General features: G+C 44.2%; 3 protein-coding genes and 3 non-coding genes across 14 annotated transcripts; 3 read left to right on the top strand and 3 right to left on the bottom strand.

The window, feature by feature from the left end:
* Window positions 1-7,624: 7,624 nt before the first annotated feature.
* LOC111834387 (heat shock 70 kDa protein 1) lies at window positions 7,625-21,092 on the bottom strand. 2 transcript variants are annotated; one of them, XM_023793628.2, is made up of 6 exons: window positions 21,067-21,092; window positions 19,720-19,990; window positions 18,403-18,501; window positions 16,083-16,216; window positions 7,842-7,959; window positions 7,625-7,749 (listed from the first exon to the last, which is right to left on the bottom strand). In XM_023793628.2, exons 2-6 carry the CDS (start codon window positions 19,951-19,953, stop codon window positions 7,681-7,683), a joined length of 654 nt encoding a protein of 217 aa, XP_023649396.2. In that variant the 5' UTR covers window positions 19,954-19,990; window positions 21,067-21,092; the 3' UTR covers window positions 7,625-7,680. The 2 variants fall into 2 exon arrangements, with proteins under 2 accessions (XP_023649396.2, XP_072569410.1); XM_072713309.1 differs by lacking the exons at window positions 7,625-7,749; window positions 7,842-7,959 and adding an exon at window positions 9,961-10,846.
* Window positions 21,093-44,521: 23,429 nt separating this feature from the next.
* Window positions 44,522-66,186, bottom strand: camk1gb (calcium/calmodulin-dependent protein kinase IGb). 6 transcript variants are annotated; one of them, XM_023793456.2, is made up of 13 exons: window positions 66,055-66,186; window positions 63,686-63,797; window positions 57,027-57,152; window positions 54,742-54,816; window positions 49,761-49,899; window positions 49,241-49,364; window positions 48,807-48,882; window positions 47,954-48,066; window positions 47,292-47,370; window positions 46,951-47,038; window positions 46,395-46,735; window positions 46,152-46,254; window positions 44,522-45,560 (listed from the first exon to the last, which is right to left on the bottom strand). In XM_023793456.2, exons 2-12 carry the CDS (start codon window positions 63,769-63,771, stop codon window positions 46,182-46,184), a joined length of 1,320 nt encoding a protein of 439 aa, XP_023649224.1. In that variant the 5' UTR covers window positions 63,772-63,797; window positions 66,055-66,186; the 3' UTR covers window positions 44,522-45,560; window positions 46,152-46,181. The 6 variants fall into 6 exon arrangements, with proteins under 6 accessions (XP_023649224.1, XP_023649223.1, XP_023649222.1 ...); XM_023793455.2 differs by lacking the exon at window positions 66,055-66,186 and adding an exon at window positions 65,945-66,035; XM_023793454.2 differs by lacking the exon at window positions 66,055-66,186 and adding an exon at window positions 65,496-65,634.
* Window positions 66,187-75,271: 9,085 nt separating this feature from the next.
* Window positions 75,272-75,354, top strand: trnal-uag (transfer RNA leucine (anticodon UAG)). The gene has a single exon. It is a non-coding gene; the product is annotated as a tRNA-Leu (tRNA).
* A 110-nt stretch (window positions 75,355-75,464) lies between these two features.
* On the top strand, window positions 75,465-75,546 carry trnas-aga (transfer RNA serine (anticodon AGA)). The gene has a single exon. It is a non-coding gene; the product is annotated as a tRNA-Ser (tRNA).
* A 367-nt stretch (window positions 75,547-75,913) lies between these two features.
* On the top strand, window positions 75,914-75,996 carry trnal-cag (transfer RNA leucine (anticodon CAG)). Its single transcript has one exon. It is a non-coding gene; the product is annotated as a tRNA-Leu (tRNA).
* A 446-nt stretch (window positions 75,997-76,442) lies between these two features.
* On the bottom strand, window positions 76,443-102,298 carry mical1 (microtubule associated monooxygenase, calponin and LIM domain containing 1). 3 transcript variants are annotated; one of them, XM_023793562.2, is made up of 25 exons: window positions 101,850-102,298; window positions 97,884-97,958; window positions 97,402-97,692; window positions 96,544-96,751; window positions 94,281-94,403; window positions 93,591-93,686; window positions 93,155-93,310; window positions 92,629-92,729; window positions 89,992-90,249; window positions 89,791-89,906; window positions 89,222-89,348; window positions 88,967-89,042; window positions 88,111-88,258; window positions 86,229-86,422; window positions 84,781-84,887; window positions 84,085-84,147; window positions 82,464-82,644; window positions 81,449-81,540; window positions 80,323-81,286; window positions 79,561-79,706; window positions 79,119-79,229; window positions 78,863-78,956; window positions 78,499-78,583; window positions 78,271-78,344; window positions 76,443-78,176 (listed from the first exon to the last, which is right to left on the bottom strand). In XM_023793562.2, the coding sequence occupies exons 3-25, from the start codon at window positions 97,657-97,659 to the stop codon at window positions 77,977-77,979; spliced, it is 3,978 nt and encodes a 1,325-aa protein (XP_023649330.2). In that variant the 5' UTR covers window positions 97,660-97,692; window positions 97,884-97,958; window positions 101,850-102,298; the 3' UTR covers window positions 76,443-77,976. The 3 variants fall into 3 exon arrangements, with proteins under 3 accessions (XP_023649330.2, XP_072569409.1, XP_072569408.1); XM_072713308.1 differs by having other exon boundaries at window positions 82,464-82,641; XM_072713307.1 differs by lacking the exon at window positions 97,884-97,958.
* Window positions 102,299-112,622: the final 10,324 nt, after the last annotated feature.

The following is a 112,622-nucleotide window of genomic DNA, read 5'->3' as shown; positions in this document are numbered from 1 at the left end:
ATAATTAGAAATGTTTTAAATAGCAAATATGTCCTGAATGTTTATATAATTTTTTTATTACAGCATTAAGGTAATATGCATCCAATTGAATCAGCTTCACGGATCATGTTGCCAGCATTACCCGGTCAGATTCATCCTTTAAAACATTGGGATCAGCAGATTCTGTAGCCATATTTAACAATTGGCTAAAAGCACACCTGACCCATTAACACAGATCTCTATTTCTTTTTCAATCCTTTTTTCTATTCTATAAAACACTTAGATTTGTTTAGGCTAAATGAAACCAGTTTTATTGCACTTACGTATTGTTGACCTATTGTTTGAATACTGTTTACCTCATTTGTAATTCACATTGGATAAAAGTGTGTGCAAAATGTAAACCCTTTTGGTACAGGCTAATTATCCATATTAATAAGGCTGAATTAGATTAGATTTGATTCTACTTTATTGTCATTACACATGTAAAAGTAACAAAATGCAGTTTGGTCTTACCAGAAGTGCAACCGCAGCAAGTGCAGGATATACAGTGGTTGCATAATTAGTGTTATGGAAGTAATTTACAGATGGGTTTGTGCTGTGAACATAATATACAGAATTACTATAAACAGAAATGTACAGATGGATTTATACAATGATAAGTTATGATTAAGTGAGCAGTAGTGCAATGGATATAGAATAGTGCAAATAAATTCTAGACAGGTGTCCAAGTAACAGTGCAATGGCAAGATACGGCAATATTTAGTTCCAGAGTGCAAAAATGCATTGTAAACAGTTTGTACTGTAATGAACGCCATGCAAATGAACAGTCTGGTAGTGCAAGTGTGCATGTAGACAGTCCAGTAGAGCACTGAAGCAATCAATGGTGCAAAAACACAAAGGTATAGCCAGGTATAGTGTATAGTAAAGGCAATGCGATCAGAGAGGGGCAGACTTCAATAAAGAGACAGCTCTGGAAAAAAATTTGCTGGTAGTGATCTAAAAGCACCTGAAAGGCTTTCCGGAGGGTAAGACAGAAAACAGTTTTGGGCAGGATGAGTGGAGTCCTGGATATGAACTCGTGGTGCAAGCTTGTTTCATATGTGTTACATTCAGGCTGTATGTGGCATATTTGAGGATTACCCTGCCCTGTGTTTAATTTTAGTTAGGATTCATAATTTGTCTCTATTTTTCAAGCATAGTGAGAAAAACAGGAAACGGTGATGCAGACTCCAGGTCAGACTGAAATTCAAGCCATTGTGGAATAGCACATGGAACACGCTGTGTCATTTGGGTGCTCTGTATTTTGAAGTGCAGGCCCTTCACATACTTTGTTTTAGGATTATCTCATTATTTGTAAAATGCAAGACTGATGCATTGTTTTTCTGGGGGTCGCACAAGCAATAGCACAGTCTGTCTTCACAGTCTTCAGACATGATTTTTTTTCACACACACATTAACACTTTGCCTTATATTTGGCTAAATAATGTCATAAAATGTTGATGAAATTGTGATTAAGTGATTCAGTTCACAGGGCTGTGGTGCTACACATAAACATACAATAGGGGGAAAAAATTATATCTTTATATTATTCATTTTTAATTTTTTTTATTATGCTGCAATTCAAGTGACAGTTTTGTAAAAGCTAATGCTTTAACTTCGTTTGAATAATATGGCCAATATCAGTAGCTCAATCTGTGGCCTGCGTTCAGGCGGGAGTTCTGGACCTTTAAATTTGAATTTTGCCGGTTTGAAAAAAGCGAAGAGGCGCACTTATGCTCGGTGAGCGGACTGATGGTTTTGGCGGAAAGCTGTGCAAAGGTAAGCTTCTGAAAAACTTGTATGTCTGCCTAAATAATATTATTATTGTTATTCAGCTTAGTGCAGCTAGTATGCACATTAGTTTATGTTGTTTGAGGAGAACTATTTAACAGTTCAGCAGCAAAGCTCTAGCAGGTAAAAATGTTTAAGTAAAATGTTTTTGCTAATAGTTTACCCGAATGGAGCTTGCTAGCTATATGCCACTTGGTAACTATCCGTAACACTAACTTTTGATATACAGTACCTGCTGCTGACATACGTTCATATTACCTCGCCCTCGAGGTGGTACAGTACGTTACTAACGTTAGCTGCTGGCACAACCGTTAATGGGGCTGTGAAAAACGTTCGCAGTCACTCTCGAAGACGGCAAACAGTGCTTTATTTGTATTAAGGAGTTAGATGACAAACGGTTAAATGTCTGTTAACAAAGACATAGTGATAATAATAATGATAAACTTCTGGCCAGAATTACATAGAGAGATGGTAGGCTATGCTTGTATTAAGTACAACCTCAGCTTTTCTAATAAGAGAAATTCCGGTTAAAAATACACTCAGTGCTTCCCAATCTGAAATAGACGAACTGCCACAGCTCGTTTATCTTTTTACCTTTCACCGTTTCATGTTTTAATGTGTACCATTTCATAATTCCACCAGAATATTATTATTACATACTATGGTTTAAAACAATACTCTAACAGCTGCATATCGTATTATTTACTATTAAGAAAAAAGAAGTATACTTAAGTAAAGGTCAAGTAATTGTAAAAGTAAACTTTTTTTTAATAAGTATACTAGTATCAATTAATGTACTAGTAGTGTACTTATTGTTTTACTAATTGCGTTTGGGACTAAACTGGCCCACTTTCTAATTTAGGCCACTTAAAATTAATAAATTGTTTTACATGGCCGCCCGCCTCGCATTTTTGGTGCCGCCTCGATTTTTTTTATATTTTATATTTTTCAAAAAATCCGTTTTTTTCACCTCAAAAACTGACAGAGATCGTCAGTGTGCCAAATCCTGATATCCTGTGCACTGTGAGCAAGTAGTCTCTTAAGGGTGGTCCAATAATAGTGACCCTCATTGAGGTCAAACAACAGCACTTGTATTGTTTGAAACAATGGAAGTGCTGTTGTTTTGCTAATATTGTCAGGAGGACGCTTTTATTGGGCCATTCTGTGGCAAGACCATTAAACACTTAGACTAGGCATTTGTTTTGAAGATTTCTCTTTTCTTGTAATTGTTTGAACTGTTGAGAGTTTAAAATGTTGAGATACTGACAAATTAAAGTTTAATTTTCTAGTTTTAGTATATATCTCTGTTGCCGTTCGTCTTTTCGCTAAAAATATAAAATATAAAATCCCCTACTCACCAATATTTTAGAAGTTTGAGTCATGTAAAACAATTTATTAATTTTAAGTGGCCTTAGCTACTGCTAACCAAACATCACAAAGAGAAACCTGCACAGAAACACATTTTCAACTGTTTACCACCATGGTATGTTTGCAGCATGAGATTAGATAAGCATAAGAGTGTGTAGTTCTGCATGAAATTCCTTTTATTTCCGAGGGCGCTATTCTTTACTTTATACCACAGCAGAAAATGCTCATTTATAACCTAAACATAACTTGCAAAAGTCATTTTTACACCCTAAAATGACCTTGCAGAGAAAGAGGATCTTGAGAGTCCAGTAGATTCAAACACATGTTTGCTGCTCAGCAGTGGCTTTTCTGCCGCTGACATTACAATATAATTAATTTTTAGAAAATTAGAAACTTTCCTTAACAAGTCTTTTTCTGACCAAGACCTTCTGTGATGTTTTATTGCTAAGTCTTGTGTGTTTTAGTGCTTAGTCTGAAATAGATTCATGGATGTTATTTATCTAAACATAGACAGTGGATATTAACTAATTCATATCATTCCCCTTTGATAACTTAGAATGAGATATTTCAATATCTGTACTTGTAAATACAATACAGAGCCAAAACAAGTATGGGACAAGGGTATGTAAACATTTGAATACTTGTTGGTTTGATATATTTTGTTATTTTGTTTGTAAATCGTATCAATTCATTTAGTAATGCCCTTCAGAAGCTACTGAAGATATTTACATGCTTAGCAAAAGGCAAGGCATTCTCTGTTAACCTTATAGGCCTGGATGGAATCAGAAAGGATAGTTGAAGTATGATGTTCCAAGCAAGTGTCAAACTTGCATCTCCGTCCACTTCCAGAATGTCTTTAAAGTTTTACCATGCAAATCATGTTCAGAAAACAAGAACATTTTGCACTTGATTCTTGGGTCACCAGATTGTTCATATTTTTATGGACTGTGAGAAACAACAGACTTACAGCAACAGCAACTGATCAAGAGGTTGAGTGCTACATAAAACGATGGCTTCACCTTGCAAGTGACTGAGATGGAGGGAGAAGAGAAAGAGAGGAGCGAAGACAGACTCTCCAGAAAAACTGTAAGTCAGTTGCAATGTCTGTTTTATAACATTTCTAGAAGCAAAGCACACAACTCAAAACAAAATGTAGAAAATAATATTAGTTAAATAAATTAGTCAGATCTTGCAAAAACAAGAGAACATGCATGTTTTATTGACTCAACATTTTATTTTTAAATTATTTAAAGGTCTACAAGATCACAATGACACTGCTGGGCCCTGTCAAGAAGAACACTAAAAATGTTTACATAGTGTTTATTGCCACGTTTTACACTCTGAATAGTTAAAGAGTTATCTTATAAAAACGTATTGTTCTGTGTTATTGTGTATAGTGTTTCTAATTAAGCTATTTTGTGACTGTATATTTTTTTTGTTTTGTTATTGAATATTTAGCAAAAATGTAAACAGATCATTTATAATAATACTAAATGATGCAATAATTTCAGGAATGGTTTTCTGTTGGATTCACTTTTTTTCACATTTTTTCTACAGTGTTTTTTTGTAAAGCTCTTGTGTTCATGATTTAATTATTTCAGGAATGTTTTCTTCCTACCTTTAAACATAAGAAGGCTATTTTTCATTTCTCTTTACTGAATGTTTAAACATTGTTGATAAATGATTTATTTTTTCATAAAGTCTTTCTTGCAAAGCTATTTTGTGTTTGTTTTAATTAGTTATTGTTATTTTGTTAATACATGATTTACTTGCCATTGTCATTGAGTAAAATATAGTATGTGGCCTATTTAGGGTAAAGTTATAGTTTTTTATATTAAATCTTATCTGACCTGTGGCCTGCTTGTGAACCACATCTAGCAAATACAGTACACTGCCATAATGTCACAATTTCATTCAGCAAGTGGGCCGTATAAACAATATGGATGTGAGAAAGTCCAGGGTAAGAATAACAATCAACAGTGGTGCAAATTAGGGTAATTTCTGTTATATCTGTAATTTCATGGTTATCATTCCATGTGGTATGTGGGCTGGATGTAAGTGTCAGGTTTGGCCGAATCTGGGCCAGAATAGAAGCAAATTGTGGCCCTGGAAAGTGTAAGTTTTGGTTCATTTGGTAGAATTCTGGCTGATATGTGGTATTGCTTTGGCTTATTTGTGGCCCAGATCTGGCAAATGGGTGCACCGCCCAAGAGCCATCATTCCATGCGGTATGTGGGCCGGATGTAAGCATCTGGTGTGGGCCAGAATAAAAGCAAACTGTGGCCCAGAATAGGGTCAGTTCTGGTTCATTTGGTTGAATTCTGGCTGATATGTGGTATTGCTATGGCTTTTATGTGGCTCAGATCTGGCAAACAGGAGTGGACCGCCCAAGTGCCATCATTCCATGCGGTATGTGGGCCAGATGTAAGCATCTGGTGTGGGCCAGATCTGGGCCAGAATAAAAGCAAACTGTGGCCCAGAATAGGGTCAGTTCTGGTTCATTTGGTTGAATTCTGGCTGATATGTGGTATTGCTATGGCTTTTATGTGGCTCAGATCTGGCAAACAGGAGTGGACCGCCCAAGTGCCATCATTCCATGCGGTATGTGGGCCAGATGTAAGTGTCTGGTGTGGGCCAGATCTGGGCCAGAATAAAAGCAAACTGTGGCCCAGAATAGGGTCAGTTCTGGTTAATTTGGTTGAATTCTGGCTGATATGTGGTATTGCTATGGCTTTTATGTGGCTCAGATCTGGCAAACAGGAGTGGACCGCCCAAGTGCCATCATTCCATGCGGTATGTGGGCCGGATGTAAGCGTCTGGTGTGGGCCAGATCTGGGCCAGAATAAAAGCAAACTGTGGCCCAGAATAGGGTCAGTTCTGGTTCATTTGGTTGAATTCTGGCTGATATGTGGTATTGCTATGGCTTTTATGTGGCTCAGATCTGGCAAACAGGAGTGGACCGCCCAAGTGCCATCATTCCATGCGGTATGTGGGCCGGATGTAAGCGTCTGGTGTGGGCCGGATATGGGTCGCATGAATTTTGCTATCTGGGTCACCTTCTCTATATAATATATTTGTTGTTTGAAATGAAATCATTACTATTATAGGCCTAACTTACGATGTTTTTATTAAATTTGTTATCACGTAATACAGCTCCCTTCGTATTAAAACCATTTCATGACGTGAAACTCATTATCTGGTTCTTGCCTAAAAAGACGGGTATATAATGAGCGTTGTTAACAGATTACACAAACAGTTTGGTCAACCTCTGCCTATGGAGAGAGAAAAAAGTTTTCAAAATAGAAGCAAATATAGTGGGAGACTACACATATAATATACATTTATATAATTAATATTATATATAATTATAATATTATATAATTATATAATTATTATTATAATTCATTTTGTATGTAACTTTTTTTTATTTATTTGGAGTGTTACTTTTTCTTTCAGTTTGAAAGCATGTCTTTAATTTACCACAATATTTATTAATATATTCATATTTATTTCATATAGCACATTTTCATGATTCAGTACTGTTTTTTTGTTTGGTTTTTATAATAAAGTTTAGTACTATTTTACATGTAGTGTTGTGTTTTAATTTAGTTTTTTTTTTTAAATCCAGTATCCATTTTAAAAACTATCGGTTAATTAATCGGTTATCGGCAAGTACGGACCAACCTAGCTATCGGTATCGGTAAAATTCAATATCGGTCGACCTCTAATTCAAACCCCATTCAGAATTATCGGGGTCATGCATCTTGCCCAAAATTAACCTTTTGACCCTTCCTGTGTTTTTTTATACACAGGAATATGATTTGTTGTTTGAAGGAGCAAACGATGTACCAGTGGCCTGAGAGGCTAAATACACAAATATTTCTGGTTAAACTCTATGCTTCCTTGTATTTGTTGGGGAAGAAAGAAACCACCAGAGCACTTGATGTATAAAAAAACAGTTGGGAGTTTCCTGTTTGTATAGGACATTCTGTAAAATAGCCATTGTAGCAGAAGGCAGCGGTATCAAATTCAGGGCTCTGTAATCTTTAGTTGGTCTGGAGCAGGGGTGGCAAATCTTATCTGCAAAGGGCTGGCGTGTGTGGCGGGTTTTCACTGCAGCTCCCTAATTATATTACTAACTGGAGGACTGATTGGCTGAAGAGTCCTCACACCTGGGTTTGAACAGCTGACCTACAAGTTACCCCTAAAACCTGCACACACACCGGCCCTTTGCGGGTAAGATTGGCCACCGCTGGTCTGGAGTATAGTTTTGTTTTCACTTCACAGCATTAGATGGAAGGGCTTAAACTTGATATGGTGAACTTTTGATATAGCTAATTTATGTGCATTTACAGTACCTTTCATTATATCACTTCCCAAAGAGATCTGTACGTTTTGCAACACATTGTAGAAAAACATTTCAAATGTGTAAAAATGGATCTACAGAAACAGGTGAAAAAACATTTATTAGCTGTGATGCTTCTTTTAGCTTCAGGAGTAGATTTAGGAGTAATAGAGGTGTAGATATGCCACCCGGTTCCTTTGCTTTCGGAATTCCTTGTCACTAATGAGCTAAAATGACAAATTTGAAATCTGAATTAATGCATTTTATGTTGTACCTGTGGTCTTAAAAAGTCACTGAATCCTGAGGTCAGTGTGCGCACCTCTGTCCTCAGGCTCCGCCTCTTCAGCATGGGCACCTGAGTCCAGTCGGGGGGGCCGAACCTCATTGGCCACGATACTTTCCTAGTGTGGGGAGCATCATGAGCATACAAGCCTGGGCTGTGGAAAGAACTGGCAGTTAGTGGGGGATTGTGATCAATCTTTCAGTGACACTGAACTTATGCAAGCATCTGAATGACAGCTCCTCCTTTGGCAATCGACTCATCGGAAATTATGGGTGGGTTTCAGTACTTTATCCTTGTGACCAAGTCCAATAGTATTACTGCATGCTGCCAGTTTGTGGCATTACAGTAGTACCATAACATTAATTCGAAACATAAATCACCCTGCAACCTTGACCAAGATAAGTGGCTACAAAATGGGTGGATGGATAACAAATTCACAAGTGTTTCATATTCTACAGTGATTTTCATTGCATGACATACATTTATTTATTTCGGAGATGCTTTTATCCAAAGCACTTGCGCTTATGAAAGCAGAGTCAACCGGTCCCTGGAGCAACTGGACCTTGCTCAAGCACCCAATGCCAAAATCACCACTTTCCAAACCAGGTGTGGCACATACGGGTAACAAACAAACCCACAGCCTTGGCATTATTAGCATCACACGCTGAGCAAACCGCTGATGACATATAATATATTTTAATGCAAAGTGAATAAGGTGCAAAGCTTTGGCACAAAAGGAAAAAAATCCCACTTGTTTCAACAGAACAGAGACAAAGCAGTATTAAGATTCTGTGACTTACGGTTCTGCCTGGTGTATTATTACCTACCGCCACATAAATATCAATACAGAAAAGGTCACTATTGAACATTTTTGCTAATACTGTCCCTAAAACTGTGACCATCTATTCAAAACAAAAGACCACGTTTTACAAAAAACCAAAAAGTTCTGACAATATTCAGCATAAGAATGGCTATTTAATGCTTACTGTGCTTTGACACAGTCAACAGTCCATTGACAAACTCATAAAGTTGAACATTTTCAAAATAACTTTTGGCACATTTGGTCAAACATGAACATTTCTGTAAGTCAGGTGAGCATCAGGCATCTACTTTTAACCCACTTCTTCAATCAAAGTTACTCAGAGCTCGATTTTGCTTGGGTTCCACAGCCCCCAGCTGGTGTCCCTCCCTGGTACAGCTTGGTGACAATGGGGCTGCACACTTTCTCCAGCTCCTTCAGCTGATGTTCATATTCCTCCTTCTCAGCCAGCAGATTGGTCTCCAGCCAAGTGATGGCCTCCCTGCACATGTCAATGACCTTTTTCCTGTCATCATCATCCATGTTCTCAACCTCCACACTGCTCTTCATGTAGATGGCGTATGATTCCAGAGAGTTCTTGGTAGCCATTTTCTCTCTCTGAAGGTCGTCCTCAGCTTTGTACCTCTCTGCCTCTTGCACCATCCGCTCTATATCCTCCTTGCTCAGACGACCCTTGTCATTGGTGATGGTGATCTTGTTCTCCTTTCCAGTGCTCTTGTCAACTGCTGACACATTCAGTATGCCATTGGCATCAATGTCAAAGGTCACCTCGATCTGGGGGACCCCCCGTGGGGCCGGAGGGATGTCAGTGAGATCAAACTTCCCCAGCAGGTTGTTGACTTTAATTATGGCTCGTTCACCCTCATACACCTGGATCAAGACCCCTGGCTGGTTATCAGCATAGGTGGTGAAAGTCTGCGTCTGTTTGCTGGGAATGGTAGTGTTACGTTTGATAAGAGCAGTCATGACTCCTCCTGCTGTCTCGATGCCCAGAGACAATGGAGCCACATCCAGCAGAAGTAAGTCTTGAACATTCTCAGAGGTATCACCCATTAGGATGGCTGCCTGAACAGCTGCACCGTAGGTCACTGCCTCGTCTGGATTGATGCTCTTATTCAGCTCTCTGCCGTTGAAGAAATCTTGCAGCAGTTTCTGGATCTTGGGAATTCGAGTGGAGCCTCCCACCAGCACTATGTCATGGATCTGCGACTTGTCCAGTTTGGCATCTCTCAGGGCTTTTTCCACAGGTTCCAATGTTCCTCTGAGGAGGTCAGAATTCATTTCTTCAAAGTGTGCCCTGGTGATTCTCTGTTTGAAGGCATTGGCTTCTACACATCAATCAATCTTAATACTGCCCTGGGAGCTGAAGGTCAAGTTTTTCTTGGCCCTCTCACATGCTGTGCGCAGCCTCCTCAGTGCCCTTTTGTTCTGACTGATATCCTTCTTGTATCTCCTCTTGAACTCCTCCACAAAGTGATTGACCATGCGATTGTCAAAGTCCTCACCACCCAGATGGGTGTCTCCCGCTGTGGCCTTCACCTCAAAGATGCCATCCTCGATGGTCAGGATGGACACGTCAAAGGTGCCCCCACCCAGGTCAAAGATCAGGACATTGTGCTCCCCCTTCTTGCCTTTATCTAGGCCGTAGGCGATGGCAGCCGCTGTGGGCTCGTTGATGATCCTCAACACGTTCAGCCCAGCAATCACTCCTGCATCCTTGGTGGCTTGGCGCTGGGAGTCATTGAAGTAGGCGGGGACAGTGATGACAGCATTTGACACTTTCTGCCCCAGGTAAGCTTCTGCAATCTCCTTCATTTTCACCAGGACCATGGAGGAGATTTCTTCTGGGTAGAATCCCTTGGTCTCTCCTTTGTACTCAACCTCAACTTTGGGTTTTCCTCCATCGCTGATCACTTTGAAGGGCCATTGCTTCATGTCGGACTGCACTACAGGATCGTCAAACCTTCTGCCGATCAGCCGCTTGGCATCAAAGATGGTATTATTGGGGTTCTTGGCCACCTGGTTCCTGGCAGTGTCTCCGATGAACCGTTCGGTGTCTGTGAAGGCCACATAGCTGGGAGTGGTTCTGTTTCCATGGTCGTTGGCAATGATTTCCACTTTTCCATGCTGAAACACTCCCACGCAGGAGTAGGTGGTGCCCAGGTCGATGCCGATTGATAATCCTTTGGCTGAAGACATCTTAACTACTGGCAAAGTTATCCTACAAAAGCAAAAACAATTTTGTACTACTAAAATTGACATTTATAACAATTTTAAAAGGTAATATATTTGCCTTTATTTTCTGTGATATATCAGACATCAGAAATAGTCTAACATCCAGTACCTACTTTCCCTACAATTGTGTTATATTCCTAAACAATGTATAAATTAATTCCATGAGGAGATATGACACGGAACGCATTACTGATGTACAGTATAGATCAGGGGTGGCCAATCTTATCCGCAAAGGGCCAGTGTGTATGCGGGTTTTCGCTGCAACTCCCAATCATATTACTAATTAGAGGACTGATTGGCTGAAGAGTCCTCACACCTGGGTTTGAACAGCTGACCTACAGGTTGTTCTGTCGATATATGCTGCCTTGTCAAAAAATGCTACCGTAGTGCTAATAGATAGCCCTAACCCTAACTCTTACCCTAACCCCCCAAAACCCCTAAAACCCATACCTTAACCCTAACCCCTAAAACCCATACCTTAACCCTAACCCCTAAAACCTAACCCTAATCCCAAAACGGTGGAACTGCACATGCGCAGAAAGGCTCGATAGCACGTATCGATAGGTAGTATTTTTCGACAGAACACAGGTTATCCCAAAAACCTGCACACACACCGGCCCTTTGCGGATAAGATTAGCCACCCCTGGTATAGATGCTGTCTGCGTGGTTTCCAACGACGCAGGCAGATTTATTTCAGCGCTTGAACGCCGCCATGTTTTTTATCGTTGTTTTACGTTTATACCTCAAATCTGAATCTTTGTCGTTTTACTTTAAACAAAATTCCCATGGCTTTAATACTGATCTCGACAGTAAGTGAGATACATTTTGTGCATAACACATAAAATATAACTATAAAAAAACAATAAGGTTCCATAGCACTACGTGCTTTGAACCCTTAATTAATAGCCCTCAGTTCATACAAGTTGCTAACTTACAGCAGGGTTGGGGCCATTCCGGAATGCATCGATCAATTCCAGTCCAAATCAGGAAATGGAACTGGATCTGGGATTGGGAAAAAAAAAACTACAGGGAACAGCATTGGAGTTGAATTTAAATTTCAGGGATATTTAAGTTCCAACTCCAGTTCCATTTCCTGATTTGGACTGGAATCGATCGACGCATTCCGGAATGGCCCCAACCCTGCTGCAGTCTCCGTTTAATCCCCGTCAATCTCCTGAGCGACGCCGGTTATTTCCAGCGTCCTAAATTATCCACTTATATATTAAACGTAAACTTTCTAGAATTCTCTTTAGTGCGTGGTTTCCATCACATACAGCAAGTGTTCCCGTCTTTTCCCCAAGAGCATCCGGCTACAGACCTTCACCAGGAGGAACTCCACTAGAGGGCCGGAAACACCGTGATCTCCACAAGCGAGTCCGGACATGACGCTATGCAAACTTACAGCATGGAGGCGGTACCAGATAATCACATGATCTCTACACACAGCCCGGGCTTGTCAGTGGGAGAGGGTTTAGGCTTAGCTATGTCGAAAGAAAAAAGTGAGTAGAACAAGCAATAACGGTAGCACTGTAGCCGCTGCAGTTTTAGAAAGTTTCGACCGGTGTGTTTTTTTTTCTTCCAAATTAAGCTTTAAATTGGTTACTTAAGCTTAAACTGTGTCCGCAAACTCCCGTTTGAGAGTTCGTAGTTTCTAATTAATGCCATACAGATTTTGCTACTGAAAAAGAAAAAAAATGTTATAAATATTTATTTAGTTCCAAATCTGTTTAGCTTTAGTGAATTAGGCAGCTCTGTTACAAATGTTACATGTGCTGTGAAATGAAGTAGGCCTAATTATTACTGTACATGACAATGATTTTTATTAATTATATTTTAGATGCACATATCTATATGGGATGCTAATTCACAGCCGGTTCTGGACGAATGCAACACCTGGGCTGCCATAAAGCTCTAAACAAACTAAAACAGAATGATGATCTGGATGACCTAGCTCGATCCCTTTCTTTTTGTGTTTCAGTACAAAGAAGATATGGAACACTCTCTTTAAAACTGTGTTGATTATCAGCACCTCTGGGTCAACGCTTTTTTGCCTTAGGGATGAGCCGCAGTGCCCATCACTAGTCTTTATTTAAGGTTAATTTTTAATAACTTTGTTTTAATAATCATATAATTTTAATAAAAATAGTTCAAAGTAGACTGAGTCAGTTTTGTTTGTTAATTGGTTTCCTAAGTTTATTATGTGGTTGCGATAAGCGACAATCACATATTGTTATTCCTTTTATTCTGTTGTAAGAGGTTTATTTCAGCACGCCGTACTACGTTTGCTAGACCTGGCATTAGGGTACAATAAGACACGACAGCCTTACAATTAATATTACTGGAAGGAGTAAATACAACGCTGCCGCACACTACGTACTTTGACATTAAGGCTGAGGTATATACAGTCCGTGTGAATGGTCGCGACAGATCGAGGTGAATTAAGCGCCATGAACAATACTTTTTTCTGTCAGTAGTAAAACAGGTACAATAAATAGGTGTCAGTAATGACAAAAAATGTTGAATGGGGAACTCGGTCAGGCGAACAAATCAACAAACCGAGTAAAGTGGCAATCATATAGTATATGTCTTGACGCAACCGAACCAAACATCAGTGTCGACAATATTAAAGATGCACAAAATATAGGCCTAGCCTGCGTGCAATAATTTTGGACCAAGTTAAATAAGTTATGTAGTGCTTTTTCGTCATTGCTGTCAGCAGAAACAGGGGTACGTATATTTTGTAATATTGATATTCACTCACCTAAAGGATTATTAGGAACACCATACTAATACGGTGTTTGACCCCCTTTCGCCTTCAGAACTGCCTTCATTCTACGTGGCATTGATTCAACAAGGTGCTGAAAGCATTCTTTAGAAATGTTGGCCCATATTGATAGGATAGCATCTTGCAGTTGATGGAGATTTGTGGGATGCACATCCAGGGCACGAAGCTCCCGTTCCACCACATCCCAAAGATGCTCTATTGAGTTGAGATCTGGTGACTGTGGGGGCCATTGTAGTACAGTGAACTCATTGTTATGTTCAAGAAACCAATTTGAATTGATTCGAGCTTTGTGACATGGTGCATTATCCTGCTGGAAGTAGCCATCAGAGGATGGGTACATGGTGGTCATAAAGGGATGGACATGGTCAGAAACAATGCTCAGGTAGGCCGTGGCATTTAAACGATGCCCAATTGGCACTAAGGGGCCTAAAGTGTGCCAAGAAAACATCCCCCACACCATTACACCACCACCACCAGCCTGCACAGTGGTAACAAGGCATGATGGATACATGTTCTCATTCTGTTTACACCAAATTCTGACTCTACCATTTGAATGTCTCAACAGAAATCGAGACTCATCAGACCAGGCAACATTTTTCCAGTCTTCAACTGTCCAATTTTGGTGAGCTCGTGCAAATTGTAGCCTCTTTTTCCTATTTGTAGTGGAGATGAGTGGTACCCGGTGGGGTCTTCTGCTGTTGTAGCCCATCCGCCTCAAGGTTGTGCGTGTTGTGGCTTTACAAATGCTTTGCTGCATACCTCGGTTGTAACGAGTGGTTATTTCAGTCAAAGTTGCTCTTCTATCAGCTTGAATCAGTCGGCCCATTCTCCTCTGACCTCTAGCATCAACAAGGCATTTTCGCCCACAGGACTGCCGCATACTGGATGTTTTTCCCTTTGCACACCATTCTTTGTAAACCCTAGAAATGGTTGTGCGTGAAAATCCCAGTAACTGAGCAGATTGTGAAATACTCAGACCGGCCCGTCTGGCACCAACAACCATGCCACGCTCAAAATTGCTTAAATCACCTTTTTTTCCCATTCTGACATTCAGTTTGGAGTTCAGGAGATTGTCTTGACCAGGACCACACCCCTAAATGCATTGAAGCAACTGCCATGTGATTGGTTGATTAGATAATTGCATTAATGAGAAATTGAACAGGTGTTCCTAATAATCCTTTAGGTGAGTGTATGTTTCTTTGCAGTTTGTAGATCATGGGGTTTTGTACAAAGCAGTGTTGATATATGGCATAACAGAATAGCCTTCGGTGTGGTGCACTAAATGTTGAATACAGTGAGATGCTGGAAGTATATAAAAATATATGTGCAGTAGTATATTTAGGGGACTTGTAGTGCATTCATGCATTTAAAGCTTTTGAAACTTTAGTGTAAAATTATTTATTATGATTTGTTTGTGCATTCTTATTTGAAGAGCAACTTTCCAAAACTCACTCCACAGGATACATTTCTGAGAAATTTTCTGAGGACTTAATGAGTTTTGGAAATTCACCCAAAGATCTTCATTGTATTACATGAGAGTTGAGTGAGTCTTGGGTCCCCATCCTATAATGTATGAATCGGATGTAGTTTAATCTCAAAAACAACAAAAAAAAGATTACGTTTTGGAAATTTGCAATGGTTAAACAATTCAAATTCATCTTCAGATTTAGGGCAACAGTAGAAAGTGTATATATTTAGAAACACAGAGAAAACATCCCTTCATTTGCCAAGGGAGGTGGCCGCTGGACCCACATTCCACTACATTCAACTTTGGTAGCTTGGAAAGAGCAGAGTGATTCGTTCATGAAATTCAGACTTATTTTGCATACAATAAGTCCGAAACTTATATGCAACAAATTAATTTACTGAAAAAGCATCTATTAAACGCTAGTGCTTTAGCTGTGTATGCAAACCCTAACCCATCCACCCATCTTCCCAGTTTATCCAGTACAATGTCATGGGGGATCTGGAGCCTCCATCAGGCAGCACCAGACAGGGTCACATCCTGGGCGCGATGCTAATACGTCACAGGGAATTCAGAGGCAGCACCAGACAGGGTCACATCCTGGGCGCGATGCTAATACGTCACAGGGAATTCAGAGGCAGCACCAGACAGGGTCACATCCTGGGCGCGATGCTAATACGTCACAGGGAATTCAGAGGCAGCACCAGACAGGGTCACATCCTGGGCGCGATGCTAATACGTCATGGGGAATTCAGAGGCAGCACCAGACAGGGTCACATCCTGGGCATGATGCTAATACGTCACAGGGAATTCAGAGGCAGCATTTCGTAGGAATAAATGTCTTTGGCCTGTAGGAGGAACCTGGAATATCCTGAGGAAATGTACGTCCCACAGGGAGAGCATCATGCTGCAGACACACTGAGCAGAGGTGGGGTTCGAAGCCTAAAAACAGGCAGGATGATTGTTACTCACCCTGGGTTAGAGTCCAGTGTTACCCGCTGGGTCATGAACCTCTGTGTAGATGAGGAAAATGGGGGCTTGCAGGGTGGGAGGAGCTTAAGACAGGACCAATCGTTCTGATACTTCTGGGGGGAGGGAGTGTTGGTCTAGCAAAAACATGGGCACATCATGTAGAAATAACTATAGCACCTTTATATGTCACCAAATATACATGCACAAAATACACTTATAAACCGCAGATAGATTTTTATTGCTGTGAACCTGTATTTCCAGTATTTCAATTTACAGGAAAAATGTGTGGTCAGAGTATATCTGATGTGCTGCTGAAGAAAACATGAGATGTTATCGGATCATGTGGTTTTACTTCTTTTTACACCTTGCAAAGTACACATTATGCTACAGTTTCATATATACAGTTATAAGTATTTACACGATATGGACAAAAGTACTGCGACACCCATAGTAATTACAGGAGTTGCCGACATAAATTGATTGATTGATTGATCGATTGATTGATGAAACCCTTTATTGCTGTTGCAATACACCATGTCACTAGTCACAAGTACCAGTGAAAAAACTGGCCATCAACCTGACCATACATATACAAACATTGCATACACAAATAGGGGGTAGACAGGTCAGGAAGACAGGGGACTATAGGAAAACTCAGAGAAACAAGATTACGTGAGGAGAGTGGAGGTGAATAAAAAAAAACAGCCCCCAGACTGTACTCCAGTAGGGAGTACAATATAGGAACAGAAAAAACACCTCAGCAATAAGCACATAGTCACCACATCTCACAACACTAAATTCGAGACTTGCAACAGGGGAAGGGAAAGGGGGAGGTGGAGGTAGTCCAGCATAGACAAACAGCCGTCCGTTCCTGCAGCCAAACGGCGCTGTACAAGGACCCGTTCGTTCACGCTGGGGGTATGAAGCGGCGAAGGCGTGGGATGGGGGTAGGGTGTCCTTGTGGTTGGGGGAGAGGAATGCAAGAGAGTCTCACTGCCTTGTTCTTCAGGGGGAGATGTTGAGCTCAGCAGCGGCCTTGGCCAAGGCCCGTGCTGATTAGGGGGGAGCCAAAAGCAGATAGAATGGTGTTGTTTGGGTTTTCAGGTGAGAAACTGTAATTTCGCAGCTCCTCTAATGTCCATGCTGGTCTCCGCCATCAAAAATTCTTTGCAGAGCCGTGAGCCTCTCCGTGATGTTATCAAATCTGCGGTCCATAGTCACGGTGATGTTATTAAATCTGCGGTCGTTAGACACAGTGATGTTATCCAGTTTGCGATCTATAGCCATAGTCTGGGCGCCAACAGCTCTGCCAAGTCCGTCAATCATCCCGGCCAGCCTAGTTGGGCTTTGAGCGGCTGTCACCATTTTCTTCAATTTCCGATAAGTCAGGGCAATGCCTAATCCAATCAGCATCAGACCTGTAATCATGGTTCCGAATAGGTAAATGTCTTCGATGTCCTCCACGGAAAGAGCTGCCAGACACATGACCCTCCACTTCTCCCATCCGTCCATCATGTAGCCAGCTGCGTATGTTCCTGCAGGACAGTCAGGTTCCCCTGAACCTGGGCTTCTCGTCGAGAAGATGGTGTCAATTGCGTTGAGAGACCAGTTGATCAAATCCATAATTTCCTTAGTTTTGAAGAGCAGGGCTGAGAGAGTCTCTCAAGTATAGACAGTAAGACAGTAGACTAGACGAGACGAGAGGAGCAAAGCAGGGAAGATAAGGGGAGGGAGAGGGAGAGAAGTGCGTCCGCCTCCGGTGAGAGCAAAGTTATAAATCCACACCCACTGCTGACATACAGGTGTGTAACTAAGCACTCAGCCATGCAACCTGCTGTGTCAAACAATGGCAGCAGAATTGGTGGGGGGGGGTGTCATACAGAAGAGGTTAGTCAGCCCAGCACCGTCATTGGACACCATTGGACATCATTCCGACAAGTCAGGTCTCTAGATTTCTGCCCTGCTAGAGCCATCCTGGTCAAACGCAAGTGAAGTGACTGTGAAGTGGAAACGAGTTCAGCTGCAAAGTGGTAGGTCATGCAAGCTCCCAGAAAGGGACCTGATCAGCCAGTGTCAATACCCAACCTGAATGGCAGCAAATCCCACCAGCAATGTTCCTGTGTCTAATGGAAAGCCTTCCCAGAAGAGCACAGGATACTATAGCAACTAAGGCTTAGTCTTAATACCCTTTAATTCAGAGTGAGATGTTGAACAGGCTAGAGTACCAATACTTTTGTCCATATAGTGCATATAAGACGTTTAAAAGTTATGACCCTAATGAAAGGCAGGGCTTTGGTTTCTGAGTGTTCTCCTGGAGTACCTGGGCTGGGGGCAGGAAGCGGGCTGCGGTTCTTGCTGCCAAGATGTAGCCTTTCTTGCTCAATGGCCTCTTCTCCAGCTCATAGACAATAGTGCCCACCTAACAAAACGAAGAGAAAAAACCAGCACATGCCAGGTTCTAATCCCAACTTTGTATGCCAACCATAGTTTGATAATATAGGAATTGCACCAAAACCTTAAAGGGATAAACAGGGGTTTCTACTAGAAGAGCTGCTATGGTAGAGTCAAATCTGGACGAGAAACAAGCACCATTCCAGAAGACAGGGCCCCCTCAAAAGATGCCTCCCTAGGCAGCCGCCTATATCACTTATATTACTGACCCGAGAGAATAGAGGACTTGTAGAAGGAAGACGCACCCATATAATGTATTAGGAAATAACAAAAGTGAATGCAATGCAACTGTGGCATGGATGTAACCTACAGCTACAAAAAACTGAGACCACAGCAACATTTTTAGTTTCACTTATTTCTCAGCTTACGGGAAATGCGTCTGTCTAAAACTGCAGCCTGGCTCTTCCCTGCTTCTCATCATGAAGAGCGTCTTCCTTATGGGTCTTCGATTGCTTCTAGGAGTCCTAACTACCGTAGCAGTGTCCTTCATGCCACATTAATTCTTTTTGAAGGTCACTTGAGGTCATCCTGCAAAAACGTGCCTTTTTATTTGCCATATGCACAAGTGCAGGTAGCTTGGGATGCTTTTCTTTCGCAGCCCCATCTTGCTCTCCATAGCTTGGGGGGTGACAGCAGAGTCAGATAACATGCAGAACCCCTGGAGCTGGGGATTCATGGCCTCAAGGACCCACAGACATGTGACTGTTCTGTCAAGCGTGGGGCTTGACCTAGCGGTCTTCTAATCACAGGCGCCAAGACTTAAGCCCACAGAGCCACCCCCCACCCCGGTTCGCATGGCTGGATAAGTTGCACCTGGCATTAGAGCATTAGAAAGCTGCTTCTGCCCACATCCTGGCTGGTTTCTGGTCGTTCCCAGTGTCTCCTGCTTCACTTAATTCTTGTGTACTGCTGTCTTAGAGATTTTGAGCCTGGAAGCTGCCTGCCTCGCAGTGTAGCCTCTGCCAGCAGAACCAGGATTAAACACAGATTTAAAATGCAGATTTTAAAAAAATATAGAGTGGTCTCTTGATTTTTCCAGAGCTGTATTTTCCCTGTCTTTTCATTATGTTTTGTGTTAGTGATCAGAAGCAGCATGTTAGTGATTAAAGCAGGTGAGGAGACCACTGTGGTCAACAAGACTCCAATGACAGTGTTTATAATAGCAAAAGCCCTGCAGTCAACTCACAGTGTGGTTGTCATAGCAGCCGGGACCCCGGTGTGGACATCCTTTCAGTGATAGCTCGTTTTCCATCCGATCCGGAGCCCAGTGGTATGGAAACAGTGTTCGCTCTTGGCAGCTACCAAAAACCACATTCTGTGGTCCTTTAAGAAAAACTGTAGAATGAGGTGCACTGCATGAATTTATAACTACACAAAATACATCTACCAGGAAGAAAACTGAATATTCACAAAAGACCATTCCAAAATCCAGAGCGGTGTGTTTCCAAAACAAAAATCTGGAAAGAAATGGGAAATAATGATGACGGGAGTGAGTTAGAGCTGTTCACTAGTGAGAGGCCACTGAACACGTCTGTATTGGATAATTCCGGGTTTCCAGGGCTACTGACATTTTCCCGCATGTTCTTTTATACAACAGTCTGGGAGGAACAATGGCCGTCACCTTCAGTGTAATACCGTTGAGGTTCTATGCTGTTCCAATCAGCAGAGGCTGCCGCCTGTGTACTGTCCCACGCGAGCAACGGACGCAAGGTAGGGAATAACCCAGGACGGGGCACCAACCAGAACCCGTCATTATGACTTATGATAGGAAACCCTTTCACCTCTGCGGGATATCAGTATAATGGTATATTTGTCCTGCATAATACTCAGTTAAAATGTACTTTTTAAAATGTACTTATATATATATAAACTCCTGTCGGCATTTATTTTTTAATACTTATTGCCTAGCAACACAGAATATCCAGAAGTACTACAGTGATCACACAATGCCAGGCTACAAAACCTGATCTAAATACACTTCTAACAATCAATTGTGGTGGCTTCATGCTCCTTCTCTTTAGAGTACTCTTATCTACTCTTATACAAGCTGTTAATTATCTTTACACCAGCAGTCCATCCACCCATGGATGTTACTTTACAACCATCACCATTAAACTGATGATGTATCACTTGTTTGACATGGAAACGTTGCGGACGTGTAGCTAAGGGTAAAAGGTCTGATCAATTGATATAGGCTATTTAAATTAATGTGTCTGGACCAAATCACGCCAGACTAGTGGTTGAAAGCTAAACGAGTAAACAATGTGGTTAAATCAGCAGCGATTATTTGAGTGCTTTTTGTATTAGTGGAATGCAAATATCCATAAAATAGCCTACTGAACACATCGAGCCTAACGTTACTGATCAGTCATGTTTAGAGTCAGTGCTGTACAAAATTGGGGCTTCCGCCTGCAATGCATGAAGACTATTTACGTGCATTTATTAACATATAACATTTCGCTAGGGTTTGACCATCATTAACTGCCTATATAAACTGTGGCAAAGTAAATGAAGACGGCCAGCAGTCACTGACCTGCGTACCGTACCGCCATGCCAGTTCCCCCGTTTACATTAATTTTTTTAACGTCGCAACTTGTTGCCATGGAAACAAAATGTTTGCCCATGGATTGGCGCAGTGTGGGGGCAGTCATTTGCTTGCAGATTACAACAAATTATGATCAATTAAATCACACTAGAGAATGTTAACAGTATACATTCTGAGTGCGGTTCTACGATCTGTCCATCAATTTTGTTTATTATGTCAACTAGTATGACTAAAGTTTACGGCTGGAATGTTTCTATATTTACCGTCGAAACAAAAGACGCATAATGATATTAGTTGATTTATTTAAAAATGTGTTTTCTGATGTGAAAATTTTCAACTTAATAATGGCCAGACGCTACAGATTTCGAACAAAGTCATCTTTCCGATTTGGGGTTGTATTGCAATTCGCGCCACTAGGGGTCAGACTTTACCCGACATACAGCAGCAGCCAGAGTTAATTAGTCTAAGCTTCTGCGTATACTGTAGGTCAGACTATCTTTCTCTTTTTAGCTGCATAGTAATAGTTCTGAAGGCCTACATTTTCAGTGAAAGGGTCACTTTTGACTTATTTAATGCTAAAAGATGTTTATTGGTCATTTTAATAAAGGCCAGCTCCTTCAAGATGGACACTCTGACTTTACTGACAGCCAGAGGTGGACAGCTCAACCGGTTGGTTGAAACAAAATCCTGGTTTGGATTTTTTCCTTCTGGACCTGAAATGCCCACCTCTGCCTGCACCACCTCCTGGGATGGTCTAGCCATCGTGCAAACTGCCTGCACCACCTCCTCCGATGGTCTAGCCATCGTGCTTTCACAGAAACGTTGCATTAGATGGGTTGGTTGTACATCAGAAGGCTCTAGAACAGTTGGGGGCACAGTGGTTGCTTTTGCTATTCCACTGCCATGTCTGTCAGCTCAGCTTGTGGCCATCTTCTTCCTTGAGCGTTGCTGTGTCTACATAGAGGTGTTGCCAGTTGGGACAGCACACTGAGGCTGATGATTCAGGGGTCACTTCTTGCTCTTTGGTCTGCCCCACTAGCCTGATGCTGAGCCACGTCTCCCCCCTCATAAGCGTGCGCACACCGATGATGGACATGAGGCAGATCTCAGGCTAGCCTGATGCTGAGCCACGTCTCCCCCCTCATAAGCGTGCGCACACCGATGATGGACATGAGGCAGATCTCAGGCTAGCCTGATGCTGAGCCACGTCTCCCCCCTCATAGGCGTGCGCACACCGATGATGGACATGAGGCAGATCTCAGGCTAGCCTGATGCTGAGCCACGTCTCCCCCTCATAGGCGTGCGCACACCGATGATGGACATGAGGCAGATCTCGGTGGCCTCCCACCCTGGAGGGGCCAGCTGGTCAGTGACTGGGAGGAGGTTCAGGCAGATGAGGGTGATGGTTCAGCCCATGTCCTCAGCAATATGTGCCCTCCGCTATACAGTCCACATGCAGACCATGTTCAGGGCCCAGCCAGCCCACTTAACTAAACAGGGATGAAGGTCCCATACCGGGTGATGCGGACGAAGACTCTGTCAGTGACAGGTTCACCGTCACACCTGGGGGCACAGTATGGCTAGTGGTTGGCATGGTGTTGATGGTGTAGACAGGATTGCTTTCACGTAGCTGGGACTCGTAACTGGATGTGACAGTGACATGTAACAGTGTCTTAACAAAGGCATGATGCGGCAGCTCATCCTGCATGGCACTGGAGTAACATGGGGAGCTCCACTGGGTAGCCAGTTCCCCCCTCATGATCTCTTCTGATGCTGCCAGCTGAAACGTAGCTTCATCACTGTGACCAGGGTAGCGTAATCTCACTACTCCTTTGGGGACGGGCTAGGGAGGACCTGAAATACCTCCCCTGCAGGACAAGCATGAAGTGGACTGCTATCTCCATAGTACCCTAGCTGTTGTGTCATGCTGGGAGGTGCACCTGGATGAAGTAGGGCTCCATGAAGGACTCCTTCGCACCAAAGCAAAAGACACAATGCACACCTCCCGGGGCTTCCCTCTGCTTCTCCAGCACAATGCACACCTCCCGGGGCTTCCCTCTGCTCCTCCAGCACAACGCACACCTCCCGGGGCTTCCCTCTGCTCCTCCAGCACAACACACACCCCCCAGGGCTTCCCTCTGCTCCTCCAGCACAACGCACACCTCCCGGGGCTTCCCTCTGCTCCTCCACCGCTCCTCCAGCACAACGCACACCTCCCAGGACTTCCCTCTGCTCCTCCAGCGCAACGCATACCTCCCGGGGCTTCCCTCTGCTCCTCCAGCACAACGCACACCTCCCGGGGCTTCCCTCTGCTCCTCCACCGCTCCTCCAGCACAACGCACACCTCCCAGGGCTTCCCTCTGCTCCTCCAGCACAACACACACCTCCCAGGGCTTCCCTCTGCTCCTCCAGCACAATGCACACCTCCCAGGACTTCCCTCTGCTCCTCCAGCGCAACGTACACCTCCCGGGGCTTCCCTCTTATCCTCCTGGTTCATTGAAGTTGTCGGCTCAAGTCAGTCCCACATCTGACACCAGTGCAGCAGGTGTGAGGGTCATTTTAATAAAGGGAGATGACAGCTCTTTTAAAATGGAAGGTCTGACTTTATTCACAACTCACTGCCAGTGATAATTAACAGCAGCACAGACAGGGTAGTTGATGGTTTAAACGATAGTCACACTCAGGGTAGACACTAACAAAAACACACGCATCCCATGTAGAAATTATCAAACAATGGTAAAAACACAACAAAAAATAAATGTTTTTAATAAGATGCAAAAATGTGCAAATAAAGCATTTTAAACCGATCTCCTCGTCAGTTTTCAAGACAAACCCCGGCTCTCTCATTACATTTTCTCCTTCTCGCCCTCACAAACCCACTGATAAAAAAAACCTCGGTAACAGTAAACAATCGTTCTTCACTTTCAGCTGTCTCCTCTGTGAACACCATCAGACATTGCATCATAAAATATATCAAAATATGTGCTGCACAGCAGCAAGCAATTAATGTTTTCTGACTAAGATTCATTCCTTCTTTCTATTATTTCCCAGGCATCAAATACAATTTGTTTCAGAACCTCCGTAAGTCAACACAACCCATTGTTGCTGGTCTTTACATGCCTTGACAACAGTGCAACAAGTCTTTAGGACGCATGCAGACGGTTGGCGGAATTCCTGCGCCCGTTAGCCGCCTGATACTTGGCTTTATACTCATTCTCTTCATCCATGGCCGCTGCTGCCTCCGCCCTCCGGCTCACGATTTCGAGCTCAGTCATCCGTCGTTCCAGAGCTGACAGCTGCGCCAGATCTTCATCCGCTGGCTCTTGTTCATAAAAGGGCTGGCAGACAGTCTCCAGCACCCCGACCGCCACTCCGAAGAAAGCCAGGACTGAGCCGACCAGGTACACCTTCGCCATACCTCGGCTAGGCTTCTGGCTCAGAATTTCTTTGGCGAACGGGACGAACTCGTGGACGGTCTCCATTTCCTTTAAATTCTAGAAAATTTAGAAAAATGCAGAAGATAGTTAAGACGCTAGTTGAAATGTCAAATGTTGCTTTTAAAATGAAAAGTAAATGTATTTGCTGCATATAATGCCGATAAATCACAAGTAGAATACAATGATGCGAACAATAATTCATCATAAAGTAAAATACAGTAATGTGTGTTCCTTTACGGAAAGAATAATGTATCGTAGCTTAAGTTCGTTCATCGATAAGAGAAATACTTACGGAACTTCTTGAGTATCTAAATGAAGAACAATAGAGGACGTTTTTAATAAGCAAAACACAATCCCAAGAAATGCTGCCGAATGTAGTTGCTGCTGTGAAAGCTCTGTATATAAAGGGCTTTTCCACACCCTTTGTCCCCACCCACATATTGGCGGTATATTAATATTTATAAAGAAGCACGCGCGTTGTGTGTGCTAGGGCAAAAGCTGCAGAAGCCCGAGTCCCCGGCACGTTCATCAAAATCACACGCATACGGCCGCATGGTGCAATGCCCTCGCGACATGACCCTCCAATTATAAGTTAGAATGTCCCCAACTAAAACAATGACAAAGTTTGCCCACTTTTTATTTGTAGCCGGAGTGTTATACTTACGTCATACTTATAGCTATAGGCTAGTGTGATACTTATGCAGAAAGCAGTTTTAAACGTAAATACATATAAGTACTCATAATTAGTTTTCTATGATGAATACATCAATTTCTCACTGTTGATTTTTTAGATGAGGATCAAATCTTTTTTAAATACAATGAGTTGTACGTGTATTTTTTAAATATTACATTTTAAACATCTTCATTTTCTGTATAGACAGGGACTTAAAAGCCGAGGATGGGGGGGGGGGGGGGGGGGGGGGGGGCGGGGGCGTGTACCCCCAATATTTAATTTGGTTTCATTCACCATCTCCAATAAATAGATCCGTGTATTTAAAGTACTGAGTTGTGCCACCCCCCAGTATCAAACTGGCCCCTTTGCTGTTGAGTAGATACAGTATAGAGACACGCTGTGATCATTTAGTTTAACATCGTACTGCACGTACAGCACCGATGAGAAGGCAAACGTGTCCCTTAGATTATTGTGCCAGCAATGATGGGGGACGAGCTCATATTTTGCCTATTTGTGTGTGTGTGTGGTACAGAGTGCTCTGGGCGTACATTCCGTTTCGAGAGCGCACGCATCAGACATTGCGCTTCGTGGTGAGCAGGTATTTCCTCACGTTACAAGTACACAATCACCTGGCATGATAAGACTAAATCATCAAGCCAGTTTTTATTCGAGAATTTAAAAGGAAAACACGTGATGTTGTTCTTCACTATCAATATACCCTTTCACCTATTAACGGTAAATATTCGCATAGGTAAGAAATGGTAGGATAGGCGGGGTTTAAAAGTACAGAAGTTTTACATTCATCCCTCCATATCCTGGACGGGGTCACCGGTCACGGGACATATTAATTCTACAAATGACTGTGGCGACGAGAGGAACAATACCATTTCTTAAAAAACATTGAAGATGTCGTATTGTCCATAGATCATCATCATAAAATGACTACATGCTCTACGCGGACACATGGAAATTAGTGCAAAAGTCAATGAACCCGTTGGAGCAGCGGTGCCGTTTCCCGTTGACTCAGACAGACAGTCAGACCCCATGAACTCACTGCTGCAGCCGTACTGGAGGTTTGAAGAAAACAATAAGTACAATCAAAACAGTAGCAAATGGTCGGAAAGCCATGACCAGTGTGAGGCGAAGTATGATACACTGGAATATTGAGTAATAGTATGATTTGTCTGAATGAGTCAGTCCTTGTACCCGGGAAATATTGGGCTAGTCTGCTGAAATGTATTGTATTATAGTAAACGATTATGTAGCATATATATAGCAGTGTTTCTCCTCTTTGTCTGATTTTGGACCGCGAGCACTACTGCTGTTACAGCTGGCCCATATTATACAGTAAATGTAAGAAAATATCACAAATCAGTTCTTCATAGGACATTTATAAACTATTACACTTAAAGACAATGAAACTATGTATATTCTATAAGTTTTTACATATTTTTATAAATGTAAAAAGTAAATGTAAATTTGATCAACTGTTGGGTCACATGGTACCAAATACAGTATAAAAATTATCACTATAAAGTATTGTATGTCATACTTTTTGCTTACTGTTCCTTAATGTCCCTAGATGGTGACAGTGTACCCAGTCACCAAGAAAGGTCTGCCTTGTCTTGGTCAGAAAAGCCCATTCAGGAAGAACCTCAGAGAACCACTGTGTGGATGATGACACTGTAAGAGCTACAGTGCTGAATGGCTGTAATGTGCGGATCAGTGGTAAGTGACAGCAGCTTGCATGGCTGGGGGGCACGAAAAAAGCCTGCATTGGTTCACAGAAGCGTATATGAGCAATTCATGCAAAAATATGCAGATTATGGTCAGAAACCCCCAAAAACGAACTTTTAAAATATTTTTTAAAAACCAAGTATATACATTTGTTCCAGATCCATCATAAAAGGTTTTCTTTACAATTCAAACACTAGGTGAGCAGCTACTGGGTGTTGTTAGACCCCCTGTGTACCCTGCTTCGGACAGCCGGTTAGAAGATGATTAGACGGACCGGAAAAATAAAAAGGTCGAAAGGTGATTTCGATAAGTAACCACTAGGGGGCAGACTTTAACTGATAGAAGCACCACTTCAAACTGCTGGTACAAAGTAGGATTTTGTGGCTATTACGGTTTAAGGTCTATAATAGGTACTGCAGTTTATACCTATGGTTCTCCATAATATACCCATGGCTACATTGTATTTATTCTACAAAGCCTACATTAGGGAAGTCTGGTGTTATTCAGAAATCTTGTGTTACTGTATGTAAGTCAGCAAAATGTTGAGTTATGTTGAGCTACTAAAAACTTGTGTCTACCTGGTAGAAATTATCTGTTTTGCTTCCTGATGAACCTGGCTAAGTGCAAATCAGTTTTATTTGTCGTTGTTAGCAGTAGTTGCAAAACTTGTGAAAGCCAATTTTATAAAAAATGAAATGAACCAAAGAACTTGCTTAAATAAAAAATTTATTCAATTTAAAAAATATAAATTCATGTACAGACAAGTGTAACATGACAGGCACCATCACATATGGCGCCGTAACACGTCTCCGGATTTCCGCTGCACAGCAGCTATGCCCCCGTCTCCCTGACAGCGTGATCTTCCACAAAACCTTGGTCTTGAAACATCTACCCCATTCATGATCCAGACAGGTTCACCATTCAAGTCCAGCTTTTTAAGGGTGGACCTGCAGAAGCTTGGCTGTGTTTACATATATGCTGAGTAGGCACATTCATGAAGGCCACCCCTACGATGCATGCAGCCTGTTGGCTGAGTTCCTCCTCGCAAGCATTGCCTGCTGCCTGGTTTTCGATCCCAAGTCCTCCTCCAGGACTGCTGCTGCCTCCATTCTCCACCTCAGCTTCTTTTCAGCTTCTTGCTGCTCCAGAAGGACAAGCTGTGTGATCTCCTCGTCCATGGGCTCAGGGGTATAGAAGGGCTGTAACACAATCTCCACAAACCCAATCATCACCCCAAAGAGTGCCAGCATGGAGCCCACCAGGTACACTTTCACCATGCCATTGCTGGGCTTCTGACTTCGAATTTCCTTGGCAAACTGGATGAGTTCTTGGATATTCTCCATTTCTTTAAAATTCAGCTAATTAGAAAGAAAAAAAAGAGAAAAGGTGAGTAATAGATCTGACAGTACAGTTTGCCAGTATTCTGCTGATTCAGCCTTTGACTCAGTTACAGAACGTACAGTTAGTTGTTCAATTGTTGAATAATCTGATTTAGGTGGGGAAAGAGATTCAGTGAAGTTTTAATTGAAAATAATTTTGAAGTCGCGATGTTTTAGTTAAGCAGCCGATTGCAAAATAAAAAGTAATTGAATATAATGGCTTAAAATTGGTAAAATGAAGGGGGGGGGGGGGCTTTTAAAAAGCCAGATTTCGCAGGATTAATTCAAAATCTTAAAACATCGAATGCGACACGATACAATATGAACATTAAAGTCACAGGAAAACGTAGCCAAATTCAATCCCCGTGACAGTTGAGCTTTTAGATATACCTATGCATTACCAACCAAATTTTAAAGTAATAATCTTGCGTTATATACTTACGACTTGTCTTATGCGAAGTGTTTACAAGAGATCCCCTTTGAAAGAACGTAGGACTGAGTTTATATAGCAAGTAACAATTTTTCATGGGGCGCGGGGCTTAAAACGGAAGGACTCTGTGCCCACGCCCAGTTATAGGCGGGCTGTGGATGTTCATGCGGAACTACGTGAGTTACGTGTTCTGGGGCTGCTGTGTGCCGTGTCGGAGCTCTTGTCCCTGGCCACACAAACCCACGTTACCAAACTCCAAACGAACACACACGTGTTCCTCCTAGATACCTTGCTCAGTAGTAAAGTCCGAGGCTCGAGTGGAAACATTTGTATCTGAAATCGGTGTTTTGTCCAAGTGGTGAATCTGGGAGAAATCCTGGATAAATTTACATTGATAATATATACATTTTCTTTAGAGAGGTACAATAGGAAAACTAACTGGTGAATTGCAAATTCACTCAAATGGGACTAAGAAAGTAGTTTGAACCAAGTTATGCAAGAACTAGTTGTAATTTAATAGGTTGGCATGTCAGGCCCAGTTCTGCTCTTTTCTGTCACCAAATGACTTTTAACTTTGAAGTTCTTCGAATAACTTTCATAGTTGAGGTTAATGTAAGCAGATCAACATATTTACTAATATGAGATATATTATGCTAATTATGGTGTAGATAAGCATATTGTTAATGTACCTTTCACGCATTTCGGGTCAAATTTCAGCAAGTAAGCGAGTAAACCAATTAGGCAGCGATTGGCCAAATGCAGTAATGTATTAAAAAAACGTTTATACATGTTTCTCCCGGGGGGGATGGCATGGTGGTGCAGTGTTTGGCACTCTCATCTCGCACCTCTGGAACATGGGTTCGAGTCTCCACCAGGGCTCCATGTGTGTGGAGTTTGCATGTTCTCCTTGTGTCGTCATGGGGTTTCATCTGGGTACTCCGGTTCCCCCCCACCCCCAGTCCAAAAACATGCCAAAACTAATTGGAGTTGCCAAATTACCTGTAAGTGTGCACTGCGATGGATTGGTGCCCCATCCTGGGTTGTTCCCCACCTTGTGCCCATAGGCTCCAGACCCCCACAACCCTGAATAGGACAAGTAGCTTCAGGAAATGGATGGATGTTTTTCCAATGGGCACCCAGTCCGCAGTGCTGAACCCGTTCACCATGCTGCCAGTGTGTTTCCCTGCCAGCATAATCACAGTGAAATCAGGAAACATGTTCCTGTCACCCCATAAGAGAGATTTGGCTGTTGTGTAATATAGCATCACTAATTTTCACAGTACAAGTACACTACATCCCATTTTACGTTCCAACATGTTACGCTAATCATTCCGGGAGACAAAACACCCACTCATGACCCCCGCAGCCACTCACGACCCCCGCAACCACTCACCGACCCCCGCAGTCACTCACGACCCCCACAGTCACTCACGACCCCCACAGTCACTCACCGACCCCCGCAGCCACTTACGACCCCCGCAGCCACTCACCGACCCCCGCAGCCACTCACTATCCCCACAGTCACTCACCGACCCCCGCAGCCACTCACCGACCCCCGCAGCCACTTACGACCCCCGCAGTCACTCACCGACCCCCACAGCCACTCACCGACCCCCGGAGCCACTCACCGACCCCCGCAGCCACTCACCGACCCCCGCAGTCACTCACCGACCCCCGCAGCCACTCACCGACCCCCACAGCCACTCACCGACCCCCGCAGTCACTCACCGACCCTTGGAGCCACTCACCAACCCAGAAATCGTCTCCATTATTTCAGTAGTTGTGTCTTTATATCTGGTGCTGTTACCTTTGAATATTGATAAAGTTTAAATATTGGCTGTAATATAGCTGTAATTGGTATAACAGATATATTGTGCATCTCTACATATTGTTCGGTCCATATTCATAAAGACAGTATGTAGTAATAAAGAGATGAATTTATTGTCCAGGAATCGTGAGAGAAAATCAGCATCTCAGTTCTGAGTGAAAATATTTATATTTTACGCAGTATCATGCAGCCCTAGTCACCTGTGTGCTTGTGGGTGGATTGATTATGACTAAATAGTATCAGATTTTTTTTCCACCGGAGTTTGCCATGTATTTTAGCGCCGGTAGGATGGCGCTACAGTAGTTTCATTTATATGGAGGAAGATTTGCTGAAATCATTTAGAGGCACATAATTTAGCGATTATGTGAGTTTATTCTTAGAAGTGCTTCCGTAATACATTTGCTGAACTTTTCCAGATACAGGAAAGGTGGCTTTTCGTGTCAGCCCTGTTTGTGCTCAGTCCATAGCCACGCGCTCTGCCTGCAAATCAAGCAGCTCTTTATAGATCATTCTTTTCTGCTATGAGTAACTCGGGGCTTTCAGGGTTTGTGCCTGTGTTCGGAAGGCTGCCGGCTTGGATCCTGTGTCCGGTAGAGTTTCTGTATCTGTATATTCTGTATATGTTCCCCTGGCAGCATGAATTCTGCTGTATTGTTTTTCCATTGTTGTCATGGGTGAGATGGAGCTCAGGGCTGGGATGGGCGTGCGAGCCATGCTGTCACTCTGCTGTACGTCATCAGGAGCGTGGGCTGACCTCACTGTCATGCTATAATGTCTCTGCCCACTGAGGACGCATCACCTTCTCTTGGGAGAAAGGCCTGACGCGGTCACTGTTTACTCAAGCGCGAACCCAGTGACCCTTATGGGAGAACATGCTGGAAAATAAATTTTCATTTAATTAGACACATAAAGATGATAAAATACTACAAATGTGCCCCAGGTACATTATTATGCTGGACGTGAAGGCTGTGAGTAATAACCACATACTGTATATGTTTAATACATGCAGTCATCACTGACTGCTTTAGTCTAATGTAATAATCAAACCTCCAGACATCTTTAAGGTTCGGCTTTTTTCCCTGTCTGTCTTTGCACTTAAAATTTTACCATTTCAAAATATATACTGATCTTGTCCAGCTGCTGTGTTTCTCTACCATCCAGCTGCTTGATAAGAGTTTTACTAAATCACATTAACCACTCCCTATTACTCACAGAATGCATCCCATAACATCCAAGGCCTTCTATTGGCCAGAGTGCCTGTTTCCAAAGTAACCATGGGATGAATGTTCATCAGTTACCAATGGGAAGTCATCTAAACAAACAGGGTGGACCTGATTGCCTTCATGCATCTGTAATACTAATCATGTCCTTACATGGAGGTTCACTTGCTCATTAGCCTTTTGGAGACCAGAGGGCTGGTTGAACAGACACAGCATGATGCTTCATCGTCTCCTTTTTTGTGCAATGGCTGCATCTTTAGACTGCTTTGCAGAAAGAGTTCGATAGCTGTCCAACTGGTGGAAGTGTGCCGTCCTCTGTGCCAGTTTGGCAAAGGGGAGCGTTCAGCTAGTTGATGAAATAGTCTGGATCTCCTGCCAGGTCCAGTTTGCCAAATATCCCTTTTCACTCCGTAGCTTTTCTCGCTCTTTCCTTCTTGTTAGGTTGGGTTAGTTGGCAAATCAGATAATGAAAATAAACACATTCTCAGGAAAAGGTAAGATACAGTTTTCTTATACAGAGTTAAAAATTATACAGATATGTTGTTTAGATACCTTTTGATATAATTCCATCTTTCTAGTTCATAGTCGGGCTCACCATTCAGATATAAATAATATGTTTTTATCATTTAAAGAACACAATTTTATAATTGTGGTTACTTCCAAAAACTCACTGAATTATAAATGCCATGTGTAATACAGTGTTCTTTTAAAGTTTTTTTTTCTCTTAAAGTCTCTGTCCAACCCACTCTTTTACCTATATTAAGCGAACGGCCATAATCTTAGGTTGAACACCCTGTCAGTCAGTCTGAAACATGACCTGTATCTTTTGTAGTTGGAACATTGAATTTGTTCTGGTGCTTTTTTTAAATTAGGAAAGCAAAGTCCATTCCTTCTAACTGGCTGACACTTCACCTTAGTACCATATGCCACGATGTAACCAGTATTATGTTTGCATTTGATCCAGTTTACATAAAGGTGTAACAAGATGAAAGGTTGCGTGACCTCGCCATGTGTCCTCGCCATGTGAAATCTCTGTCCTATCACAGACGAACCTTACAATCATCATTTATATTCCTTGAGCATCTGACTGTAATCACTGAGCAAAAAGTATTATTATTTTAAATAATTTGTTATAAAGTGTCATTTGTAATATTTCTTTCTTAACTTACCCTTTTATCCAAAGTAACACATTGTCTGATTTTCTTATTCTGAGGGGGCGTGGCCATTGGGGGCTGCAGAGTCAGGTAGCACCTACAAGGTGGGAGCATGAACTCTCAGCCCACAGCTAAGCCAAGTGCAGCTCCAGCCAAAACAGTGAGATCTTACTCTGAAAGGTAAGACATTCTTTGCATTATTGCAGGACTGAGGTTAATCAGGAATGTGCTTGGATTTCCACATCGTCAACTAAAGCTGTCATATATACTTTCTTATGATGGCAACCAGGTAAGTGCAAGACTTGCTTCTCAATCAAGTCCCACCACAGATTTTTCTGTATAAATGTTAGTAACAACTTGTACTGGTATGGCTTGTTTTTAAATTGAATAGAGATACTTTATTCTTCCACATGGGGAAATTGTCTTTTAGGCTTTTGGATAGCAGTGAACGACGGCAGTCAGACACCATTTACCCTTCTGTGCGTGCATTCATCTCACTTAGCTGCCTGTCCAGCACAGGGGCATGACAGGCCTGTCCCAGGAGGACGGAGGACCTCCAGTCTCTCGCAGGACATGCACTTACACACTACGGGTAATTCTGAGATGTCACTTTGCCTAATTGCATGTTTTGGACAGAGCCCAGTGGGTGCAAGGTAACAGCGCTTTATGTCTGAGTATGAACACTGACACCTAGTGGCCTTTGAAATCCCTGGGTTCTTATTTGGATTTTTCAAAAGATGAGGCATTCCAGCAACCCAAGGGTGCAGTCCACCCGAAACGCTGCCCCTGCTGGCCGGCAGCTCTAACTGCCCTCTGCAGGGCCTCACAGCATCCCAGAGGTCGGGATAGTTGAAGCAACCTCTTGCAAAATCAAGCAGTTTTACCTACATAGAGTAGGTAGGCTGCCCTGCCAGCCAGTCAGACAAGGTCATGCTTATGTAATGGGGTCAAACCTCAGCCACACTGGCCCCCGCAAACCCATTCGAAAGTATGGGAGGCAAGAAAGCCGTTCATCAGCTGCAGATGCTTCGGCTGCAGAGGCTATTCACAGAAGCCTTTCAAAAGTGTCCTTGGTGACTCTGCATGTACCTGCAGTGGAAACTGCACATGCTCTATCTACGGCAAGAGTAAGTTTAATAAATATGTTACTTTAAGCAGCTGTAGCGTCTCAATCAGTGGTCATTTTGGTCAGGCAGTTTGATTTTAGAGCATTCCTCTATATATAGAAATATGTCTCTGAATGAGGCTGTATGACGGCTGTAATTATGAAATAACAGCCTGCCTGAGACCACATCAGTCTTACAATCTACCATATGTTGGCTGCATTGTTCTTTCTGATGCACCTTTCAGTTCCCTGCAGGAATAAATTCTGCAACTAATGCATGAGTCTTTAAATATTCTGCAAGTAATTAATCAGTCTTTTAATATTAAAACTGTAAACATCTGGAGTAAAATGCCCTTTATTGTTATGTGATACAAATTTACATTTTGTATCACACAATGATTTCCTCTGTTGCTGCATTCCAGAAATGAACATTATTATTACACTGTAATGTAACTTTTGGCTACATTTAATGATAGTAACTCATCAGTGAAAAGAAAATGGTGTTATAACTTGTTTATAATTGTCTATTAATGATTTACAGTGTTACAGCCTAAGTAATAACCTGATTATAAACCATTCATTAACCCTTTATAAGGATTAGTCTTATTGTAAAATGGAACTCTTGCTGTAATGCACTCTGATACACACCCTTAGTAAAAAATGACATCATTAACATGCGACCTATGCGTTATATTCATAGTAATTTAAAGATGATTCTTATTTTAAAATTCTGCTGATTCTGCCTGTAAACCTTTCACCCCTGAGTGACTTGGAAGCACAGTATGCTGGCTTGCATGAACGTCTCCCCCCAGACCTGCGGAGAACGCCATCCAGCTAGATAACCCGCACCTACCTTGCCAGACCTCCTTGCACAACTAGCAAGCTGGGCAAATCTCAGCACCAGCCTGGCTTCCCTCTTCCCCATTTTCTCAGTGTAATGTGGTATATGAGGGCAGTAGTGCATGAAGCCCATGTAACGCCCTGGGCAAGCTTGACTGCCAGTTTTGGGGCTTCAAGGGTGATTCAGGGGAGGGTGCCCATGGTTTCTCAGGTTGGCACCCCTCAGAAGGTGTCACCCTGGGCAATTACTAATAATTGTTGCCCTTGCCAGTATCTGCCACTGTATGGAGACGAGTCTTCAGTATCAGCCGCATGATACTGGCCAGAATGAAACTGACTTTCATATAAATGTCCTAAACAGAAGCAATTCAGCAGTGACTTTAGGTAGCAGAACAGCCTCTGAATGTTGCCTGTGGGCTGGCGGGCTCATAATGGAGCACAACCTTGCATGTGGACTCATTCCTTTGTGTGCATGTCCCTTTGCTCTGCTTTATACCACGTGCAGGCCTTGCACCTAATTCAAGGCCAAGACAGGGAGTGACGTCATGCTCATTGAACCTCTGAAAAAATGCAGATGTACTGAACTGGACAGGTTGCACTCTGTACTGTGTCTGCAGTAGTATTGTAGTCAAGACCGCCTAAACCGAGACCAAGACATTGCAGAGACCAGAGGGTATCAAGACCAAGACACTGCCGAGACTTGAGGGTACCAAGACCAAGACACACTAAGGCGAGACCAAGACCAAGACTGGTCGAGACCAAGACCAAGACCGAAAACAGACTAGGGCTAGAATCAACATCATATTACTCAGATCAACTGTAGAGAAAAAAGGCATTGCTGTAAAGTGTCATTACTCATTAAATCAAATTCATGTTATCTTTTCAATTATATTGTCCATATGTCTCTCATTTAAAATCTCCCAGATTTGTCATAGTTATGAAGCCTGATTGAAAATAATATTCTCAGCAATCCTCTCCTATAACCATTTTATCAGACCTCGTCAAGGGAAAGAGATGGGATGTACCAGAAAGATGTTCATATTAAGTCTCTTATACCAGGGACAGAGGCCTCGGGTAAGCTATGAATACGGCTATGTAAGGATCCTTTGCTTTGAATTGAAGAGAATGAGCCTCCAAATTGACTTGCACCTCCAAGACCGTGCTTTCTAATGAATGTAAAATACGTAATTAATTTGAATTATAACTATGCTATAGACTTCGCGGACTTTTCTTTGCCGACTTCACTATGATGTGATGTGTATGATGTGTGTGGACTGTGAAGCACTGGCAGTGTCCGTTGAGAAAATGTATACAATGTAACGTTTTTAAAATAGATGCATCTGACTGGTTGCATTTGAATTGAGGCACGTAATAAATAATGATATTATTCTGTGAGGATGTGCTGTTTTCCCTTTTTTTCCTCGTCCCATCGAGACCACTATGTCCGAGACCAAGACAAGACCGAGACCAAATAGAGTCGAGACCAAGACAAGACCGAGACCACAAAAAATTGGTCTCGAGACCGGTCTTGGTCTTGAGATCAATTTTTTGTGGTCTCGGGCACTAGTCTGTAGTACCCTTTGCTGTTTCTGAAGGATGACTTCCGTGAGAAATTGGCTGATGTTTCCCCAGCCTGATGCTTGAATGTCATGGGTCAGGTGCTCCTGACAAACATGTAGGTGACCTGCTGTTATACGTCACCTGCAGAGCTGCTTTGCATAAGTGACACCTTAGCACATCAAACCTATATATCAATCACCTGTAAAATTAATTATATAAACAATTTTTATTCTCATACTTACCTGAAACGATGACAAATCCATCACGGTAACTTGATTCGGTTTGTGATCAGAAGGTTGTCAGTTCAAATCCTGTGGCTGGCAGAGTGATGTCAGATGTTAGGCCCTTAACTTCAATTACTCCAGGGAATGGCTGACCCTGCTCTCTGAAATGTAGGCTGCTTTAGACAAAAGCATCTGCAAAACATTACTCCAGTAAAAGTGATAGGCCCTGCCCAGCCGTGACGATAGGCCCTGCCTAGCCGTGACGATAGGCCCTGCCTAGCCCTGATGATAGGCCCTGCCTAGCCACGTTGATAGGCCCTGCCCAGCCGTGACGATAGACCCTGCCTAGCAGTGATGATAGGCCCTGCCCAGCCGTGTCGATAGGCCCTGCCCAGCCGTGTCGATAGGCCCTGCCTAGCCCTGATGAGAGGCCCTGCCTAGCCCTGATGATAGGCCCTGCCCAGCCGTGTCGATAGGCCCTGCCTAGCCGTGTCGATAGGCCCTGCACAGCCGTGTCGATAGGCCCTGCCCAGCCGTGTCGATAGGCCCTGCCTAGCCATGTCGATAGGCCCTGCCCAGCCGTGTCGATAGGCCCTGCCTAGCCATGTTGATAGGCCCTGCCTAGCCGTGTCGATAGGCCCTGCCTAGCCATGTTGATAGGCCCTGCCTAGCCGTGACAATAGGCTCTGCCTAGAAGTGAAACAGTGGTGATTTTGGCACACAACACAGACAAGCTACAATATCATACATGCATTTATGGCACGTGCTCCTCAGTTGGAGGACCTCAAGAGAACCAATCAGGAGCTTCAGCCAGCTTGGCTCTGCATTGGAGTTATTAAATGATCTTAAAGCCAAAAGAATATAAATGACGGGCATTACAGGGATGACAGATGATAGGAAGCCGCTGATGGTTGACTGTCATGCTCTGCCAGCCCAGACCAGAATACCTGCCGGCAGAGAGGAGCAGCTCAAGCTGCCCTTTACTGCCTGCTCTTGGGAAGGCGAGCCTTCATTCACGTGGGCTGCACAGACAGCTTACTTACAGTAGGTCAGGGTTGTCTAATTCAGTTCTTCTGAAATAGTGTTATTTAAGAAGGTCAAATGTAGCCGTGAGTCAGACGTTCCATCATCACGTCCAGGGATCCATCCCATCCCATCCCATCACACACTAAACCACTTATGTTGTTATTCTTTTTTATTAAAATATATCTGTTTGGTGTGAATTCCACTCCTAGTACTTTAAATATGAAAGAGTTACCCTTTGTTTAAGAGCTGAGTATCTCTGTATGTTTTCTGATGCTTTTTTACACAATTTTTCCTGTAACGTTTATGATATCTTGAGGATGGTCTGATATATCATTCAGTATTCATATTTATTAATATGAATAAAACAATAAAACCATCATTATAGTTGATTGTCAACTGCACGGTAACAATTGTGTTATGAATTGCATGGATACTGTAAAGATACTCCACATTAATTCATATTGGCAGGGGTGATTTTCTGGCGGGGATGGGGTTAGACCCCACATTGTCATGGTACATTTAACACCTTAATGGTGGGGGTTGGGTTAGACCCTATATTAATGTTGTATGCGTTAATAACACATCACTGCTTGCACTCTGATAGGTAAGAGCACATTCTGTCTCACAGTGCAATCTGCCTAATGCAAATATTGTCATTCTTAAGGTCAAGCTATTCCCAGCCGAACCCTCCCCCCACTTCAGAGAGCTAAAAATACACACCAGCATGAATGTTTATCACACCAATAGTCCAGGTCACGCCAATAGTTCCACTGTGCATAATGAAAAATAGCTTGTTTTTAACTTTGCAGAAAGGGAGACCTGTAGCCATCATCCAATGATACTTTTAACAGGAAAGAATCTACAATGGATAGGAATAACTTCTCAACCCTCTTATTATCCTAAATGAAAATAAAATGCAGGTGCCTGTTTCCTGGTTGATCCTTGGTATTCTGCTTGTCTTAAAGCCCTTAAACCTGACATACAGAATTTGAAGGTTTCCGAGACCGACGTGCCTTTGTTTACTGCCCAGTGTGAACACACAAGCATGAACACACTGGGACACAGGTTCTCTAAACTGAACTGACCTGATCAATGGATTGCACACATGATGAGAAGGAGTCTCAGGAAACCTTTGCCCTGATTGCATCTGCTTGCCTCCCCGTGGAAATGACATCACCACCTGTCGTTAAGGCGTCGCTAAGGGGATGCCTGGCTTTGCATGTTACGGGACTGTTGAGTATATCGAAAAATAACATTAGAGAGATGCATACAATGAATGAGGTTCCCACTAAATGGCTGAGCATCCTCACAAGCTTGTAATGCACATTTACAGTTTAGCTCACTGTTTTCTCCGACAGCGCAGGCAGAAAGGAGCGAAACGGGAGCAGGCCGCGGTGCCACGGGCCATGGGAGACTGTCACGCTGCTGGCTGCCTGAGCAAATGAGCTTTCGAAACTCAATTCCCAAGCAGCTGGTTTGCCCAAGCAGACAGCCACGGGGATGTGGAAATCACAGACGCACAGGAACTTTACTCCGGTTTCAGAGCCCTGCGTCATGATCTCTGGCCTGCTGTCGGCCAGACTGATTGTCCTTGGGGGCCATCGGTGGGGGGGGGGGGGGGGGGGTATGGGGTCAGCTGCGGCTTTGCTCTCTCTCCACATGTAGTGCAAAATGGGGGGGGGGGGGGTGTTTCGGGGTTGAGCAACCACTTGTGTTTCTGTTGTAAGCCTGACATCATATGCAATTCCAGAGGGAGAAGGCGGTGTACAGAGGTCATGCGCTTCAGACGGCCGGGGGCTGCATGGACAGTGCGTGGTTGTGCTGGTGCCCCAGACTGGGGATTTGGAGGCTGTGTGTGAGAGAGGCAGAGAGCACAGGTCACAGGGACTGACCCATTTTCACACCTTAAGTCTTCAGGCCGTGTTCTAATCTGCGGCCTCTTATCCTGGGCTGCGAGCACTTTCTCTGATATAAAGTGTGGGTCCCATTTTGCTCTGCAGTTGTACAGTATCCGAGTCAATTGTCAATTGAATATTATTAAGTTAACATCTTATTTCTTATTTACAGACTCAAATCCTTACCCTTGGGGTACTGAGTGAGATGTAGGCTAGGGATTCCCAGCCCCCAGTCCACGAACCAGTACCAGTCCCTGCCTAGTATTCCACTGGGCAACAGACTACTGGGGATTTTTGGAGGGGTTGGGTAATTTCCAAAAATATTTGTTTTCAAATGTATACGACGCCTCATGTTCATATATCCTGTTTGCATCTGAAAAAATATCAGTAAATCCACATTAACCGAGCAGCAGACGACAGAAGGCCGGGACCCCTGAGGCAGGGAAGAGCAATCAGAGGCAGATGGATGCACAGGGTCCAGTACCGAGGGGCAGATACAGAGGCAGATGGATGCACTGGGTCCAGTACCGAGGGGCAGATACAGAGGCAGATGGATGCACTGGGTCCAGAACCGAGGGGCAGATACAGAGGCAGATGGATGCACTGGGTCCAGAACCGAGGGGCAGATACAGAGGCAGATGGATGCACTGGGTCCAGAACCGAGGGGCAGATACAGAGGCAGATGGACGGTAACAGTGTGCTGGCCCAGATTTAGTGTAATAGTGTAATATCCGCTTTGATGCTTTGTGAGAGAATTACTGATTTCTGGTATAGAGCTGATGGTATTGTGCTGTAGTCTTCCTCTAATTCATTAATAACCTGGATGATTAATGGGGGGGGGGGAGGGGGGCTTGACTGTGGCTCAAGTTTGTATTTGAGTTTAACACAGAAGATGTTCTACTAGACTGAGGTTGCAGTGCTGAGCAGTACAATGTTTATTAACCTCCACTAAATTATTTAATCGTCATATTCATATTCATGTCCAGCGGTGTGGTGCTCGTGTGCGCATTTGGCTGGATAGTTTGTGTTTCCCTGTGAAATGCTGACGTTGGCTTTTACGTTGCGTATGAGAGAAGCATTATAGCGCCACCCAGTGTTACAATACTGATAGCATGACAACACGGCACACTAAGAAACTCAGAAATAGGACCCACACAACCGGAATGAAATACAAAAAAGCGCTGTTATGTTACTACTATGTTATTACTCAGGAAAACTAAGCCGACTTCAAAAATCATAATTTACTGTAGCTACATGGAGACTCAGCCGCTGTGAGTGCAATGCAGGGTACAGACAGCCTTGGGGTATGTTCAAATACATCAGCCAAATCAGAGTAATGTCTTTGCTCACTGCAGAAGTCAAGGTGTTCTTCAGCATTATGGGTAAGTGACTGGCAGAGTTTGACGCCTGAATAGATTGACGCCTCAGTAGTGAAAGGCAGCATCCCTGAGGTAACAGGCCATTTAGAGCACAGAGGGGTGGCCATGCAGCTCCTCCGAGAAGCTAAGGAGAACCGGGGTGGGTAGTTCAGGTCCAGAGAGTAATATCTTGGTCTGGACATTTACTCTCTGGACCTGAATTTCCCATCTCTGAGGTGATCTGATGGTTCTGTGGTTAGACCCAGCAAACGCTTATGGGTTGATACCCCACAAGCTGGTGGTGGAGATGCTGAAGAGGCACCATGTTCCAGCCAGGGTGAGGGATCTCATGCAGGGTTATTACAGTGTTGTCAGCCGGAGAGTCTGAGTGGGATCGATAACATTAGAGCAGCACAGACTGGAGGTGGGAATCATCCCAGGCTGCAGCCTCTATGGCTGCTTTTCCACTACATCAGGTTCTATACTTTTGGTTGTACTTTTGGTACTTTCCCTTTCTCATCTACTTCCAGTTCAGTACCAGTACCAAAAGATCCAGTACCTTAAGTGTCAAACCAAAACTTCTTTGGTACTTCGGTATTTTTGGATGGAACTTGCAAACACTTTCTTTGTTCATTGGTTATGCAAATAGCCTGCATCTAAACACAATACAACAATTGTCTTGAAAAAGTTAAGAACACAGAAAACAACAATGGATGAAGTAAAAAAATAAAAAGTAATAATAATGGATGAGTGGACAAATGAAGAGATTAAAGATTTACTTACTGTCTGGTCAGAAGATGCAGAAGAAGATATGGATGGCAAGAAATAAAGTATTTGCTGTAATATTGGGTACCAAGGCTGCAGGATATTCGAAAAAATTACAATATCGTGATGTGATTTTGTTGTAATAAATATTGGGATATTTATAAAGCAAAAAGGAGTTCAAAATAAATAACCTATCTTTGAGTGAGAATCGCATGTGTATAACATGCAATGTTGGTATTACAGTTTTTTTCAGTCGCTAACAAGCATTTGTCCAACCAAGTGTCAAATTTTCAAAACTCTTAATACAATGTGCACAGCATCGGTCTGTTGTGGCCATACCATTCACAAATTTCATGTCGTTTTCACACAATATGCAGTCAGTCGACACATTTCTACAATGCTTACATTTTCTTAACAGACAAGCTATACCCACCACCAAAATTATGGATCGTTTTTGTCTTATTTACAAATGTTAATACACAACATACCACAATAAAAACAACAATATTCCAAACCTTAGCTACAGTATAAAACCTCTACTTCTGCAATAATATCAGCTCAAAAACAACACATCAGCTCAAAAATAAGCTGACAATTAACAAACAATTCAATAATTGACATTCGCAATATCAATAGCATCAGCCTCACAACTATTACTCGGGCATTGTCCAAACACAGAGTACGGATGAAGCAGCTCTACACTGTTCCCTTTGAAAGGAACAATGACAGAGTCAAGGAGCTCCGGCGACAATATGTCCAGGTAGTATAATGTATATTCAATGTCTAGTTCTACAGTAAGCTTACTGTAAGCTATAAGTATACATATAGGTAACCTATACGTAATAGGTTACAGTACAGTATATGGTGACATGAATTTGCATAAACTTTGTTTCAGAGAGTTATGGAGTTGGAGGCCAATCAGGCCCCTCACAAATTCATCTACATAGATGAGGCAGGATTCAATCTGGCCAAAAGGCGTCGGCGAGGACGAAAGATTATAGGAAAAAGGGCCACAGTTGAAGTGCCAGGACAGAGAGGGGCAAACATCACGTGTGCAGCCATTGCAAATACTGGATTGGTCCTTCATTGATCTCAGATTGGACCCTACAGTACCGAGCGCCTCCTTGCCTTTTTGAATGATCTTCACCAGCACCTGGTTCCAGACCAGGATCAGGAGGGAGAGCACATGAAGACCTTTGTCATCACCTGGGACAATGTGGCTTTCCATCACTCTCAAGCAATTACAATATGGTTTGAAGTTCACCCAAGACTGGTCGGTCTCTTCCTTCCACCCTATTCACCTTTCCTCAATCCCGTAGAGGAGTTATTTTCTGCATGGAGGTGGAAGGTTTATGACCATCAGCCACATGACCAGATGTCACTCCTTGATGCCATGGATGCTGGCTGCAGGGACATCGCAGTTGAAGACTGCCAAGGGTGGATCCGTCATACCAAGCGGTTTTATCCCAGGTGTATCGCCTTGGATGACATCAGATGCGATGTTGACGAAAACATGTGGCCTAACCCCGAAGATTGCCGAGATTAGATAATTTTGTGTTTTTTTTTTTTTACAGTATTTTTTTTTCCAGTCTTTCCCCCTTTCATCTGAGCTTTTTTGTTGCTGTTTTTTGTGTGTTCGCTCAGTGTATTTTGTGTGTCCGCTCAGTGTATTTTGTGTGTCCGCTCAGTGTATTTTGTGTGTCCGCTCAGTGTTTTTTGTGTGTCCGCTCAGTGTATTTTGTGTGTCCGCTCAGTGTATTTTGTGTGTCCGCTGTGTTTTTTGTGTGTCCGCTCAGTGTTTTTTGTGTGTCCGCTCAGTGTTTTTTGTGTGTCCGCTCAGTGTATTTTGTGTGTCCGCTCAGTGTATTTTGTGTGTTCGCTCAGTGTATTTTGTGTGTCCGCTCAGTGTATTTTGTGTGTTTGCTCTTGTATGTTTCATGAATATTTTGTTCACTGTAAGCAATACAGTAAAACTTGTACACAGTAAAGGAAAAAAAAAACTGATTTGCTTTTTCCTGGAATGATTTAGAATGTGAACATTAGATGTGGACATGCAGTTCCCAACCAAAAATATAGTGTAAAAACGGTGAATTGCATGTCTTGCATGCAGTTACCTGTAAAACTGAAACAAAGTCTATGTAGTTTTTGTAATGCCAAAGATTGCCAGTATTTTGAAACCTGGTGCACTTTGATTGACTGCATGTACCTTGTGAACTGAAAACATGCATTATTGTTTGACAGAATAATTTCATTTTGAGTCAGATTTCCAGTGTTTTGGTAAAGTTAGTGTGCGCAGAGAAAGGTGTATTGTATTTTGAAATGAAGTGCTAGTATATGTTTAACAAAATGTGTTTTTGAGAAGAAAATTAACCATTTGGCCAATTGTGTTTTGTAGGTGTGTGTCTGTGTTAAGTGTTTGGAAAAAGTATCTGAAGTATGGGTAAGCACTTGTTAGCGATTGAAAAAAACTGTAATATCACACATCATCCAGCCCTATAATATACTACAGCCGTTTTTCAAGTTGTGATGCCATTCAGCGCAGAACTGCATCAAGTTCCTAGTCTGGGCAATTTATGAAGTCCTTCGCAGTCCATCCAACCTGCACTGCATAATGATTTGTCTCATTATGTGCAACGTACAGATCTCGTCAGTAGATTTAATAGGATTATTAGCGAGCGTTTCATCAGCAGGTAGACTGCCTGTTCACTTAGCTTTGACCGTAACACCAGCTTACGGGGAAGTGAGTGTGGGGTACACAAGCTGAGGACTCCGGCATGTCTGCTTCCAAAAGAAGAACCCTCAGCCCCGAAATCACCTGTGACAGGAAGAGCCCGCCATGGCGTACACACCGGGCTTTATTTGGGATGGTTACCAAAAGCAAAGACAGCATATTTTTGTATTTACACAACAAAAGCTTGTACTCTGTATTCCGTCTGTGACAATAGCAGAACTAACTGAATAATTATATCTCCATAGCAGATTACACACCAGATTACAGTCATAGACATTCATATGTAATATATAAGAGTGACCCCCCCCCCCCCCATCCTGATATAATGAGCATTGGCACGTTCAGGCGAGCTATCGGCGAGGCTCAAGAGCAGCATCATTCCATACGCTCTGGAAATGTGTGCTTTTACAAAGAAAGGTACAAAAATCACCCCAAACAACAAGACACTACACCTCTGCAAGAAATCCTCCATTGAGATGGCAGAACTGACCTCCAGTGCGCTCTACTTCCCCCCCACCACAGGGTTTCTGTCCCCTTCTAAATGACAGCTCAACTACGCCCTCATGAGCACGGCTTATAGTACAGCACACGCTTAGGAAACTGTGCCCGCCTTCCAGGATGCCCCGGGAGGAGTGCTAAGAAGTGAGGCGTTACCCTGGCTCTGCCAGTATGGTCCAATGGGAGTCCTTCAACATCCCACGGCTGAAAGCACACCTGGTCCACGGTGATGCCACCAGCCGGACTTTTAACCGCAACCCATCCTTCCTGCACAGTCCTTTACAAATGTTCAGTCACAGAGCAACGGACACAGCGCTCAAACACACGTCGTCATTCAAAGCGATAAAGTCAAGACTAGCCACTTACAATAGTGAGTTTGCGGCCCGTTTCGAACATACGGAACACAGAACACCTATGTGATGACATTGTATACATATGTGTTTGTTTTAGTTTTTCCAGGCACTCTGCATTGCTTTACTTTCAGAGTGATTCTGCTTGGGCTTCGTGTTGGATACACTCAGTCAGTCAGAGTGACCCACATCCGTACAAACATGCATCTGGGCAGGTCTGGCCAAGCTGAACCACCGTCAAGCTGAGTTTTCAGCACAAAAGCCATCCAACCTGGAGGCAAAGGAAAAGGTGAGGTCAGATCTCTCTGTGTCTTCAATAGAGATAAATATCTGATCGCGAGACAGGCTTTATTGTGCAGCTCTCTGCACTAGACAGAACATTTGGTGGATCTTCATGGGAAATCGCTAAAGGTATTGTGTTCATTGAATACTGATTTAGCTGGAGTTCTGTTGTAGCTAATGGGCTTTTTCTAAGGCTGCACGTCCGTAAGAGCTCTGTCTGGGTCAAACTAACTAAGGCTATAATCAAATCATGTCTGGGGGCCTTTCTTGCCTTTTGTGTATAAAAACTGCATTACTTAAGATCGAAAGACACTAACTGTTTACAGACACCTTGGGGATACACATCCTATAAGAATCTCAATGAGAAAAGAGAACAAACTATTTATTTGGCTCGTGTTTGTCTTGCTCAGTCTGGAATGTTCAGTATTTTTATGGGTAATTATGTGTTGACATCCATTAATTTCTACATGCTAGTATAACAATATTTAAGTCTGTCTGTGTGGGTAAGTGCTCTACTATGCATACAGACATGCATTTGTGTGTGTGTTTATGTGCAGGCATGCCTGATCAACCCACTTACTCTTGCTCTGTCCTGCTCATACCGCCGTGATCACATGACAGAGCACACGCCAGTCTGCAGTGACTGCATGGTGTCATGGGTTCCAATGGTCATGGTGCTGTAGCTGAAATGGGAAACGCGTTGTGAGCCAACCAATCACCAGCAGTGAGACCTCAAAACAATGCTATATATATACGGATCCACAGAAACAGTGATTAACAAAGGTGAAGAGTCTGCTTAATGGCGCTTATCTTCTCTACGCACTGGCAGGGTGCCCCGTTGAGGCTGGTGGGCTCAGACCGATAGATGTGCCGGTCCTTCCCGACGACGCTAAGGCTACGGCCCGGTTCACTGTGGCTGCTCCTCAGTGCATAGCAATGCTCTTTGGTCTCTTTGGGCCCCAGAGGAAGCGCTGTGTGGCTGTCCGGTCCAGGTTCCAGGTCCTCGACTTCCAGGTCCCGCTGGGTCTCCTCAGGAGATGACAGATCCACTATCTCAACGTCAGGGACTTGCTCGAGGGCTTGAGCGCTGGCGGCGAGGGCCTCACAGTGGGCCAGGTGCAGCTTCTTCAGGTGGTTAATGGCCACGGTGGCATTGAAGGCTTGCTGCAACACACAGGGGCCACACAACATTTTCCAGACACGTTCAGGAAGTTCTCCGCTGGGAAAGAAAGCAGGAAGGCTGTTTGACGGTAGGGTGTTTTCGTCTAGTTGGGAGCTGGGCAGTAGTGTTTTACTGTCAAAGGTATGTCACCATAGCAGCAGTAGGGTTATGTAGGGATATATACTGTCAGCTTACGGTGTCAAAGCCTGCCCCTCACCTTCCACTTGGACTTAGCGAAATTCTTCTGGATCTGCTGGCTGACGGACTGGTAAATGTCCTGGGTGCGGGCCGTTTCCCCTGTAATCCTAGGGAGGGAGGCGGGCAGGAAAAGACATGGGTCACTCAAAACAAGATTAGGCTGAAGACCACCACCCTACTTCATGCTGGTGTAATGCTGAGTGAAGACTGGAGGGATGTATCACATTGAAAGATCAGCGTATTATACCACCCAGGGAAGGGTGAAGGACCTATCAGTCATTCTGACAATGCAGCATCTGCGTGTCCCACTCCGTGCCGCTGATGGACGTGTCTGATCCCGTCGTCATTGCGGGGACTTACCACAGGTGTCGGAGGGCCTGCTCTGGGGTGTAACGCATCTTGGGGTTCTTCTGCATCATGTTTCGGATGAAGTCCTTTGCTGGCAAAGAGAAATAACAGGCCAGCAATCAGCAACTGCACTGTCCCCAGGTTTCTCAGCCTGAAAGAGGCAGTTCACCCCAAAACTGAAAAAGATCTGGTGGGGCTTTAATGCTACCTATACATCTCGGTTGTTCTGTTGGGACTTGCCTAGTTTTGGCAATATCAGCTGTCGGTCTTCTCACAAATATAATGGGACTGAATGGCATTCAATCTGTGGTGATTAAAGCACCAAAAAAAGCCTGTTGTGTGGAGTTTGGTAGAAGAAAATAGTTCCTACATTAAATTGCTCATTACAGTCTGTGGATTATCTTGAGTAACCAGGTCATGATTTCTGGTAAGAGACATTGTTGTTCTGGCACTTTAATCATCACAGAAAGAATGTTAGATGGATAGATAACACTAAAGCCTCTTCAGTTTTGGGATGAACTGGCCCTTTAACACCTGCCAATGTCTCTACATCACATAAGACAAAATTTACATAATAGATACAAACTATCTTTCTTGTGACTGCCAGGAACCCTGTATGCCCAGCTTGTGGGGGGAGCTGCCACAAATGGCTGATGGGGGTGCAGAACACTTACCGGAGTCAGAGATGTTATCCCAGAAGGGCGAATCAAACTCGTACTGCGCCTTCATAATTTTGGAGAAGAGCCGGGTCTCTGTGTCTTCATAGAAGGGGGGGTACCCACACAGCCTGCAGCGGGGTGTGAAAGAATTGAACAGAAATAAAGAATAAAAAATAAAGTAGAAACAGTGACTGAACTAAATAGCAAAAAATAAATATAAATAAATAAATAATTCATTACACAATAAAGAGCGACACCAAATGTTACAATACAGTTATAGTAATATTTTACTCTTTCAAAAAATGTAGCAAACATGTACAGAAATCTTTCTTGTATTAGTGTATAGGCTCATGAACCATTTGCTGTATTTTTTAACCCCACTAGGTGGTGCTGTTGGTTTGCTTTGGGGGCATGTTTTTAATCCTTTTTTTGAACAGAGTACCATCAAGTGGGGTCAGAAAATATAGCAAATGGTTCTTAAAGCTTCGTTTGGCCGTCACTACAGATAGCAGGATGCAAACCAGCTGAACAGTGTTATGTTTACACATATCATTTGTATTCAGACTGTGGGGGCTGCCTGTTTCCCATGAACACCTGCCACAGATTAACCCCAGTTTAATACGAAGCACGTTTGCTGTTCCCCGGAGGTAGAAAGTTCAGGTTCAGAAAGTACAAATCCAGACCAAGATTTTGTTTCAAACAACCAGTTGAGTACTCTGTGAATGTGACTCTTTATACTCAGCTGGTTGGTTGAAACAAAATCTTGTATGGGATTGTACTTTCTGAACCAGAACTTTCCATCTCCGCTGTTCACTGCACCACTGATACTCCCAGCTCTGCGCCTGCCTCTTCCACATGCCGTACTCACAGAATGTAGGTGATGACGCCAATGGACCAGCAGTCCACAGCCTTGCTATAGGGTTTCTGAGCCAGAACCTCAGGGGCTACGGGTAGCAAAACAAGCGGATTGGTTATGGAATTATCTGTATAGCCAATATCCAAAGTAACCTGCAATTCTTACCAATTTATTTTACTGGATATATGATCATATATGAATTGTTTTTCTCTAAGTTACTCTCTTAGCAGTTATTATATGATTTATTGACCATGTATGTTATACATCTTGCATTTACTCTTAAGTGTAATTTTTTTCATGAGATTTGAAGCCTTCAATCACCATCAATTTCGCTATTAAGCAAAATAAGCAGACACAGATTAACCCAAACAGGCTACGCTTACAGGGTCTACTCCAGCTTCAGTGATCTCCCTTCACCTCCCACTCATTCCAGTTGCACTCCATACCCACGTATCCTGGTGTCCCACAGGCAGTAGACATGATACCGTTGTCTTCCATCTTGGACAGGCCAAAGTCACTGATCATGATCTTGGAGTTCTCATCTGTGTTGTAATACAGCAGGTTCTCTGGCTGCAGGGACAGCGAGAGGCCAGTCTGCAGTTTCAGTCCTTTCCATTACATTAAAGGCTCAGGAGATGCCAAGACAGAACTTGGATGTCCTTTATATTGTTTGGATTGAAGCGCCTTGTGTGATGGGACAAGAGCTGCAATCTGAGCTGACAGCCATTGGCTGTAAGTCTGTATCCTTTTCAGGTACCTTTCACTCTGCCCCTTGGTATGAGGCTGTTTTTAAACCAGATTTTCTTGTTATTTCAGAGGAAGCCACTGGCGGTGAGCAGACACACACATGGCCCTGATCATTAACAATGCTCGTTCTATGAGGTATCCATGGCAACAAGCTGCCCTGACTTAAACCCTCACATGTTGGTTCTAGCTGTGCACGTGTCTACAGTTGCAAGGGAGCACCTTCAAGTCACGGTGCACAATGCCGTTCTTGTGGAGATAGCTGACTGCCTGTAGCACCTGCCGGATCACCAGGCTGGCATCCTTTTCTGTATAGACGCCGCGCTCCAGGATGCGGTCAAACAGCTCGCCACCAGAGACTCTGAGGGCGAAAAGGCAATCAACATGCACAGTGCCCCCTGCAGGCCATCCTAAACTCAGTCCCCCTCAAAACTCAAACAGATGTCAAGTGCCCGGCTTGATATATTTGCCCTCAAACTCTACAATGATCCAGTTTTACATTAATGTGACCACCCAAAATCTAGTGCAAACCCCCGAGAGATGTTCTGCGTAAACTGGCAGGAATCTGGATTGCTGCGAGGATTGCTGGGATTGCTGCGAGGGAGTGGTGTTGAGCTGCAGCGATTGTTTGGGATTGTTTTTTTGGAGTGTTTTGAGTGTTTGTGTGCTTTACCTGTTTACGTGGGTGGCTGTTTATTTCTATTTATTGTTCTTATTTCGGTCAGCGTGAGTGCTTGTCTGTCCTGTCTGTTAATCAACAGCGCGATTATTACCGACAGAGAGCTGCGGGTGTCGCGTGCGCGGCGTTTTTCTGTCCGCGTTTAAACTCCGTAACACACACCCGCGGGGCGATTATAACTAATAACATCTAACGTCGGTATCGCTACCAAGCGTCGGAAAAGGACAGTTGCTCCTGAGCTTTGCTCGGTCGCCAGTCGGGGCCGGGAGGACATTTTCCACTTTTTTCCCGCTCCGGCAGTAGCTAGCCTGCTGTGAGGGGGTTTTTGTGGTTTTTCGACCTCCCAAGAGCAACTTCGATTTCGCCTTGTTTTTAGTTCATACTTGGTTCAGGCAGAAGTTCTTCTGGTAAGTAGTAGTAAGTTTATCAGGTTTAAAATTTTTAATAAAATAATAATTAAGTTCCGTTTTAACACAAGTAATAACTTATTTTAGTGTACTCCGCACGTTACTGCATTTATTGTTACGCAAATTAATCTTTATAGTTAAATACACTATATAAATTTACTGGGCTGGGAGTACGGGGTCATAGTGAGTTAGTTAATTATGGGGCCAGCTCAGTGTTGCGTTTGCAAGATGTTTGCCCTTCTGGACGTTAGTGTCCAGTCGGACTTCATCTGCGAGCGATGTAAGCTAGTGGACTCACTCATGGTCAAGGTTCGCGACCTTGAGGAGCAACTGGCTCGCATCCAATGCAACAGTGAGTTAGATGAGCTAGTTGATACGCCGTTTAGGGAGACGGTGTGTACGCCACTAACGGGGGGGAGGGAGAATGAAGAGCAGAGAGGTCGAGAGAGCTGGGTGACCGTAGGTCGTAGACGCAGGAAAAGGCGTACACACGTTACAGAGGCGGCATCACCTGAGGTGTCTGTGTCTAACAGGTTTCAGGTGCTTCCAGCTTTAGAGCCGGAAGGGACTGGGGAAGCAGGTGGGCCCTTGGGCACTGAGGAGCCCCCTCCCCCCAGAAAGAGGGAGGTTGTGGTAGTGGGGGATTCAATTATTAGGGGAGTAGACAGTTATGTGTGCACGCGTGATAGAGGGTCCCGTACGGTGTCTTGCCTGCCTGGTGCCCAGGTAGGAGACCTTCCAGATCGTGTGGACAAGCTTTTGGCCCCAGCTGGGGTGGATCCAGTTGTCGTGGTGCATGTTGGCACCAACGACATAGGCAAGGGTAGAAGGGCTGTTCTGCAGGATAAATTTATAGAAGTCGCCAATAAGCTTAGAAGCAGAACGTCCATGGTGGTATTTTCCGAAATACTCCCCGTGCCACGCGCAAGTGAGGCTAAGTTAGCTGAGATAAGGAGATTAAATGCGTGGCTAAAAGGATGGTGTAGGAAAGAGGGGTTTAGGTTTATGGGGCACTGGAGGACCTTCTGGAACAGGTGGGACCTGTTCAAGCCGGATGGGTTGCATCTGAACCGGAGGGGAACCAGTGTACTGGGAAGGCGTATTTGTAGAGTAGTTGAGGAATGTTTAAACTAGGGACTGGGGGGGCAGGGAGGTTAGTTAAGTATGTAACTGGGGGGAAACGGAAAGCCCAAAAAAATCATATTATAAGTAGGCACTGTAATAAGCCTACCCTTTGTTGTCTGTATTTAAACGCCAGGAGTATTAGGAATAAAATTCATGATTTAGAGGCTCTTATCTCATCGGACTCTTATGATATTATAGCAATAACTGAAACGTGGTTGAGTGATAAGGATGGACAAGAATATAATATGGATGGTTACACATTGTTCCGTAAAGACCGTATAGGTAAGAAGGGAGGTGGTGTTGCAGTATATGTAAAGGAAATCTTGCAGGCAAGGGAGCTTACTGATATAAGTAAAAGTACGGAAGCTATATGGGTAAAATTAGATGCTACAAACTCAAATAGCCTAATTGTCGGTGTTTGTTACAGAGCACCCAATGTAGCTGCTGAGGAAAGCAGATTGTTATACAGTGATATTAGGATTATGAGCAATAAAAATGATGTGGTAGTTATGGGTGATTTTAATCTACCGGGGATACAGTGGGACATTGTTGCTGGCTCTTCTGAAAATGAACTTGAGATGGTGGAATTAGTACAGGATTGTTTTTTTACTCAGTTTGTTAACACCCCTACCAGGGGAGATGCCATTCTTGATCTTGTTTTGTCTAATAACCAGGACAGGATTGGTAAATTAGATGTTTTAGAACCACTTGACAGTAGCGATCATAACATGGTTAAATTTGAGGTTAAGTTTAGTGCCCGAAGAGCAAAGTCCAAATCAAAAATATATAATGTTAGGAAGGCTAACTTCAATTGTATGAGATTAAAACTAGAAACCGTGAACTGGATGGAGTTAAATAACAAAACTGTTGAAGAGGCATGGGAATTTTTTAAAAGCACGTTATTGCAAGTACAAGAGGACTTCATACCTGTTTCTAGCAAAAATAAATCTAGGAAATTGCAACCTAGGTGGTTTAATAGGGACATAAAGTATAAAGTAAGGAGGAAAAGGGCTTTGTTCCAGAGATGGAAAATAACTGATGATGACATAATAAAGCAAGAGTATCTAAATCTACAGGCTGAATTAAAAAATGACATTAGACGAGCTAAAAGGAATGTCGAAAGGAAGATCGCATTGGAGGCTAAGGATGACGTTAAAAGTTTCTTCCAGTATTTTAACTCTAAAAGAGCTCTAAAAGCTGAAATTACTAATCTGCAGGATAGTAAGGGTCTTATAATTGAAAACGACATTGACATAGTAAATGAGTTCAATGATAGTTTTGCACGGGTATTCACTGTCGAGGACACTAGTAACTTACCAGTTCTTATTACTAATTCAACATCGTCTATAACTAATATATATATAACTGAAGCTGATGTTTTGCAAAGCCTAGCTAAGCTCAAAATAAATAAATCACAGGGCCCTGATGGCATCTTACCTATAGTGTTAAAAGAGATGAGGGATATTATTTGCCGACCCTTAACATTACTGTTTCAAAAATCCTTATCTGAAGGTGTGGTACCTTCTGATTGGAAGCATGCCAACATAACGCCCATTTTCAAAAAAGGGGATAGAAGTAATTTGTCAAACTATAGGCCAATCAGTCTAACTTGTATAACTGGTAAAGTTATGGAGGCTATAATCAAAGAGAAAATGGTAGATTACCTGGACTCAAATAACATTTTGAGGGATAGCCAGCATGGATTTAGGAGAGGTAGATCCTGTTTAACAAATCTGTTGGAGTTTTTTGAGGAAGCTACTCAGGAAGTTGATGATAAGAAGGCCTATGATGTCATCTATTTAGATTTCCAAAAGGCTTTTGATGTTGTTCCCCACAAGAGGCTCTCACTTAAACTCAAAGCGACAGGTATTTTAGGAACTGTAGCGACTTGGATTGATAACTGGTTAACGGATAGGAAGCAGCGAGTAGTTATAAGAGGCTCGATGTCACAGTGGGCCTGCGTTCATAGTGGGGTACCGCAGGGTTCAATTTTAGGACCACTTTTGTTCCTAATTTACATAAATGATATAGACACCAATATATACAGTAAACTGGTGAAATTTGCAGATGACACCAAGGTGGGTGGTGTAGCAGATACTGAACTAGCGGCTCAGCAGCTACAGCGGGATCTTAATTTAATTAGTGACTGGGCTGACACCTGGCAGATGAAATTTAACATAGACAAATGTAAGGTACTCCATGTAGGGAGCAGAAATATAAAGTACAGGTATTTTATGGGACCTACTGAAATAAAGGTAGCTGATTATGAGAAAGACCTTGGTGTGTATGTTGATGCTTCCATGTCTCATTCTCGCCAGTGTGGGGAAGCAATAAAAAAGGCCAATAGGATGTTGGGGTACATCTCCAGGTGTGTGGAGTTTAAGTCAAGGGAGGTAATGCTAAGATTATACAATTCCTTGGTGAGACCTCACCTAGAATATTGTGTACAGGTTTGGTCACCATATCTTAAAAAGGACATAGCGGCCTTAGAAAAGGTGCAGCGTAGGGCCACAAGAATGATTCCTGGTCTTAGAGGAATGTCATACGAGGAAAGGTTATTTGAGCTAAATCTGTTCAGCCTCAAGCAAAGGAGACTGAGGGGGGACATGATCCAGGTCTATAAGATTCTAACAGGTTTGGATGCTGTTCAACCGAATAGTTACTTCAGCATTAGTTCAAATACAAGAACTCGTGGCCATAGGTGGAAATTAGCGGGAGAACATTTCAAACTGGATTTAAGGAAGCACTTCTTTACACAGCGTGTAGTCAGAGTATGGAATAGTCTTCCTGATAACGTAGTGCAAGCTGAATCCTTGGGTTCCTTTAAATCAGGGCTAGATAAGATTTTAACAACTCTGAGCTATTAGTTAAGTTCTCCCCAAGCGAGCTCGATGGGCCGAATGGCCTCCTCTCGTTTGTATAGTTCTTATGTTCTTATGTTCTAATCCAGATCTAAACGTATTAAGTAACTCAGCTGAAGCTCAGCACTCACAGCTGCATGAGCAGGTAGTAGTGAGAGCGGCTCTCGTAGATGCCCTCCAGACCCACCACGTTCTCATGCTTGATTCTGGAAGAGAAACAGGCAGCGACGCTCAGACACGAACCTCTGCAGCAGAACTGCAGCTAAACACTACTGCAGGAAAATGAAAGCGGCGCACATTTAACCTTTGACCTCTGGCATCTTCCCTTTATCTGAGATGGTGCCTGCAAAGCTCAAATCCAATGGTTTTCTTTTAATCCTGCCACCGAAACAAGAGGACCAGACCCCTAGGGGCAAAGGAACTGGGGGGGCGGGGGGATGTATATGTCCCCCAATATGTAATTTGAATTCATTCACCACCCCCCCAAAAAGCAGACCTTTCAATTTTTTTTTTTTAATTATTAAGTTGTGCCCCCCCCCAGTATCAAACATTCTCATAGGCTATTGCTGCCCCCCAATAAAATAGCTGCCTGTTCCCCTATCACCATGACATAGCTATGATCACTATCCTGACTGACAGAGTGATCAGAGTGTCTTTAAAACACATACAAGTATATTGAAAAATATACAGCGCCCTCCACAATTACTGTAAAAGGGGTTAGAAAAAAATCCACTTTTTGGTGAAGCAGCGTCATGTCAAACTGAAAAATTGAGAAAAATCCAACCTTTCATTAACATAAATTTATTCCAAGAAAAAATATCCTTCATCAAGAAATAATTATCTTTAACAAAAACACATGTGCCACAATTATTGACACCCCTGCTTTTAATACTTGGTATAACCTCCCTTTGTCAGTATAACAGCACTGAGTCTTCTGTAACATTTTATAAGGTTGGAGAATACAGAGCAGGGCATCTGAGTCCATTCCTCTAACTGAATCTCTCCAGATCACCCAGGGTCCGAGGCCCTCTCTTCTGCACTCTCCTCTTCAGCTCAGCCCACAGGTTTTCAGTGGGGTTCAGGTCATGGGACTGAGATGGCCATGGCAGAAGCTTGATTCTGTGGTCAGCTAACCACTTTGTGTTGATTAGGATCCCTGTCCAGCTGGAAGATCCAATGACGGCTCAGTTTTTGTTTCCTGGCAAAGGCAGCCAAATTTTAATTTAAAATGGTATTTCATGGAGTCCATAATGCCATGTACCCTAACGAGGTTTCCAGGGCCTTTGAAGGAAAAACAGCCCCACATCATCACAGAACCTCCACCATATTTTGCATTTGGGATAAGGTTCATTTCATTATAGCCATCCTTCTTTTTACGCCAAACCCACCTTATGTTTATTGCCAAAAAGCTCCATTTTTGTTTCATCAGACCATGGACTTTAGTTCCAGTCAAAGTTGCAGTGTTTCACAAACTCCAGGTGCTTATGTTTGTGGTTAACTGACAAAAAAAAAAACATTTCCTGCCATACCTTCCGAATGATCTGTTAGCATGATGGGGGCATCTGATAGTTTTTCAGAGACGTGGTAACCCCAAGATTTTACTTGGTCTTGTAATTCACCAACAGTCATCCTTGGGGATGTTTTTGCCTCTCTTATGATCCTCCTCACTGTATGTGGGGGGAAAATAAACTTGGGTCCTCTTCCAGGCAGGTTTGTAACAGTTCCAGTTGTTGTCCATTTTTTTATTATTGCCCTAACAGTAGAAATGGGCATTTTAAGGCAAGTAGCTATTTTTTATCACCCGTCCCTGACTTATGAAGGTCAACACACTTCTCCATCATTTGGTTTGTATGTTCTCTTATCTTTCCCATGTTGATGGATGACTAAGGGAATTAGGGCTCTGTGTCACCTCATGTTCGTATCCCTGTTAACCAGGAAGTCATGGATTACAGCTTGAAGGTTCCTATTCACTCCAATCAGCTCAAAGATGTACAATTTACAGGGGAAACATGCTTCAGTTACATTGTGTTCACTATAATTTCCAGGGGTGACAATATTTCTTGATGAAAGATATTTTTTTCTTGAAATAAATTTATGTTAATGAAAGGTTGGATTTGTCTCAATTTTTCAGTGTGACATGAAGCTGATTCACCAAAAGGTGGATTTGTTCTAACCCTTTTTACAAATCTTTACAAGGGGTGCCAATAATTGTGGAGGGCACTGTATATAACAGCATATTCTCATACGAATTAATTGGTGTGGCCTCTCTGACAGAATAATTCAATGATTGAATCTCAATAGCACTTAATTAGTACCTAATAATACTTCTATGTGGAACAACAACACAATTTGAAATTTCATTAAAAATGTATCAGGAATCATTTTAATGGCAAACTAGCAAAAATGGCCTCATTACCTCCGTAAGACAGCAATCTCATTCTCGAGGATGTTGTCCCTCTTTGGCTTCTTCTTCACACACTTCAGGGCAAAGTGCTTGCCTGTCTTTCTCTCCTTCACCATGAACACCTCAGAGAAAGCGCCCCTATGTGGACAGGCAGATACACAGGCCAGCTGAGAATTCAGCTCTACAGTCACACATGCAGGGCTGCAGGCCTGAATCCAAATGAAAGAATCCCTTAAACATTAAGCGAGGTAACCAGCTCTGTGAGGGATCATTTCGCAGCCCATTGACTAACTGAACTGCTTCACTTCAACAGCCCCATCACATGAGAGAGAGAGAATTATGCTGGTTCTACTGACTTTCCTTGAGACAGTCTTATAGTCACATGATTTAAAATCACTCTTTAAACTGTTTAAATGCAGTATTATTTTAATATAAAAAAACAGAAGCCTTTTTGTAGCATTTTTTGAACAAATATAACATGTGACCTATATTATACCCAGTTATTATTTACAAGGTTGAATATATTTATGAAGACTTAGCAGCAGTAGGTATTTCATATAAAAATTGCCTCCCATCCAATTTCCGGCAGCTTATCCCATATAGAGCCATGCAGAGCAATAACATAACAATGCTGAACTGTGAAAAGGGTAGAAAGTGTAAAACTAAACCCCACATAAAAATCCCAAGAGGGACAGTGTGGCTTTGCTCTGTGTATATATAGCACCATACTCTGTGTGTACACCACCCTCAGCTAAAAGCTATGCTAACTGGGGCTTATCATCGCTATAATCCCATAAATAATGGAAACTGAGGCATAGAATCATAAAAAACCAACCCAACCAGAATTGACATGAAGGGCAAATGACTGGGACACGTCCCTAAAAGATATCAGTGCAGTAATAATCGACTGGTATAAGCAGGGTGAAACGTTAGACATGACATTTACGACTACCTTGGTTACTTCTGTAAAAATGCATACAATACACAGAATGTTTGAATCACAGGCATAAGGATTATTCCAGAAAGGCAGATTTCCGTATGGGTGCCTTTCATTACCCTACATTGTTAGTTTGACTAGATAACCTTCATTTGACATAATCACCTAGGACTCTTTCACGGGAGAAACAGATGCCTTAGATATATTGGTTTTAGTCCCATTTAAGCTTGGGGGTGGGAGGCTGTATTTAACATTCTGCTCTAAATCTGACAAGCAGCGTACAGATGAACACGCCGTGCAGAGCGAGCCGGGCCTGTTACAGCTGCCCGCTGCACCTGCAGACACAGCATATGCTGCTGGATACTGCAGGATGACAATAATCTCAGAATGAATGCAGACTTCATAAATGTCATAGATACTTTTTGCCCTTGAAAATAATTCACAAATGAAATAAACTGGTTATAAATATATTCCTATGGTAACAGTGTAACTGTTCTATTAAACACCAAGGTCTTCCTATTGTGATCCTGGCAGGGCGATTTCTTTGTGTGGCCAAGAGGATACGGGTATGTATGTGAAAACTGGCACTTAAATTCAGAGATATTACTACAGAGGAGTTATCATTCATTACTGTGAAACATACCATAGTCAATGTTGAACTATATCAAGACAGTTGCTGGCCAATAATAATAATAATAATAATAATGAATTATTATTATGTCCCCAGAGATGTTCAACTGCTCCTTCATTCATATCGGGAGACTCAACACGTGACACTTGCTTCAGACCAATGACACCAGTCCGACGGGTCCCTGGATTCATATGCTTTCTCAGTATCCTGGCATCCCATAACTGTGACACAATCAGGACTGACTAGACCAAGTGATGTTAAACCACCCCTCCCCCCATCTTAGCCTGTACTAGATGTACTTTTTGTTTTGGTAACTGGAACACAGTTAATCAGTTTGCTGCACCCCATGTACCATAAGGAAGAAGGAGTAGTACATCTCAGTCAGTGGCTTTCAATTACTCTGCACCAGCCATCCAAGCCTTGACGGGCCTCTGCGATCAGCACCCTGCGTGTGATTCCAGACCTGCTGTCAGGTAGGCAGGTCTCTCAGCAGTGAAAAATCCTCCGCATACCCAGGCCTGCTGTCAGGTAGGCAGGTCTCTTAGCAGCAAACCATCCTCAGCATACCCAGGCCTGCTGTGCACGGAAGCCCCAGCAAAGCTGTATTTCTGTAACACTCTGACTGGTGTGTAAGGTTCGCCAACTACTCCATATTGCCCAAATTCACTTAAACTCTTCCTCTTACCCGTTCTTCCTCTGAATCTCCAGGCATCCGTCTGTCTGTTTAATTATCATGACATAAACATGCCACGTTGGCACCACAGTACTGAAAGGGTTAATCATAAACTGGCCACTTGATATGCACGTTCATGGTGGGGAAAAGACCTGAATCAGTTTAGATTACTACACCAAATGTGTTTTAATAAAGTTTCCACTTCTTGGCTTAAACACTTCAGTCAGTATCTAAATATGCTCACTAAATGCATGTTGAGGTCGTCATGTTTGTTCGTGGTTGCCGAGGTCTAGCCTCAGGGGGGCAGTTTGAAAATGACGTGCTCTCGGGCAGATTAGACAGCCTAAGTGTCCGTGCTGTTCTCTGTGCTGTGCAGGATGTACATCGACATGGGGAACAGCCTTTGGCTCAGCAGCTAAATGCATAAGTGGATCAGTCTCTAAATAGGCAGACGAATATACTTCCACAGAACGATCTCTGTTAAAGCCACCTGACATGCAGGAACTGTAAGTACATTAATTCATTAGACTGCACCTGAACACAGTTAGGGAGGCAGATCCTGATCCTGATTTCGATAACCCCATGGTGAGGGTAGAGTTTTATAATGTACTCAGTACGCCATGTGACCACTGATCTAAAACAAAACAAGCTGCATTCATCCCTCTACCCTGGGTGTGAAACACTGCATTTACACTGCTAATTCACAGGTGACTGGCTGTTTCCCAGCCTTCCTGGACGGGCTGCTTCCCATTTGACACGGGTCCCTGTGTGACCAGTGACCTGTAAAATGAAGGCAGCTGATACTCGCTGAGGCTGGGAGCCTGAAGATCAGCCTCAGCCACTCAGGACATCTCTGCGCCTCCATATGGAGGGGCAGAGAGCCCACAACCACCTGGGACAAGCGCACATCCACTTTTTTTGGCATTGCTGTTGCAATCATCTGGTCCCATGGCACTCGTTAACTTCCTGAAGGAATTGAAAGTACCTGAGACGATATTTGAGATTTTTCTTAAAGTAAACTACAGAAAAGTAGCTCTTCACGGGGACCTGAATCTGTACTATGTCTGTACATTCTCCATGCAGTGACCTGGTTCTGAGATACAGGATGTGCAAAGATCCACTCTTACGTGGATCCTATTCCTGAAAAAAAGAGCCCATTCAGCTGTACCAGAAAGTTACAGACCTCCAAGGACACCTGGGCTGACTGGGCAGTGGGCTGACAATGTTATGTACGTTCCAGGAACCAGTGGCTTCAGACCCCATGAGTCAGTGTCTCTCTGGAACTCCGTGAGACACGGCAAACAAACAGGCAATGGCTGCAACACAAGGCTCGCTTACTGCGGGAAGATGTTTGCTCGTTCACTCTTCATCATCTTATAGTTTTCGCCAGATTATTTCCTCGATGTTTTTTTCACGCTTCTAAAATCACTGACATGGTGCTAGATAAATAAAAATGTATTATTCTAATCAATCTTAATGAGAATGCTGTAGAAAACCACATCCATGGATCATTTCTCTGTCATTATGGTAACACATACACAAAATACAAGCCTTTTTGCATTTTTACTTTTTTGACTGCAGTCTCAGATTTTTTATAAAATCAAAATTCCCCCCCTGGGGACTGAAAAAATGGTCACATCAAAACAACAGATTTTTTTAATCACATTGTGGGGACATCTGGTCCCCACAAGGTACAGTAATATATACATAACCCACACAAAAACACACACACACGCAGCAGACTACACACCAGCCAAACGATCTCTCGTAGTAACTGATAATCTTACCATCTGCAATGCCCCTAGGTATCCGTATATTCCCTATGACCAGAGCAATTAAAAAAACAAAAAAATCAGCAAACCTGCCTCCACGACTGAACTTCCCCCCAGCCACCTCCCCCCCCCCCGGCCACCTCAGGGCAGGAAGGTCAAGCGTCTTCTCATTCACAAACCCAAGCATGTCGCCTTGGGAGACCTGACCCTGCAATAGGATGTAATGCTGTTGTCTAATACTCTGCTTGGGTTTGGTGACATACTTATTGTTTACTAATAAGTTATGTCCATGCTGCTTAACATCATGCTTGGACACCTGAGGCGGCTCTAAATAAAGGATCCAAATGAATTCTAAGGAAATTAATGCAACGTAACTCCACCCAAATGGTAGCGCTAATGCATTCCCTTCAAGTACTGGTGCCGTTGTGTCATCACAGCTTGAACACACCACTGCATGTCATCAGTTATGAACTTTGCAATCCAAAAGCCCCCCAACAAATGTAACTCCCCTCTAACCCAGCTTAATAATTGCCCGCTCCCCTGTGAAAATGCCCAGCATCTGGATGACGTTGGAGTAGATTAGCATCTTGTGCCTGGCCAGAATATCCAGCAGCATCTGCAGCTCTAGTCTCACTGGAGGCAGCGCGTAGGTAGATTTCTTAGCTGCTTACAGCTCATACCCAAGAGCATTAAGTAGAACATAGTGCTGGTCTGGAATCTGAGGTCAGACAAGGTGCAAAAGAACATCTGCCCACACATACAGACTTCTTAAGGTCTAACTGGGACTCCGGTGGAGTACATTGGTTAACAAACCAAACGATTCCACTCCTGGGATGTAGTGATGTGTCAGTCACAGTCGAGCTGGCTCCTTAAGTCAATGATTTTCTGTTATGCGTATCTATAGTCTGTCACCTACATAAATATGGATTTTATGAGCCTGATCAAAGAGTTTTATGCCAGAAAAACACTATAATATGAAGAACTTGTTTTACATTCTTTTGTAAGTTGGCCCTTTCTGTAAAGATGCCCGCGGTCTGCGGTATCTATGCTTAATATGTCTTCAGTGCACATTGCTGTAGATGCACTGGATCAGAGTGTAATGTTTTAAGGTCACGCCCACTGCGATGCCTTTATTCACTGAGGTCTCTGTTGGGCTCTTTCTGGCTGCTGCATATGACCGACGTCAATGTGTAAGCTTGCCGGTCTGTTCTTCTTATGGTGTGGCTGCTCTCCTTTGATACAGCGGCACCTTCTCCGTGACTTTGTAGAAATTATAGTTACTAATATTTAATAGTTAGTTGTTCTATCATTTTGGGGAGTGGGGGCAGAAGAGGGACCTCCAGAAGGGGGAGCTGCAGCTTGTTATTCCTCCACTGTGCACAAGGACCCGACTCACTGCGTTCAATGTTCATAGTGAAACTATTTGAAAACATTCAATATAAATGAAACATTCAATACACAAGTATATGTTTTATGTTTTTTCATTGATGTTTTTATATCAAGCATAAAGTAAAATAATGGTGTTATGGAAATTTTAAAGCTTAGTATAATTACATTGATTAATTTAAGTGATATATCTGCACAATTACCAATCACAGGTTAAAACATTGCTAAATTTGGCTTGATTATAAAAGCCAGAAGTCGTACTAAATGGAGAGCCGTCTGGAAGCTGAAAGTGCCGACTCTTAATGCCAAGCTGAGCCACATGATCTCGCTCACTAAAACAAGCCAGAATTTACATCACTGCTGCGATGAAGGATGCTTTACGTGAACCAGTCCAGTTTATTATCTGTCTAAGGAAAGTAGCAAACAAATAACACACATTCTAGGAGCAGAACACAATAATGCTTCTAATAAATCACCACTCTTATTGACAGTTATTTTTTCATCAATTATGGCTCCTATTAATTATTCACAGTTGATATGCTGTCAAGTTATCAAAGCTGCTTATAACCCTGAATATGGGTTTAAAATGTCACTGGCAAAGCAAAGGCCCTTATTGTCTTACGTCACAGTTGAGATTTGCTTTAAGTTGGACACATTTTCTCGCAGTGAGGAATGCTGTGACAGAGACGTGCTGGCTAAATGGGAAAGTTCTGCTTAAGGGCACCAATTAGGTGATTTCTTTTAGATTTTCAAAAATGCCATATGTATAATACAAGCAATTTAATAGCTCAGAATGGACACTTCCTGTTTTGTCTGATAATATTGGATTATCTCCAAACTCATGGCCTGGCAGGAGCGAAGGCTGCCAGAAAGAGGAGTCAGGTATGACTAGCAACTATCGACCCAATAACACGAATGCCGACATTACCAACTGAATGTGCATCTCATCCAGGCCAGTCTTACATGGGCATACTGAAACAACTGTACTGCTTAAAATGCTAAAATGAACAAATAATGTATTCAGCGTCATGTAAAATACTGTTTGTGTGCCTTAGGACAGATTCTGGAAGAAGAGGTTACAAAACATCATTTGCATACCTAAAGGTGAAAGAATATGCAGATTAGACATTGTATTTACAGTATGACATCACCTTTGGGACTCTCATTTAAGGTGAACTCAACCATGTGGCCCCTTCCATGTGATGGGAAAGGAGACCTGAGAGCTCTGTGCTAATGGGTTACAGGCTAGAAATGAGGAGGACCTGCACTTACGATCCCAGGACTTCCATGAAGTCAAACACATCCTGGATGTTATCGGTCCTCTTCTTCCACTCGTCAGATTCCTCTTTGCGTCCCATGTCGACCTGAGCTTCAGCAGGGATTTCTGAGGGCAGGTGTGAGAAGGCAGAATGAGGAGTTTAATAGCTGATTTGCTGAAAGAGGAAGCAGCAAGCCTCCTCGAACAGAACCTTACTGAGAACTCCACTCCAAACTGCCACCAAATACAGACCTGAGGTAACAGAAAACACTGGAGCAGTTGAAAGCTGCTCTGCTCATCAGAGAGCAATTAACCTTAAATATGTCCAAGATGGAATATTGAAGAGGATTAGTGCACTTAATGACAGCAGATGACCGAGGGCCGAGGCAGGGATGAGCAGGGGAAGCGCTCATGAGTTCGTGCCCCTATTCATAGGATCGTCTTGCTCCTGTTTAGGCCGGGTAAGTGCATCCACAGGGTTTGCTACCATATTCTACCTACGCTCCCAGTACAAGGCGCATCTAGCTCAGCCTCCCTCCATCCAGCCGCCACCCGCCTCCAGAGCAGTGGTTTCTGTGGAGGTCACAAGTGAGACGCAGCCTCCGTCCTGCAGCTGGTCAGGTCAGCCACTGCATTAACGGTACATTCATGACGCGCCAGCTGTCAGCTCCATCCCTGTGCTATATGACTGACACAGCCTACATCTTCCATGCTTCCACAACAAACTAAAACAGACAAAAACCTGGCCTGCCTGTATTTTTGCACACAAACATTTCCTTGCATAAATACTTTGCTAAGTCTGGCCTGGCCTTGTGCCCTGGGTTGCACCACAAGCCTGTATTGGATAAGTGACTGGAAGATGGGTGAGTAATTGATTTATACAGCTGTGCAACAACCAAAAAGCACAAGAACATCCATCTACAATAATTCTTGTCCCACCTGCATTTCCCTTCCAGGAGAATCACTGGTAATATCACAAATGCTACTTTTTAGCATATCACATATTTATAAAAAGAAAAGGCAAGTATTGTTATAAAAGCTACACGTGATTTACTCTATCAATAAAATAATATATTAAAATAAAAACAAACTCGGGTTTAATATTCACTATAAATACTCATTGACAATAATCAGTAATTATTAAATTTGAATGCATGCCCTGCGGTTTCCGTACTGGATATGTGGTATATAAGATGGAATAACTGATGTTTGTGTATAATATATTGTTGCATACATATACACATACACACACACACACGTAATACAATAAAAGGTATTTAAAAGAGAGCACACGTATGACAACAACTGAAAAGTATTCCTTAAAATGTCCAGAAATATCCACTTTACATTTCTTCTCAAAGTATAAATAACAGAAAGATAACACAACTTGCAGCGTTCACACCAAAACAGCCACGCACCTAAATCTTTTATATGGCTTTTATTCCTTTTACCATGAGCCCAGGGTTCGCGTCAGTGCGCTGTAATCCCGGCCAGCAACAGGAAACTGCGACTCAGCGCCGGATCAGCCTGCGTCAGCTACACACAGGCTTGGACGCCGCAAAGCGTGCAAGGTAAAATTGGATTTCATTTTTATATAGAAAAAAACATCTTATTAAAAGAATACTTGGGTCCGTATTTTTCAGACTTTTTTTTTTATAAATAACGTGGCTATTCTGGCTTTCATACGCATTTCAGGTATGTTTTATTTAACCAAACCGAGTTTTCTTTGCAGTTAAGAGCCTGATTAATTCAACCACTGGTCTTCGTATGTTAATTTCCCGATTTTTTAAAGAAATAAGTGTTTAAAATTCCGACATACCTTACCTTGAGTTGAATAACAACTCCATCTGCACCTTTCTGTTCTACCGATGCAACTGTTCCGGCAAACGCAGGGGCAACAGCGGCAGAGGATTGCGTGTGAAAACGGGAGGGAGCGGTACGTCGCTCTTCTGGACAACGACATAGTGCACAAAGTGCCAAGTGGAAAGTAAACTGCTTAAATGTGATCTGCGGCTTGCGTTGCGCTCCGTCAACATCCACTGACATCGGCAGAAACAGTCGAAGTGTCCCGTGCGAAAACGATTCGCTTGCACATCGAAGCACCATCAATCAGCTCAAACGTTGTTTTGCCCGAACACTGCCGTTCACCACGTTGTCCGCCTTAATGATGTACCATCTCGGTGCCCTGTCGCTGATCACCACTTTGGCGTACGTCTTACGCATGATCCCACGGACTCTCTAAATCCCATGTTATTAAAGAAAGTGCAATTTACCTTTCAGGAGAGACGAGATCATTTATATATACGTCTATGCAGTGACATGCCTGTAGACTGAAGTGCTGAGACGGGATGATGCGTGGCTAAAAAAGACTCTGCGGACTCACCTGGAGACGTGCGCGCTAATAGACACTCGGCTCCGACTGTCCTGCGTAAAGCTCAGCCAGGTCTGTGGTGGATTACAGTGTCGAGACAGCACAGAAATAACACTGCGGCTAGGAGATACAAGTTCTTGATGCACGGTGGGAGGGACTAAAGGCAAAGAACCTAATCCATGTTGCCCTATCTTCATTTTCACGTCTCTCTGTTAAGTGTATTATACACCCACAGTTCAAGAGAAAGGTGTTTCTTAATCGTCAGCATGTATATCTGAAGTCCATTACGGTTTCAGGCATTATCGTACTGTTTATTGTGTAGAATATGGTAAGGCTGTCCCGGGTCGATTAGCTTCCCACAATAACACAAAAATTATATATATATATGTTGATCAGTGTCCGTCAGAATGTGCCATCGTGTTGACCTCTGACCACAACAAATGCAGGCTCCAATGCGATTAGTCATTTCTATTTAAATTAATTTTGATAGCACTCAGTGAATTTTTATCAGTAAATACTTAGTTCAACCAAAATAATGAATGTGAAAAGCGCTGGTGCAGGAAAAAAAGCTCAGTGTTAATTTAATAACTGCAAGCATTTTGGCAAAAGACGAATAATAGGTTGGTGAACTAAATTAGACATGAGTTCTGGAGATCGGACAACCAACTAGCTCATTCGAGCGCTGTTTGAGGGATGCACAGTGGAAGCTTGACATTTTAAGCTAATTTCTGGAAAATGCGATAGTTGTATATTTATGTCTGTTATACTGGATGTAAAATAACGGTTATAGAATAAAACTGCATTTTAATATAAAATCTAATTTCATATCGGGATGATATCATGTAGCATATATTAAATAAATAACGAAATAACTGCAAGAATAGTGATCGAAGTGTGTGTTTGTTTTTCACACCGTCGCGTGATATGTGCTATAATAATGCCTATAAGCGCCCTGCATCCTCGTCTGTACCAGCAGCCGGAGCGCTGACATGACGCTTTGACCGTGCTATTCGAGCGCATCCTCAATCCCCTTGCGTTGTCATGCCAGTTGCCGGGCAAGGTTAAAGCCTGAGTGTCCTTCCTGGGCGGCTTCGGTTTAATTAAACAAATAAAGAGCGTCGTTTCCTTACTTGCGGTAGTAGGCTTTGCCTACCCAATAATCAAAATCGATGAATATAACCCCCCAATAGTCATGTTTCCCCCTATATGGGTGGAGACCTCAACCTCTCCAATGTTCAGACCAAAGTTACTGATTTGGCTTTGCCTCTCTTGGTCTCCGGCAGGCTCTCGGTATCTTTTACTTTAATTGACATGCTGTCGTAGATAATTTAGGGTGGACCTTGATTTCCAAAAAAAAAAAATCACCACACAGAATAATTCTGACATAATCTGTCCATGAGCGGCAGCGCTGTTGTGTCATTTTGCTGTAGTCCGTGCTTCCTGACATCGGCTCCGAGAGCCTGCGTATGGACTGACAATTAACATGCAGCAGTCATTAGACGGTTAATCTGTACATTCAGAACCCGGAAGTGCACAGGTTGTGTAAGTGGATAATAGGCACATTTTTAACACATAATGGTGAACGTTATGTAAAAAGTAAATGATTGACAAAAATGGCAAATATAACAACTAATGCATGATGATCCTCAAAATAAAATGTATTATGCTTTCAGGACCTTGAATGTTTGGATTCTGTTCTTTGGTGAGTAGGCCTATAATAAACTTTTTTCCACATAAAATTATATGTGACAGTATTTTTCAGTGTCCTTGCTGTCATTCAACCAGGGACACACTTCAACATTGATGTCAAGAGCCTCACAAACTTGGAACAACTTATCACAGTTGATAGCAGATACAGAAGACTGATACAGCATTTGACACTTGCTTGACATGTTCAGTTGGCAGAATAGAAAAAAATACTGTAACCGTGTTATTGTTGTAGTGTTTTATAACATATTCGCTCTGCTAGTTAGCTAATTCCTCGTATGCCATGTGGCACATGGAGGGCAGGATTCTGGGGCAGTGCTGCAGTGCTACAGTGCTGCAGTGAGACAGGCTTTCATGGTCAGAATAGTCAGGTTTTCACTCTGCAAAGGCAAGAACGGGTGGGGTCTGAATTATTATCAGTGTGTCAGTGCCCCCCCCCCCTCCCCGCCACATGATCCCATACTGGAGGGTGTATGGATGGATTGTACAAGTTAGCAATATGTTTATCTCTATTTATAAACATATAAATAAGCCTTAGAAAGGGAGTGAGAGCATAATGGACTTTCCAGTTCAGTGCACATCCCTGAACAAAAACTTTTGTCCTTTTATAAAAAGTCACTTTTCTTGCTGTGTTGTTCAGCACAAGCTCTCCATTAACGTCTAAAGTTTCAAGGGCACTTTTATTCTGAGGCTCTGCTCAACTGAAAGCAGTCGTTGCTTCATCCTTGAGTCAACTTTTCATGACCTGTTTCAGAATAAGGCATTTCACCGACTTCCGTGCATCTACAGTGCAACCTTGATACATGGTGACTGTCCTTAGCCAGTACAGGCTTCTCATTTTATTTGTAATGTCTTTTGAAACTTGTGTCTGTGTCGTGCTGCTCTGGAGCGGCTTTAGCTACTGCACCCCTGCCGCTGTCTCATAAGCACTGGTGAGCCTGCAACCTGTTTCACATATAGATGAGGAGGTGCCCTGGGCACATTAACACACTGCGGCCAATGTAGAGACACGTCTTTGGAAATGCACAGGAGATGGAATCTAACCGACAGTGCTGGAGGTGTGAGCCCGTAGTGCTACACAGACCCACCATGCCACCTAACCCTCAGTGCCGGAGGTGTGAGCCCGTAGTGCTACACAGACCCACCATGCCACCTAACCCTCAGTGCTGGACGTGAGCCCGTAGTGCTACACAGACCCACCATGCCACCTAACCCTCAGTGCCGGAGGTGTGAGCCCGTAGTGCTACACAGACCCACCATGCCACCTAACCCTCAGTGCTGGACGTGAGCCCGTAGTGCTACACAGACCCACCATGCCACCTAACCCTCAGTGCTGGACGTGAGCCCGTAGTGCTACACAGACCCACCATGCCACCTAACCCTCAGTGCCGGAGGTGTGAGCCCGTAGTGCTACACAGACCCACCATGCCACCTAACCCTCAGTGCCGGAGGTGTGAGCCCGTAGTGCTACACAGACCCACCATGCCACCTAACCCTCAGTGCTAGAGGTGTGAACCCGTAGTGCTACACAGACCCACCATGCCACCTAACCCTCAGTGCTGGAGGTGTGAGCCCGTAGTGCTACACAGACCCACCATGCCACCTAACCCTCAGTGCTGGAGGTGTGAGCCCGTAGTGCTACACAGACCCACCATGCCACCTAACCCTCAGTGCTGGAGGTGTGAGCCCGTAGTGCTACACAGACCCACCATGCCACCTAACCCTCAGTGCTGGAGGTGTGAGCCCGTAGTGCTACACAGACCCACCATGCCACCTAACCCTCAGTGCTGGAGGTGTGAGCCCGTAGTGCTACACAGACCCACCATGCCACCTAACCCTCAGTGCTGGAGGTGTGAGCCCGTAGTGCTACACAGACCCACCATGCCACCTAACCCTCAGTGCTGGAGGTGTGAGCCCATAGTGCTACACAGACCCACCATGCCACCTAACTAATAAATTTACTTAATATAATTAATGCTTAATGTTTAAAAGCCTTTACTCAGGTATACTGCTGAAATTATCAAGTATTTTGTACAACTACATACAGTATTTAAGTCATTCCTTTGCCTCATTTATCTATTGACAGAGTGTTCCTCTCATCATGGTAATGGACAGTCTGTCCTTTATAAGTACAGTGACAAGCATTAGGTAATTGCATCTTTTAATCATTCATCTTGGTCTGTATGTGAGTGACATCAGCTGCTGCAGCCCAGCATTCGTGAAATATTACAGCATTTTATATGAGACCTGCGGTTCACCCATTCACTTTGCTGTGTGTCAGTCTTTGAGCAGCACTCAAGTACAGTCAAAAGTTTGGACACAGCTATCCATAGAAAGGTGTAATTGTCCTATTCTCTAGATTTTATAATAATTCACTCACACTCCATTCACTCACACGTCATTGACTCACACACCATTCACTCACGCATCATACACACACATGCTATTCACTCACACATCATTCACTCACGCTCCATTCGCTGACACGTCATTCACTCACGCACCACACACCACACACACACACACACTCCATTCACTCACACATCATTCACTCACACACCATTCACTCACACATCATTCACTCACACATCATTCACTCACGCATCATACACACACATGCTATTCACTTACACATCATACACACACATGCTATTCACTCACACACACGCCATTCACTCACACACCATACACACACTCCATTCACTCACACCCTATTCAGTCACACACCATCCACTCACACACCATTCATTCACTGACACACCATACACACACGCCATTCACTCACACCCTATTCACTCACACACCATCCACTCACACATCATTCATTCACTCTCCATTCACTCACACACCATACACACATTCCATTCACTCACACGTTATTCACTCACACACCATTCATTCACTCACACACCATACACACACGCCATTCACTCACACACCATCCACTCACACATCATTCATTCACTCTCCATTCACTCACACACCATACACACATGCCATTCACTCACACGTCATTCACTCACACACCATTCACTCGATGGGTAGTTTGGTCAAAAAAGTATCAAACATCTCAGGAGGGGAAAGCAAGGCTTAAGCCAGGCTGTTAACAGCAGGGAGGGTGAACTGTTCATCTCGAATGGGGATGTGGTCGGGCGGTGGAGAGAATATTTTGCGGATCTCCTGAATCCTACTGATACACCTTCCTTGGAGGAAGTAGAGCTGGAAGACTCAGAGGGGAACTTGCCCACCTCTACGGCTGAGATCATTAAAGTAGTCAAATAAACTCTTTGGTGGTAAGGCTCCGGGGGTGGGTGAGATTCGCCCTAAGTTCTTGAAAGCTCTTCATGTTGTTGAGCTGTCTTGGTTGATAAGCCTCTTCAACATTGCATGGCCATTCGGGGACAGTACCTTTGGATTGGCAGACTTGGGTGGTGGTCCCAATCTTTAAGAAACAGGACTGGATGATGTGTTCCAACTTCAGGGAGATCACACTCTTCAGCCTCCCTGGAAAGGTCTATGCCTGGGTACTGGAGAGGAGGGTCTGCCCATTGGTTAAACCTCGGATCCAAGAGACACAATGCGGATTCTGTCCTGTACACAGAATACTAGACCAGCTCTTCACTCTCACAAGGATACTGGAGGGTTCATGGGAGTTTTTGGCCCAACCAATCTACATGTGCTTTGTGGGCTTGGAAAAGGTATGTGATCATGTTCCTTGGGGAGTCCTGTGGGGGTACTTAAGGAGTATGGGGTAGGGGATCCACTGTTGTGGGCCTTCAGGTCCCTGTATAAACAAAACGAGAGTTTGGTTCACATTGCCAGCAGTCAGACTCGTTACCGGTGGTTGTTGGACTCTGCCAGGGCTGCCCTTTGTCACTGATTCTGTTCATAACTTTTATGGACAGAATTTCTAGGTGTAACCAATGGGCAGATGGGGTATAGTTTGGGGGCCTCCGAATCATGGCTTTGCTTTTTGCAGATGATGTTTGTATCATCAGACTGTGACCTGCAGCATGCACTGGTGTGGTTTGCAACCAAGTGTGAAGCGGTTGGGATGAGCATCACCTTGAAGTCTGAGGCCATGGTTATCGGCTGGAAAAGGGTGAATTGCCCTCTCCTGCTGGGGGAGGAGTTGCTGCCACAAGAGGAGGAGTTTAAGTATCTCAGGGTCTTGCTCACGAGTGAGGGAAGAATCAGGAGATGGATTGATGCATCATCAGCAGAAATGCGGACGCTGTACCATTTTGTCAGTAAAGAGGGAGCTGAGGTGGAAGGCAAAGCTTTCAACTTACCAACAGATCTACGTTCCAACCCTTACTTATGATCATGAGCTTTAAGTAGTGACCAAAAGAATCAAAATCAGCTTTCAGTGCTGGGGCAGCCGGAAGCAAATTCCTTGTGTGCCCCAGCACACTTGGCGAATAAAGCTGATTCTGATTCTGAAAAGAATGAGATTGGGGATACAGGAGACAGAAATGAGTTTCCTCCGCAGGGTGGCTGGGCTCAGCCTTAGAGATACAGTGAGGAGTTTGGACATTCGGAAGGGGCTCAAGGTAGAGCCACTGCTCCTCCACGTTGAAAGGAGTCAAATGAGGTACTTTGGGCATCTATCTAGGATGCCTCCAGGGCACCTCCCTGGGGAGGTGTTTCAGACATGGCCAACTGGAAGGAGGTTCCGGAGCAGAACCAGGACCTGCTGGAGGAATTTTATCTGTCGGCTGGCCTGGGAACACCTTGGTATCCCCCGGAGGAGCTGGAGGAGGTAGCTGGTGAGAGGGAGGTCTGGGCATCCCTGCTTAGACTGTTGCACCCGCATCCAGACCCTGGATAAGTGGTAGAAAAGGGATGAATTGATGGATGGATGGAGTATTATCCTTTGCACAACTTTTAAGGGTCACCTTAGATAAAAATTTTACACTATGAAATGAATAATTATTATCATACACCTGTATACAGTAAAAAGGAACCTCAGACATATTTCTGACATGAATACTGCTACTGTCACTCGCGGAGCATCTTTTCAGTGGTTTCTAGCCAGTAGTTTTGTCAGTTGAGTCCTTTTCTCATTGTACTGAGGGATTCTGTTTGCTTACAGCCCTAGTTTTTATGATTTGCCATTAGTAAGCGAGAGCTACACACTAGTCTAAAGCTGGTCTCCATAGCCATCTTAAAGATCAAAGCCCAGCTTCAAAATGCATTCAAATTAAATAAAAATGAACATTTTCTTGTTTGGGTAACAATTTTTATCATATGTGTTAAACTTTATTTTGTAACATAATTATAGATGAACTTTGAAAATGATTATAGAGCTGGATGTTTACAGGAGTGATTCAGAGTAAGCATACAACTAAAAGGTACGCTTGGGATTTGAACCTGCACTTGGGATTCGAACTTGCACTTGCCTTGACAACAGTTACTAGAGGTGAGGCTTCTAGCTTGGTGGTTGACATGGAATAACAACGATCACGTCTCAGGAGGATTAAGGGTGCCGTACTTCCATTCAAGGTCCTTAAATAATCATCCAGCAATCTAAAGGCAAGTCATGCAGCAGTGTGGTCCCTGAGAAGAAAGATCTGTGGACTGACACCTCCAGGGATGTGGGGTTTGACTTCTGCACCAGCCTGAGTGAGTCAGAAATTCATGTGGCTTTCCTTCAGGTACTTTGATTTCTTCCCAAAGGATTTGCTTTGGTGAATTGCTGTTTGAATAGGGTTAGGGTTGCTGTTTGAATAGGGTTAGGGTTGCTGTTTGAATGGGGTTAGGGTTGCTGTTTGAATGGGGTTAGGGTTGCTGTTTGAATTGGGTTAGGGTTGCTGTTTGAATGGGGTTAGGGTTGCTGTTTGAATGGCCCCTGAGTGGCTGCAGTTCTGTGTCTTAGATCCCGATAAATGGATAAAGATTTTATCCATAGTCCTTTTGGATCCATGTGACTTTCATGGATACTGATATATCCCCCAAAATGTAATAAAAACCCTCAATTTTGGCGTTGTGAGGACCATTTTTCAGGTCCCCACAAAGATCTGTGAATGCAATCAAAAAAACTAAAAAATGCCAAAAGTTTCATATTTTGTTTGGTTACTTATGGTTAAGGTTAGAGCTGGGTAGGGGTTTTTCCCATAGAAATGAATGGAGAGTCCCCACAAAGATATAATTACAAGGTTGTGTGTGTGTTTGTGTTGCATATTTTCCCAACCAACCAAATTATAATAAAGAGCCACAATCACAGAGTACTCAACTGGTTGGTTGAAACAAAATCTGGATTTTTACTTTCTGTACCTGAAATCTCCACCTCTGGATATAATATTGTGTTTGAGGGTTTCTGAAACATGTTAGTCATGATAATCAACCACAAAAACCACAAATATGTTTTGAGAGGCCTAAAAAAGGAAAATGAAGACCCACGTTTTCCCATCACTGTGTAATGAAGGCATTGAGTACAATAAATGTAAATAAATAAGTGTTTTCATGAGGCAGCAGCCGGGAACTGCAGTCTCTTCAGAAATAAAAACAACCGCACCATCAGTAAGACGTGCTGCTCCTATACTAAGCAGCAATAATGACTAAATCGGCCTTTAGAAAAACATCTCGTGAGCTTTGCTGAGCTCATCTGCAGATCTGCCAGCTGGGGCTGTACTAACCAAGTAGTCCCATGGATGAAGACCAAACTCCAGATCATCTCTGCCCATGAAGGCACCACGTGATGCACCTTGATGGAGATGCAGTCCTCCAGGAGCAGGAGTACAGCCATCTCATCGATAGATGGCCGGACCTCCCCATAACTGTGCAGGGGGGGGGACAGCAGAGCTCGCAGGGGGCTGAATTTTAAAGAGGGATCCTCATGACATAATGAGCCCCAGGCAAGCGGCGTGAGGTGCAGCTTCGCCAGGAGATTATTGAGGCTTCGCAACTTCATTTGTTTACCGATTGGTATATGTAACTAAAACACTCTAGATTAAAAGGTGGCACGGTGGCTCACACCCCCAGGGTGGGGAGTCTGAGCCCCCCCTCGGCTGCCTGTGTGTGTGGTTTGCATGGTTACCCCAGGGGGGCAGCATGTGGCTCTCTGGGTTAGCATTCGTGCCCATGGTCAGATAATCTCTGGTTTAAATACTGTAGTTGGGACCTTGTGCAAGTCCTTTAACCCCAATTGCTCCAGGGACAGCGGCGGACTGTACTCTCTGAATACTCACTTATATGTCACTTCTGACAAAAGCATTTGTTAACCTATGCACACTACATTTATTTATCTCATATAGTCCAAAGACCTATAATTTGGTTAAATGTAGTCTCTAAATTGATTGTAAATAAGTGTGTGTGCCCTGTGATGGATAGGCATGCGATCTGTGCTGTACACTGACCTTATCACTTGGGATGGGCTCCAATCCTTTTGCAACCCTGATTGGAAGATGGATGTAACAGGGTAGGGGCATAGCTATGGGTGGGTCTAACTCAGGGGTTACACAGGAGTGCAGAAAAGATGCAGCAGAGCAAAAACTAAGCAAATGGAAGTATGGTGGTTGTAGTCAAGGTGGCCGAGCGGTCTTAGGCGCTGCGTTTAGGTCGCAGTCTCTCCTGGAGGCGTGGGTTCGAATCCCACTTCTGACATTTCTTTAGCCCTTGGAAGTGAAACGGCAACTGCCTCCTCTGCTTTGAAAAATGATCCAGTGACGCTGAACATCCTGTCCCAGTGACTGAAAAGTTAGTGGTGTGGTTAGGTAGTCGTGGCCGAGTGGTTAAGGCGATGGACTAGAAATCCATTGGGGTCTCCCTGCGCAGGTTCGAATCCTGCCGACTACGAGTGTGAACTAAACCCTGGCTGTTGGTGGGGCAGCTTGAAGCCCTTATGCTAAGCCATCTCTGACAGTGGATGCTGCATGGATAAGATGGCAGGGTGCTGCCTTTTGTGAGGCACCGTTGCTTGCAAATGAAAGCATTTTCTTTCATCCCCTGCTATACCAAAAGCAAGCAGCACATTCCCCGTCAAAGAATCAAACCCCAATCTCCCAAAACACAGCTGGGGAGACTCACCACTATACTATCAGACAGACAGGGTGAGTCTGCTCACCCCTGTGAGTCCCACACCTCTATTATTACGGCCAGCTTCCCTCCCTCTCGGTATCTCCTTATGGCTTCCCTGTGGCGCATCAAAGTGCTTTTGGCCGTAGTCAGGATGGCCGAGCGGTCTAAGGCGCTGCGTTCAGGTCGCAGTCTCTCCTGGAGGCGTGGGTTCGAATCCCACTTCTGACATTTCTTTAGCCCTTGGAAGTGAAACGGCAACTGCCTCCGCTGCTTTGAAAAAATGATGCAGTGACGCTGAACATCCTGTCCCAGCGACTGAAAAGTTGGCAGCGTGCTTAGGTAGTCGTGGCGGACTAGGGCTGCTCTACTTTGTTATTCACTGGAAGTCAAAATTGTAATTGATATTAGACTTTGATTAATGGCCCAGACGTAGGTGAAATCTCCTAAATCAGCCAGATATATATGCGCAGACCAGAATTTTACAACTGGTACCTGCTACCTGTACAATGACACTAAAGGCATTCTGAACTGTCTACTTGGACTTGTGTAGGCTCAAGGTGCCACCTAGTGGCCAATTGGGGAATAGGATGGACTAAGAAAAATACTTTTGGAAATAAAAAAAAAACAAACTAAATGACCCGCACGTCTACCTTGACATTAAATAACTCCAAACATTAAAAATTTACAGTTTATTAAGATTTTAAAGTACTGTCCCAGCAGCAGCGCTACGACAACGAATAAAGATAATCCTCAGAAACAGACAATATTAGACAAAGATTTCAGATTGTGATACACTTAAATCTGCACATATTGTACATAGGAGATGCACATTGGTTATAAACAGGGTGCAATAAAATATTTAATAGTTTGTTGAATTTTATATGTTAAAAAAGTAACCATACTACCGTAAACTGTCATCTCCTGTTTTGGTCTTCTGAATTAAATACCACATGAAATATGGTTCTGCCGTGACTGTCAGGTGCACTAAGCTCTTTTATTTAGCCCTGAGTAAGTGTTACTCGCACTAACGCACACACAAATTCATCTGAACTCCACAAGGGAATGTAACGTACAGTTACATGTTAACTTACACTCCAGTTCATATTTAATGAAATAAAAAGGATCAACTCAATAATAAAGACGGCATTAATGACAAACGCAGTAACAGCAGCAATAACAGCAGTCACAGTTGGCATAACTGTAATACTTATTACCACAACGCTTGACGAGGCAGTGCATGCTGGCATAACCAGAAGGCCATTTTCACTCCAGTGACGGGTAATATGGCCAGCAGAGGGCGTCCTTTCTCTTGCTGAATGCAGTCCCCTCTTTGCACAGTCACAGGCAGAGAGAGCCTCCTGATTGGACCACAGCCTGGAGCACTTTCTCCTCAGCACTGCTTCTGTGGCTTATGTTCTTATAGCAGGATGTTTACGCACGGAAGCCGAACAGGAGGTGATGTGGGGGCTGCGGGAGGGGGGCACAGCAGCAGAAAGCCCTCCTGATCTGGCCCAATCACTGCAGCATCATGATGAATTCAGGATTGGGGTTAATGGCAACGCAAGACTAGTGACGTATGATTGGGCATCCAAGAACATTATGGGGCTGCACTTAGCCAGTAGGACCAGATTTAGTCTCTATGACACCCTGAGAGAGAGTGTGTGTGTGTGTGTGTGTGTTTGTGTGTGTGTGTGCGTGTGCGTGTGCGTGTGCGTGTGCGCAGTGCTTGCTGTTGTGCATCTGACCTGAGAGATGCGGTACTAGGGCTGCACGACAATGTTTATAAATTGCCCCTATGAGATCTTATTTTTTTACTTGACACAGATTATTTCATTTTTGCATTAGCTGGGAGATCCGCTGCATCACAGTAAACATTTCCTTTTTCACCATTTCCATCTTCATAAGGAATATGTAATGCAAAAAAATACAATAATATATCAATAAAATAAAAATAATAGAAAAACTATCTTGCTTAAGAATCACGAAAGGAAAAATCGCAATCTTAATGCTGTGCAAAAAAAAATAGTGATTGATACTGTACCTTAAATCGTGCAGCCCTGGGTGGCGGGTGTGTGATTGTGCATGTGTGCTGAAACACGTCGGTGTGTGTTTACGTGACGGTATTGGTGCCGATTCCCTTCTCTGCACATTTTGAGCGGCTGTATCACCATGCGTTGCTGTAGAAACAGGGTGTGTCTGCACGCCAGCTCAGGCCCAGTGCACCTGGGCCGCCCCCGTCTCCGCCCTCTTTGGCTCCACGATGGACACTCCCTGCAGCTGCTCGCTGGCCTCCTTCAGCCGCTGCTCCTCCAGAAAGGCCACTAGTGAGTTTCTCATGTTCACCACCTCCAGCATCTCCTGCAGCACTCGCTCCTCCTTCTCCCGCTGCTCGGCTGTTTTCTTGGACTCTGTTTACGAGCACAGACACGCAGCAAAGGAGCCGCTTAGCTTTAACCGGCCCACTTTCACTACATGCGAACTTGTAGCAAATAAGCGCCATACCGTCCACCTCCAGGTATCTTCGAAGCTCCGCATCCAGCCTGCTCTGCTTGTCTTCCAGCTCCAGTTGCCGTGAGCTGGAAGATGCAGTGCGAGGGATAGAAGGTGGACGCTGAGCACCGGGACACACCAACACCACATACACACTCATGCTGCAAACAGAGTCCCAGCAGAGTAGAACTATGCAAGGTGGAGTTTAATCTACGGAAGGCGTATCTGTTGGAAACTTACGCCACCATGAGGTCGGACTCCTCAGACACCAGAGCGTTTTTTTGGTGCACCAGCTCAATCCACTGATTGATCATTTCTGAGGAACCTGTGGCATGAAATTGAGAAAAAAGTCCAGTGGCCGCAATCTTGGTTGATTTTCTTGAATTCTTGTTGGTTAACAATCCTGCGCTCATGTTACATTAACATCTTTTATATAACCCTGGCATAAATTAACTGGCTCTTGGAATTGGAGAGTTACACCCATTTATTTCAGATAAAGGTACATAGAAAGCTTAATTTTCTGTGTATACAACTCAAAGCTTTCTATGAAAGTGCAATCAATTAACAGACGTTTCTCAGCGTGCTTTTGACGGCAATCTCTCACCTGCCTCTTCCCTAAGTGCTCGTTCCAAAACCACTCCCTTCTCCTCCAGCTCTTTGAAAGTCACCTCGATCTCCTCCAGGCGCCTCTGAATGGACTGTGGAACCGCATGAACCTTTCTGTCAGCTGATTACGTTTGAGGACAACTGAAAGCAGACATGTCTGCCACTTGCTACTTTCCCAATACAGTCAACGTGCCTAAGCCCCTTTTTAAATGAACACACTGTCCAGTTTGGCAGTGAGGAGATGGCAGGCTAACCTGAGCTTTGTGGAAGCGCTGTATTTCATAAAGCTTCGCCTGGCGCTCGATGGTCCTCATCCTTTGAAGCTCAACCTTCTGCTGCTCAGTTACTGGCACAGCAGAGACCATCTTCACATGGACATGGAAGGGAGTAGAATCACATGGGTAAAGATGCTTTGGAATGACTCAGTATAGATCAGACTATTATGCACTCAAAGTCTAATAAGGCACATTCACTACAGGAAGGCAATAAAACTCTGGGCAATTTAAAGACACCATTTCATCTGTTTTGGGACAACGGGAGGAAAAGAAATTACCTAGAAAAAAACACGCAAACTACACAGTCAAAGAGCAGGTGTCGGATTTGAATGAAGTGTAAGACAATTCTGCTACCCTGGCCATCCAATTCGAGATGGTATTTGGCCCAATTTCAGGCCTTCATCAGCCCAGTACTCTGTACCTTCCAATCAGACGGATGCATGACATCACTGTTGCAAAAAGTGCTTTCGTTCTCCTCCCCATCATCATCATCCTCCTCTTCCTCATCTTCATTGGCATCATCGTCATCCACATCTGGTAACTTGATGACAGGAGGTGATGTTGCTCCTTTTCAAAAGAAGAGGAGAATTAAGCAGCTTGTCGTCAACGATTCAGCTACGAAGAGCGTATATGCAGGACATACAAGATCACTCACTTATGCCTAAGAACCACAATGACAGCAGACCGAGCACAAACGAGCTGCCCCCCCATGTCCATGGCTTCTGCAGCTGCAGATTCAGCCAACCACAGATCAAAACAAAATTTCCAGATAGTCCCGAAAAGTCAAACTAAAATATGCCATGTGCTATGTGTGTGCTTTCTATATCTTTTCCTTATATATTTCTATATTTCCTATGTATAAATTTCTATATGGACTATGATAGTCGTGTCAGTACTGAACATGTACAGACTTTTTTTGTTGTCATTATTCAATAAACAATAGTATCACGACTATTTATGTAGCATTTACATTGCATCAGGTATTATAAGTAATCCAGAAATGATTTAAAGTACACAGGAGGATGTGCATAGGTTATATGCAAATACTATGGCATTTTATATAAGGGACTTGAGCATCTGTGGATTTTGGTCCTAGAGCCGATTCCCCATAGATACAGAAGGGTGACTGCACATGAGCACGGGATCGCCAGGGTCATTTTAGGCTGGTCCCATTACTGCTTACCTGTTCCCCCTTTGTAGACACCAAGATTCAGAAATCTGTGGTCTCTGACAAGCCGAGGTGAGGAGAGGTTCCAGGGGGAGAACTTGGAGCGTGCCTTGGGATTGGACGCCTGGGCCTGCACCTTGGCCGCCAGCTCATCTTTCCGGCGGAATGACCTGCGGTGCTTCTGCTGGCGGATGCAGTCTGTCAGGCTGTTAGCCCAGGTGCCCCCCTGATCCTCGGGCTCTAGCAGAGTCCGTGGAGGTTTCGGGGACGTGGGAAGGGCTGGCGCCAGGACCTCAGAGTCGGAGTCCTTTCCAAAGATGGAACTGGAGAGCTGGCTGCGCTCCTCTGCGCTCAGCTGCAGCTTACGCAGGGCTGCTTTGGAACACTGGTCTGCGGCCGCCAAGCCTCTCATCACCTCCCCCTCTACATCCTCCTTCGGCTCCTGCTTCTCGTTACCCTCCTGGTCCTCAGAGGAGATCAGAACAGCGGCTTCGGGTGTTTTTAGGAGACGAGCGCGTGGCTTGGGCACTGGAGGAAGGGCAGGTGTGGCATCGCAGGGGCCCTTATCAGCATTTACCCCGACCGGAAAGGACAGGTACAAGGAGCGGGCGGCTGGAATTGGGAGTCCCGCCTGGGGGTGCCCCTCCCCCGAGAGGCAGGGCAAGATCACAGTGGGATCCGTCGGTTCACTTGTGGTCTTGCCATGTTCCATTACTTGGTTGGGCCTGAGATCAGCCTCTGGATCAGAGCGTGTTACTACCGGGTACTGAGCTGGAGATGAATATGGCTGCTCCTTAGAAGCAGCTGCATTGCTAACGTCCCAGTTCTGAAGCTCAACAGTCAAGCCTGTGGGTCGCTCCTGATCCTCCGCTATCAAAGAACCGGAGCTCTGGTCCTCCTTTAGTAGCCCTGAGCAGAACTGGGGCAGAACGTGGCCTCCATTCGACTCCGAGGGCTCCGCCAAAGTCCTAATGTGATCCTTTGTGACACCCGGAACATGTTGAATATTTTGCAGGTTTTTAAGAAAAAGGAGGAAAGAAAAACAGCACATGAACCACTCACAGCAACCAAAAACACTTCTGCTAATTTTTACAAAGAACTTTTCTCTTCTGCCTTGTTATCACAGTTATTTAAATGTAACCTGGTGAGCTGGTTCAGGTTGGAGGTGCTGGACACATTCTTCCCCGTTTGTAAGTGGTAACTCTTCGGAATGCTGAGCACAGCAGAACTTTCCTAGTAGAAGCAGCAAACAGAAAACAAGCTAAAAGTAAGACAAGTTCTCTGCACACACAGCAACCCAAACAGCATTTTTTCTATAAGGTGTAAAGATATTAAGACACAACAGGGTGGCTCAGTGGATGCTACTGTGGCCTTACAGCTACAGGGCTGTGGGTTCAATTCCTTTGCAGGTTTATTTTTGCATGTTCTCTGCCTGAGTGTCTCATCTGCTTCACTAATGTTTCTCAGTTCCCTTAGTGTACACGTCAGGGTATGTTAGGGAGTGCGTGCATGTTAGGGAGTCCCCCCGCCCCGCGATGGACACACCGGCCCGGGGCGTGTATAGCAGGGGCTTTCAAAGTCCAGACCAAACCGTGAGTTAGCCCAGCCGATATATCATACATTACAACTTGTCATAATCCCCACACACACACACACACACACACACACACCCCTATCCCCACAATGACATTGTCAAAACGATCAGTGGCCGTGAAAAAGTTCCTGTTTTTGTTGTATATTGATGTTTTTATCAAAGGTCATGAAATGCTGTTTTGTTATTGAAAATTGTTCTGGACAACTGACTTTTAACAAAAATGTAATGCAGACCTTTGACTAAGAAGTTTGAGGAGTCCTGGGCTATAGACTCCCCACAGCCCTGCACTGAGAGCCGTTACGGGAAACAGAAGCACAATCAAAGCACATTTCATGTGAAGTCCTACCTACATTATGAATCTTTAACCAGACATTATCATGAAGTTTCCTTTGGCTTGGTTGATTTTACAGTCCTATGATGATGATGATGATGATGATAGTGCTGTCATCCAGCACAGATCAGCTTTTGTTCTCCCACCTACGTCTAGTACGTCTCCTGCATCAGGCCCTTTGTCAGGCATGATGCTGAGACACTCGCCCTGTGGCAGCACAGCGCCCCTCACCTGTGTCCTCACTGAAGACATAATCTCCCAGCCGCAAGGTAGCGCCGCACTGGTTACAGGTGAAGCAGCTGCGGTGGAAGAATTTGCCCTCTGTGCTGACCCGCTCCAGGATGTAGACCCGCTGCCCACAAAAGTAGCACAAGTCGCTGCTGCTTGGGGTCAGCAGGGGGGATGGCGGCTGCTAGAAGAGAGATACAAAATCAACTTGTACATTATTAGCCATTAATCCAAAGCAACTTACAGTACAGGGAAGGCTTACAGTTTGTGTGTGCTTCCTCGAACCCACGACCTCTGCATTGTTAGCGCAATGCTCTACTTGAGCTATTAGAGCTGTGCCAAAAGCAGCCTAGCAGCTGGAGCATCAGGCGTCAATATGAGTACTTCAGTAATGGACCACCGAGTACCACAGAGTACTTCCCTAGTTGAGCACTGAGTACCACAGAGTACCACAGAGTACTTCCCTAGTTGAGCACTGAGTACCACCGAGTACCACAGAGTACTTCCCTAGTTGAGCAAGTACCACCGAGTACCACAGAGTACTTCCCTAGTTGAGCACTGAGTACCACACAGCATAGGAGCCTTTATGATTTCAGTGAATGTGGTGAAAATTTCAAATGACAAGCTTCAACTGTCACTAAAAATACTTCCGCTGACACCCTTATAAAAAATAAAAATCCTGATACAGTACTGACCCAGCAAACCACCTGCAAAAGCGATGAACTACTTGCCACCTCAGCCCAGATTTAAAAGCGACGCACGGCATGAAAATCTCCTGTGTGCATGAGTCAGTAACCACTGGCAGGGCTGCTGCAGGGAGGCGCCCATGTGATCGCAGGTCGATGACTCTCAGTCATCCACATGATATTTTGGAGCGCATGCAAATGCCTGGTTAATTCCCGCTACCAGCTGGAACATCTTATCTACATTTGGCATCTCTACTCAGACAGAAGTTGAACAATTACCCCGCTGCTCTGGCCCAGTATCCAAGTACATTGCGGTATAACATCCCCAACCTGGGGCGATGCAACCTGGAAAGACGTCCAGAAACGTCCATTAATGTCCATATCGAACCAGCAGCCTTCATGAAGCCTGATCTTCACCAGCCATGCTTCACTTCTGCTGCAACATGCTTTCATCCACATCCAGTTTCAAGCTGGCTTACATCCAACATGTAAAATCTCTTTTCCTCAATGATTTGAGAGGGATCACCACACATTTCTATGCGTAATCAGTCGCAGGTTCCCTAACGCCAAGAAAGCAGCTTCCTGCTGAGCAGAGGCACTGAAGGTGTGTTTATCTCAGCAGTTACACAGAAGCCTGCAGTCAGCTCTGGCTTCACCGCTGACGAGCCCGCAGACGCCCCGCAGACGCCCCGCAGACGAGCCCGCAGACGCCCCGCAGACGCCCCGCAGACGAGCCCGCAGACGAGCCCGCAGACGCCCCGCAGACGAGCCCGCAGACGCCCCGCAGACGAGCCCGCAGACGCCCCGCAGACGCCCCGCAGACGAGCCCGCAGACGCCCCGCAGACGAGCCCGCAGACGAGCCCGCAGCTCAGAATGCGGCTTTGCTGCTGCTGCCGGCACAGACCCAGCACACGGCGGACGGCGTATAAATACTCACACCATCCTCCTCTTCTCCCCCCATGTTTCCCTCCTTTGATGCCTGTTCTACAGACAGTCTCCGCTACATGAAAGATAAGGAAAAAAATAAAACACAAAGTCATATGTCCCATTAATTGCCTGGGGGGCAGCGGCACTGAAATAAATTTACCTCGGCATTTAGAAATGCAAACAACACACAATAACAAGCTGTTTTCACAGAAGAAAAGCGAAGACCGTCAGGAACAAAGCGAAGCGACTGGCTACTGACAGCGTATCAATTTCACTTAAGGTAAAAAAAAAAACCACAACATTGTTCCATATGATGATTCTTGCTCACTTACCACTGACAGGCAGACGTACAGAAACACATTATTGATGAACGTCTCCCTGACACGTTAGATATCAGATATTCAGCTCATTCTAGTTGAATAACGTACCATCCCACCATCATGAATACGGGGAGGGGTGTCTGTGTGCTGCAGAGGGATTTTCACCATGATGGAAAAGTCGAAAGCGACTGACATTTGATTTATGTCCGGACAGTGGCTCCTAGGTCCAGGGCACGGGAGCTCATCCCTGGGCCTTGCGATCCGCATGTTTTACACCAGAATCCTCATCTAATCAGTTGTGTTCCCAGCATGATGGCAGAGACGGGTCCGTCCTGCCCTCCCCAGTGAGGCTGTCAGGAGGGGCTCTAGGCCACATGGGGGCTTACCTTCTGTCTCTGCGCGGTGCTGCGCTTCAGTTTGCTCAGGAACAGAGTCACTGACCGAACGCTGGAGCGGGACAGCGATGCGGTCGAACCCGGCACCTCCACACAATCTGGGGAGCGAGAAGGAGATGAAGTTTGCTCATGCCCCTTAAACATTTCAGACCAGCATTGGGGGGGGCGGGGGACATTGTCGCTGGTGGAAATACCGAGTCCCCATGTATCCTGCACCTTAGGAAACCTCCATGGCAGCCTGCGGATGCCGCTGCACCTCCTCCCCACCTCCCCACCACCTCCTCCCCATCTCGCTCCCTCCTGCACCCTCGCCCACTCACAGGCTAATGCTGCCCAGCCTCTCTCCCAAGCATCAAAGCTTACACTGCCTTTTTTCTGGAACATGGATTACTGGATTACCCCCCCCCCCCCCCCCGCCACCACCACCCCCCCACCCACCCACCCACCCAAGGCTGATCAAGGTACAGACATGAAAGACGCCATAACCCACAGCCCTGGGTCAGCCCGTCAGGCGAGCCCTGCCTGGAGCAAACGCCCACCCCCACAACTGACCGCCAGCGAGCCCTATGCATAAAGCACCCCCCCCCACATAATCCCTGTTCAGCCATTAATACCTTATTTTTGGCCAGCTCCTGCAGAATCCCTTCCTCTCAAGCAGGAACACAGTGCAAATTCCACATTCGCAGCTACAAGCAGGACCGAACAACAGTCCTGTGGCGCAAATTAACGAGCCATTTCCTCTCCAGCCCTGCCAGTCTCGGCAGCCACTGCAGCTGTAAGCAGCGAAGTCCAGGAGCATTCCACCAACGAGCATTATGGGTAGCAACCTTAAAGTGACAGCTACACAGCTCACTCTCAGTGGAACTGGTAGGGCGAGTGGGACCCCCACACATTTAACAGATAACTGAAGACATGGCTTTGTGGTTCAGTCACCTGATCAAATTAAGACCCTTTAGAAACCGTGAATATAAAGCGATGATTCTGGGAGTAATACAGAAAGCCCTGTGACTGTCACTAAGGAGACGGGAAGCTCAGCCTCCACAGGAAATCATTGCTGCAATGTATGAACTGGAAGAGCGAGATGCACTGAAAAAAATCTATAGTCATTAGTCACCTAGTTATATGACTAAATTATACTCATCAGTGTGTTCAACTTTCCTACTGTCTGAATATCCCCCAAAAATGAACAGTGGATCTGCAATGAGGAATTGGAATAAATGATCCATATTTATTATCCATCATTTAATTTATACATCATTTGATTTGATTCATGAAATAAATACCACCAGTGGTAGGTTTAGATGAGTGGCTAGAAAAATCACAAATCTCAAATTTAAAGGCTAAATGACAAGGAAACAAACCCACTATTAAAACTAGCAAGAAGCCAGTGAAACAGGGATGCTTCTGAACCAGAGATGAATGTAGTGCTGTGGGCCCACCTGTAGGGGGCGCCTCAGTGAAAACGTTGTAGAATTGGGTGAGGTAGAGGACCATAGAGAGCTTGTCGGGCTGGCCTGGAGCCGCCATGTCCGTGCCCGACATGATGGGAGAAATGCCCAGCTCCTCCTCCGCCACGTCGAAAGCCAGCTGGTTGTTACACACGGCATCAGACCCCACAAGCGAAGAGAAGTCACTGAAACGAGAGGTTAAACGGTAAAAGACCAAGAGCAAGAGACACTGGTCTGTAAGCGCTATAAGGAACATCTGAAGGGGAAAAGCAGGCATGATAACGAGCTCGTCTCCATTCCTTCATACAGCAGGGACAGGCAGAGGGACAGGCAGAGGGACAGAGCAGCGGAATGCTGAAGACGTGTCTCACAGCGAAATCGATACAAGGTCAAAGAAAACAATGATTCCTGTTCACTTACCGCTGACATAAAGCCGAAGGTATCGATAAACTGCTTTTAAAAAGGCATTTGAATTTTTATAACAGATGTATCACTTGAAAAAATTCTTTTTTTTTTTTTTTTTTTTTTTTTTTTTTTATATTCCCTCCTGAAAAAATTCTAATAATATTAATTACAATTACACGACAAAAGCAGCCTAATCCCGTTGTGTGTAACTGCCCGTGATGGAGGAACCCATCACGATAACCTGCTACCATCTTAAGAGAGAAGACAATATATCGAGGAGACAATATATCAGGGGTGTCAAACTGCAGTCCTGGGGGGCCGGAGCCCTGTGTAGCTTAGTTCACTGCAGTCCTGGGGGGCCGGAGCCCTGTGTAGCTTAGTTCACTGCAGTCCTGGGGGGCCGGAGCCCTGTGTAGCTTAGTTCACTCCAGTCCTGGGGGGCCGGAGCCCTGTGTAGCTTAGTTCACTGCAGTCCTGGGGGCCGGAGCCCTGTGTTGCTTAGTTCTTTCCCTGTTCCACCACAAATGATTCAGCTAAAGAGCTGTGTGGTAATTTGCACAAGGAGCTGAATCAGGTGTGTTAAATGGGGGGAAACCCAAAAATGTGCAGGGCTCCGGCCCCCCAGGACTGGAGTTTGACACCTGTGCAATATATCATAACACAATGAAACGCCAGCAACAAACCACAAAAAAAAAAAAAATAAAAAATAAAATCTAAATTGTAGTATGAAAATTAAACTAATAGGATTATGTGCATAAAATAGTTTAAACCCTGGGCTACGCCTCACTGTGACTGGGCACTATTTAATTTTTCATACAGTCAAACGTTAGTGTGGTATTTTGATGGTATTTCTCAAATCAATGCTATTTATTAACTGAGTACTGGAGGATCCCTACAATTAACACTTTCCCTGTGCTTTTACATTTCGGGGGGTTACTCTATTGCTGCATTCCTCTGATTGACACATTATTTCCCTGCGGCCTAGTTTCAGCCATTTTGGCTAGTACAATTAATTTACTGAAGTCTGCCCCTAGTGGCAGATTCTAAGATTAGTGACAGAGCCACTGGGGAAAAACGAAAATGTGGAGACGCGTGTTACATGACTTAACGGCAGCTATATATATTTCCAAAATATTTTTTTAAATACCATTTTATTCAAATAAAGCTTGATCTCTCAGGCCTAACAAACCTGGGATTTTTCGGTTTGACACATTTGACTGCGTGTGATTTGGGGGAGGATGGAGGTAATCCCTTGGTGTACAGCAATGCCCCGATGGTCAAGTTGGACAATGAGCAGCAGTGACGCACAGCGGCAATCCCGAGCTGAATCGCGTACAGAGAACACTGACTAGCCAGGGGACAGGATGTGGCTGGTGGAAAAAAAAAGGGACGTGGCACAAAGTTTGACATGAAGAGGTACAGCTTACAGGAAGCAGGAGGGGTGCGGAGAGGTGCGGCTCACACTCACATGAGGTGCGGCCGAAAGCGGTGGATGAGGGCGCAGAGCGCCAGGCCGGAGCGCCAGGACTCTGCCAGGTCTGTGACTCGCACCCGCTGGTAGCCAGCTGTATGCTGCTGGCACCATCTCAGGAGAAACTGGCAGCTGCCCGGCGAATCTGCAGCGAACGCCAAACACGGTGGACGTTGGGTAGATGCCCCAAGACCCATATAATACCTCTTATTATAAATATCAGTTATGCTTAAAATCCATATAAATATTCATCTCATTTATTTAACAGGTAAAACAACATTATATTTAACACAGATGCTGTGCTGGCTATAATTTGTATATGGCACTATATGGCCAAAGGTATCTGGAAAGCGGCTTCTCCAGCATCCCGATTCGAAAGCAAGGCTATTAACCTGAAGCTGGTTAGCGGCCTGCGGCTAATAGGCTGCGTCCCTGTGGGAAGACGTTCCATTAGGCGTAAGAACACTGCTAATGAGACTCAGCTTGGGTATTAATGCTTCCTGTCAGCTTGTCTGGCTCAGCACATCACAGCTGAACTTGCTCCCTGACAGCCCATAATCCACTATAGGATCTGTGACTGACCAGGGCAGCTCTAGCAGGGCGGAAATATGATGAGCCGTCTTGTCGGAAAGATCTCATGATGATTCCAAACTGAAGATCACTAACCTTCTCTGTACGGCCGCTGAGTGCTTTAAGATTACATCGCTGTACGTTCAATTAATAAATGTGTGTCTCAAGTAATTCATATAATTATTAGGATGTCCACATACTTTGGCCATATAGTGTAAATTAAAGCTGAACTGATTAGGCTGGGTTGCTTTTGACTATGCTAAAGACTGACCTTGACACTCACCTGTCCCCTTGCCCGTCTGTCTCTTGCTGGATGTTTGGGTGTCTGTCGGGTCCCCAGAATCATACAGGTGCTGTACCTGGGCACCAGTGCAGAGAGAATGCCCCACGTTACCATGGCAAAGTGAAGGTCGCTGTTCATTTGACAATATGATCTTCAAAATCCAACACAGTTAAAGTTCTAACATGGCCTACAGGAAATGGATCAAACCCAAAGCACTGCAAGCTTGTCAGAACCAGCGACTGCCTATCGGCTGACCTGGCCGGTCTTGATGGCTTTCAGGTTGATATTGGGGTACCGTGTCTTGGGGTTAAGGCTGTAGGACCCATAATTCTTGCTGGTGTTTTCAGGTGTAGTCTGCGACAGCAGCTGATAGACACTTTCGCTTTTTGTATTGAAAGAATAGCAGATAAAAATGCAGCCGTTAGCTAATTCGGCCTAGATGCACAGACAGCAATGTCACCAACATGCTTCAAGATTGGTCGCACTAATTATTTTCTTAGCTACGCTGACCACGCACATTCTCGTAATTGATGCCGTTTATACATTCAAAGACAGCCAGAAATCCTTGACCAGCCCCTAGAGGGATACTCGACTGGCTCTCTCTAGATCAGGGGTGTCAAACTCCAGTCCTGGGGGGCCGGAGCCCTGCACAGTTTTTGGTTCACCCTCATTTAACACACCTGATTCAACTCCTTGTGCCAATTACCACACAGCTCTTGAGCTGAATCATTTGTGGTGGAACAGGGAAAGAACTAAGCTACACAGGGCTCCGGCAAACTGGAGTTTGACACCCCTGCTCTAGATAAAGCAGAGGGGTTAGTTACCGTTCAGCTATGACGTCCAGAGGGTCATCACCCATCCCCCAGCGCCTCACCATCCAGGCGGCATCAAAGGCGGCCAGAAAGCCACGGGCGATGCCGGTTCCCAAAGGCCAGAAGGGCTGTGGGCGTCGGGAGCAGACAGCATGTCAGTGCTGCCCACCGTCAGCATGTGGCCTGGCACCGCGGCACGCCGGCCTGCCTCACCTCCACCAGGCAGTCCCCCACCAGGCCCACCAGCAACCTCCTCCCCAGTCGCTCTTTAACCATGGAGGCGTTCTCAGCCCGGTACATGCATGTGAAGTCGAACATGGCCACGTCGGGGCAGCCGCGATGGTTGCGGGCAAACTCCATATCCGGGAGGTGGTGGCTGGTGGAGAAGTAGGCAGCGTCGTGGGCGTAGTGTAGCAGGGCATCCTGGTCCACGTTGGCCGGCGAGAGGAGCTCGTCCACACTACCGTGGTCCTGCGGGAGATGCGGGAAAGGCTGACTTCAAGGCTTTTCTTCAAGAAGAACGGTCTGATATCGCATTACCTACAGTTTACAATAGGGGTGGGCAGAACAGAAAGGGCCCTTAGTTGTGTGGGTTCAGTGTAACTGTCACTAATTGGTTTACTAATTAGAGAACTGACTGGCTGAAGAGTTCTCACACCTGGGTTTGAGCTAGAGATGCACCGACTGTATTGGCAATACAGCAGCAATGAGCCATCAGCAAATGGTTAAAGATTAGGCGAAATTTACCGCTGATAATTCCCTTTAAAATGGTGCCCGTATTGTTTTGCACACCCACGTACTAAACAGTTAGAAATGTCTGCTGTGTGGAATAAGTTTCACATTAGTGAGAATGACAAAACACACACACACACACACACACACACACACACCTGGTGTAGGCATGTACAAACACGAACTTACTGCCTCAGCCATACTTCTGAAGCAGCACCAAGAAAACCAGCAAACCCAAGAGTCCTCTGAAACAGGAGAACTTCAAACAGCGTGGAGAGGGACAGTACTGCCAGCATTTTAGCAGAAATGATCAGAAACGATCCATTCCTTGGAAGGTACACTTCATAAACGGACTTCTGATACATTTATGTAGAGCTTTCTATACTGTGTTGGCAGCACACCGATGCACTAGGCCTGAAAGTCAGCCTCCTGTTTTCAGGCAAACAAGCGGCATTTCGCTTGACAGTGAACCAGACCAGCAAGATTAATGAGGCAGGCATAATGTAATCAGGAAAAGGAAAACCACTTGAAAAGGCAACACAAATTCTACCTGCATGCGAGTACAAATACACGTCACCCGCCGTGTTACGAGTCCAGTCTGCATAGCTTCTCTCCTGTATGTCATTAGTGCTGCAACACCCTCACTACGTCCACAGGGGGCCTCTTTCCAGGGACCGTGTATGTAGATTTCCCAACCCCCACTTCCTAAGCATTGACATTCTTCTCTGAACACAGGCCTATCAGATCGTTCTCCTTGCCGTCCGCCCGTCTTCCACCTGCTCATCATTTTATTGTTGCCAAACTAAATGTTTTGTGTAAAACCTGCTGCAAGGTACTTATGTAAACAGAAGGTAACCATCATAAATAAGCCCTGGGGGTGGGAGGCAGCTCTGAATAACCTCATGCCCCCACCCAGTTAGGTTCCTGCCCTGGTTTTGAACATGGAGTCTCCAGGCTTTTCCGTGTGTTTCCTCAGACCATCGACAGTGATGTCATGTAGCTTAACTAGTAACTCTACAGTCCCCTAAGTGTATGGTAAACTGAGCAGAGTTTTATAGAACAGAAGGTCAGTCATGCAGATTTTCTAACCAGGCAAGTTTGTCCTGAATTAGAGGAAGTTTTAATGACTGATGACTAAAGATTAGCAACCTAACAGAGAATCAGATTATGGTTCATAAAAAGGGCCAATTTTATGGTGCCATCAGCACAAAGTTATTCACACGGTTGCTGACAATTATGTTAAGAATTCTGCTGTGGAGAAACGTTTCGCTCTCAGATTACTGTCTGAGATCAAAAAGACAGACATTCTTAACTGAACACTGATTTCAAATGATAATTACACTATCAATTACACTCACGCTGTTGCTGTGGCATGCCGTGTGATGGACTGATGACCCACCCAGGCCCCCCCTGTACTGGTTAAGTAATAATGCAACATTGATGGATGGATGGATGGATGGATGGATTTTACTGTGGCCCTGATACATGCCAATACTGATGAATTTCAGATTAAGAAAAAAAAAAAAAAGATTTCACTAGCCGCCAGTCTACATACACCAGTCCCCTAACTTAAGGGTTCCCAACATTTTGATGTCAGCAAACTAGTTTACGGCATACAAAAAAAATTAACGGTTTGCCAGCACATCGAATGCGCAAATGTGAGGGGTTGTTAATTAAGCTGAAAATATGTCGTTTATTTTGGAACTTACCCAACCGGTCCGCGCAAAACCCGAAGCATTCTGCAGTGGAATACTGGCCAAAGACCGGAAAGACTGGAAAAAGGCCTGATAGGCCTGCAGATGCAATGATATCCTCACCTGCTTGAGGACCCCCTTGTTGCAGATGCAGTGACATCCTCACCTGCTTGAGGACCCCCTTGTTGCAGATGCAGTGACATCCTCACCTGCTTGAGGACCCCCTTGTTGCAGATGCAGTGACATCCTCACCTGCTTGAGGACCCCCTTGTTGCAGATGCAGTGAAATCCTCACCTGCTTGAGGACCACTTTGTTGCAGATGCAGTGACATCCTCACCTGCTTGAGGACCCCCTTGTTGCAGATGCAGTGAAATCCTCACCTGCTTGAGGACCACTTTGTTGCAGATGCAGTGACATCCTCACCTGCTTGAGGACCCCCTTCTTGACCAGGCTTTTCTTCTTGGCAGTCATGACGAAGTAATGGGTGTCATCTTTGTAGTAGACGATATTCTCCAGATCAATGCCTGGGGTGGTGGTGGGGGGGGTCAGTCTCTTTCAAGGGTTCTCTCTCCACTTACATACTGCCAGTATTACTGACATTCACTCAGAACATAGAATTTAAAAGTTATTTATGATTAATAAAAGATCGTTAAGGAACCTGGGCAGGAGCTGTAGCTGTATCCTACATACTAATATCACAGTGTGAAAGCGAGCTGGCCCCCACTGCCCTCAGCCGGCCCCCACCGCTCCCCAGGCCCCCAACCGCCCTCAGCCGGCCCCCACCGCTCCCCAGGCCCCCACCGCTCCCCGGCCTTTCAGAACAGTCAGCTCTGACCCTCCCCAATTTCCTGCCCTCCACCCACCGCTAACGGCTTTAAAGGTTAACAGTGATGCATTATGCAGGTAATGCTATTTGAGCAGGTTCCCCCCTCCCACCCTCCAGTCTAACCAGTCTCATTTTGAAGGTCCTTGAAGAACTTCTGGTTGTAGATGCGAGCCACACCACTGATCTCCGCCACCTGAGTCTCAACAGCCGTGTGGCGGTTGACGAAGTTAGCCGTGATGCCGATGGCCAGCTTCCCCCGCAGCTCCTTTCTGCGGAACCCTGCGAAACATGTGACCGCAGCGTGACGACAGAACAGCCCCGTAACACAGTGACCTAGTGCGGCTGCATGGTTACACCATGAGAACAAGCAGACACTCAACTCCACATCAAAGGCCAGCACCCTGAAAGTGACCAGTGACCACAGAATTAAAGGCACAAGACGCATCAACTGAAAGCCACACAGAATCTCACAGGATCTCGCCTTCTTAACACAGACATCTGCAGGAAGGGAGCGGACGTGCACACTGACGTGCCTGCGTGCACACATGTGCATACTCACCATTAGGAACAAAGTTCCCCCCTCCAGCGGAGATAAACACATCAAACTGGAAAGATTTAACTGGATGAGTCTCTGGCCGCAGCTCCGCCCTCCATCCTTCAGGCATCGGCAGAAAGAGCGACATCGTCACACCATTAAACTGGCATTCTCTCACTCCACAAGCATTACTTATGAGCACTTATGAGACTTGTTTGAGAGTCACCTGTGACTATGACTAAACTTCCCGTACTTGCCATCATATTAACAATATTATTGCTTTTTCCATTTTTGGATAAAACTCCAGATATGACTCCGTAGTGGTTAAGGAAACCAGAAACGGGCTGGTACCAAAGCACTGTAAGTGCTGAATGCCGTAGTTAGGTATCCAATTGTTCAGTGTCATCTTTGCTAAGCAGAAGGATGACTACTCAACAATCTGCCAGTATAGCTACTGCAAGCACTACATCCTTTACGACCCAACAATGTGGTTCCCTATATTCCCACAGTCCAAAATAGAGGCACTTCAACTGACCAGCAATACCCTAATTACCCATAAAGTATGAAAATCCATCTGCAAATCCCTTGTGAAGTGCTGGCGCCCCAGCCAATGGGCCCTAGCCTGCCATATGCTCACCCCCCCCCCCCCCCCCGACTGGGTTAATAAGAATGGATGGACAGATAAGTAAGAAATCCACAGCAGCTGTAGCACACCTGTTGTGACCCCCATGTCATTCACTTGCGGATCTTTGAGGCCCTTGAACTCCACCCCGGTGTAGATATCCACTCCCAGCAACAGCGCCACCTTCAGCAGGATCAGCTGCAGCTGACGAATACCTCCACACATCCACAAAAAAAGGCATTAAAAACAATAAAAATTGAAAATTTCAAGCTTCACCTAAAACCCAGGATCTCAATGTATTAGTCAATTATCTGTATTATGCTGGACCCAGTAAGGCATCTATAGACAACTCATTCTACTTATTGAATCATAAAACTTCAGCTGTAAGTTAGCACTCTGTACACTAAAATAAAAGATCAATATTAGACAAAGATCATCATGTAAGCAACCAAAGGACCTTTCAGATCTTTTATCCCCTTCATGTTGTTTCACAAGGTGCTTTCACACCCAAGTTCCGGAGCCTGGGCCCTGGTTACAAGTCCCTGATCGGTCTCCACCTGATACTTCTGTAGCTCCTGGCTAATTTTGTGTGTTGCTTTCAAAGCACAACAGGTCCTTTATGTTAAATAATCACGAGAGAAGCAAAAAAAGTCATAGGTTAAACTTAAAACATAATTTCATACTGAACTACAATGTCACGCCAAAACAGTCGTTTTGTTAGTTTTCGCGATAAATTTCATATCAGATGATATTGAAAATGATCAAGATACATGTCACATTTTCTTTCCAGTTGAAAGGCTTTCATTGTGTTGCAAAACTTATTAAACTTTTATTGTGCATGTCACATACATAGAGGAAAAAATATAGAGCTGATGATATATCGTTTCGGCATCATCATCGCGATGTATGCACATGCAATAGTCACATGGCAGGACGTGCGATGTCAGGTAACGCAAATTAAATTAGGCGGCGTGGACAACGCTTTTGGTGTTTTTGCTAAACTAACAAATGTCACACTGTTCTTATTCTTAAACAATCCATAAAAGTCTGTCCAATATAATTTAGGTCAATTTAAAGGTTTTTAGATACAGAGCCGATACGCAGCTTTGCACGTGCAGCTAATAAACATGTCGAACAGAACGAACCACCAATCACATTCTCTTTGTTTTACGTTGGTGATGTAGAAAAGTTCATTTAAACGTGTGAAACAAAGGTCTTTTGTTGGTGATAATTATTTAGCACAAGTTTTATTTATTGCAATGTATATTTATTTTTAAGTTGTATTTGTCATATGCGGAGCAGGGAAGCAGGCAAAAGGAGTTGGGTAAATGAGGGATTTATTAAGGGATCACACACTCAGGTAACACACAGCAACGTCAAGATGTTAATGACCAGACTGGGCAAATATACTCTAACCTGGACTTAAACAGCAATGAACATGACTCCGAAACAGCTGGTAACACGGGATTCCACACAGGGTAGATGAGGGGGCGTGGCACACAGGAGGATCGGCACAATCAGGGCATGACAGTATTTTATTTTAAGTTATGTTCACTGTGGCTATATAAAAGGTTTAACTGGACAATAAAATGTTCTGTTTGATCTATTCTGTCCAACCATACGTTTATATCAACATACTTTTATCGGGCATTAAAATAATGGCTTTATTAAATACTTAATAGAAACCAATAGTATTCCTTCCAGTGCAAGAGTTTCAGACATGACATTACACAGAATCCCAGAATTCACAGCCAAAAATCAAAGCATTCAGTTAGAGATGTCTCATGGGGAAGCTGATATAGGGGAAAGGCGAGGAAGCATTGTAACTTGCTTCATTTAGTTGTTAAAATGTTTTATCGAAGGCCAATAACTATGAGGGTCTTTCAGTTACTAAGCAGACTTTTAATGGCTGCCGGGATTCTGATTTCTGAGTCATTATAACACAGCCTGACTGAAACAGGGGATTCAGGTACGGAGTACAAGAGAAACAGATGTGTTAAGCAAAGGACGCAGTAGCGAGGTCGACCAGTCAAATGGTCTGTCTAGGGAGTGCAGGGGAATGTGGGCAGACACAGACATGGGGAAAGCAGAGAGGGAAAGTGAGAGAGGGAGCGAGGAAGATCAGGCACAGGGAACCACGAGAGATTCAACATCGGCAATCATTGCAGAACACATAACAGACACCATAACATAACCTGTGCAGTGGGGCCTTAATCGTTTCCTTGGTAAAAAAAAAAAATAAAAAATTAAACGGTTGAGAACCACTGTCCTAGAGAAACAAGTTCTTACATCTTTTGAGATCTGAGTTTCCTGCAGTAGAAACGGCGCAGAGCTGGCACTGGGCCTGAAACTCACTGATGTGGTCCAGGGAGCCGGAGCAGAACCTGCCATAGAACTTCTTGGCTGCGAGCCCACGCAGGTCGTGGATGGTGTACGGCCACAGGTGCAGTACGTTGTTGCGGGAGAAGGTCTCCCTCTTCTCCAGTAAGACCACCTTGGCCCCCAGCAGGGACAGCTCAATGGCGGTTCGCAGACCACAGGGACCGGCACCCAGAACGAGGCACTGGAACACATTAATCACATCAAGCTGGTGGACACTAGGTTTGGGCAGTGTCTAAAAGTATAAAAATTATATGCAATATATTTAAAAAGATTGGGATGAACAATATGGTCATCCATTGCCCCCCCCCCACACACGGCACCAAGCGGGCACTTGCAATTTCTTTAGCATGAAGAAAAACATGAAAGGGGAGATGCGTTCACTAGCAGTGTGATCATTTTTTTAGGTGGAAAAGGATCAATCATAATTTAACAACGCTAACGTTTGCCGGCCGGGGCCAGAGGGCGGCGCCATCACGTGTGGGGCGGGGCCAGAGGGCGGAGTTATTGTGTGTGGGGCGGGGCCAGAGGGCGGCACCATCGCGTGTGGGGCGGGGCCAGAGGGCAGAGCTATCGTGTGAGGGGCGGGGCCAGAGGGCAGAGCTATCGTGTGAGGGGCGGGGCCAGAGGGCAGAGCTATCGCGTGATTTTGTGGTCTCTCTCCATCTAGGTTGTTCTGCTGGTAGCTGCCTAGTTTTGATTTTGCTTTAACCAACCAGCTGAGTATAAAGTGTCATGTTCACAAAGTACTCCACTGGTTGGTGGAAACTAAACCTTGGTCTGCCAATGCAGCTACGGACACTGACTTTGCAGGCAGGATGTGACAGGTCTTACCTTGTTCCCCTTGCATACTTGGCCCTGCCCATAGTCTGCATGTGCCGACCGCTTGTCTAGCTTGGCCCACAGTGCCTTGGCCTTCCAGTAGTTGAGTCTTTCCTTCAGTTTGGGGTAGAAGCTCCAGTGATCCTGGGCATCTATTTCCAGGTGGCGACAGAGTGTAGAGAAGCTCCCCAAAACATCCTTGCAGGTCTGGGCCTTGAGGAAGCAGTCGAACGCCGCATGGGACGGGTGTCGACCATCAATGTCCACCATTTCGGCCAGAGCAGATACCAGGAGTGTGGTTCGCTGAGAGGCGAAAAGGGGGGCAAAAAAAAATTAATTAAAAAAAAAAATTCACAAAATCGCTATTCAAATCGCTACATTATTAGCTATAACTGAAACCCATGCGCTTTGTTAACAGAGTTCTAGATGCAGGAAGATAGAATTTGCAAAACTGTGGCATTTAGCAGAGTTAACATCAGTAGCGCTGAGCTTACCAGGAAATGACGGATGTCAAATAAACGTCTAGCCTTGTCGCACCGAAAGTAGTGAAGCTAAACTTTTTGATCGTGCTGCCACAGGAATGTCATGCATGAGGGAGGAAAAAAAAAAAAAAAAACGCATTAGACGACCTGTGAGAAATTATATCTGATTCGGAATGAATTACCCATGAAGCTGGCACACTCTTTGTAATAGAAATGTAAATACAACAATGCACACTGGACAAAATTTTTCGTAACATTTTAGAGGAGGTGGACCTTCCCTTGTAGTCTTAGAGCGTCGCCAGTGGTCAGCATGCAGAAGGGAAACTCCAACATTATGTATATAAGCAATGAATGTTTAAATGACATTAACAGTACAGCCATCAAGTAAAGAACAAATTAATCCAAATTTGCGTCTGAAATACTGGAGGAAAAAAAACACACACACGTGCGCGCACACGCACACACACTGTTTTTAATGGTAATTTTTGTTTACCCACGGTGTACCCCAGTCTTGTGTCCTGGGCCCCCAACAACCTTGACCAGGATGAATATTTAGAAGATGGATAGAATATTTGTTTGACCTTTGATTCCATCATAATACCAAAGCAAAGGCAGCTCTGTCTGCCCACCCACCCAGACACACAATTATCTGTGTATATTTTAATACTGAAGTGGGACTTTAAAATAATCAGCATCTACTGGTTCTCTGCGGAGTTGAGCCCAGGGTGGAGTTGAGCCCAGCAAGCCAGCTGCCTGTCGCTGACTATCACAGGTTTCTGACCCGTCTCACTGGAATAGTGTGCCAGCCAGCTGCCTGTCACTGACTGCATCACAGTGTAGCTACACAGAGGAAGATCTGGGGCTCTGGCCCCTCCTTGGGTGACCCATTCAGTCCAGCTGGGAGACAGTACTGTGGATACCAAGCACTAGGCATGTAGCCAGGTAGATGCATGAAGACACCAGGGGAAGAAAAAAGGCTACAGGAAATGGGCCTGGTGGACACCAGGAGACACCAGACCCCCAGCGTTACATTACTGGGCCGCAAGGCTGGTTGAGAAATCCGACACTGAAGCTTCCTTAAAAAAAGGCTCCATTGCATGTCTTGACATGTTGTGGTTGGGGGGGGCAGAGCTCATGTTGCTTCCTGCAGGCACTCAGCTCCCCCCCCCCCCACCCAGCTGAACACCTGGAAATATCGCAATAGAAATATAAATACTGCATATATGTATTGATCTTTACATTTACATGCATGTATGCACACATGCACAGATGGCCTTAATTACTGTAAGTAGATGTTTGATTAAAAGCCAACAGCAAGGACAGCAGAAACATATCTCTAAGTGCTGTTATCTGGAAGGCTTCTAGATATCAATTCCTTTTATTCGTATTTCCAAGTGACAAGCACTGCACTAGTCCATCACTTCTTTGCACACCTGCTTCTTCTATACATTTCATGCATCTTCCAAATTTTATGAAGATTTTCAAAATCTCCATGCTATTAACTGCCAAACCCTCACTACACCCCCACAGCTGGGGGGCGGGCTCACAGCTACACAGAGTCGAGCGATTTGCCAAAGCAGGAAGTGTGACAGTCTTCTTGGGCCAAGGGGTAAATAAAGATAAGGGTGGGCGTGTAGGAAATGGTCACGACGATTACTGCCCTTCTCACCGTCTTGGCCGGGCATTCAGAAAACAGCCCAACCTTAACAGATGCTAACCCTCAAAGGTGAAATAATGGATTCCACACAGAAAACAGCAGTGAACAGGAAGAAGAATCAGCCCAGGGCAACGGCGTGACACAGTAACAGTTCAACAACCACACATTTCAGATCTTTTGCGATGCTGTTTAAATACACATGCTGCTTTACAAGGATGCACAACACAACAGGATATGAAGTTACAGCAATAAAAAACTGCTGTAGAAGCTTCCTGGCTGGGAGCAGGACCTGGGGGCCAAGTTCATCCACGCAGGCTCGTTCATCTGAGTCACAAGCACTCACTGCAAACACAGGAGACTCGGGTATAGTCTGACCTGCAATATCCACCATCGCTTAAAAAGGGGACGTAGTAAGCAGTAGCCCCCCCCAACTCGAAAATGCACAGTAAAGATATGATGTAGGGAAGTTCAAGAGCCTTTCTATTTTCAAAATCTCTATTTTATTCTATCAAATGATCTTTTAGTAAAGCGTTTATTTACTATTAGCAGAAGAGCATGTACATTGGAATTCCTATTTTTGCTGACCCCCATCATAGCCTGGGGGGGGGGGGGGGGGGTCACAGTGCAGGATCAGACAACGTGCGGCGCTCCTGGAACAACAAGCAGCAGGTCTGCTGAGGCTTGAACCGGTGATCTTCTGATCACATACACAAAGACTTGGCCTGCTAAGCCACCCGCCAGCCGCTTAAAGAACATTTATGGCTTTAAGATGCAAAGCTAAATATTTAACAAGCATTTAAGAACAGGACAGTGCAGGCAACAGAAGGTTGGCATATTTTTTGTGCAAACACTATTATATGTTAAATATTTCTGCTGGAATACATCTAAAGTTCACTTTCCTGTCATTTATTTTCTGTCTGATCTCATTCTAATTCACTTTCATTTATCAACAAGAATTTTTATTGCATGGTGCAAACTGTGCAAACTACACATTTTTTCTGTTAAACCAAATAGGCCAATACTATCACCCCTGCATTGCTGGAGTTCCTTTATTGAGCAAAACACCAAAACTTTAGTGACCAAACACCTCCCTCTGGCCGGAAAACACTGCTTTCGTCACAGCCTGATGTGCAGAATCATGCTCTGAAGCATAAGAGTGCAGCTCGAAACAAGCTCACTCAGTAGATCTTCGGCTTAGAAAAAGCACATGTATCAGCAAGACGGAGAATAAGGAAAGAAAGAGAAAGTGCACAGCACAGTGGATGACTTGTGTCTTTCTAGATGGTTTTTGTAGCTGAGTATACAAATCAAACTCAAGCTTTGGCAGAGAGGAAGAACTGCAGTGTATACAGTGTTTACCAGCAACTGAATTTCATTCTACACTAGAACTGTTAATGTCATTAAAAATGATCAACTACATCAAGAATTTAGGCAGAATTAACTTTGCATTAACGAGTACCTGTCGCACATGGTCATGCGTGGGGATGTCATAAAAGATGGGCTCTGCTCCTTTGTAAAACAGTCCCCTTGTGCAACAGAAGCACATCTCACTTAAGTGTCAAAGTTATGGTCTTGATGTGTGATATTACTGACAACCTGATTAGGAACCCTAGTTAAACGGAGGTGTAAGCGTGTGTTTGGGGAGGACCCTCAAGACCTCAATAAGCTTCCTGTCACATTTCTGGGAAACCAAAAAAAAAATGAACACAACAGTAGATACTGACAATCATATCTGGAATACGTTAAGAAACAGCTAAAGTATTTCAGTTTTATTTTGGGTTTTATAACAATAAATATGATTGCTATAAAGACGACTTGGACACTTTCTTACTCGGGTGCTGCCAAGTTCAGTTTACAACAACGGTTCACTTTTGGTAATTTAATGTAAGCCCATTAGCTCCATTATTGGCATATGTACAGGTATGTCATTCGACAATGGTTAGTAATTGACCTTTTCCGACCGGTGTTTTGCCCGTACGGTGTATTTTTAATGTAAATTCGCGCGCATGTTCACACGTACTATTCAGAAAAGTAGTAGCGCTTAAACACGTACAGTACACGTTCTGAAAATTCCAGTCAGCACCTTGTAAACTATTACATATCATTATAAACCTAATCACGCTGATTGGAAAAAAAAGTCTGAAATCAGAAGCACAATGAAGTGAAAATGAAGACGGGCATATTTTAACATATACATTTCCATTTATGACATCTCAATGTCAAAGTCACCCCGATCAGCAAATAAGTGTATATTTAGTCCATTTGCACACAACAGTGATCAGCGATTTCGGCGAGTTAGGCGGAACACAAGAGCCAATTACCTCTTGCCGATGATCGCTGTGTACTACGGATTTAGGTCCTCAAATACGAGATGTCATGTCAGCCGCACTTCCTAATATATCCTCAAATCCGTGCGGCATATGCTACTCCTTGTGGCTCAGGTGGTCGTAGTTTGAAGGCGCAGCTATGGACTTGACGCTGTCTCCACGCAATAAAATGCCAAAATAGGAACTGCAGCCGCGATTAACTGGCTCTTTAAGTAACTGGTTTGTCACCGCCCACCGCAGCTTAGCACCAGGAACTGCACCGAAGAAATGCGAACCATGTGCCTTCGTGGCAGCGCCTACCTTCGTAATAGTTTTTACAAAGCTACGAAATTCGACTGTCTGATTACTTTTCATACGCGATTTAAACAGTTTAATATCACTGCAATGGTAATCATTAAGCTGGTGTACGGATTTGTGCCGCGTCAGTTTTTATACAATGTTGATTAGGTGAACATTGAATGGAAAGCGTTAATTGCTTGCATTAAGTGCTTTATACACTCACCTAAAGAATTATTAGGAACACCTGTTCAATTTCTCATTAATGCAATTATCTAATCAACCAATCACATGGCAGTTGCTTCAATGCATTTAGGGGTGTGGTCCTGGTCAAGACAATCTCCTGAACTCCAAACTGAATGTCAGAATGGGAAAGAAATGTGATTTAAGCAATTTTGAGCGTGGCATGGTTGTTGGTGCCAGACGGGCCGGTCTGAGTATTTAACAATCTGCTCAGTTACTGGGATTTTCACGCACAACCATTTCTAGGGTTTACAATTAAAGAATGGTGTGCAAAGGGAAAAACATCCAGTATGCGGCAGTCCTGTGGGCGAAAATGCCTTGGTGATGCTAGAGGTCAGAGGAGAATGGGCCGACTGATTCAAGCTGATAGAAGAGCAACTTTGACTGAAATAACCACTCGTTACAACCGAGGTATGCAGCAAAGCATTTGTGAAGCCACAACACGCACAACCTTGAGGCGGATGGGCTACAACAGCAGATGACCCCACCGGGTACCACTCATCTCCACTACAAATAGGAAAAAGAGGCTACAATTTGCACGAGCTCACCAAAATTGGACAGTTGAAGACTGGAAAAATGTTGCCTGGTCTGATGAGTCTCGATTTCTGTTGAGACATTCAAATGGTAGAGTCAGAATTTGGCGTAAACAGAATGAGAACATGGATCCATCATGCCTTCTTACCACTGTGCTGGTGGTGGTGGTGTAATGGTGTGGGGGATGTTTTCTTGGCACACTTTAGGCCCCTTAGTGCCAATTGGGCATCGTTTAAATGCCACCGCCTACCTAAGCATTGTTTCTGACCATGTCCATCCCTTTATGACCACCATATACCCATCCTCTGATGGCTACTTCCAGCAGGATAATGCACCATGTCACAAAGCTCCAATCATTTCAAATTGGTTTCTTGAACATGACAATGAGTTCACTGTACTAAAATGCCCCCCACAGTCACCAGATCTCAACCCAATAGAGCATCTTTGGGATGTGGTGGAACGGGAGCTTCGTGCCCTGGATGTGCATCCCACAAATCTCCATCAACTGCAAGATGCTATCCTATCAATATGGGCCAACATTTCTAAAGAATGCTTTCAGCACCTTGTTGAATCAATGCCATGTAGAATTAAGGCAGTTCTGGAGGCGAAAGGGGGTAAAACACCGTATTAGTATGGTGTTCCTAATAATCCTTTAGGTGAGTGTATGTAGCCTTAATTTTGTAACGTGACTGCCCCAAAATGCTTTAGGAACAGCATGGCATGAAATTAATTAGCGCTGTTTTACCCCTTAATTAAAGTAACTTACTGGTTACAGAGAAATAATTAAAGGGTACGTAAGGTGTTGTATGTATGGAAAAGGTTAAAATCAGCAGGAAAGAGATTTCAAGCAAGACTTAAGTCAGGTTCCTATAGGGGTTGCCACCTTCGATTAGTTTTGGGGAGGATTTTTTTTTAGAAAACAGTGGTACCTCAGTTCTCTAACTCATTAGAACTCGAATTTCTTAAAAGTCGAACCAACCAGTTTGAAAAAAAATTACCTAGAGCTCGATCTGAATCTCAGAAATCAAACTGTGAACGCAGACCTAAGATAACATGTACGCGAGGAAAAATGAGTCACACGGCACGTCTCTCAAATGGAAACAAAGGGTAAAGCTTCAGTCTCAGCCTCGCATTCGCTGTGATAGCATCGTGCATGTTTACTCTAACTCAGGGATCTCAAACTGCAGTCCTGGGGGGCCGGTGTAGCTTAGTTCTTTCCCTGTTCCACCACAAATTATTCAGCTCAACAGCTATATGGTAGTTCAATCAGGTATGTTAAACGTGTGCAGGTTTGGTCACCATATCTTAAAAAGGACATAGCGGCCTTAGAAAAGATGCAGCATAGGGCCACAAGAATGATTCCTGGTCTTAGAGGAATGTCATACGAGGAAAGGATATTTGAGCTAAATCTGTTCAGCCTCAAGCAAAGGAGACTGAGGGGGGACATGATCCAGGTCTATAAGATTCTAACAGGTTTGGATGCTGTTCAACCGAATAGTTACTTCAGCATTAGTTCAAATACAAGAACTCATGGCCATAGGTGGAAATTAGCGGGAGAACATTTCAAACTGGATTTAAGGAAGCACTTCTTTACACAGCGTGTAGTAAGAGTATGGAATAGTCTTCCTGATAATGTAGTGCAAGCTGAATCCTTGGGTTCCTTTAAATCAGAGCTAGATAAGATTTTAACAACTCTGAGCTATTAGTTAAGTTCTCCCCAAGCGAGCTCGATGGGCCGAATGGCCTCCTCTCGTTTGTATAGTTCTTATGTTCTTATGAGGGGAAACCCAAAAATGTGCAGGGCTCCGCCCCCCCAGGACTGGAGTCTGACACTTCTGCACTAACTGAATACATATATTTAGACAGTAAAAATACATTTAGACAATGACAGTAACAGTAATTATTATTGTATAATAAAATACATTTAAAAATAAAGATTTCTTATTCATTATTTTAATATGAATAAATAATAATAATAATAATAATAAACCATTAATACGTTTAATTATAATAATATTATCGTGCCGAGCGGGGACGGAACCAAGACAAAGGCGCAGACGTCAGGGTATCGGGGAATACGGGGTTTAATTACAGGTAAGGCAGGCAAAACGCAGACGGACAATACAATGACCGGACTGGAGAAACAAACTGAAACACGAACGAAATACAGAGGACTAATGACAACAACCAGAAACAGTTGATCACAAAGAGAATCCACACGGGGTTAACGAGGGGGCGTGGCACACGGAAGGAGCGGACAATCGGGTTCTCACTTGGAAAAGAGGATATGGACAGCAGGTAGAGAAGGTAACGAAGAGGCGTCGGGTGGCCTGGGTTGTAGCAATGAGACGGAAAGAGATCACATTCAACACGATATCTCCCTTCATGCGTTTTTGCTCTCGGCATTTTCATAAAGGCAAGTAAGATGTTTTTTGTTTAAGTAGTATTAATGAATATGCATTTTTTTGTCTTCTAAAGTTGGTATTTTCACATTGGTTAACCTGCGCTAGCAAGCTAGCCTCACTACGGAGGGCAGCAGAAATTGGTTAATCTGTGTGTTAAACTAGCGTTACAGAGTGAGTGCTTTAAAAAGACAAAAGTAAACAGCAAAACTGTAATGACACATTTATCAGTGCATGTATGTGTATATTCGCGTGCTTGGACTATAAGCTACAATGCTGGATAAGGCTGTCACTGTGTGCTGTACCCTGACAAACCAATGCCCAACTATAGTTTAAGTTTAGAAACATTTGCAAGTATGGTTTCTAATGTTTTACACGATGTCTGGAAGGATCTGTATAAAGTCATTGTATACCGAGCCTGTATTCTGCTTGCCACTTAGGCCTACATTTTATTTTAAATATGACCAATAAAGTTATGTCCATGCAATGACATTTTTGTGGTGTTCTTGACTCTCTTCCTTTGAGACAGCGCAGACACTGAGCGACTGAAAAGCTGGTGGTGTGCTTGGGTAGTCCCTTTTGCCCCATTTTTGGCCGAGTGGTAAAGGCGATGGACTAGAAATACATCGGGGTCTCCCTGTGCAGGTTTGAGACCTGCCGACTTCGAGGGTGAACCAAACCCAGTGGGGCAGGTTAAAACCCCCATGCTAAGCAGTCTGTAGGCAATCTCTGACAGTGGATGCTGCATGGACAAGATGGCAGGGTGCTGCCTTTTGTGAGGCACCGTTGCTTGCAAATGAAAGCATTTTCTTTCATCCCCTGCTATACCAAAAGCAAGCAGCACACTCCCCATCAGAGAATCAAACCCCAATCTCCCAAAACACAGCTGGGGAGACTCACCACTGTACTATCAGACAGACAGGGTGAGTCTGCTCACCCCTGTGAGTCCCACACCTCTATTATTACGGCCAGCTTCCCTCCCTCTCGGTATCTCCTTATGGCTTCCCTGTGGCGCATCAAAGTGCCTTTGGCTGTAGTCAGGATGGCCGAGCAGTCCAAGGCACAGTGTGCAGGTCACAGTCTCTCCTGGAGGCGTGGGTTCGAATCCCACTTCTGACATTTCTTTAGCCCTTGGAAGTGAAACGGCAACTGCCATCTCTGCTTTGAAAAATCATTCAGTGACGCTGAACATCCTGTCCCAGTGACTGAAAAGTTAGTGGTGTGCTTAGGTAGTCGTGGCCGAGTGGTTGTGGCGATGGGTTAGTAATCCTGCCGACTATGAACGTGAACTAACCCCAAGCTGGGGGTGGGGCAGGTATAGAACCCTGTGGCAAGGCAATGTTGCTTGCAAAGCATTTTATTTCAGCCTGGGGGAGGCTGGGGGGCTTCCCACCACTCTACTAACAAAGGTATAGGAAAATGCCATGTTGACTCTTTTGCCATTTCTTGACCCTCTTCCTCCCCTCCTCACCCTCTTCATCTCTCTATCTATCTTTAAGGTAAAATAGTGAAGTACTTTGATATGCCTTTTGAGTACATGCAGCGCCCAGAGGTCTGTTAACCTCCCCGGAGGTCTGTTCAGGTTTAAGTACTTTATGTACGTTCTAGTGTCCACGTCTATCTGAGTGGCGAGAACAGCTGCAAATTTGTTTCTGTGTGCAGGACCCAGTTGATTGAGCCTTAATTCAATACACCAAGGGCAGACAGAGATCATACACGTGGGTAGACATATGCAGCCCAGATCCAAAACCCAGTCCTCATCCTGGGCAGGGCTGAGGCAGCAGCGTTGGTCCCAGTCCTCCTCCTGGGCAGGGCTGAGGCAGCACCGTTAGTCCCAGTCCTCCTCCTGGGCAGGGCTGAGGCAGCAGCGTTGCTGGCCGAGTCCTTTGGAGACACACTTGTTTTGTACTCGAGCCTGAACCTGAAAGAAACATGCCAATGTAATGAAATCAGAAATGAATGGTGAAAGCTAAACAGAACACACCCATGCTCACAGCACCAGTGATTCCTTTTGACCAGTCCTGATCCATGCTGTTTGAATTAAATTTAGTTTCTCTGTATGCTAATGGAATCATTTGCTGTTGCTTCAGGCCTGCCTTGGCAGCGGTTTCTGTGAGACTTCTTAGGTCAGACTCATGGGGTAACAAAATGATGTCATATGGCTGGGTTTGCCATAGCAACTGGGCTGGACTCCCAATTCCCAAATGCTTCATGGTTCTCACACGTTTCCCTGATGCTTGACACTCCTTTGCATATCTGGAACACATCACAGAACAGCTGTGTGTTCAAAATGATGGGACAAGTTAAAAGTTCTGCGCTTTGAGCATTCTTTAAGCAATAAATATAAAGCAAAGTTGTATTCGTCTCCTTTCTGCTGGTCCGAAAAATGACTCAGATACCGTGATACAAGTGGAACGGTGAGTTTTGTGAGCCGTTGCAGCTCTAAACCTCCTTATATCGGACCGCTGATGATGATGATGATGATGATCTAACCCAAACGCGACAAACGTGGAACAGCCAGCTGGTTCCGGGAATATCACACAATGATGCTGATTGGCTGTCCATGGTGAAAACCTCATTCTCTGCGACAATATTTTTATTTAATAGGTACAATGTCATGGATCCGGGTGGTTCGGGCACGGGAGCATGGCATAGTGCAGGCACACAAAGGGCGGACGACCCACTTGCGGCTCAGAGACAAACTAACAGGATTTATTAAATAAAACTGGAAAAAACTACAAAACCAAAAACGACCACCAGGGGTCAAAAACTGAAGGGAATTTAAACTTAGACTAAATCACAAAACCGAATACACATCAAACACTGACAATAGCAAAACCATCGAACAACAACCATCACACAGAACACAATGAACCACTGGTGACCAAAACAGAAGCAGGAACTAAAATACTAAAGGGGTAACGAGACTAACACAGGACAGGTGAGACTAATTAACAAAGACCAGGGAAACAGGGCACAGGTGAAACTAATAACTCAAAGGAACTAAAAACAGGGAAACTAAAAACTAACCAAGGAAACATAAACCAACACTAGGGAATTAAACAGGTAAAGACACAAGCAGGGGCGCAAGGAACCAACTACAAAATCAGACACAAGAACTAAAGAAACTCAAATGAAACACTAGGGAGCAAAATACAAAAAGAGGAGGTGGGATTCAAACACAGGACAGAAGGGGTTCACAGACAACCACATGCTCAACACATTGAGCCACATGACCAGACAGGTAACAGGGGAGAAACAAAGACTAACATGAAGGATGGGATGACCAGCGACACCTGCTGGTCAAATGGGGAAGGGACACGGTAGGACCACAGCAGGGGCTGACCCTGACATACAAACTATCATTACTATGTGCATGTTATGTGACATCTTCAATTTTAGAATTCATTATTAATTGTAGCAAGGCTTGCTCGACGTGTTAATGCTAGCGTATTTTAATAAGCAATTTTTTCATTAGCAAAACTAGGGTGGCAATGTGCTACCCCAAGCCACTACAGTAGATCCGACCCTGCTTTCCTTCCTTTGCTGCTTCACTTTTGAGACAATTTGTCTGAATATGTAACTAGAAGTAGATCTTCATCCACATTTATGTGCCTGTGGAGCAGTAATATCAAATACTTTTTCACTTAAAATTCACAAGGTCAAATGTCGACTGCATTCACACTTCTCATTGCAGCCACTGCTTCAGTTACTGGGGTGATCTGTTCCAGTTCTTCACCCAGACAATGCATCTGCCAAGTTTTAAAAAGATCCATCAAACGGTTTTTGAGTTATCATCTTAAAAAAATTGTGGCCTTAATTATCCAGGTTAATTAATACCGCCGGTTCACCTGTATAGGAATTAATGTATAGCAGATATGGTTGATGCAAGATTTTAAAAGGCAGTCTGTCAACCATATATATATGAATGATGTTTAATTCAATTGAAATTACAGGTTATTTTAACAGCATTCCATTCAGGTGGAGTTTGATACATTCCCATTTATAATCAGCAGATGATGAGTAAACCAAAGTGAATGAAACAACAACCCTAACTTTGTCTGTTCTTTTCAGTTTACCTTTAATTTGATTACTGCTTAACCTGCAGAGTCCTGCCTGTAAAGACCTTCCTTCCGACCATTACCAGTGTAAATCTGTCCCCACCAGCACCGTGGCACCTCATAAATGTGCATAACCTTAACTGCAACACGGAAGATAGCTTGCATGTAATTAAGCCATTGTGCGGTGCAATTTACAGTTTATGATTTGTGTTGCTCGGCAGCCTAAAGAAAAACTATTGTAGCACTGGCAAGGCTGAACAGACAACGAGCAGCCGAAAAATCAGCATTGACTGCAGTGCGCAAACACCCGTATTCCTCACACCGCCGCCAAAAGCCCAACGTCTCTCCCTTGCGTCTGGGTCAGCCATCCCAACTCCCAATCATGGCAATGCACAGCGTAATGCACATGCTTTCCCGTGATTGGCGGGGAGCAGGGTGACTGACAGCTGCGTTCAGTGCGCAAGGGCTGGCTCATGATTACGGCCTTAACCTGGAAAAAATATTTAAGGAAATTAAAGCAACTTACAAGCTTATTTTATTTTATCGATATTCCAAAAGTTAGGTTCAGAATTCAAATTTATAATTCACCTATATAGTGAACAAAAATATAAATGCAAAACTTATGGCTTTGCTCACATTTTATTGATGATCCATTTCCTGCACATTTGAGGCACCTCAGAATGTTGATTGAGCTGCATGATGTCCACCTGGGGGTTCCTTCTTAATAAAATGTGCAGATTTTTGGCAACACAGAGTCCCAGATGTACGATAAACCACCTCCAATGTTGCTTTGGTCAGCACGTTCAAGCACTTTCACAATCACAGACCACTAGCTCAGTGTAACAGGTGGCTAATAACGATTCCGCTTGCTATTGTGCCAGATGTGCATACAGTATATGTGAGTATTTTGGTCTAGTGTTCTGTCACTTTAAAATACCTGTGTGGTTGCCTTTAAGGGAAGGCACCTTGTGATCTTCCCAATTTCAATCGCCTGTGCAAGTGTATCATACGTAAGTGCTGAAAATAGCAGTTCCAAGACAGCTCAGTGATTGTCCATTTTCAGAATAAACCAACTCAACTGGGAATCCTGGTCTGCGGTGCCATTACATCACACAATGCAAGATCACACCTGTTACACGTACAGTGCTTGCAGAAAGTCTTACGATGCTTGCTTAATTTGGTAATAATGTTGCAAATTTACTGGTTTCATAACAAAAGTCCATTGACAAGCAATGCTTAATGTATATCCACATATCATCAACACAGACATTTTCTTTTTAATAAGTGTCGTAATTTTTTTGACTGACTCATTCAGTTCTGTTCTTGCCATTTTGCTGTTAAAAGCAATTGTAGTCATTGGCTCCCAAAGGGATACTAAACACAAATGTTTGGTGTTTTATGTCTCTACAAAAGGTGTTACTAATTAAAATGCACCCAATGAGACAGCTTGTCAGTGAACTTTTTAAACTCAGAACTTGAATTTTTCCCTCAGCAGCTCAGCCCAAATCCTAGGTGTCATCTTAGATATAAGCTTCTCATTCAAATCTCTAAATTCAGTAAAATCTTTATAGACCATACCTGTCCACCAACCGTTGCCCGTCCACCGACTGCCAGCTTCACCTCTTGATTCGGATTTTGTTTTCGGATTGTATTGGCTCTGACTTGGACTGTCGATCTTGGATTTTTGCCGCCCTCTAATAAATTATTTCTCAGTATCTGATCTGAAGTGTGACCTCATATGTAGCTGTATGCTTTGGTGCTGACTCTACCCAGAGTGAGGATAAACTGCAGTGCATTATCAGATCCAGGAATATCCAGGGAAAGGAAGTACACAGCAAAGATCATTACTGATTCTTACCAACCAGCGTACCACCTATTCCAGAGATTACCCTTTGGCAAACATTTCCGAGCAAGGAAAAACAAACCAGCACTTAAACAAGAACTGAGAGACTGAGATCTGGTACTGGGACGGCCAGGACATTACTTTGAGTTGTCTTTCAATTTTCATTTCCAGTTCTTACTCAAGTTTGAGGCTTGTTGTGGGTCGTTGCCTTGTTGAATAATGAAGGACTGCTGATCATCTGCAATCCTGAGGGAATAGCATGCCTATGAAATATGCTGTGATAACAAGGCTGTTTCAGATTGCCATTGATTTGGTAAAGATCACTACCTGTGTCACAGCAAAGCAACCTCAACAATGACATTGTCCTCCAGTCCCCTTGCTTTGGGCAACTAATTCATAGGCCTATTTCCTCTTGGGTTAAATATTCTCGCTGAACAGTTGGGGACCTTGAATGTCTGATTTAATTCTTTTTGGAACACTAGTTACAACGTAATCCTTTGGACAGCCATGTTTGTCAATTTGTCCATTTCTTCCTTGTTGAGTCACTGGCATGACGGTATGGAAACAGTTGCTTGCATGGAAAAACTGAAAAGCATACCCTGTGTGTCATTCAAAAATGAGGCAATGTTGAATAAAAACACAAGAGGAAGGTAAAAATGTCACATTTGTCTGAAGGCAGAAGTTCTTTTATTTCACAGGAAAGAAAAGTTCACTAAAATGGCACATGTGCCTATGAGGGAGCCTATGAAATCACAAGAAAGTGCACTAAAAACCCACCAGCATCCTAACAGCTGGGCGTCTGAGTCGCCCTGTGCATCAGTCTGTGTACTTGGCAAAATGTCTTGAAAATTTAAGGCGACCCCACCCTGCTCTATTCTGCAAGGACAAAAACAAATCTGATCTCTGGATACTCTTACAAGAACTTGTTAACTTTGTTTTGTTTATATATTTCGGCAGTGTTCAATTGTAAGCAAAATATTTTGGTTTAAAAAATCCATTTACAGAGTCTTTCACCAACAAGGTTCCAGCAAAATGCTATTTGACTGCACAACATTTGACTGGAACTGTGTATACTTGGCCAGAGCATTTTTACTGGCCTGCACAAACATTAAAATAAAACGATTCAAAAAGGCTTGTGTTCAACTCAATTTTTGCCAAGCAAAAAAGCGACCGCTACTGGCAGCAAGACCCCCCCTATAGAGAGCCCTGCATATGGGTATCGTATGTGAATTAGGGTGATGTCCAGTGTGGGGTCAGCCTGAGACTGGGCAGAGTGATTCCTTAAACAGAGTACTGCATATGGGTATCGTATGTGAATTAGGGTGATGTCCAGTGTGGGGTCAGCCTGAGACTGGGCAGAGTGATTCCTTAAACAGAGTCCTGCATATGGGTATCGTATGTGAATTAG

Source organism: Paramormyrops kingsleyae, chromosome 6 (assembly GCF_048594095.1).
Source record: "Paramormyrops kingsleyae isolate MSU_618 chromosome 6, PKINGS_0.4, whole genome shotgun sequence".
In the NCBI taxonomy this organism is placed as follows: Eukaryota; Metazoa; Chordata; class Actinopteri; order Osteoglossiformes; family Mormyridae; genus Paramormyrops; species Paramormyrops kingsleyae.
Note: the sequence above shows the minus strand (reverse complement) of the source record. Positions and strands in the feature narration are given on the sequence as shown.

What these genes read in the sequence shown, in the direction of transcription:
- mical1 (XM_023793562.2), bottom strand. Translation starts at nt 97,659, where the DNA reads ATGGTGGACATTGATGGTCGACACCCGTCCCATGCGGCGTTCGACTGC. An exon ending in CGGCTCCCTGGACCACATCA is followed by an intron (nt 94,404 to 96,543) that starts GTGAGTTTCAGG and finishes GGATGTGTGGAG; the next exon opens with GTATTCGTCAGCTGCAGCTG. An exon ending in CGCTTTCGGCCGCACCTCAT is followed by an intron (nt 86,423 to 88,110) that starts GTGAGTGTGAGC and finishes CTCTCGTTTCAG; the next exon opens with TGACTTCTCTTCGCTTGTGG.
- LOC111834387 (XM_072713309.1), bottom strand. Translation starts at nt 19,953, where the DNA reads ATGGTCTTTTGTGAATATTCAGTTTTCTTCCTGGTAGATGTATTTTGT. An exon ending in GCTGCTATGACAACCACACT is followed by an intron (nt 18,502 to 19,719) that starts GTGAGTTGACTG and finishes TCGTTTTGTTAG; the next exon opens with GTGGGCACTATTGTCTATGA. An exon ending in GCTTCCTGCCCCCAGCCCAG is followed by an intron (nt 16,217 to 18,402) that starts GTACTCCAGGAG and finishes TGTTTTTGCTAG; the next exon opens with ACCAACACTCCCTCCCCCCA.
- camk1gb (XM_023793454.2), bottom strand. Translation starts at nt 65,634, where the DNA reads ATGTCGTTGTCCAGAAGAGCGACGTACCGCTCCCTCCCGTTTTCACAC. An exon ending in GAGTTGTTATTCAACTCAAG is followed by an intron (nt 63,798 to 65,495) that starts GTAAGGTATGTC and finishes ACCTGCCCTCAG; the next exon opens with AAATCCCTGCTGAAGCTCAG. An exon ending in TGGGACACCAGGATACGTGG is followed by an intron (nt 48,883 to 49,240) that starts GTATGGAGTGCA and finishes TGCTACCCGTAG; the next exon opens with CCCCTGAGGTTCTGGCTCAG.